Source organism: Vigna unguiculata, chromosome 1 (genome assembly GCF_037176805.1).
Source record: "Vigna unguiculata cultivar grain cowpea cultivar isolate G323 ecotype 2 chromosome 1, ASM3717680v1, whole genome shotgun sequence".
NCBI classification, from domain to species: Eukaryota; Viridiplantae; Streptophyta; class Magnoliopsida; order Fabales; family Fabaceae; genus Vigna; species Vigna unguiculata.
Genome location: NC_140792.1, coordinates 40,125,314 through 40,266,724, shown reverse-complemented (window position 1 = coordinate 40,266,724; position 141,411 = coordinate 40,125,314). Strand labels below are relative to the sequence as shown.

General features: G+C 32.0%; 15 protein-coding genes, 1 non-coding gene and 1 pseudogene across 27 annotated transcripts in view; 10 read left to right on the top strand and 7 right to left on the bottom strand.

Annotated features, from left to right (window-relative positions):
- LOC114195160 (uncharacterized) overlaps window positions 1-4,348 on the top strand; it is a 5,391-nt gene extending 1,043 nt beyond the window's left edge. Inside the window, exons 2-9 of one of the 4 annotated variants that reach the window (XM_028085560.2) lie at window positions 82-230; window positions 352-404; window positions 540-657; window positions 1,398-1,546; window positions 1,925-2,032; window positions 2,140-2,259; window positions 3,296-3,469; window positions 3,981-4,348. In XM_028085560.2, the coding sequence (XP_027941361.1) occupies window positions 113-230; window positions 352-404; window positions 540-657; window positions 1,398-1,546; window positions 1,925-2,032; window positions 2,140-2,259; window positions 3,296-3,469; window positions 3,981-4,082 (942 nt within the window). In that variant the 5' untranslated portion in view covers window positions 82-112 and the 3' untranslated portion in view covers window positions 4,083-4,348. Of the gene's footprint in view, window positions 1-37; window positions 231-351; window positions 405-539; window positions 658-1,397; window positions 1,547-1,924; window positions 2,033-2,139; window positions 2,260-3,295; window positions 3,470-3,841; window positions 3,872-3,980 lie in introns of those variants that run through there. The other 3 variants (XM_028085553.2, XM_085672915.1, XM_085672912.1) reach the window with 3 other exon arrangements.
- A 1,234-nt stretch (window positions 4,349-5,582) lies between these two features.
- On the top strand, window positions 5,583-7,790 carry LOC114176319 (small ribosomal subunit protein uS19m-like). Its single transcript, XM_028061328.2, has 2 exons — window positions 5,583-5,761; window positions 7,214-7,790. The coding sequence occupies exon 2, from the start codon at window positions 7,219-7,221 to the stop codon at window positions 7,597-7,599; it is 381 nt and encodes a 126-aa protein (XP_027917129.1). The 5' UTR covers window positions 5,583-5,761; window positions 7,214-7,218; the 3' UTR covers window positions 7,600-7,790.
- A 9,122-nt stretch (window positions 7,791-16,912) lies between these two features.
- Window positions 16,913-24,830, top strand: LOC114196205 (uncharacterized). 4 transcript variants are annotated; one of them, XM_028045946.2, is made up of 17 exons: window positions 16,913-17,206; window positions 18,055-18,216; window positions 18,337-18,453; window positions 18,543-18,627; window positions 19,611-19,719; window positions 19,855-19,922; window positions 20,030-20,155; window positions 20,247-21,331; window positions 21,609-21,809; window positions 21,895-21,955; window positions 22,655-22,768; window positions 23,037-23,150; window positions 23,232-23,338; window positions 23,986-24,027; window positions 24,141-24,204; window positions 24,335-24,491; window positions 24,565-24,830. In XM_028045946.2, the coding sequence occupies exons 1-13, from the start codon at window positions 17,145-17,147 to the stop codon at window positions 23,331-23,333; spliced, it is 2,406 nt and encodes an 801-aa protein (XP_027901747.2). In that variant the 5' UTR covers window positions 16,913-17,144; the 3' UTR covers window positions 23,334-23,338; window positions 23,986-24,027; window positions 24,141-24,204; window positions 24,335-24,491; window positions 24,565-24,830. The 4 variants fall into 4 exon arrangements, with proteins under 4 accessions (XP_027901747.2, XP_027942683.2, XP_027901671.2 ...); XM_028086882.2 differs by lacking the exon at window positions 24,335-24,491; XM_028045870.2 differs by lacking the exon at window positions 23,986-24,027 and having other exon boundaries at window positions 16,914-17,206.
- Window positions 24,831-26,552: 1,722 nt separating this feature from the next.
- LOC114162206 (uncharacterized) lies at window positions 26,553-27,504 on the bottom strand. Its single transcript, XM_028046059.2, has 2 exons — window positions 27,287-27,504; window positions 26,553-27,090 (listed from the first exon to the last, which is right to left on the bottom strand). Exons 1-2 carry the CDS (start codon window positions 27,379-27,381, stop codon window positions 26,853-26,855), a joined length of 333 nt encoding a protein of 110 aa, XP_027901860.1. The 5' UTR covers window positions 27,382-27,504; the 3' UTR covers window positions 26,553-26,852.
- A 7,165-nt stretch (window positions 27,505-34,669) lies between these two features.
- On the bottom strand, window positions 34,670-37,918 carry LOC114181926 (protein RTF1 homolog pseudogene; annotated as a pseudogene). Its single transcript, XR_014996847.1, has 3 exons — window positions 37,793-37,918; window positions 35,161-37,151; window positions 34,670-35,081 (listed from the first exon to the last, which is right to left on the bottom strand). The product of XR_014996847.1 is annotated as a protein RTF1 homolog pseudogene (transcript).
- Window positions 37,919-39,308: 1,390 nt separating this feature from the next.
- Window positions 39,309-42,228, top strand: LOC114162918 (alcohol dehydrogenase class-3). The gene is made up of 9 exons (XM_028046928.2): window positions 39,309-39,467; window positions 39,577-39,713; window positions 39,808-39,854; window positions 40,012-40,337; window positions 40,721-40,803; window positions 40,889-40,964; window positions 41,401-41,558; window positions 41,647-41,808; window positions 41,890-42,228. The coding sequence occupies exons 1-9, from the start codon at window positions 39,434-39,436 to the stop codon at window positions 42,004-42,006; spliced, it is 1,140 nt and encodes a 379-aa protein (XP_027902729.1). The 5' UTR covers window positions 39,309-39,433; the 3' UTR covers window positions 42,007-42,228.
- Window positions 42,229-45,725: 3,497 nt separating this feature from the next.
- On the bottom strand, window positions 45,726-56,251 carry LOC114176475 (DENN (AEX-3) domain-containing protein). Of its 2 annotated transcripts, XM_028061527.2 has the most exons (19): window positions 55,940-56,246; window positions 55,070-55,734; window positions 54,221-54,421; window positions 53,796-53,879; window positions 53,228-53,287; window positions 52,659-52,703; window positions 51,851-52,050; window positions 51,227-51,742; window positions 50,905-50,998; window positions 50,630-50,809; window positions 50,465-50,554; window positions 49,721-49,783; window positions 49,491-49,565; window positions 49,351-49,401; window positions 47,904-47,981; window positions 47,550-47,684; window positions 47,264-47,371; window positions 47,101-47,166; window positions 45,726-46,257 (listed from the first exon to the last, which is right to left on the bottom strand). In XM_028061527.2, exons 2-19 carry the CDS (start codon window positions 55,400-55,402, stop codon window positions 46,183-46,185), a joined length of 2,454 nt encoding a protein of 817 aa, XP_027917328.2. In that variant the 5' UTR covers window positions 55,403-55,734; window positions 55,940-56,246; the 3' UTR covers window positions 45,726-46,182. The 2 variants fall into 2 exon arrangements, 1 of the variants encoding a protein (XP_027917328.2); XR_003603005.2 differs by lacking the exon at window positions 45,726-46,257 and having other exon boundaries at window positions 47,566-47,684; window positions 55,940-56,251.
- Window positions 56,252-59,521: 3,270 nt separating this feature from the next.
- LOC114190842 (ammonium transporter 1 member 2-like) lies at window positions 59,522-61,090 on the top strand. The gene has a single exon (XM_085667067.1). It carries the CDS (start codon window positions 59,522-59,524, stop codon window positions 60,986-60,988), a length of 1,467 nt encoding a protein of 488 aa, XP_085523193.1. The 3' UTR covers window positions 60,989-61,090.
- Window positions 61,091-64,380: 3,290 nt separating this feature from the next.
- Window positions 64,381-65,061, top strand: LOC114173544 (two-component response regulator 24-like). Its single transcript, XM_028058016.2, has 2 exons — window positions 64,381-64,669; window positions 64,796-65,061. The coding sequence occupies exons 1-2, from the start codon at window positions 64,418-64,420 to the stop codon at window positions 64,967-64,969; spliced, it is 426 nt and encodes a 141-aa protein (XP_027913817.1). The 5' UTR covers window positions 64,381-64,417; the 3' UTR covers window positions 64,970-65,061.
- A 1,455-nt stretch (window positions 65,062-66,516) lies between these two features.
- Window positions 66,517-67,816, top strand: LOC114182603 (two-component response regulator 24-like). 2 transcript variants are annotated; one of them, XM_085666237.1, is made up of 3 exons: window positions 66,517-66,963; window positions 67,127-67,358; window positions 67,457-67,816. In XM_085666237.1, the coding sequence occupies exons 2-3, from the start codon at window positions 67,143-67,145 to the stop codon at window positions 67,628-67,630; spliced, it is 390 nt and encodes a 129-aa protein (XP_085522363.1). In that variant the 5' UTR covers window positions 66,517-66,963; window positions 67,127-67,142; the 3' UTR covers window positions 67,631-67,816. The 2 variants fall into 2 exon arrangements, with proteins under 2 accessions (XP_085522363.1, XP_027925331.1); XM_028069530.2 differs by having other exon boundaries at window positions 66,680-66,841.
- A 3,678-nt stretch (window positions 67,817-71,494) lies between these two features.
- Window positions 71,495-75,524, bottom strand: LOC114192061 (Transducin/WD40 repeat-like superfamily protein). The gene is made up of 8 exons (XM_028081634.2): window positions 75,035-75,524; window positions 73,979-74,191; window positions 73,695-73,895; window positions 73,001-73,108; window positions 72,745-72,882; window positions 72,379-72,630; window positions 71,956-72,276; window positions 71,495-71,864 (listed from the first exon to the last, which is right to left on the bottom strand). Exons 1-8 carry the CDS (start codon window positions 75,473-75,475, stop codon window positions 71,697-71,699), a joined length of 1,842 nt encoding a protein of 613 aa, XP_027937435.1. The 5' UTR covers window positions 75,476-75,524; the 3' UTR covers window positions 71,495-71,696.
- A 4,301-nt stretch (window positions 75,525-79,825) lies between these two features.
- On the top strand, window positions 79,826-87,678 carry LOC114185142 (pleiotropic drug resistance protein 1-like). The gene is made up of 23 exons (XM_028072692.2): window positions 79,826-80,413; window positions 80,552-80,672; window positions 80,766-80,854; window positions 81,127-81,211; window positions 81,307-81,466; window positions 81,554-81,630; window positions 81,875-81,928; window positions 82,014-82,104; window positions 82,207-82,508; window positions 82,602-82,883; window positions 82,968-83,284; window positions 83,392-83,552; window positions 83,636-83,739; window positions 83,828-83,984; window positions 84,071-84,252; window positions 84,349-84,681; window positions 84,837-85,127; window positions 85,211-85,294; window positions 85,383-85,516; window positions 85,661-85,888; window positions 85,995-86,166; window positions 86,275-86,529; window positions 87,270-87,678. The coding sequence occupies exons 1-23, from the start codon at window positions 80,061-80,063 to the stop codon at window positions 87,534-87,536; spliced, it is 4,299 nt and encodes a 1,432-aa protein (XP_027928493.2). The 5' UTR covers window positions 79,826-80,060; the 3' UTR covers window positions 87,537-87,678.
- Window positions 87,679-94,026: 6,348 nt separating this feature from the next.
- Window positions 94,027-95,140, bottom strand: LOC146888978 (uncharacterized). Its single transcript, XM_085666898.1, has 4 exons — window positions 95,084-95,140; window positions 94,615-94,938; window positions 94,290-94,513; window positions 94,027-94,216 (listed from the first exon to the last, which is right to left on the bottom strand). Exons 1-4 carry the CDS (start codon window positions 95,138-95,140, stop codon window positions 94,027-94,029), a joined length of 795 nt encoding a protein of 264 aa, XP_085523024.1.
- A 5,065-nt stretch (window positions 95,141-100,205) lies between these two features.
- LOC114194064 (pleiotropic drug resistance protein 1-like) lies at window positions 100,206-107,631 on the top strand. Its single transcript, XM_028084110.2, has 24 exons — window positions 100,206-100,900; window positions 101,016-101,136; window positions 101,231-101,319; window positions 101,429-101,513; window positions 101,626-101,785; window positions 101,896-101,972; window positions 102,217-102,270; window positions 102,356-102,446; window positions 102,527-102,828; window positions 102,927-103,208; window positions 103,296-103,612; window positions 103,735-103,895; window positions 103,981-104,084; window positions 104,167-104,323; window positions 104,403-104,531; window positions 104,636-104,769; window positions 104,848-105,180; window positions 105,504-105,794; window positions 105,879-105,962; window positions 106,069-106,202; window positions 106,357-106,584; window positions 106,679-106,850; window positions 106,924-107,178; window positions 107,252-107,631. The coding sequence occupies exons 1-24, from the start codon at window positions 100,593-100,595 to the stop codon at window positions 107,516-107,518; spliced, it is 4,335 nt and encodes a 1,444-aa protein (XP_027939911.1). The 5' UTR covers window positions 100,206-100,592; the 3' UTR covers window positions 107,519-107,631.
- A 4,631-nt stretch (window positions 107,632-112,262) lies between these two features.
- LOC114195526 (pleiotropic drug resistance protein 1-like) lies at window positions 112,263-121,333 on the top strand. 2 transcript variants are annotated; one of them, XM_028086034.2, is made up of 24 exons: window positions 112,263-112,758; window positions 112,855-112,975; window positions 113,075-113,163; window positions 113,243-113,327; window positions 113,441-113,600; window positions 113,711-113,787; window positions 113,976-114,029; window positions 114,124-114,214; window positions 114,318-114,619; window positions 114,720-115,001; window positions 115,094-115,410; window positions 115,535-115,695; window positions 115,784-115,887; window positions 115,986-116,142; window positions 116,217-116,342; window positions 116,446-116,615; window positions 116,710-117,042; window positions 117,247-117,537; window positions 117,636-117,719; window positions 117,808-117,941; window positions 118,091-118,318; window positions 118,425-118,596; window positions 118,789-119,043; window positions 119,161-119,659. In XM_028086034.2, the coding sequence occupies exons 1-24, from the start codon at window positions 112,451-112,453 to the stop codon at window positions 119,425-119,427; spliced, it is 4,368 nt and encodes a 1,455-aa protein (XP_027941835.2). In that variant the 5' UTR covers window positions 112,263-112,450; the 3' UTR covers window positions 119,428-119,659. The 2 variants fall into 2 exon arrangements, 1 of the variants encoding a protein (XP_027941835.2); XR_014994775.1 differs by lacking the exons at window positions 112,263-112,758; window positions 112,855-112,975; window positions 113,075-113,163; window positions 113,243-113,327 and adding exons at window positions 119,786-119,849; window positions 119,968-120,033; window positions 121,117-121,333 and having other exon boundaries at window positions 113,425-113,600; window positions 119,161-119,294.
- A 993-nt stretch (window positions 121,334-122,326) lies between these two features.
- Window positions 122,327-129,360, bottom strand: AAS (Pyridoxal phosphate (PLP)-dependent transferases superfamily protein). Of its 2 annotated transcripts, XM_028059869.2 has the most exons (13): window positions 129,286-129,360; window positions 129,065-129,209; window positions 128,899-128,971; window positions 128,204-128,434; window positions 127,123-127,286; window positions 126,156-126,296; window positions 125,675-125,734; window positions 125,123-125,287; window positions 124,958-125,014; window positions 124,299-124,363; window positions 123,564-123,687; window positions 122,715-122,852; window positions 122,327-122,618 (listed from the first exon to the last, which is right to left on the bottom strand). In XM_028059869.2, the coding sequence occupies exons 2-13, from the start codon at window positions 129,188-129,190 to the stop codon at window positions 122,490-122,492; spliced, it is 1,473 nt and encodes a 490-aa protein (XP_027915670.1). In that variant the 5' UTR covers window positions 129,191-129,209; window positions 129,286-129,360; the 3' UTR covers window positions 122,327-122,489. The 2 variants fall into 2 exon arrangements, with proteins under 2 accessions (XP_027915670.1, XP_027915667.1); XM_028059866.2 differs by lacking the exon at window positions 129,286-129,360 and having other exon boundaries at window positions 129,065-129,279.
- Window positions 129,361-134,520: 5,160 nt separating this feature from the next.
- On the bottom strand, window positions 134,521-134,592 carry TRNAQ-CUG (transfer RNA glutamine (anticodon CUG)). The gene has a single exon. It is a non-coding gene; the product is annotated as a tRNA-Gln (tRNA).
- Between the last annotated feature and the right edge of the window lie 6,819 nt (window positions 134,593-141,411).

Sequence of the window (141,411 nt, the reverse complement as noted above, 5' to 3'; positions counted from 1 at the left end):
TTATATAAATTTTGGTGTTCTAATATATGAATTTTAGTTGCATTCTTATAGTTGCTTCTGCTCTGAATTTCAAATGGGAAGGTGCAATGTAGAGTAGATTGTTTCGTCAGTTATGGCGGTGTTGATTTCCAAAAGGCTACTACGTTGTTCTTCTGGGTCCTTGCCTTCACTAGGACGATGCTACTTTAATTCACCTAATGCTGGGTCTGCCGCTTTTTATAAATCACGTGGTAAGACCTTTTACGTAGTTCCTTAGCTGTGGACAGTTGCCATTTGCCGTCAATTTGATTTTTGTTATTGTTACCAGCTTTTGTTAATCTTCATATATACGATTTTTTTTTGTGTGCACAGATGTATACAGCAGATTGTCTGGGGAAGGACTTCGTTCTGCAGAATGTTGTTTGGTATATTGGCATTTGAATATACTCTTCTATATTTATAACTACTTTCAGGATAAAAGCTTAATCAATGCAGTTCTCTCTTGTACTGGCTTATACGGACTCTTCTTCAATAATGCGGTGTAGTGTGTTTGAATGTAGGTCAGATCAGTGATCCGACGATTTTCTACTTCTATTTTAACTCCTGGGCCTGATGAGGGCGCATTTCCGTCCGATTTATTGTCCAGGAAGACTCTAGCAACATCTGAGCGTACTATAGGTATGAAGGGTAATTTGAAGCATCTTGTACCAGAATATAACTGTGCTTCTGTTTTTCTGACTTTGATATTTATTTCTGAAAGGAGAGAGTCAATCGAGTGCAATGCACGAATTCCAGTGTGGTTTAGATTATGAGATAATTTTTGTTGTCTATTTTGTATGATCTATTCCGTTTCTACGTTTCTTCTTTATTTGTACTTCTTTTGAAGATACAAAATTTACACCAAATACCATTTACGATTTGACTGAATGCATTTCTACATATTTACATGTCAGAACTTGCATATAGTTTGTTCTTAAATTGATCCTGTAAGTGAGAACTTAATATTTTATCCATACATAATGACCTTATTCTGCTTTGAAATTAAAGGAACTTGGGATCAGTGTTTAACTTTTGTCTCCACCAAAAATCATGTATTTAATATTCTAAAGTTACCAATAGCTTTCCCTAGTTTTTAACTGCATGTAGGGCCACAACTTTGTTATTATTGGAAATCACGGTGGGGTTGCATTGGAATCATGGTGAAGGTGCTTATGTAACACTCTTTCATTACGTAGCGACACCGGTTAGGATTCTCCTTACTATAAATAAAAATTTTGAATGCATCTTTTGATTGTATCACTGTTTTCTTCGCTACCTACCATCTTTGGTGACAGACTGTCTACTCTTGATCACAACATGTACTGATTTCTTTCTCAATAAGATTCTAGAGTGTCTTAATTAAGTTCAATATATTGTAGGGCTTTGCCAGGATCTTTTAATTCCAGTTACCAACTTTCATAATGAAGACAAGGGCTTTATGGTTTTACCTGGAGATGTTTTTGATTTGCCTATTCGGAAGGACATTATTCATCGTGTCGTTAGGTGGCAACTAGCAAAACGACAACAGGTGGTGACTGCATTATGTTTTGGATTCTAAGGGTTGTTTCTCATTGTTATTGCATATGTACAATCCAGAGGAAATGCTATATTTATTTCTTGGTCAAGATGATGATATTTTTTTCTATATTGGCTTTTAGTAATTCTGGGATGTGAGGCAAGCATTTGGGTTTGGGACAAAACTATAATTTAGAATATCTATTCGAATGTTTTAAGGATAAAATGTTTTCACCGTTGTCGTATGCTTTATAGTTGAATATATATATATATATATATATATATATATATATATATATATATATATATATATATATATATATATATATATATATATATATGGAGTCTCCATGAGAATGTTATGTACTTTGCTAATTGATTTGGTGAACAGGGGACTCATTCAACAAAAACTATCAGTGAGGTCAGTGGGACTGGGAGAAAGCCTTGGAAGCAAAAGGGAACTGGTAGAGCAAGGCATGGTTCATTACGTGGGCCTCAGGTAGTGGAGCATTCTGCTCGTTACTTACTAATCTTTATTCCTTCACAATTTTTCTGTTCTTTGTTTTTTCAGCAGTTGAAAATAATAAATTTTATGAATGGTAACAGTTCAGGGGTGGTGCCACCATGCATGGTCCCAAGCCTCGAAGCCATGCTTTCAAAGTCAATAAGAAGGTTCGGCGTCTAGGGCTAAAGATTGCCTTGTCAGCTCGTGCAGCAGAAGGAAAGGCAAGTTTCCTCCCCCACACATGACCTTATTCACCGTCACAAATTAAAATGTGGCATCTCTATGTTATTCTATCTCCTACATGAGTGTACATTCTTGCTTATACTCAATATAGTGTTATTTTTCTGGAAGATTTCGTTTCTATAATTTACATGTAAATTGTTTGATTGTTTATTAGCGTAACTGAAAAGAGATATAAGATGTTCTTATATCTTTTAAGTGTTTCTTTCTTTTGTTGTTGATATCGAAATTAAAGGTATAACATATAAGATATAAGATATTCTTAGTTCAGTAAAGTGGATTGTGTTGTCAACCTCACCTCAGCCTACCTGGTTGACAATCAATCATATTGTTTTTATTACCTCATTGACTTTTTAATTATATCATTTAACGTAAATATATTTGACGATTTCATATATTTATGGAAGTAATCAATGTGGGATCTTCTTTCAAATGAACACTTTCATGTATGGAGGCAAAAAATAGTGCTATATCTTTACAGAATTGTGGTTGGGGTGTAGGGAGAATTGAAGTAGGAGCAAAGGAATCATGCATCTATAGTTGTGACGAGGAATCTGAGTGCAAAGAACTCAATAAGATCATTTATACTATGTTAACTGTACTTTACTGAGCCCTGCTCAAAATGTATGTCGCCGTCTAAACTTGACACTCTATAGTCTTTTTGCTATCAGCTAGAAATGTGACTACATAAATACAATAAAGCCTAATAAAGGAGTGTAAAGGGAAACTAGAAAAAAAAACAAATCATGAAAAACGATGCTCATACGATGGTTGTCCTGTCCTTTATTGCTTTCTTCAAGGTAAAATAGTTACTTTTGGCATGTACCCCTATCCTGATATCCTGATAATCGTATGCTCTGATATGATAGATTGTATTTCTTTTAGCTGTTTAGTGATAGCGTTTTTGCTTTCATCCAATAATTATCTTGTTTGTTCTTATTTTGTTTTTTATTACTGCATTATATCTCACATAAGAGTTTCTTCGTACTAATGTTCTGGGGAACTGTGTTTATACAGCTTCTTGTGTTTGAGGATCTGGAGGTTCCAACACATAAAACCAGAAACATTGTGAATTATTACAATCAAATGGGGAACACCAAGAAACTTCTGCTTGTGGATGGCGGGCCTATAGATGAAAAGTTAAAATTGTCTACACAAAATCTACACTATGTTAACATACTTCCCTCCATTGTAAGTTTCAGTTTTTATCCATTTGAAATTTATGATGTTTCTTAGAGTCAAAGCATTTCCAACAGTGACATCAGGTACATGGATTAATAATCTATTGACAATTGAGATCCAACATTGACTATACATACGGCAATAGAGCTTATATATGGTTTGGGCAATTTTCATTTCATGTGCCAGTCCTTGGGGTTGAGTTATAGACTCAGCCGAAATTGAAGATACTGTCAAAGCCTCATTGAATCTTGTAGATGTTGCTAGTTCCAAAGCTTTTCCTAAAGCATATATATATATATATATATATATATATATATATATATATATATATATATATATATATATATATAAAATAGTTATGTTTGACATGTTTTTTTGTAGGGTTTGAATGTCTAGGGTTACCCTAAACCCTAAAGCTTTTCCTAAAGCATATATATATATATATATATATATATATATATATATATATATATATATATATATATATATAAAATAGTTATGTTTGACATGTTTTTTGTAGGGTTTGAATGTCTACAGCATCTTGTTGCATGACACATTGGCGATGTCCCGAGCTGCGGTGAACAGAATTGTTGAGCGTATGCGCACTCCAATAAATCGTTGAGGCTATAACTATTGTTTTGCGCTTTGCTTCATTTGCTCGAAGCAGGAACTGTATCCCATGTCCCTATTTCTGTAACATAAAGAGATCCAATTAGAATATCTTTGGTACGAGATTTCTGTTAAAAACCACATAAGTGAGGCTAGTTATGCCATTTTGCCCATGTTGAAGGGGAACTTAGGAAATTGTTGGTCTAATTTGGATGTTCAAGTGGTTAGGTTTATCATATTTTTCCATGACTAAATCTCATTTCTTTTTCAATCTTTTTACATGCAGGATCTGTCATTGAATGATAGTTTTGAAGTAAATGTAAACTTATTCTACAAATTTCTTTCAAAATCCAGAAATTTGAAATAAAACTTTAATGAATAAACATAGTAAAAAACTTCATCTAGTATCTACATATATTTTACTCCCAAGTATATTTCTGTAGCTGTGTAAGTACAAAAAAATTTGTCTTTATATGCACTATAAAGAATGAATACATTAATTTGAATTTATTATGTCATACTACAAACTTGCTATATATTAATTCAAGTTTTTAAAAGTCTCAATCAGATACTAACTAGCTAATTACTTTTTTATCATTTAAATTTTAGGTTTAATAATAAAAAAATAATATTATAGTCACTATAAGCTCGTAAAATAATTTGTTAAAGTCAGACATAAATATAAATTATAGAAGTATTGTTTAATAAAAATAATAATAAATAAATATTAACGTAAAATGAATTTCTAGTTAATAAGAAATTACAACAAATTATAAAGATATTAAAAATTATATATATCCCTATTTAAATATTAGCCATTTTAATATGAACAATATTTATCTTATGAGAAAAGTTTATTATTATTACCAATTAAAAATGCAAAATTATTAATTTGTACTTTTCCTTTGTCATCTTTTTATTCATAATAAACAAATTTCAATTTATTTATAACATATAATTTTATAAATAAAACAAATTTTATTATATAAAACATATTCAAGAAAAACCTTTGCTTCTTACATGAAAATATATTAGTACATAAGAATCAAAACATCCTGCAATCTAATTTGCAGCAATGTAACAATAATAGTTTTAAATTTTTGAAATGTATATTTAATTTTATCATAACTTCATAAGATAATTTTGTAGAAGTGTTCTCATTTCATCTATATGTATCTCTTTGTTTTATTGAAGTGTAAAACATTTTTTTTTAAATGAAAATTATACTTTGATATAATTTTACTTTTGCTGGTAACAGTAAAGAAGAAAGGGAAAAAGTATGTGATGCAAAGGAATAATAAATATAATAAATAATTTATAATAATATTATATTCACGTAGAAAACGTCTCTGATTTTTTTTGTCACCATTCTATTATTTTTTTTTTCAAACAAATCTAATAAACATACAAATAAATTAAACTATATTTTAAAATTTTATTTTTATTATTTTTCAATTACAGTGTTTTTGTGTGATATATAATCTTTTTTTTAACTAAATGCTGTAAGCAAGAGGTGATCAGTTCATTTTACTATGTTCCTATGTTCCTGTTTTGTTTTGTGTAACTTAGTGGGAACTGTGCGTCATTGCGAACCCTAAAGAAGCCAGTGGTTGTGATTCTTGCCGCCGGCAACTTTTACGGTGACTTCTCCGGCGTACGCTACTTATTAAGCGCAGCTTCTTCTCTAATCAGGTCCTAGTTCTTTTCATTTATGTTACTTCGTGTTGTTATTAGGACTAACAATTTAAAGTAGTTTCCAAAGCAATTTCTAATGAGGTGGATTGTAAATTCTGAAGGCAATTTGTACAAATTGATTTCACGGATTTCATTGTACAGTGACCCCTTTTTGATAAATATATGCTTTGGTGACCTAATGTGGGATCTCATTGTGTTTCTTTGCGTATCACTAATCTTATTACAACATAGATCACGTGTTTGAGAATTCAGATTTTGGAGTTTTTCATCTGATTTGTAGCTTTGTTAGCCCAATTTTTTGTCCTTGTAATGGATTGTTTTGCAGTCTTAACTTATTTGTTTATTGCTTCCATCTTGGGTCCTCTGTTCCCGTGGTTTGTCTATTGCTGTAAATTTTGGTTATGTATATAGATGGGGGATTTGTAATGGGTAGTTGCTGCAGGGCTATGCTTGAGGCTTGTTCCATGTCAATTTTTTTAAACAAGATGGGCAACTCACTCACTGCGATACCCTGTCATTATGGTCTGATATAAATTTTGGTATACCAATATATGAATTTTGGCATGTATATGAATGGGGGCTTGCAGTCCATGGGGCTGATATGAGCATAGGTCAGTTTTAGGAATCAAGATTGCCATTGATATGCTTATGGTATTAGCTTTGTCTTTAAAATTCTATTTGTTAAATTAAGTTTAAATTTTTCAAGCTGCGAAGATTGGAATGCCATGTTTTCCCTCCATGAAGTTATATTTTGATTATTAAATTTGTAGAATCCCTATTTAACAACTTATCTTTTAATTTTTGTTTGATTTAAATTGTACAATTTGTGTCCCTTAGTTAGCTACTTTCCATCTCTCCTTCCTACACCCTCCTTCACACAGTTTGCTTTGTTACTTTAAGTCGGTGTATCTAAATATTAGTATGTCAGGACTCGTGAGGGAGCCTCCTTTCTGTATCCCAAAAAAGTTAAAGTCAAGTTTTAATATTGAATGATGAAGTTTACATATATGTTCCCCAAATATGCATTTATAACTTATACCTTAACTTACTTGGTTTAGTGTTACAAACTTATAAGTACTCAAATGTACATTGGTTTCAAAGCAACTCTGTAATTGCTTTCATGTTTAATTGCTTTGGAGAGTGTGATATGTATGAAGTCTGACTTAGCCTGTGAAATACACATTCAAGAACCTTTAACTATAATTTCTAATATGACCTACCTCGCAAGGACTAGTTTGACTGTTTAACATTCTTTATGGTGGTAAAGAAAGAGATTTTGGGGCTAAACAAAACTACCTCAAGCCTCTCCTATTGATGATTATTTTTAATGAATAAAACCAAATTGAAACAAAAATTGCATTCCATTTCCTTTAATATATCTGTAAATGACCTCAAATTGGTTTGATTTCCTGAAGTTTAATGTTATCGTTTGTGTTTGTGTCTGATCAGGAAGAATGAGGCCCACAATGATGCTCAGGGTTCTGAACAAGCAGTTTCTTGGAATTGTTGGTGATGCAGCTACTGCTGTCGCTAATAAGCCACCCCCACCTCCTGTAGTATCGCGCAAACCGGCCTTCATTGATGCATTCTTGTACAAGATGAAGAAGAACCCAAGTCTTTTGTCGAACAAGACCATTTGGTCTCGAAGATCCACTATCTTGCCAGAGTTTGTTGATACTACTGTCAAAATTTACAATGGGAAAACCACAATCCGTTGTAAGATCACTGAGGGAAAAGTAGGTCACAAGTTTGGAGAGTTTGCTCTCACCCGGAAACGCAAGACCAGAGAACAAGCCAATGCCAAAAATGTTAAACAACAAAAGAAAAAGAAGTGATTTTTTTCTGTACTTCTGGACCAAAATAATTTCATGAATATTTTATTTTCTGCTATATTTACATCGACCTGGTTATTTCTCAGGTTCTCTAGGTTGCTTGTGAAGACCTAACAGAATTCCCTGATAGTTGACAGTAATTCCTGTTAAATTGGTTCCTTGACCATCTAATGTTTTCATTTGATGTTATTATATATTAGCTCGCGAAAGGTAGATCAGTGTTGGATCAGTTAATGCTTATTCACTTGTGAGGAACTGAATTTTATAGTCATATTATGCTTGAGATTGTCATCATCGTATGTTGTTTGCCTATGAACAGTATTGTAGAATATTTCTCAGACACAGGCATACACCTTTTTTTTTGTTATAATAAAGTAAATAAATTTTTAGCATTTTGATATTTAAGACAAATTCCATCATCTTAACGGGAAGAACCAAGACTGCAACCGATAGATATCAGAAGAAAGAACACATGTAAGAATTTTATTTTGTTTTCTTTGATTAAAATACTAATGTTTAGAATTTGACAGGTATTTTCTTCTTGGCAATGAGATAAATGGAAACAATGTTATTAAATCAGAATAATATATGTCGGTCCGACCGGTAAAATTGAAAATCGGATTTATTATGGGTTTAGTCACAATCAAATTTTATGTGAATTTTTTTTCTGACATAGCACGGGTGTAGACAAAAAAAAACAAATTGCACATTGTTAATCACTGACATTTACCCACGTATATGGTTTTAGGTTTAGGTCATAAGTTGGTGTGGGGCGTATCATGGTTTTGGATTTAGGTCATAAGCTGGTTTGGTGAAGTCCAATTTTGATTTTCGTTATGTCATCCCTTATCTGAAAACTAGTCAGGGGACTGAGTTATGAACTGATTTTTATATTATTAAGTTTTGTTTTTATTTTTTTAAAGAGAAAAAAATAAAAACAAAAGTTGTATGTAAAAATTATAATAAATTAATTTAGTAATTGTTGTAGTTTTTTTAGATAATAATTTTTAAAAAATGTAAAATTATATTGTTAAATAAATTAATTTTATTATTATTTTGTTGTTGAAAATTTATAAATTAGTAATTGATGATTTGTAGTTTTATTTAAAAGTAGAAAAATTAAATGCAATATATATTATTAAAAATTATATTTTAAAAATAAAAGAATAAATAATTGAGTGAAAATTTGTTGTTGAAAAAACAAATATTTTATTGGATGGATTTTGTTAAATTATACTTCTTAGACCACATGCATGTGAGAACATTTATTTAGAAACTGAGTCAACTCATATATTATAAGACACATCAAATTAAGTGTACTAAAAGTAAATATCATAAAAAATCTTAAAATGAGAAATTTTCACACTTCAAACTTTCTCTTCACACATGTAAAGATTTGCAAAGAAAGTTAGAGTAACTTATAAATTATATTTAATATATATATATATATATATATATAATATTTTTATATATTTTTATATTACAATAAATATAATTAAAATAATAAAATAAGTTAAATTTTGATATTTAATTATTATATTTTAATTTATGATTACAAATTTTTATTTTTTAAAATTATAATATTTTTTCTTTAAGTACATTTTAATTTTAATTTGTACTTTTGTAATATTTTTTTTAAATATAAAATTCATTAAAACATTTTTATATATTTTATTCATCACTTCACACAAATTTTTACAAACTTCTTTTTTCTCAAATACGCTTAAATCACACAATCTTTCTCTTATGGTGTGTTCACTTGTAATGATGAATTTGAAAGAGATTGAGCAGATGAATTTAAGTTTATTTGGAGATAACCTTTATGTTGTTTCTTTTAAAGGATTTGGAGGTGAAAGTGAATACACTTGAGAGTGAAGTTTGTGTAAGCTTGTGAGTGATTTTATTAGTACAATAGATAAAAAAAAACTAATAGATTAAAATATAGGATTACTATTTTTCCCTTGTGGTAAAAATTAATATATTATTATTATTATTAATTATTGTTAGTACCACTAATATTATTATTTATCATTACTAATTATTTTTATTACATATATAAATATATAACTCACCTCTAATGACTACATGAGAAAAAGAGCACACCAAAATGACACCCCGTCTCAAATGGCTTCATGTGAAGTTAACAAAGCATGCTAAAGAGAAGAAGGTAAAAGTGCACAAAATAGCCACAAATTTATTGTCATGAGCGACATGGAAGTTAGTTATATAATCTTGCAATTCTGTTGTCGACTTCTCCCTCAAATCATTGGATGTTAACATAAAAATCACCTTATTTCCATGGTTGCTAATATGATGCTAGAGTCAAAGTTCTCAAACGAACAAAACATTAATCCAAACAACTTCACCTCCAAATCTATTTGAATCTACTCTCCTAATTCAATGGCGGATCTTCAAGCAATAGTTTGAAGTGTCTAAATTTTGGTTGAATTACTTTTTTTGTTAATTTTTTCGTCCAAAAATGTCAAATTGGTCCTCTAGTATTTTTTATTTTCAATTCGATTTCGATTTTTTAAAAGTTGATACAATTTGATCTTTTTTGTTAGATCTCTTGAAGCGGAGCAATAAACTTTCATCAAAATTGACACTAGGATGATGTCAATTACACCAACAAAGCAAATCATCTTTATTAACAACTTCAATTTTGATGAAAAAATCTTTGTTCCATTCAAAAAATTTAACTAAAAAATGACAAAATTGCATCATTTTTTCAAAAATCGATATCAAATTGAGATTAAAAAAACTGAAGGACCAACTTGATGTTTTTGAATGAAAATAGAAACCAAAAGAATAATTCTAAAATTTTTATATAAATTAATAAAAACATTGTATTTATTTTTTTATGATAATAAAAATAATAAGTATTATTGTAATTATAATTATAAAATAAATATAAATAATTTTTATTTTACTATAATTAATTTTCATGATTAAGTTTAAAAAAATAATCAAATAAAAAAATATTAAATTAAACAAATAATTACTTCAAAGATAATATTAATAAAATAATTATTTTTATTTGAAAAATATTTAAAAGATAAAATTGAAAAATAAGTGTGAAAAAGAACTTTTCCTCGTCTATAGATATAATATATAAAAATTTATTAGAATATGAAATTTATAAAATATATTAAAAATATTAAATTTTGAGAAAATATAATTAAAATTATATAAATATTAAAAAAAATTGGGGGCATGTCCCCTTTATCAATACTCCTTTGTGAATCCTTAAGGTCCGCCATTGTCCTAATTCATCCAAACAAATTCTAAATGAGGGGTTGGAGAGAATTTACCAAATGTGAAGGAGAGATAATTTGTTTTTAGTATCAATCTATTCCAAATATGTATTTGGTTTTCGTCCAAGACTATCTGATATAGAACAGATATTAGTCTTTTAACTCTATGATTTGAAATGGTATCAGCATATTCCTTTTCTTCCCCAACAATATGTTTACTAATAATCATCACAATCTCTCGTCTTTTTTTCTAAATTCACGAAACCAACTTTATTTTTCTGCTAGGAGGATGAACCCATCAACCCACTAACCATGCACCATGATATTACTTATATTACTTCACTATCATCAAAATTACTCAAGGTCGTTGCTTCACTAAGTTCAAATAATAGTTTCTTAGCAACACCTTTTTCCTTAAGTTGTTTTTATCAAATCATTTGTTGTACAAGGTGAGTGAGTAGCTTCTACTTTATTTTTTCTCTTCTCCCTGCCTTTTATTTAACTTGACAAGTCAATTATCGTGTCATATGCTTCATAGTTAATTGGCTTCTCTTCATTAAAAGTTTTTGAATATATCATTAACTTTAAATAAAGTTGTTTTCTTGATAAAGTCTTATGTTGATTCAATGTTCTAAACAGGAGATTACTGGGATAAAAATATCTTCATATATCTCTAAAGTGATTAAGAAAAATATTCGTAGAATTTAAACATTCATTTCAATAGATTTAATTTCTTTTGTTAAAAAATAGAGTATGTTTATTCTAAATATATGTAAGAGTTGAGGATTGTTCCTATCACGTAGATAATACCTTAGATATATATTGATTCATGACAATTCTATCACGTAGACAATACTTTAAATATATTTTGATTTTCTAAACTCTTTATTGGGGATTATTCGCTCATTCTCCTTAGACCTCAACTGAGGCTTATGTTCCTACCGCACACAATAGTCTCACATAATTTAAAACTCGAGTCTTAATGCGGTTTAAATACTTCTTCCTCATTCTACTCTTTAAAGTATATACCTTAAAGCGGACAATACCCTAGAGTATGATATTACTAGCCACATTATATTTTGTTTAACAAAATAAATCAACAATGAAAACTCATTAGAAAATGGGAATGACAAATAAATCCGCCTCATGGGTATTGTTTGAATCTGTCTCAACTTTGAGGTATTGACTATGAATGGATATAAAGAAAGAATACTCTACATTTTTTTTATCTCTTAATCATTCGTCTAGGTTGATATTTCAAAAGTTTTCCTAAATCTCTAAGATTTTTTTTTTCAATTTATCACACCTTTAACTATATATATATATATATATATATATATATATATATGTGTGTGTGTGTGTGTGTGTGTGTGTAATATAATGATTTAATGTAATTATGATGATTTTTTTTATCACAGTCAACATATATTAAAGTTCAAGAGATAAAAGATATATGTTAAATTGCAATTATTATTGGTTTAATATTTGTTTTTTTTTTTATTTTGATCAAGTGATGTATTCTGATTTTTATTAGTATAAAAAAATCTTTTGCATTTAAAAAATTTGAAATAAACATACATTTAAAATGATTTTTAATTTAAGTATTTCTTTTTTCTTTGATAATTTTTGAAAACTATTTTTAAATTTTATCAACGTTTGCAAATTTAATAAATATTTTGATTTTGATGAAATTCTGGTTTTGAACCCGTATTTACAAATTATGGTTAGTTGACTTTGTTTTTATGAAATACGATGAAGTCGTTACGATTCATGATGACATTCAAAGTGAAGTCGTCATGGGTGTAGCCAATTTTCTTTTCTTTTTTTAAGAAAGGAAAGTCGCTATGATACATAAAGATTTCTGTGTGATCCTAATTGAACTGAAGTCGTCATGTTTGTTGACGACTTAAGTTATGTATATTTTTTTTCATTAATTGATTTTTGGTATAATTACTGATTTGGTATCCTAACTTTTTGGTTAAGTTCAATTTGGTACCCATACTTTTGATTTGTTCAATTTAGTACCCCAATTATCTAATGGGATTCAATTTGGCCCTCTCCGTTAAGTTGGGGTTAACACCATGTCCGTACAAGACACGTGTCAACTCCAACTTAACAGAGAGGACCAAATTGAATTTCTTTAGATAATCTAAGTACTAAATTGAACAAACCAAAAGTATGGGTACCAAATTGAACTTAACCAAAGAGTTGGGGTACCAAATCAGTAATTATACATTGATTTTTTTAAACATAGATATTAAGTAATTTGTTTTTTTAGTTAATTTTATTCTTAATAGTAAAAAATAATAATATTGGAATAAAAATATTTTGAATGTAATGATCTTAATTTAATGAAAGATATCTTTAATTATAATCAACTTTATCTACAATTAACTAATTTTTACCATTTATTTATGTTAATTTATTATACAAATCAACTAAAATAAAAACAAAAAAATATATTTAATGCCCATGCCTTAAAAAAATTATACATATCTGAAGTCGTCAACATACATGACGAATTTAGTTACAAAGAAACCATTACCTATTAACGACTTCCATTTCTTGAAAAACAATCATGAAAACCGGCCACACTCATGATGACTTGACTTTGAATGTCATCATTAGTCCCAACAACTTCACCCTAATCTGTACAAAAAAAATTCAACTAACCCTATTTTGTAAATGTGTGCTCAAAACACTCCATTTTATAAAAAAGCCTGAAATTTTATCCATTATTCTAATTTGGAATGTATGTAATTATAATTTTTTTTTCTAAATATTTAATATTGAAGAAAAAAAACCTTTTTTTAATATTGAATATTTGATAATATTATGTTTTCTTTACCATAATTTTTTATTACTTTATAAAATTTGATTAATTGATAGTGTAACATTAAGTACATGTGCGAGTATATACTTGTATCTGGTGAGGATGATAATGAGTAAAAAAATTGACCCTCATTGTATTTAGATATGAGGATGTAAATGAATTTTTGCCTCTGAAATATGAGATAATAAAACTCGTCTCCGTCTCCCTCCTGTCACGTCCCGTTATCATCTCTATTTAAAAAAACATAGATGTATTGAATATTTAATAAATCATATAAATTTAGAGACTTTATAAAAAAAATTCCAAATTTATGAAGACTTAAAATATAATTAGTCTGGTGTTTTATTAAAGTTAAGGATGTCATGTAAATACCTCTGTCTTAAATGCAACATAACCTCGACACCTTCAAACCAAATTTTATTTGGATAGACAATGTCATAGCCGAAAGTATAAGATATAATTATTCTATATCTTAAGATTCTAAAAATTATAAGTGAAATTTGTAAGAAATGAAAATAAATTATTATTGATAAGAACATGAAAGAAGGATTCATTATAGAATATTTTTAATATGGAATAACTAAATCTTTAGGTGAGAAGACTTTCAACTATTTATAAAATGTTCCGATTCTGACCCAAGTTCGTCCGACAGCCATCATTTAAGAATAACCACCACATTCCCGAGGTATTGTCTAGGGATGTCAACGGGGCGGGTAGGGTACGGGTAGTAGTTCTCCCGTACCCTATCCGCTGGAAAAATATTTGCTCCGTACCCATATTGTCTATTTTTTTCATATCCGCGGGTATCCGCGGGTATTTACAAAAATATTTTAAAAAATAAATATTTAACCATAATTAGTGCTTAGATCAACAAGTCTCCTTTCTCCGATTGATTCTTGAAAAACAAACAAATAAAAAATCACTACCAATTTATATTGTAGTTTATTTTTGAATAAAATATTAAAGAAATTACTAACTTCATCAATGTCCACCTCTTGCAACATTGTATAAAGTTTCATGTTGTCCAATTTTAATCTAGAAAAGCCTTAAAACATAAGAAGTTCAGTAAAAATTTCTAACAATCACTTAATTAAAATATCTAAGTAAAAGTGTTAATTTTATTACCTTTCTGACCACCATTATTGATGAAGACTCATAATGTTGTTTACTAATATATATATATATATATATATATATATATATATATATATATATATATATATATATATAAGGTAAAGTTTAGCGGGTACGGGTATCCACAGGGACGGATACTATGATACCCGTACCCGCCCCGTTAACATGCGGGTATCAAAAATACCCATACCCGCGGGTAGCGGGTATCCATTTTTAATATTCATTTCCTACCCATTGCGGGTTTTATCCGCGGATACCCGCGGGTACGAATTTTTTTGACATCCCTATTCAAAATGTTATTTAATTATTGATTTTTATGCAAAAACTTTTATCAATATTTTAATTTGATATGAAATTTTAAAAAATATATCATAAATTCAATACTATTGTCCGCTTTGAAGCATTTTAGCTCCATCACGGTTTTGTCCTTAAAATGCGTCTCGGAGGGTGGAAGGAGATAGAAGTATTTAAATTTCGCTTGACCTCAACTTCTAAGCGATGTGAAACTTATTGGGTGTACCGGAACAAGCTTCCAGTCGAAACATAAATATATGCAGAGAAGGTTATCCTTTTATTTACATATGTTGTTCATGATCTAATTTTGCAATTGAAGTTCACATATATGAATTTAGGAGTGTATTTGTGTGGGTTAAAGTATTAGTGACAAGTGTAATTTAAAAATAAAGAAAACAAGTTTTAGAAGTTAAAAAAAAAATAATTAATAATTTGTTTTTTTTTAAAATCTAATTCAATCTCAATTTTGTTAAATAAAGTAAATTTAATCTTTAGTTATATTAATGTTAATATCATTTGAATATGCCACTTGCCAAAATTTAAAATCTTAATTTTGTTTTATTAACTATACCGATAATAACTTAAAATTTTAATTTCATTTTCTTAATTTCACCCGGTATAAGAAGGTGAGGAATAAAATAGAGAAAAGTGATGGAAAATGATAAAAGGTAAAGAAAAATGAAAGAGACAAAAAAATCAGGAAAGAAGAAGAATAAAGATTTTAAGATAGATAATGAATGAAATTTTGATAAGTGACACTTTAAAATAATGTTGACATCAATTTAATTGAAAAATCGAATTAACTCTATTTAAGAAATATTAAAATTCAATTAAATAAAAAAAAATTATAAGAACTAAAATAAATCACAAATCTAAATATAAAGAATACAGTAAAATTTTATAAAATAAGAAACACCTCTTCCATTTAAAGTATATACAACATTTACTATGGCTGTCTAGTTAAAAGAAAACAAAGTTTTTCACGTTGTTTTGCGCGTTTATTAAGGTGTTCTGTATGAAATACTTACGTTAAGATTGAATAGATATTTCAAAGACTTTAAAAATTGACCTATTTTTTACACTTTCCTTATCATTATTATTATTTTTTTATATTTTTTATTTTCTCCACACATTAATCAATAACTATGACTATTGTACTCAAAGTCATCCTTCATTTCATAGTTCCCGTTATGAAATATTAGTTTTAAGATTATGAAACACACCTCAAGAAATATTCAATTTATGTAAATCTAGATTAAATATTCTCATTTTTTTAACTATTCATGTTATAAATTATTCTACACCTTTCTATATTTTTAACAGCTCATAATAATAATAAATAGGAGAAAGAATTAAATAAATTAAAAGAACGAAAACTTCAGAAGGGAAGGATAATATATTTTAACTTCAATATTTTTAATTTAATTAATTTTATGTTAAATTTTAAAGAAGAAAAATAGAAATAGAAATAAACAATCTAAAGAATATGACACTGGAAAAAGAGTTGATAGAGTAATAGATTATTAATGACTTAATTAGTAATGTTATATCCATCTTTCATGAATTTCATTTTCTCTCTATCACAGTCTTCGTTTTGGTCCTAAACCTAGGTTGGTATCACAAATCCCTACGGCTCTAAGATCCAACGGTGTAGGTGGAGAGATCTGATGGCATGAAAGGGCAGAAAAAAACAAAACCCACGTAGTTCCATTAATTAGAGTTTCCTCCCCGAAAAGTGTTGGAAATTGCAGGGGGAGGCCCAAAAGATGGGAATTCCTTTTAGCGTGGTCTGGTCGGGTTAGGTCTGTCTTCGAAATGAAACAAAGACGGAGGCTCTGAAATAAAGGCATCACATTCGAGAGAAAGAGAAAGAGAGAGAAGAAGAAGAAGAAGAAAGAAGAGAGTAGTGTGTGTGTGTGTTTGTCTCTGTCTCTGTCTTCGTTCGAAACCATGAATCTCTTCTTCTCTTCCCTATAACTCCTCTCAGATTCGATCCTCTCTTCTCTTCTCCCAATTTCGTCTCCTCCCCCAAAATGACGGGATTTTCTCGCTCGCGCGATCACGCTTCTTCCTCTTCGCACAATTCCAACAGCAGGTCCATTTTCTTTCCGTCGATTCCTTTTTTCTAACGGAAATTCATTTTAATCTTGCGCCTCTTCGCAATTTTTCTTTCAATTTCTCTTCGAATCCGCGGGACGGAAGTCAGTGTCGGATTGTTTCTTTTGCTGATTTTGCCGGAGTTTTCAATTACGCCTAATTCGGTTTTGTTTCTTTGGCCTGTTATTGTGGCGGCGTGTTTGGGTTGCTTTCTGATTAGGATAGTGAAATAATAGTGTTGTTATGTTGGAGGCAGCTGAATTGAGCTTGATTCATGTGATTGATGTTCCCGAGCCTCGATTTTTGGGGCTGCTGCATGGTTTTTAGGTTGGATCCTGTTCTTCTGTAGAGTGGTTTTAGGTGTTGGTTAACATCCATTCGTGGTCGCCGGCTTGGAAAGTGTCCAGAGTTTTGTTTTGTCTTCTCCAGAGGTCTGTTTGAGTCGTGTGGAGTTAGCTAGGTTTTTAGATGAGATCGTGGTATTCTGAGGTTATGATCAATATGGGCCATAGTGGTTGGGTTTTTGTTGATTATAGATGCCTGGTGGTGCGGTACTTGTTGGAGAATTTGTGCATGATTTTAATGGATGATCATGGAGAATTGGAGTTTCTTGTCGAAATTTTGTAGTTTCTGACATGTTTAGACTGTGCGTGAGCTTAGCATGGTGATCTATCATGCTACTATAAGCCGAGAATCCATACGTTTATCAATACTTGGATTTTGAAGTTTGTGTTCGTCAACTGAGGCCGAATTACAGAAATGCACTTTCCTTCTTTTAAGTTGAATTTGAAGTTACATGTTTTACTGTAAAATATTTCTCTTACCTGATGTATTGAATTTGGCCAGTGGTAGCAATGTATTCAATTTGCTCGCAAGGAGAGAGATCTCACCCCGAACAAAATACGTGGCCAAGTGGCACTGGGGTGAAGCTTCTAAGTCAAAGTCTAGTCCTTATTCTCGTCCTAAGAATGAGGTTGTGAGAGATGCAAGACGGGGTCTCCTCTCGTGGTATTTACACTACTTTAGTCCATAAGTTGTATTGGCAAAAATAAGCTTCTTGAGAATGTGAAATTTGTTTTCAAGAAGAGTCTATTTTGGGGGGCTAACATCTCTGACAATGATTATCAGGGTCGAGGCTGAGTCATTGCGGCATTTGTCAGCTAAGTATTGTCCCTTATTGCCTCCTCCTCGGTCTACTATTGCAGCTGCATTTAGTTCCGATGGCAAGGTTCTTGCCTCTACACAGTAAGTTTTAACGGGCTGATCACCTCTTTGCTAATTTTAATTTAAGAACTTTTAAGATTGAATCTGATCTTGTTATGAGCCATGTGCAGTGGTGACCATACAGTGAAGATAATTGATTGTGAAACTGGAAGATGCTTAAAGGTGTTAGTTGGCCATAGGAGAACGCCTTGGGCGGTAAGTTTCAAATATGTCTGCATGCCATTTGCCTTGATTTCCTGTGTATTTTGTTTAATCTTTCTTTTGTAGTATCTTTCGGTAATGATTGTGGTTTATGGAAGGAATCTTTCATGCATGAAGTTTGATGAGATGCACTTTTCTCTGAAGAAGTGACAATTTAATGAAATTGAGTTAATAAAGTTCTCGTTGATATTCAATTAGGTGATATCCCGCCATTCAATTTATGTAGCTATTTATTTGTTACGAAAATATTTGTGTACAACGAGTCTTTAGGCATGGGTGGGGGGAAGGATGAGCTGTTTTTTCTACTTGACTGGGCAAGTTCTAATTGAGAGACAAGGGAACTTGCATCCGGGGAAGAAAATTCTGTCCTACCAACATTGTGCAAAACAGGGCAACAATGTATTATAATTGTCTTTATTTCTCAAATACTTTATCCTTTTCATAAACACACGTCTCAAAAACTCCTAAAATGAATGGGTACAGCGGAAGTTGTACATGTACCGTTTATTCCCGTTTTACCATTTGCCACTCTGGTTTGCGCCACAAAATCCTTCCTTTCCTCGTGAATTCATTCGTCAAGACCCATGACCATTGCTTGAAGCTTAATAATATGTGAACTTTTGCCACACGCAGTGGGTTGAAAATATCATTAAGTGGTGTGAGGGTTTTAACAATTTCTATAATCAATAATGTGTATCTCATTTCCAATTCGCAAATTTTAATTAGCAAAAGGAATACGAGACTGGGGGTTCCACTCCACTTTATTTGCCAATAAATGGTGGAAGTGTCATTTCCAATACATTACGCCCTTTTGTCTAAAATTGTAGCTTGTGTAACCCAACCAAGTGTAACTATTGCAATCCTCCGTCTCTCCTGTTGGAAATATTCTTGTGTTTCATGATGCACTCCCCGCCCCCAATTGTTTTTAACTATGTGCTAATCATACCCGAAATTTGAACTTTGTGCTAATGGTACAGGTTAGGTTCCATCCATTGCATCCACATATACTTGCGAGTGGGAGCTTGGATCAAGAAGTTCGTTTATGGGATGCCAACACATCAGAGTGCATAATATCTCATCAGTTCTGTATGTTTACTCATTGGCAATCTCTCTTAGCTTTCTAAATTATTCTTTAACTGTTACTAAATATGTTCTTTGTTCCTTTATTTTGTATAATGGTTTCTCTCTCTGATGAATTCAGTGGGTGTTTTTTTCTCACAGACCGCCCCATTGCATCTATTGCTTTTCATGCCAAAGGTGAAATAATTGCTGTTGCATCTGGCCACAAGGTAGTATTTTTTCTCCCATGTTTTTATATCTTATAGATGAACTGTTGTGTTTTGATCTCACATTTTGGAGTCTGTTTTTCGCACCACTTTGTAAAATTCTGTCTCAGTTGTACATATGGCACCACAGCAAAAGAGGTGAAGCATCCTCTCCTATATTTGTGTTGAAGACAAAGCGCTCACTTCGGGCTGTGCATTTTCACCCACATGCCGCACCATATCTTTTAACTGCGGAGGTGAATGTTTTTGGTTGTATATGTCCATGCTATTCAGAATATTATTTTTTGGATTTTTCTTTTTGGTTAACATGCTTATATTGATGTGCAGGTCAATGATCTTGACTCTTCAGATTCCTCCATGACAGAGGCAACATCTCTTGGCTATTTACAATATTCTCCGCCTGCTGTTTTTGTCACAAATATTCAGCCTACAGAACATATTAGTTTGTCCAGCGAACTACCTTATGTGTCATTACCTTTCTTTTTCATGCCCTCATACACTCTTGATGAGTCAAGAACAGAACTACAACATTCTAGTCATGACGTGGGCTCAAGTAGCATGCAAATTGAGTCTTCTGCCGTGGTACAGTTACAAACAGATACAAGTGCAACAGAGCAATATGAGGCCACAGTGTCTCCCATGGATACATTCTCTGAGATGCCCACTAGTTCTCAAACTGGTACAGAATATCCCGCCCATACTGCTTTCTCTAATGGAATGGGAATCGGCCTCAGTAATCTCACTATGGATGGTATGGAGACTGATGAAACCAGACCTGCTGAAGGAAGCCAACATGGAAACTCTACTAATACCTATTCTTTTAATGGTGTGCTACATGGACTGTCTAGGCAAACTGCCAACCGTGGGGTTCCCTCTGAGTTGGGTCAATTTAACCAGTTTTTTCCTTCTAGTTCAAGAGATTCAAGTGCATGGGAGTTGCCTTTTCTCCAAGGATCTCTAATGAGTCAAAGTCAAGTTGGTGTTCCTTCAATGCTTCCTCACATGGGTGCTAGTCGTGACATTCTAGCTCAACAGATTGGTTCTTCCACAGTGCCATCTAATCTTTCCAGTTCTAATAATGATGCAGCAATGCCATCTTCAGCAATAACTGGCAGCATCAGCATACCAGGTTCTTCAACGAGATCAGGTTTACGGAATCATTTTTCACAATCCCGTCAACCTGTACCTGAATCCGGCAATCTTGCTGTTTCTATTAATAATCCACATGATGGATCCGATATCCAAACGATAATGAGTCGAATTCAATCAGAACTTGCCGCTACATCAGTGGCTGCTGCAGAGTTGCCTTGCACTGTGAAGTTAAGAGTGTGGTCACATGACATAAAAAATCCTTGTGTCCCACTTAATGCCGACAGATGTCGTCTAACCATACCACATGCTGTCCTCTGCAGGTACCTTCTGATCTTATTATATCTCGTGGTTGAAATAGTGTAATTCTTTCGTGTCAATTGTCATTTTAGAAAATTTAGTTTGTGTTTTTCATTTTTCCCGGTGAATGATTATGAACTCACTATTTGTCACTAATAGTAATGGTGTTATACTTAATTTAGTCATAAATATGTTCATTTGGCATTCTTACCTCAGAGATTGAATTCAAATTGTATCCTAATAGTTAACTGTGCTTATATTTTTATTTTCAACTCACAGTTGTATTTTTTCCCTTTGCAGCGAGATGGGAGCTCATTTTTCACCATGTGGTAGATTTTTGGCCGCCTGCGTTGCATGTATGCTTCCTCATATAGAGGCTGATCCAGGCTTACAAACTCCAGCACACCAAGAGCCCGGTGTTGCAACATCACCAACCCGACATCCAATCTCAGCACACCAAGTTATGTATGAGTTGCGGATATATTCCCTTGAGGAGGCAACGTAAGGCTTGTTTACTTCATCTATTGCTTCCAATTGAAACTCATTCACATACTTAGTTGTTTTTTTGTTTATTTATGTTGAACAGATTTGGGTTGGTGCTTGCATCACGGGCAATTAGAGCAGCTCATTGTCTGACATCAATTCAGGTTCATTACTTTATCTTATGTTACTTTGTGTGCCCTACGATTTATGCAACTAACACACATACGCACAATTTGGTCCCTGAACAACATGTATTGCTTTGGTCTCTCAGTTTTCATATATTGAAATTGGTCCGTTGAGGATTTTTTTTTTTCCCAAATTGACTATTGGTAGGGCAATCTTGTTGACAACTCGATACTTTTTTGGGCCAACCTTTATTAACTCTGAACAGAGTGCTTTCCCATTCATAATTTTATTTGTTCAAATTGTGAGGTTTAGGTGTAAAGGGAGGAAGATATATACAAGAGAATTAAGAGAATGAAACACAAATTTAAATTAATTGTGATATAATTAAAACGTGTTCATGAAACCTAGAGCTTTAACCCTTATTTTCTCTAATCATATTCCTAATAAATAACTAACTAGGAAACAAATAATGATATAAGAAAATATGGCAGTCAGTCCTGAGATGATGAAATTCGGAAACCAATCCTGAAGGATGTTCTTCGATGTGACCAATATATTTTTATTACACTATCTTTCGTTTTCTGCACACATCTGTACCACTATTTTGATATTCATGTTTTATAAATTGTTTCTTCTATCCCATGCTGCCTTATTAGAGATATGTGCGCCCTTTTGAATGATACATGTTTTTAAATTTATTCTTATAATAACTTGTGCTACTGCTGTTTGGTGTGTAGTTCTCTCCTACATCTAAGCACATACTACTTGCCTATGGTCGACCTCATGGTTCTCTTCTTAAAAGTATTGTGATTGATGGAGAAACAACATTACCTATATACACAGTACTCGAGGTAAAAAGCTCTATCTCAATTTAAAATTTTCCCTGATGTGAATTGCTCTCACATGTACACGCTCTTTGTAACCTGTATAATCTTTAGGATGAATTTGCATTTGCTGGTTTTGAATCATGACATATATGCTTAAACTGTTGTCTAGACAACTGTTCAACTACTTTTATGCTTAATCTATGGGCTGGCACCAATTGTTGTCATTCATATTATCTATTCTCTTATGGTTTTGATTTGAATTTCATGTCTGTGAATTTGCTTTATTTTTCAGGTATACAGGGTGTCAGATATGGAACTTGTTAGGGTGCTTCCTAGTGCAGAAGACGGGGTCAATGTGGCATGCTTTCACCCTTTTGCTGGGGGAGGACTAGTTTACGGAACAAAGGTATGGTTTTGCTGGGGGAGACCAATGATTTATTGTTTAGCTTATATTAGTTAAGTGGTAATCTTTTGCCTGTGGTTGTAGGAAGGAAAGCTTAGGGTCCTCCAGTATGACGGTGCTCATGCAGTGAATGGCAACGGACCAAGTTACTTTCCTGAGGAGACCATCATTGGAGTCAGTCAGTGAGCAAGGTTATATATTGATTCTTTTAGGATTTATAGTTTATTTGACGACTAGGATGTAATGGGTGTTTTTTTATTTTTGTCTATATTTTGATGAGTAAAATAGTCGATGTCAGAGGAGGATTAAGGGTAGACTATGCTCATGATACAATCGCCTAAACTCTGACGTGATGATCATGCCAAAGCGACATCCTTTTTTTTGGTGGGGTGATGCAGCATGACAGTTGCACTTTTATTTTAACGAATCTTAAGCCAAATTGATTTTAAAATATGTTTTGCTTAGGTAGTTGTCAAAGTTTGCGTCTCTCGCTTGTGCTTTTGGATCAGCATTTCCCAATAACTACAAGCCAATCCTTTTTCTGCAACCATACGATATTTGGTTTTCATTCGGTAGGGTTTTTAGAGGTTAAAAGTGTACATATTGGATTTTGCGTGATTCATTGGCTTCATATGAAAAGCGTGTTGCCTATGAATATTGGAGGATTGACCCACGTTAAATGTAAAAAGGAGACAGGGTCTGTGATGAGTGGTTTCTTTGAAGTAGAGTGAACTTGGTTGGAGTAAATGTCAGAATGGTTTCCGAAGAGTTGAATGAAAATTTGTTTGATTGTTTCAAAGAATAATCATTTTGACTTTTTTTTAGTATTCGCTTGTAGGAATTACATCTCCTTATCCAACTCTTCGGAAGAGTGAATTAAGTAACATACTAGCTTTTTATTTTACAATGTCATTCCTTTACGTTAATGTGCATGTGGATCATAATTATTGACATTTAGTTTATTTATCCTTACAAATTTACTGCCTGTTTTAGGTTTACATAAATGATTGGACATGGAATTCAAAGATTTGATTCACATTACAGTGCAACTTGCATGGTAAGCCTTGTACGCCAGCCCCAGTTCTTTGGTTGCGTTTGTGGTTATGTAAAATATATATATATATATAAACCCATGCAAGATAAACTTTTTTATGCAAGTAGTGGATACGGAATATTTTTTGTTTCAGGATAATTATAGGGAGAGGTGGACCTCTCAAGGAGTTGAGCTTTCTCACCCTAAGATGTACTATATATTCAGAGTAGAGATTCTCTCACCTTGATTTTTAATCAACAACTCAACCAGTGAAGTTATTGAAAAAATTATTAAAGCTCAACTCTTGGGAGGTACATACTCTGATAGATTATCCTTCTTTTCACGCGCATGAGGTTTTAAAATGTATTTCTTATCCCCATGCAGCTCTCTCTGCTGATGAACTGCCCAAACATAACCATATCCAGTGCTGAGCCCATGCAACCGATGGTGGAACCTCACTCACTGCAGTACCAAATGTATATTTTTGTATTATCCATGTATGAGTATGTACTAACATTTTCCTTTGTTAACATGTTTGTATTTCTTATTTTCCTCTCCAAGTCCCCCTCCCTCCTTCAACCCATAAGTGGGAATCTCCGTTTCTACCTGTGTAACGTTAGTAGTGAAAGAAAATGTTTTTTTTTTCTTTCCTTTTCCTTCGTCCCCGGGAAATTCTCAAGCAACACGACATGCCCCACTAAATTACACCATGCGGACGCCAAACATTTAATATATCCATGTTTTGTAGGTCCTGTCCTACGAGTGTGGATCCTAGATATTTTTACATTTAAGCTTTGGGTAGATACACAGTGTCAATGTTAACAAGCTCATTTGAGTTTTTCTTTTTGAATTTTTTGAAACCTCTGTATGTAAACAAAAATAACATACTATCGAGGTCATAGGTAATTTTTCTATTCTAGGTATACCAATTCCAAATGTCGCTGTATGCATAGACTAATCTAAGTATAGACCTGTTTACTTTAAATGTTCCTGTGTGTCATATAGATCTGTTTATTTTAAAGAACCAATTGTTTGTTTTATTGTTTTTTAGATGTTCGAGAGAAACCGATTGTTCTTGAAAGTTCCTGATTTCGAAGGGAAATTCTTTGTGTAATCGTACAAGATACATAAATTTTAAAATATTAAATTTGATAAACATTAAGTTGCATTATGAAAAGGGGGGCTTGTTAGAAGTAATGATATATTATTTTCGTATGAAATTTCTCGAAGCATTGTCAAAAGGAAATGTTATGTGTTTGGACAGATTTTAAGATTCTATGAAGAAAGTATTAAATAAAAATGACAAAGTTAGTATATTTTATTTAGTATTATTTATAAAACTATCCTTTAAAAATGTAAAACAAAATAGAATAGAAATGAGTGGATAGATAGATACATACATGTCATGGGACACGCAATGGTGTGGTAATTGTGGGGCACGGCAGAAGTTGTCGTTGGTCTTCCCTCCTAAATGAGAAAAGTTTGAATTGGCTTTTGCCTCTTTAATGTGGTCGGTTTTTTGTTATATTTCATTTTCTTATTCATGAGTTGTAACATCTTTTCAAATTTCAACTCGTATCCATTATAAATTTGGTCCCTGCTTTGGGGAGTACAACAAGATAGAACGTCTAAATGCAAGAATCCAAATACATGGTTGCTAAACTGCTGAAACAAAAGATACTCGCCCTTTAAAAAAACAAGAAAGAATTGAAGGAAAAGGATGTAGCCATTATAAAGGCCCATGTGCAAGTCTTTTTCCGTAAATACAATATCTAAAAACCCTGTACTTATCTACATGTCCTGGACTCCTCCTATATTCCACTTCAAACGAAGGAAACTACATTCAAAAAATTATTTTCAGACTAGAGAAGCTATAAACGAGGCATCAATAATCATAAATATAAACAATAAACATCATTAGGTTTTAAAACATTTTATGTAATTATTCTATATCATACGTTATTTAACAATTTAAAGGAAAAACATGTTACCAAAGATAAGTTTAACAAAACTTATACATTCTTCACGTGTAACTTAAAATGGACCCTTAATATATCTTACTAATACTTTTTAACAAAAAATCTAATTCAAAGGTACACACATATTAGAAAAAATGGCAAACACAAAGGCAATAACTTGATGCGATTAAAACGCATGAATAAGAAGAAGGAAGAAAGTATGAACATGAGATAAGAGAAGTGAAGAGAAAAGAAGAAAGTGGAATTAGTCGTAGTCATCAGATGAGAAAGTATGACAGAACATAACACATACGATTCACGTGTCCAAATCATTCCCATTGTTTCTTTTCTTTAGCAAAATCAACATCCATTATTCTTGTTATTATTATTCAATTAAAATTCCATCCAAAATCGTTGACCAGTCAAAGGAACAATAAAAGCTGTCTTTTATATTTTTACACGTAGATACAGGCTTCATGCATTGACTGATATGTTTTCTCATTCTTTGACTAAAATAATTATCATCATTCATTTCACTCTCTCTCTTTCTTTCTGTCAGCCATGGCATCTCCATTCAATTCAAACAACAGCAATCAGACAACCATTTTCTATCTTTTTTTTTTCTTCTTTTCAATGAATAATAGCAACTTGCTGAATCAATCATACAAGCTAAAATGAACCTAATTAATCATAATCATTGGTCCAAATCACTACTTAACAAGATGATGATGATGCAGCAGAAGAATTTGATTCAAATTTGTAGTACTTATCCACTGCAGCAGACACATCCCAAGTGCAACTGAGTCCTTTTGGAATGGTGACAAGGTCCCCTGCTCCAAACTCCACAAACTCTGATGACCCTTTTACGAAAGCTTTCACCTTTCCTTTCACCAAGTAGCATGTCTCTTCTGCATCAAATTTCAACTGGTACTTCCCTGGAGAACAACCCCACCTTTCATTTTTTTTTTCACCCCATACAAAAAAAGTTAATTCACAGTTTTCACAGTGTGAGTGCATTCCATCATTCTAATTTAAACATCATAGCACAACAATTTTTTTACACTGAAAGCTATACATATATACAAGTTCATTATTCCTTTTCACAATACATAGCAAAAGAGAAGCAGAGAAGAAGGAAGGGCATGTACTTGGGCCAGCACTTGATATTCAACTCAGCTAGGCGTGACTGTGGAGGGTTTCTTTCAATGGTGATTCTGAGGTTTGAGTTTGAATCTGCAGCCATGGATCAAAATTTTCAAAGTGAAGCAATTGTTGAAGTTGTTTCATGCACTCTTGTGTGCTTCTGCAGAGAATACGAGAATGAAAAAGAAGGGAACATGAAGCAGTGTTTTATAAGAGGATAATAATAAGAAGACTTTATATTTATATAAGACTTTCTCACACAAAATAATAATGAAGATTTATGGTTGGTACTTGCAATTTCGAAAAGTAATATTTACCTATCACATCACGCCACGTAAATTCATAACTATTGTTTTTCAAATGTAAACCTCGTGTGATATTTGTGTCTATCGATCACATTGTATTATGTTTTTTTTCTTTAATTTTTAATTGGGTTTTATTTAATAAGGATTTTAGAATTAACCATTATAAACTTCCATTTATTTATTTTTTAGAACTATTAAAAATTGTTTCAACCCAGCAGCACATAGAATTATTGTCCAATTTATTTAAACTAGGCTTATAACACGTTTGACACGTGGCACGTGAAGTGTTACTATTAAAATTACTAATGTGATGATACGTTACCATTATTATAACAATAAATAGAGTTAAATCTAAGAACGAATAATTACTTGGTCAAACATAATTAAATCACGTAATGTATATAGTAATTAAGAGGAGTTTCTAATTGCTTCAATGCCTTAAAGAAAAAACAGTAATACTATAATTTTCTCAGTATTGAATATGCTGACTTACTATGTTTTATTTTAATTTTTTAATTTTCTATCGAGATAATTCCACATGCATTAATATAAAATCAACTTTTCAAATCAGTACCTGATTTGAATTGGAAATACCTTTTCGAAAAAATATCCTCAAAATTTAAAGTGTAGTTTTTCAAATTTTTACGTTAAAAAACTATACACTATCCTTTTCAGGATAAAGTAATTTGAAAATGACAAAAGAAAAAGTGTTCTGAATTTGTGTGAGAAATTTGACTCGAATGAATGTGACAATTCAATATAATTTTGAAAATATGCTACTCTAATTCTCTCCCTAGTTGCTGAAAACATGTTTCTTTTTTTGTTCAAAATTAATTAATCATATTATTGAGATTGAATTTTTGAACCAGTCTACCGAAAGATAAATATCTAAAATAATTATTTCCGTGATAACTTTATTACAAATATTAAAATTTCAATTTTTATTAATTATGTTGTTTTAAGAAAATGTAATTACAAATTAATCAAAACATACTTAACTTATCTCTCATTATTGATTTCAACGAATATATTATCAAATCGAGTCAACAGTCAAATATATGGATACTTCTTTTAGTTTCTTTTAAAAAAAAATATTAATTCTATACGAATATATTATTATTAAACAACATTTTGACAGCTATTTAACTATATGGTTATGTATCTAACCGATGGTCAATATATACTTTTCAGAAAAATAAAATTAAGTATGCCTGATTAAGTTATTAAAGTTATTTAATTAAAATAAGTGGGGGAATTTTATCCGTAATTATTTTTTAAGTTTGATCATTCAAAATTGATATAAAACTAATACAGATTATATATGACTATCATATAATTGTTCAAAGCCAATTAATCTTACACGTAGAAAATTGTTTATATCTTCACTGGTGTAATAAAAAATATTTGTAATAATACAAATAAAAGGGCCACACACCTCCAGAATTTTTGAAGTAATTATATCAAATATTAGAGGTGTAATTATATAAAATATTCTATAAAATAATATTTTTGAAAGACGATTTTCTATATGAGAGGATGCAAAGTGTGGTATATGTTTTCTGAACCAAGTAGAGTAGCAATGTATACAGCCAAACACGCCTCAAAAAACATAAAGGCAGAGTCGTTATATGCCCACTCAACGTAAAATATTGTTACCTCTCTCTAGGGATGGCAAAAATATCCGTATCCGTGGATATCCGCGGATAAAACCCGTAATGGATAGAAAATGTATATTAAAAATGAATACCCACTACCTGCGGGTACGGGTATTTTTTATACCCGCATGTTAACGGGGCGGGTATGGGTATCATAGTATCCATACCCGTGGATACCCGTACCCGCTAAACTTTAATTCACACAAATATCCTTATATATATATATATATATATATATATATATATATATATATATATATATATATATATATATATATATATATATATTAGTAAGAACATTCTGATATATTATTTTCTAAGCTGCACATTTTATCTTTTTTTGTCTCCATTATTTCGGCTTCAAATATTGGTACGTTGTCTTCTTCCAAGTACATCCCTTGACATTCTTCTCTTTCCCTTCTTTGAAATTGGGCATATACATTAAACCCTATGTAGACAATGACGTTTATGGTATGCTTGTTGTCAAATGATGGAATCAAAATAAGAATACTTGACACGTGGCATTTGAAGTTTATTATTTGATTATTTTTCAGGAATCAATCGGAAAAAGTGGACTTGTTGATCAAAACACTAATTAAAGAATTTTCATTGTGTTGAACCTTCATTTTATATTTATTTTTATAATTATTTGGACTTGTATGGACTTGAGTTTGTTTCAACTTTATTTAAAATTTATGACAGTGGTGTATTTTATTTTATTTGAATTTATGATTAAATATTAATTTTTTAAATAATTTTGTAAATACCCGCGGGTACCCGTGAATACCCGCGGATATAAAAAAAATAGACGGATACGGGGCGAATATTTATCCAACGGGTAGGGTAGGGGGGAGCTACTATCCGTTCCCTACCCGTCCCGTTGATATCCCTACCTCTCTCAGTGTTGCTCTCCTTAGGAAACCAGTATATTTTTAATTTTTATATAAATTTAAGTTAAGATTAATAATATTTACTTTTTAAAATATATAATTAATTTTTAAAATAATTATTAAATTAGATAATTGTTAAAAATAAAAGAGATTTATAGGATAATAGTTAAAATTAAATTATTTATAAATTATTTATTTTTTAAAATAATAATTAAAGATAAAATTGAAAAAATAAAATATGGACATAAAAGAGAAAATCTCTTTATATATTTATTGTTATATATATATATATATATCAATTTTTTTTATAAATATAAAAGTACATTTTTTTTATTTTTAAAAGTTAGTTGTGAAGTAGTTAATAGATGATGAAAAGATAAGGGAATGAGGAAGATATGGAAGGTGTTTTTCATCTTATATCATTTAATTTTTTATAAAATATAAATAAGAAAAAGATAGAAGATAAACACTTTTTTAAAAATATAGAATGAAAATGATTTACAATAATGAATTATGCTTGAATACAAAGGAAAAATTCAAACAACAGCTGAACAAAAAGTGGTAACAGAAAATCGTAACAAAAAATCATAATAAAAACGTATCAGAAAATCATAATAAAAACCTATCAGAAAATCATAACAGAAAATTGAAAAAAATGTATGAAGAATGTCTCTAACACTTGTCATCCATATGCATATTCACATAACATTTGATGAGGTAAAATTGAAGAAAATGTTTGGGCAATGATGAAAATTATTGACACCAACCCATACTGTGTGAAAAATAGATAACTTATAAATTTGTGTTGTTAGGTCAGTGCCATGATTTCTTATTATCCCTCTCTTTATTCAATATTATCATTTTCGATATAACTCTTTAGGTTATGTGGTGAGCTGATAGAAGAGTCTCAACTTCATACAATTTATCAAACACCCTTTTTTCATCACATTGATGGCATTTTGTAATTTTTTATAGGCTCTCACTTATATTTTATTCTCTTTATTTAAACTTTTATTTTCAAGTTATTTCATCAATGTGGATAAATCGGGAACCTCCCATTCAAACCATCCTTTCCTCATTAAATTTTCACTTCTAAATGTAATTATTCCAACTCCTTAGCTCTCAAATAACGTTGAATATCTTTTAATTAGATATTCATACCATCTGCAAAGTATTAAAAATATAATATATGGAAATTTAATCCTTTTAGTATATTTTAAAACTTCAAAATCTAGTAATTATTTTGAAGGTACAATAAAAATATAACAAAGAAAAAATAACATATCCAAATTCTACCGAACCACCTATCACTCGAGATCCTAATTGTATTCCTTCTTTTGATTTTGAATCCATAATGTCCTCAAATCATGTCTTTCTTTCTTTTCTATTTATTGTTTTCCTAATTATGAATTCATATATTGATTTGTACGTATAGTTAAATTAATCAACTAAAATTTGAGGCCCTTTACCCTCAATCCTTTCTCCTGTATCCCAAAATCCTTCATAAATTACATTTATATCCTTACTAACCGATGTAGGTAAGATAATTAAAAAAAGTTATTACACGTTGGTCCGTTGTTTTTTTAAACCCGCACCTCCAAACTTCTCACGTTTCAAAACATAATCTCTGCCTCTTCTTTCATCTTGTCATGAACGGTGTTTTCTACTGTAACGTTTTACTGTGGTGGCTGGTTTTTTTGTGTGGTTCCTCTTTGAATCTTCTGTGGTCCTTTGCACTCGTGTCTCTTCTCTCTGCTTTCATCCTCATCAGGTACGAGTTTCCTGATTTTTTTTTTTTTTGCGTCAACATGTAAATTTTTTAATGCTATGTAATGCATATACATATTTTTGGTTGTTTGTTGATATAAGGTGTTCAATGTTTATTCCTTCTTTGACTTGTTTATATTCATGATGCATTGAAAGTTGTTGAAAAAATAAATAACTTGATTAAATACTAAATATGGACCTCCGGTTAAAAAAAAAAGGTTATAAAAAATGTACCAGATGTCGACATCTGATATTGCTCAAAATAGATGTCAAGATCCGGTTTGCATAATTTATGAATGTGGTCATCCGCAGTGTAAAACAGAAAAGAACAGATGTCAACCAGTGAATCGGATGTCGACTTCCAGTTCACTTATTGGGGGTACATAAGAAAAAACGGATGTCAGCCTGAGGAACCGGATGTCAAGATCCGATGTTGATGGAAACCACAAATGTCAATCTTTGAACTGGATGTCGATATCCAGTTCACTTTCTTTTGGGTTTTTTTTTTTTTATAGTTACTTACTGTGTATTTTGGCGTTGTAAATTTTTTTTGTCTTATATGATTTTCTTAGTTTTATAAATATTCATTTATTTATTATAATCTTGTATATATTTTTACGGAAAGAATTGGGATACATTGAGAATGAATACGCATTTCACTGGGTATTGAAATCCGATGTTGATGAAAATCACGAATGTCAACAAGTGAACCAAATGTTGACATCTGTAATGGTGCAGTATCCGTAATGGAACAATTTCAGTGCATGAAAACTCAAAAAATTGTGAATCGGATGTCGACATCCGTAATGATCCAATAAACTAGCCACATCCGTAATGAAAACTCAAAAAAATTTGAATCAGATGTCGACATCCGGAATGCAATTGTTTGAATCGGATGTTGACATCCGCAACAATCCAATAAGCCAGCCATATACGTAAAAACTAAAAAAAATGAAAACCAGATGTCAACATCCGAAATGCAATTGTCTAAATCGGATGTCAACATCCTTAATAATCCAATAAACCAGCTACATCAGTAATGAAAACTCAAAAAAATGTGAACCGGATGTCGACATTCGCAATGCAATTGTCTGAACTAGATGCCGACATCTGTAATGGTCTAAATTAAAATTTAAAACATATGAACTGGATGTTGACATCCGCAATTTAACTCCCTGAACTGGATGTCGACATCTGTAATGATCTTTTTCTGAAGAAAAAAAAATGTGGAAGAGAAAAGGGGATGCTATCGCACAAAAGGAGACTAGGTCAAATTGAAAATTGGGGTGCATGAGTGGACTATTGTATTAAATATAGGAGAGAGAAAAATTATTCTTTACTTTTTATGTGAAGGACAAAGTAGGAATTAATTAAGCTTTTGATGGTACAGGAGAAAAGATTGGGGTACAGGGAGCAGCCCCCAGTTTGAGTTACAAATTTGAGCCCAATCTCGGGCAATCCATGCATGACGACCCGGTCCTAACCCAGAAACTATAGTTGACATAATTTCTAAAGGTTCATGCTATTTATAACCCTATTGTTGCTCTTTGCACCACATTTCTATTTTTAAAATACTTTTATCAAAAACTATATTTAAGTGAAATTTTTTCCTAAATAGGTATACTCTAATACATTACTGAAACTAATTTACGTACTGTATACACAAATTATCCAATGGAAATTAGTTTATGAAAGATAAGTGTGAAAATGAGAAAGAAGATAAGTATTTTGAAAATGTAAAAAGAAGAAGTAAGGAGTGTTATTGAGTCCAGAAAATGGTGAAATGTGATGAGCCATTTAAAAAAAAAAGAAAAATCAATTTGGTCCAACTAGCTATTGATGTTACTCACATCCCTAATTTAAATTACACTTTTTCTTTCTATACCCACCCAATTTCTTCGATCATCCCCATTTTTCAAAATAACCATTTTATCGTTTATAAAAGTAATATTTGGATTTTCTGTTATAGAAGTTTTTTGAAATAAGCTTTCTAGAATTTTAAGAACAAAATTTTTGGAATTTTTTTTCAGAGATTTGCAAGACAAGCATTTTGGAACAAGCTTTATAGAAAAAAAAATTCTGAAATTTATATAATACTTTCCAGAATTGGTTATTGAGCTTTTCAGAATAAACTTTCCAAAACACATGAAATACATTATGAGAACTTTCTAGAATGAGCTTTTTTTACACAATGTGTTTTCTCTCTTATTTTTCCTTTGCAGTGACGACGATAATGTTTTTTTTATTATAATGGGGGCGCATTTAGTAATATTAGGAGTGCAAGAAGCAAAAGCCTCAAATTATGACATGATGTGCAGCAATGACTGACTGGAGGTGACAATAAGAGAAACTAGGTCATAAAGTTTCATATAATTCACTATCAATTATTCAACACAATTTAAATTTTAACGTGTATTAATGAGAAAAAAAAAACTTGAGCATTTGTAAAACAAGAAACAAGACGTAATTCGAGATGGATTTTTGACTTGCAATCTGATTCGATATTGGATTCTTCACATCACTTTGAAATACCAATTAAGATGATTCTACAAAAAACAAATTACATTTTCGGTTCAACATTGTAAAATTGATTTTATATTTAAAATTGATAAGAAGCATAAATAACTACAGGTAACCTAAAATTTTAGGTTTATAAGATATTGTATTTCGAATCATATTACATCAAAATCAATTTTATCAACAGTCATGCATAATGACAAACTCTTCTATTTGATTTTCTGTGCGATTATGCAGTGCGCTTAAGTGAATTGCATACGATTTGAACTAAAAATTACAATATCTCGAAATATTAATCCACATGTTCTAAACTCTAATGTTACCTACAATGATCACATTCACAACCTAGGAAAGGGCCACACATATTCAGATGATAATAATCTTTTTTGTGAAAAAACAAATAAACACTAAAGCCATTGAGTACCTTTGATATAATCCTCGAGACAACGCAAATGAAGTGTATTAAAACAAGTAAAGAAGACTGAAACAACAACATATTTTTAATAATTCTTTGTCCCGAAACCTGACTATCTGTGCATCTATTCAGCTCTGTTCCCAGCATCCAGTAACAACCAACGTTGAATGATACGAACAAGGTAAAACTTGGATCTAACAATTTTCTTTAATTTTGGGGAAGAAAAAAGAAAATGAGATCTCCATGATCACCTGAAAAGTTGAGATATACAGTTATTAATAGGCAAAACAGTACTATTAGAATCCAACTTCATCGTATAAAAGTGTGTACCTGATGAAAGTGGCTATTTAGACAGAAATCAAAAGAGCCCTATTCTTTTCTTGTAATCACTAACTGTTAATGTCTTCGCATGCTTCCTACCATCTTTTTCTGGAACTTGAAGTCCAACAGTTGCTTCTATTCTCTGTTTTTTTGCCATAAACCCTGCCTGAACTCCTTGGGCTCCACCAAAGTTGTGGAGTATGGATAATGATATTGGCAGCTCAAAATCGTGCAGCACATTTGTCACTGTTCCTTGATCCACCGGAGCACTTGTATCTACTAACTTCCCAGCACCGGCAGCAGCTTTTATTGCTGCAGCAGTAGCAGCCATGCCAGCCACCCCTGTCACAGCTGTTCTCGTCTGAGAGCTGCCTTCATCACCCACCATATCAATGGCACTATTATTTTCAGCTGCAGCGTCTTCAGCCGGCTTTGCGGCATAGTAATTTCTTGATCTAGTCCATCTCCTTGAAAATGGATCATAGCCTGCCTCCCCTGCTTTCAAATCTTTATTTATTGGCTTCAATTCAGAAGCATTTTTGAAGTTCTCAAACCTGTTCTTTTTATTCATCTCAGAAAGCCTCAGAGCTCTGGCATCCTTCTCCTTAGACTGCCGAGCTTCCTCCAATTCTTGCAACCTTGTCATGATCCTACTCACTTCAGTATTATTTTGCTTACTCTCTGCTATTTCTAATTGCATTCTTAACTTACCCTTCTCAGCTGCAATATTCAGTGGTCTTATTTTGGCAGATTTTTTCTCTTGTAACATCTGCTTCACCGTAGCAGCTGAGTAAACAAACGAGTTGATATTTTGTATAGCTTGTTTTTTAATTTCCACTTCTTGCTTTGTTGGCATCCGACCGCTTCTTCGTTCCACTTCCTTAACCCACTGGATGAACTCCTCCTCAAGTGGAAGAGAGTCGCTAACCATAGTCATTTGCCACCTTGCAGCAGAAGTTTCATTTCCCCATACAAGATTTAAGTACTTGTGTGTCATTTTATTTTCTAATTTATACTGCCGAGCACAATCTGTGGCATCAACATTTTTTACCACGCAGAGCCTGTAGATAGGTCCTGACTTTGATCTACCAATACCAACTCTTACAAAACAACCAGCAATTAACTCCTCAAAAAAGGGCTCCATAAACCATTTTGTCAGTTTCGATCTGCTAACAGTAATTTCTTTTATATCCTCAAATGTAAGCCCTTCAGGTCCTAAAATTATCCTGTCATCATCACTGTCAATGTTAATGTCATCATCACTCAACCCTCCATCATCACTCTGGGACCTATTTTCACTTTCACTGTCACTTGAGCTTGTGAGACTTGTTGAAGAGAAAGGTTTGTGCTTTGGAGAAACATGTCCAGGTCCTGGACTTTTAGATGCCTCACTTATTCTGCGGTTTGCTTCTGAATCTTGCTGCTTTAATCTTTTCGCACGCAATTCACTTAAAGCACCATTCTTGGCAATTGACCGGTCAACTGATCTGACTGATGACCGCACACGAGATGGTGGAGGAGGTGAAGTATTTGTCCCAGGTATAGTTGTCTTTCCCTTCTCCCTCTTTGATGATATCTTCCCCAATAAGTCTTTATCATACTTCTTGGTTGCCCTATCTGATAATATCATCTCTCTCTGAAGTTCAGTCATCTCAGAAAGCTTACGCCGGTCATCTTCATTCTTATAAAGATCATCACCAAAATCATCTTCATCGCTGCTATCACCCTTGTGATCAGATTGGTCATCCCCTTCTTCCTTACTTCCCTTGCCATCATCTCTTTCCTTTGGATCAAATCTCTTCTTTAGGGGAACTTGTGAGCCAGGGTGATTTGAGCCTGGATATTCATGTTCATCATCAGAACTTGAGACATTCTCACCATCACCATGTCCTCTCCTTGAAGTTGGACGAGAGTGTCGGGTTCTACCCGCTGCCTCCAAGAGCAAATTTTCTAAATCAGCCATAAGACCCTTTCACTTCAGCCTTGAATGCAAATATATCCTGCTCACAAAACACACCAAATACACTATCAACAATCTAATCAGTACAACAAAAAGTTGATGAAAGCATCTACAAAAACAAAAACATCGAATGGATACAGATTTAAAGTGTTCAGTGCGTCCTTTTCATGCACGTCATCCCCAGATCCAAATGCGAAACCATAAAATCGACAAACAAATACTCATTCACCAAAGTTCTAAAACGTAGTCCAAACATAATGACTTTAAGGTGTTTAGGACTACAGAGCAACACATTTATCCACAATTTTTCACCATCAAGCTTTTAGTATGTAGCCAGACCACAGTGGTGATCTTAGTTTCATCAAAATTCCTGATACAGCATGGTGACCTAATTGACGTTGCAACCAAAATTGACCACTTTACAAATACCTATTCACGATACGAAGTATCCAAGCAGAGTCGGGAACTACCATTCACTGAACATTCAACCGCATGCAACCTCAAATCCTCTCAGAAAACACAACATTCAAATTCAACAAAGAAAGTCAAAGCACTTGATAAAAATGTCATCATTAACAATGATTTGAAAAAGAGAATTAAAAAAGAAGAAGAAAATATACAATCATTGTTTAACGGTAGAAACCAGAGATTGAAGTGCTTGAAGAATGAGAGAGAACTTACAGTTGAAAAAATAATGGAAGAAGATTGCAGAGTATGTTTGAATGGATTCCGACGTCTTGAAATAGATGGGGTGGAGAATTGAGTGTACTGAAAGTGCTACAACCCTAAACCAACGGCACCACCACTCTATCGAAGAAGAAGGAAGCTAAGCTTGCTCCCGCCTTTTATATCTTCCGGGTTTCGACGCTTTGTTTTCACACCCACATTCTTTTTTTTTCACTAGTAAAAAGTGGGTAAATTTTTGTGAGTTAACATATTATTATTCTGTTTATATTTTTTACAGGTAAAATTTTTTTAACTTTATAATTAAATATATTATTTTATTCTCAGAACTCAGGAAATTATGCATATTAAGATTATCATTATGCTCATGTTTTAATATATTTCTTTACAAAATTTAAGTCTTAAATTTAAGAGTTAATACTCTTTCTTATATTACAGCTTATTATTAAATGTTGTAATTAATATTAAATTTAAATAATTATCTAGCATGGTTAATAATATTGATGGAAAGATAGAAATAAATGTGTAATTAAGTTTTTTCCCGAACTAAAATTACACTTTCAAAAAATTATATTATAGATAAATTTACAAATATTTTAGATATATTTACAAATTACTAATTTGCAATTAGTACCACCAGAGAGATACAATTCAAATTTAGTTATTTTATTTTTATGTTTGAGGAATTATTTTGTTAAAAGAGATATTTTAAAATTAAATATTTTATATTCTCTTTTATTAATATTTAGAGATATAATATTGTAAAAAATTAATTTTTAAAATTATTTTAATCTAAGCCTGTTGTTTTATTTGATGGTAAATTCTCTCTCACATGAAAGAAATTTCTCGTGCTTTTGATATGTTCAAAATTTGAAAAAGGGCTGATAATAGATATTTCACTAAAGTTAGAGAGTTTGTTATTTTACTGCTATTGATATATGTATAGAGTAATTGAAACAAACAATATAATTCTTCTAAAGTTTAAAATATATGTTCAAATTGTGCATTTCTGACCTAAAAGTTAGTCTTTTACCCAAGGAAGAAACTGTAAAATGCTGAAAAAAAAAAGGGTTTTTCTTAAGTCACGTTAAGATCTATTTTCTTTTCAGCCAGTTAGATATATTTATTTTAAAGAAGAAATAAAATAATGAAATAGAAATATTATAAGTATTTTATTAAGATGTTATAAGATTTGTTATTTTATTATTTTTTAAAATGAGAATAAATTATACAAGTGAAAATAACTAATGTTGTTTTAAATCTTAAAAAATAAAGTAAAGTATAAATACTTTTTAAAATATAAAATAAAAAATGTCCATCGTAGAAAGATAATGTTTACTTTAATATAGGAGTCCAATAATCCTTATAGTTCTATTGATTATATATTTTTATTTGTATATATTCCAAAAGCGACCTCTTGAAAGAGCCAATCCTTATTCTCAGAAGTCACGTTCAAGGAATGAAAAAAGAGATATTAATATTATTTTTTTAATGTAATAATAGCATATTAAGAGGTGAATTTTAGAACTTTAATTAACCTGAATTTCAGTAATGTCTTGCTCAAATATAAATAAGTAGAAGGCAGAGTGGGGAGATAAACAGGTATTGGTGTGTGTGAGTCTCATCTCATTTCTTTCAATGGCGACTCAAGGTCAAGTCATCACCTGCAAAGGTACCAATTCTCTTCTTCCTTCTTCTTTTTCTCCTTTCAGATCTAATTAACATTAAACAAACTCTGGTAATCCAAAATCCAAACATCATGTGACGTCGTTTTGATGTAGCTGCGGTGGCCTGGGAACCCAACAAGCCCTTGACTATTGAAGATGTTCAGGTGGCTCCGCCTCAGCCCGGCGAGGTTCGAGTTCAAATCCTCTACACCGCTCTCTGTCACACCGATGCCTACACTTGGAGTGGCAAGGTCGTTACTTTCTTCTTGTTAAGTGTTTTGGAATCCATTAATTTGTGTTTCCCTTGTTTGGATTTGCATAGTGAGCAAATTGTTAATGTTGCAGGATCCGGAAGGTCTTTTCCCCTGTATTCTCGGCCATGAAGCTGCTGGGTATGTATGCATGTAGAGTATATGAATGTTAATATGTATTTGAATGTTAGAAAGTACATTTTTTAAGATGCAATTGCTGCATGTGCTATATGATGTGAGCATATGCATTTATTGGCATGGATAGGGGGTTTTAGGGGTTTTTTACTTTTTGTTGCAGGATTGTGGAGAGTGTTGGAGAAGGTGTTACTCATGTTAAGCCTGGGGATCATGTCATTCCCTGTTACCAGGCTGAGTGTGGGGAGTGTAAGACTTGCAAATCAGGGAAGACCAACCTTTGCGGCAAGGTTCGCTCTGCCACTGGAGTTGGGGTCATGCTCAGTGATGGCAAGAGTCGGTTCTCGATTAATGGAAAGACCATTTATCATTTCATGGGAACCTCCACTTTTAGTCAGTACACTGTTGTCCATGATGTTAGTGTAGCTAAGATTAACCCCTTAGCTCCTCTGGACAAAGTTTGTCTTCTCGGATGTGGTGTTTCAACTGGTAAATATTCTTCTTTACAAAAACTATACTGAGATTTTTAAGTTGTATGGTATGGGTCTTATGATTCATGAAATGTTTTGGAGTTGGACAATGATGTTACATACTTACATTTGCCTATGGAGATGTATTTTTTTTTGTCTTTGCCATACCAATGTATGTCATATTAGACTCTGTTTCTGATCAGAGTTACAAGTTCCCGCTCTTATTTTGACAGTTTAACAATTAACATGATTTGTGAAAAATGAAAATGTTTCTTTACAGATCCCTTTTTTTCCCTTCGTTCTTTCTTTCTTTATGCTATGAAATGTGCGGGCTTCTGTGCTTCCACACCAAGTTCACTTATTATTATGGAATTGTGAAATTTATCTTTTCCCACTTTTTAGGCCTTGGAGCTGTCTGGAACACTGCAAAGGTTGAACCAGGGTCAATTGTTGCTATATTTGGCCTTGGGACTGTTGGGCTTGCTGTAAGTTTGTGAAGTTACAATTGCAGGCGATTATGTTTTTGACCTTTTGGGTTTGCCATCGTGATTTGTAGTTTGTACTTGACAGGTTGCAGAGGGTGCAAAAACTGCTGGTGCATCCCGGATTATTGGCATAGATATTGACAGCAAGAAGTTTGATACAGGTACAAAATGAACTGGATTATTCTAAACCAACCAGGATGTCTTTAATACTGTGAACTGATTCTTTGCCATGTTTCTCACTTTTTAATGTTGTATAACTAATGTTTCTCTAGGCATTGATTATCATCCTTTTAAAGAGTTATACTGGCGGAATAATGATACTGTTTCAATGGGATCTTAATATGTATTTTCTTTTGGTATATATTTGTATTTATTTCATTTCTGGCTCCATCTTTTTTCTTGTGCCCAAAGTGCTGTTACCTCTATATAATATAAGAACATGCATAGTGTCTTACGATGAGCTATCTTCTGTTTGTGGTTTTCTCAGTTTTGGTTTATAGTGCCAGTGTAGTGTTAATGGACTACAGAAGAAATTCGTCACAATAATAATTACTTTTCTTTTATTGATTTGTCTTCTTTTGCTTTTTTTCCTTGCAGCGAAGAACTTTGGAGTAACCGAGTTTATAAATCCAAATGAACATGATAAACCGATTCAGCAGGTCATAGTTGATCGTACAGATGGTGGAGTTGATTACAGCTTTGAGTGTATTGGAAATGTTTCTGTGATGAGATCTGCTTTGGAATGCTGCCACAAGGTGAATGCTGCTTCTGCCCCATTGACTCCATTTTCATACATTACACTATGATGGTTGTACTCATGAAATAATCTTCGAAAATTCCCAGGGCTGGGGGACATCAGTTATCGTGGGTGTTGCAGCATCAGGTCAAGAAATATCAACCCGACCTTTCCAGTTGGTGACTGGACGTGTCTGGAAAGGAACTGCTTTCGGTGGCTTCAAGAGCAGGTCGCAGGTGCCTTGGCTCGTAGAAAAGTACCTGAAGAAGGTAAAGGTTTTTCAGAGTGTTTTGTTCATTTAATTCAGTATTGTTGGAAAGCATGGATTGTTACAAGTACTTGTTTTGCAGGAAATCAAGGTTGATGAATACGTTACCCATACTTTGACTCTCTCTGAGATCAACAAGGCATTTGATCTTTTGCATGAAGGGGGGTGCCTTCGTTGCGTGCTTTCAACACAAGAATGAGGTGATATATGCCAGCAGGGCTAGTTTTTGTGAGAAATGGATGTGTTGGGTTGCATTTCCTTCTTGTTGTGGTTGTCGTTTAAATTTGAAATAAATCTGGAGTGGTTATAGCTTGTGAGAAAGATCATGTTGGTCAAATTTGTGGTGAGAAGGGCTTTACAGTGAACAATTGATCATCCTTTTTGAGTTATGGCTATGGTATTATCCTATTTTACCTAAGAATCATCTCTGATTTACTTTTTCTGTTGTTATTGTGCGGTGTTACGAAGTTCAAATCAAAAGCTATTTTCAATGAATCTGCCATATTACCTGGTTTCAAGTAATATACTTCATTTTGAAAAGTAGTCAATGTTTAATCTTTCACCAATAATCTATCTTTTATGCACTGACATTTAGGTTAGATCTGTTGAAGCTGGCATGTCATGTTAAACCTAAACGATAGCATCCAAAAATCCTTTTAAGAATTTCAGCAAAGTTTGAAACATCTTTATTGGAATAAAAGTTTATGTTTCTGCACAAAAGGCAACTTTGACTAATTACAGTTTAATGCTAACTATTGTAAATATTATTATTATTGTTATTATTATTTTGGTTGTTCCCAAGAGCTAACTTTCGCAAGACATTAACGTGTTAACCATAAAAAAGTATATCAAATAAATATGTACTTCCACATGCTGATATTTTTTTTGTCAGTTGTTTGCTTGGATAATTATGAAGTGGATCAGATGCTTTAACTTTCTATTCTGCTGAGTGATTTTATTTTAGGTATCTGTCTCAAATAAAGTTATTTAGAAAATGACAATGCTAATCAAATGACAATATTCCTCCAATCAAATAGAAAGAAGAAGCAGAGAGAAGTGAGATAGGGTTAAAATGTCCATTTTTGCTATTCATTTGAAAAAGAAAGACAAGAAAGTTATTTGGACGACATGTTTATTACATTTTATAAACATTACATAATTTTCCTTGCAACATCCCAAATAATCATGTTATACATAATATGGTAAATGATTTAACTTTTTAGCTAAATTTATTTTTATTATTGCAACTTTTTAAAAATATTTATATTTATTTTTACCCATTTTAGTCCTTCTAAATAAATAGAAACAATTTTTTCACATTTATTTTCTCAATTTCTCTATTTTCCCCTTCTAATAGTGATGGCAAAAGTCACAGCACACTTTTTTTTTTCAGTAATTATATAGTGTCTCTGATTCTGTAATATATTGACTTGGATAAATAAAGTGGAACTTTATTTTTTTTTCTCCACAAAATAATGTACGATTAAACTGTGGATTTAATTATTGATCTAATTATTGGTCCCTGAGCTGGCGTGGGTTGATCAAACCTGGTAGGACCTTTGTGCTTATCAAATAATTCATTTAAATATTTTCAATTAGTGTTTTGAAGGCCTAAATACCTGACATTTTTATTTGATACTCAATTTTGTATGAAAAAGAAAAAGGAAAAAACCATAAACATCTTTCAAGAAAAACATATCTTTGGTGTACTTCACATTGTAACGTGGTAGGAGTAGTTTGGGTTAATTATGTTTTATGTCTCTTAACTTTCAGTGAATTTTTAAATTAATTTATTTTAAAATTTTGGACCAATTTAATATTTCATCTTTTGAAATAAACGTGAATTTAGTTCTTTTAATCAAATTTTGTTAAGCTTATTTGATATTTCAAGCGCGTTTCATAATATTATTTAACTTAACATCAAAATAAAAATGTGTCAAACAGTATAAACAACTCAACTATAATCTTGAAATGTGTACAAAACATCAAATAAATTTAACAAAATTTAATTAAAAAGACTAAATTTATGTATTTTAAAAGATGAAAAACTAAATTAATTTAAAGTTTCAAAACAAAATAATTCTAAAATTTATTAAAAATTAAGGACCAAAATAACGTCGTTAACGAACTTCTGATGCCCTTTCAAACGTGTAAGAAAACTTTACATTTGTTTTTCATAATTTTTGTGAAGACCATACTTTTTTTCGTTTAAAACTTTTTACCAAAAAAAGAAAAAAACCTTTGCAGTAATCTCTACGCATACCAAAGCAGAGTACACAAACCAAGAAAAAGAAGAATGCGACAAAATAAAGAAAAAAACAAGAAATTCACCTCGTACATTGAAATGTCCTGAGCAATTTACAGTTTTTTGGCCGTTAGAATTTATGGCTTGGAATATATAGAAAAGTGTGACTTGAATTGGATGTGTATCAGAGGAATTGATCTTTCTGTACTTAATTATTCGTAAAGTTAAGGAAATATAATATGAAAAAAATAGTTAGTTGATTTCTCGTATTAACAAGATAATTAATATTTTATGTAAGTTTGATAGGCTATATATATATATTCTTTCATATATTATGAATTATGGTTATAATTACTGAGATTGTGGTTCTATATGATTATATGATATTAGTTTTATGTATATAAGATCTTAGACACCACTTTAATCTCAAAATTTTAAGATAATATTGTTATGGGTCTTTATTCTTATATAGTGTTTAACTTTGTCTTTTCTATCTAATGTGGGACTTTGACTCACACTTGGACTATTCCTAACGAAAAACTTCCACTACTTTCGATTAAAAGAACTTATGGAGAGTTTTTTTTTTTTTTTTTAATTTGTTGATTGTCAGTAATGGAATAATATGAAAAAAGAAACAGTAAAAAATTAATATAAAATAAAGTTTATCTGAGAATTATCCAATAAATCTTTTGACTATATAGAAAACTTAGATTAAGTTTAAAATGTGCCATACCTTTTTAATCTTCTTAATGATATTACTTCTTAATTCGACCACATCGAAAGAAACAAACGAAACCCAATCATCACATCTGCCACAAATTTCCCACATCCATTCACCTCCCAGCACCAAGAACCACCTCTTACCAAACTTCCAAACATTAAAATTGACAACTCTTCTCTATTTTTCTCCTCCAACAACTTAAATAATCACGATCAGCTCTGTTTAGGCTTTTCTTTCTCCCAGAAGCCCACAATTTCTTTATGCTCTCCCAGTTTTCAAAATCACCGTTTTATCAATATTGGTTTTGGAAATCTATTGGAACAAATTTTCTATAATTTTTGAAATATGATTTCTGGAATTTTCACAATGAAATTTTTGAAATAAGATCTTCAAAACAGTGTTTTTAGAACTTAATTTTTGGAATACATAATGCTCTTGGAATAGTATTTTTGGAACACATTTTTCATAAAGTATATAATATCTTTTGGAATGAGATTTCTATACTGGACTTTCCAGAAAGCTTCCTAGAGCATATGAAATATACTTTGAAAATAGTTTTTTATTTATTTTTTCTGCAATTCTCTTCTTTTACAACAGCGAAGGTATTTTAGTCTTTTTAGTAGTATGGAGGTGCATTTAGTAAATATGGGGTGCAGAAAGTTCTTTGTTTACATAAATAAGAAAGGATGATATTGATTATAATTTTGTCAAAGAAAGCATATGGTAGCACAAGAAAGCATAGAAAAAAATTATAATCAATTAAAAGTAAACCAACAACCATAAGTGTATAATGCTATCAAACTTGTGCTTGAAACTAAAAAACTACTAAATAGGTCTTTGAATATGTATTTCATCAATTATATCAGTTCAAAATTTGAATAAATGTAACTTCAATGATAATATCATCATATGTTTAAATAACAAAATGATACCAGCTAGTTATGTTCAAAGGTTTGGACCAAATAATAAAAAAATTCATTAACTTAGAATTTTCTTGATTTTAATATGACAATACATTACACTTTTAGGAACCAAAACTATGGTTTGCTCAGTAAAAAGATTATGACATGTATGCTACAGGGAGAGTGGACATAGTCTGTACTCACAATTACTGAATTACAAAACATGAACTGCTGAACCCAAGAACACACCCCTCAACAAAAAATAGGGACAGTGATTCTTTCATATGGGTTAGCACAATGATTTAGTACATGACATTTACTATGAACATTATACAACTTTTTGACCCAGATATCAACTTTCTGTCATTCTCGGATTAGCAAAGTTTCATTTGGTTTGAAACGGAGGTGTTCCTCCTATGAAATCAAGAGTTATATCTTCAACAGTGCCATCAAACATGTATAACAGATCTATAGCACAATTTGATCTAAAACCAATGTGGCACGGGACTATGACTCTCCACTTTCAAAGCTTGTCAAACGAGAGTCTGATAAAACAGTGAATAGCTGTGTATCTACAAAAAGCTGCATAGCCAAGGATTCAAAATCAATCAAGAGAAGAACATATGAGGGTAAAATGAATTGAGATTCTTTCATTATCTAAAATTAAATCATGTCCTTCAGTCATTGAACAAGTTAAAACAAGTTAAGACACAAGTTGATTTCAACTAATGAGAGAAGTTGAATTAATTTTACCTTCCTACTTTTTCTCTCCTGGAAAGTTTATTCAAACAACAGTCACACTAGGACCTGTGTTGCTTCAGCTGCTTCAGAAAATAAATAAAACCAAAACCCAGCATGCCTATTCATGAACTAATATTTAATGTTCCACCCTACCCTCAATGATGTTAATTCCAACTTTTTCAGTAGCTTAAGCCAAATGTAATGCATAAAACGATCAAATTTTGTTCTAAACTAGGATGACACCTATATCGTCCTGGTCGTTCGGATCCGACCCGATACTCGAATATGGATAAAACGTCAAAGACCGATCCAAAGTCTATAAGTCCAGGAATTTGGCCTAAGTCTTATAAGAAGTTTTGATTTAATTAACAAAGCTTATCTAGGAGATATATTAGCAAAAGACAAAAAGGTTTATATTTTATTATTATATTTGTATTTTGTAACTTAAATATTATCTTAGTTGGAAGATAATTGATTTGTAACCACTTCATTTATAAATAGAAAGTCATACCTAAGGCTGGGGCATTTAGATTTTCTGGCTTGAAGTACTATTGACTTTGAATCAGATTATTTACTCTCTATATTTGTTCTCCGGTTTAAGGCACTCAATTTTTTACCGAATCAGCACCAATCAAATTTTCAATGCCTATGTTTCTTTTTTTGAAGTGAATAGGAGGCTGTTACCTTAATGAATGGTTGATCCCTAGCAGGAAAGGAATCAATGAAGCTATCTTTAAGAAGTAAAGAAACCTGAAAAATTAATCCAGGGTGAGCTAGGGCAGATAACTTATTCTTAGTACTTTAAGAATTTCCAGAAATATTTATCACATTAACTTAGTTATCTTACCCTATCTTTATTAGATTGTACATTAGTTATCGTGTGGGATTTCAGATTTGCACAAAGAGACTCCAAATAGTGCCACAGTATATTCAAAAACTGAGTTGCCGCTTCGGCCTGTAAACAAGTCAAGATTAGCAGTTGCTACTAATGGTTAGAGTGTCAGAAGCTAGAACCTGAAAAGTTGCTGGTTTGTGAAGCATGAACTATTTATACATAAAAAAAAAATACTAATATCTATTTTTCCAAAATAGCGTGTGTGAAAGAGAACTTTTAGTATGGGAACTAAGAAAACCTGGACTTCGTTGCACCTATGTACAGGATGCTTTCTAGCAATTGATCTTTGATTTGAAAGTGTAGCATGAATTGAACTCAACTGAGAGTAAAGATCTCTATGCTGTGGAAGTCTTGGTAATGAACACATTGTCACCTACAAAAGAAATATTAAATGGAAGAGAAACATGAGAAAAATCCTGCATGGAACAGCATAAATAACCAAATGTCTGTCTCTAACACACATATATACAAGCCCAAAATCTGGAAATAGCCAAGAAACAAGACAACGTAAATTAAGTGTAACAAGTTTCCAACAGACTCCAACATTTCTTGTGGAATATCGTGTGAGTATCCTTAAAATGTCATTACAAACCTTGTCCTTCTGTAAATCAACAAGAACACGATTAGTAGTTCTCGCATTCAAGTCATCAGGTTTATGTTGTATGCCAACCTGCAGGAACAATGGATACTTTGATGAACAATTGAGATGAGACAATTCTTTAAAATTCAAATGCTTATAAAAATAATTAAATTCTCATAAAAACCGCTTCTGATATTATTCAGAGGAGAAATTGCTCTTAAATAGAATAGAATTCACATACAGAATAACTGAAAATCTTAATTTATGATGGATATAATTTATTCCTACAATTCATGATCAATGATCTTGTACAATAATTATAAAATACACTATTATAGCCAATCAATTATCCTCTTAATTATGAAATGTAATTAAATCTCCTAATTATATAGTTAAAAATGTATAAGGAAATATTCACACTTGTGACGCCTTTTGCGCAACTTGCAAGGACGATTGCACTCACCACATTGAGATACCAATGAAAGCAAGTATATCATCAATCGGTTTACTTGGCACACACAAAATGGTTGAACAAGTAGAAATGAAATTGAGAAGAATAGGGGATCCCAAAATTTGATCATGAAAATGGAAATAGTCATAAGAAAGTCCATGTAAATCTAATAACATGAAGAACTTTGGTGGTTGCTGTAATTCTTGAGAAGGAGTGGAGGCTCGTGGTAATAACTCATTAAAGTCATGAAGACGAGAATGGATTTTACCCAGATATTCAGTCATTGAGCCTTGATGTCGGAGAGCAACAACAAGAAGAAGATTGTGACAAATATCATAACGACGTCGAGTATCATCGGTATATAATAATGCTTGTTCCCATGCTTCTGAACATGTTTAGTAGGTACAAAACAATTATTTTGTTTTAAAGATGAATTAATAGTGGACTTCAGAACATGAGCATCAATTTTCAACCAACAGGAAGCTTCATTGGTATCAATATAGTAGTTACACCTTGGTAAAATGATCAACATACCTCTGACTCTTAACAACAGAGGTAGAAGAGGCCACAAATGAAGAGGGGGAGAAAAACCCTAAAAAAAAACAAAGTTCTCCAACAAGCACAGATCCCGAACAAGGAGGAGATTGTGATTCCAACACAGATGGTTGCTGCCGGAGAGGTACTGACAAACAGCCACCAGGCGCAGCTGAAAAGTTGTTGCAGACATGAGATTGGAGTGGTGCGTGAGAGCTCTGATTAAGGTGATCTCAGTGGCATGGTGGTCGCCTGGCTGAGACAATCTAATTGGTGGGTCACTGATTTGAAAGGTAACTCCGACAGCATCGATGAAAATCATTTAGTTTATCCTAAAATCTAATTTTAACTTATGCATAAACTAATTTCTTCTTCTATAATGCTAAGTAACAGTGAATGCTAAATTAGTAGCCAACAAAACATATATAATACGAAACAACATAATTTATAAACATCAAAGAAAATGACACTCACAATATATGGAACTGGGGCATCAAGAAAATCCATCATTGTCCCAGGTAAAACCTGAAAAGCAAGACTAGTATATTGTTAGATCTATGTGACAATCTCACATGGAAATCTGAAACCAGGGTTTGTTGAATCCTTTGACTTACTGGGAGCAATAAACTCTGCCACTGAAAAGGACGAATCATGGGTATAAGAGAAAGCACTGTGGCAGATAGAACACCCTGCATTGTGTCAAAAGTTGTCAAAATCAAAGACAGGTTACAATTCCACTCTAAATCAGTCCAAATGAATCAACAGCAGCAACTAGGTTCTAACCATACAACACATTAAAGAAAGTCAAAGACCATCAATTGGCATGTTGGTTTTATAGACTTACCAGATTTGGGCACACTATTACCACCTGTTTTTCCAACAACACTCCTGTAATCAATGTCAACACCTGCCAGTAACATTGTGAATAAAACTAATTTCATTTAGTCATTGAAGAAACTAGCAGATATTAGCATCTAATTTAGTAAATGGAATGGGTCAAATCTTCAATAGGTAGTGGAGAGGCAGTGGACATGAGAAAAAGTCTACATGATGCAAAGAAGGCGTAGTAAATCATCTTCTTTGAGAAGCTAAATTGTTTATGCTAGTGACATTATATACTCACAAGGAGTCTTCTTATTTATGTGAATAAAAACATAGGAAAATGAAGATGTTCGGGGAGCTACATTTGATATATTCTTCTTACCTTGTTTTTTTTAATCTTTTCTCAAGAAATATTTGGAATGATTTTGGTTAGAGGATATAAAATAGTTTCGGGGTTGGATTTGGTTGAACCAAAGTACATCCCTAAACTATAATAACTTGATAAATAATGTTATCTAGATTAAGAACTAGAATAATTAAACTGCAAAATGCAGCAACTGGAACAGGAAACATGAGCAAGGACAACAATCAAACTAAAAATATATGTCTGCATACAAATCAGTAAAAGAAACAAATTAGACAGATCAGTAAAAAAATACTTTATTCATACAATACAAGAAATGGATTCTTAGAATAGTTTCTATATAGGACCTCTGAGTTAGACAGACATTAACATTGTTGTATGTCAAGTGGAATATGTGCTTACACTATCAAGGGACAGAACTCGACATGTAGTCGCCATTGTCCATACTGATAATGATAGGGCTTCCTCAGCCGCTGCCAGCTTCGTATTGTCCTTTTACCAAGTATATGTGTAAGGAGAATACATAGTTTTGGATCAGTATTGTGTTAAAAATCATTCAAGAATTACCAGAGCTGCTTCAGAACAGTTTGAAGAATCATCTCCGAAGCCAAGAGCAGCAACTGAATGTCGTATGTACTGAATAGCTTGTAGATGTTCGAGAGGGTGGAAGACAAAATCACTTCCTCGAGGTGGAATAGGTTGAGCATGGTATCTACACACTATCTGTAGCAAATCATTCTTATTCTCCTGTCAAATGCATTCACAAAAAGTATGTAAAATGCCAATCAAACATCACTTCAGTTTAATCGATGAAAACAAATGGAAAACCCTTTTACACTGACCGTAGCCCATTCAATTAACAATTCATCCCCATAATCTCTTTCGGTGTTTGAGAAAAAATCGTCCTCATCTTCTGATTGCCTGCTTCTAACTGGACTGCCAATGAAAACAATATGGATTGAAATTGAATTGGAGGTAAACAATAAATGTCAAAAATAGACACACAAAAAACACAAGCAAATTATACAGATGGATGAACTATATCAAATCTGAAAAGTTATGCAACATAATTTCTAGAAATGTAGCACTGTAAATACAAGGGAAAAATGATAGTCTACCCAAAAAGTAAAACTGAAACAAATATTATAATTATAAAGTTATTACCTGAAAAGTGATTCAAAACTTCCAAGACGCTCCAAGACACGATTTCGAGCAGACAAAGGTGTTCCGGCTTTCGGAGAAGCTTGGTCATTTTTGCAATTTTCATGCATTCTTTTTATAGAACAAAGAGTTGCTGGTGCCTTAAACTCACAGTTATCTAGAACTTGGGGATTCTTCTTGTCCTCCTTATCTGTATCCTTGACCTGAGAAGAATCTGAAGCATCATCACTGGCACTCCCACTTACAGGAGATTGACAGCGATTATCCTGTATTTTAGGTGATAAATGTTGTTGGCTTTCATCATCTGATATAATCCCAGCAGCTGCAGCAGCAATAGCTGCTGCACCATCAAGAGGAATTGCAGAATCCATCCATTCACTAAATGTCTCGTTCTCTGGGGATTTTTCCTCCTTTGACCTCCTTTGATCATCTAGTTTGGGAGATGATGGAACGCTGGCACTGAGACTCATCTCATTTATAAACTCTGTTATCCGATTCAGGCGCTCCTGTGCAATGAGACTGCATCCAAGTAAGGCATAATAAATTCTACAGGGTCTAGGAAAAATCAAAGGACATTTGCCCAGAAAAGTAAGTTACTAAATACCAATAAGCCACAATAATGCTAACCTGTTTAACATCTCAAAGTGTAACTCAAAGAAGGGAACTCTAGTCAGAAGACAATAGCAGCGAGGTGCAGAAACCAGAAAACGGCTGCATCCCATGGAGGGATTAGAAAAAGAAGATGATATGCCCATGATACCAGGGGGCCTTTGTACAATTTCAGGGACATGTAAACAAACTCCATAAAGTGTTGTATTGTCTGCTGCCTGATCAAGACATCAAGGTACAGAGAATGTATTTTCAGCCATCATTACAGTCAGAAATAAATGAGAAGCAACTAAATAAATTGATCCAAACATACACAGACACAAATTGAATGTCCCTATGCTCATAATTATATTGTAGCACAAGGTATGCAGTAAGTTTATGCATAATCCATGCTTCAAGCTCTATTTGTTTGTTCATAAGGGACCATGCTACAAATTAAAATTTATTTTTGGTTCTACTGTCTCACTTGCAGCTTCAGCTATAACATTAGGAATCACTTTAACAACAAATGTTCTGAACTGTCGGAGTTGAGTTAATTGATAGACACATCTGAAGTTTTATCTCAAGAAGGAAATACTGAGTATCTAAGGGAAAATATATACTGTAAGACATTTTACACCCTCCCCCCCTGTGGCTCACTCAACAATTTTCAAAAATAAATTAGAAATAATAATATGCAGAAACTGTACACATATACAGAATCTTGCATAATCTAATCTAGCACAAGTCAGCCAGAGTACAAGTAAAATAAGAATTCAATAGAACAATCATTAACCATTCAAGATAACAAACTAAAGTTGATATATGATATCAATACAAAAATTACCTTGACTGCAAAGACGAATGAAAGATCATCTTTTCCTAAATGTTCCTGTGGACAATAAAAGCAAAAAGAAAATTATATTACCTTTGGTTGCAAAGCTGATAAGGGCTCAATGGAAGGTTAATAATACAACGAAAATTGGATTGAGTCAATGCTTCTTTGCAACAAAAATGAAAAATAATGAATGAGACCCAGGAGTTATAAGGTGGCTTAGTTGTAAAGTTGGAAGGGAGGGTGGGAGAGGTTGATGGTTCAACTCCCTCACTAACATTTGGGAGTTATAAGGTTGGTTTGAAGGGTTTGGAAGGGAGGGTGGGAGATGTTATGGGTTCAACTCTCCTTACTAACAAAATACTAACAACTAACAATTGTTAATAAAAAAAAATGAATGAAAGACCATATTTCGCTACACATGCATGTCAAAGAGTATCTATACCAAGTATTAAGTTATGCTTAGAATGAATTATGTTATCTAACACAGCAGATGACATATTGCTTTAACTAGCTTGTCAAAAAGCAAAAGCATGTTTTTTCATGAAAAAAGAACCACAAGATTGATTAGGCATTCGTACCTGTCCATAGACAAGTTCATTTAGTTCACTAAGAGATGGAGTCCTCTCCAACAACCATGCCTGTAAATCAACACTTCACAAATGAAACAGTTTGCCGGGAAAGCAGATTTTATTTCTTAACTAGACGTATTGTTTATAAAAAACTGTTACTTTTATCCTAGCAAAAGTGTGAAGTTCTACCAAAAATAAAAGATGGAAAACTTATTATTTGCAATTAAGAAATTGCAAAAATTAAAGGCAAGAATATCAGTTAATCTGAATAAACTATAATCATAACATTGGATAAGCAACTGCTGTCAAAGTTGCTCTTACTGTGTCATCTGCCATTGATAAAAATTATGTCCATATAAGACAACATAAATTTCTTACTCCAAGATAAATCAAAATATTTATTCATTAAGAAATCAAGGAAAGGGAAAGAGCAACATGCAATGATGGTAGAACCAATTCAGAAGCTCCAAATGCAAACATTTGAAAGAAATAGAGAACAATTTGTAAGGCGGCAGTTAAAATGAAAAAAAAAAAAAACTTTGACAACTCTGAGCATGTAAAATAGCATCAAACAGACCTTAACACCTTCAGGAAAGCAAAAGGGAGCTAAATCCTTCATACGCAGTGTCAGCTTCTTTGCAGGAGGATATTTGAACAGTAACTGCATGTTTGCAAAAAGGTATTAGAGCAACAAAGAACGTATAGATAAGGAGGAATGGGTTGAAGTTTGCTTGCTAGGAAGTTTCATGATGAATTATTTGTATGGTAGCAGCACATTGTAGACTCAAATAATTCCCATTCACTGTCAAAATACAGATATAATATTCCAAAACATCTTTCATAAATGTTGTGAAGTTCCTTTTATATTCCTAGGAGACCTAGACACCAGATATTCACAACCTGTATTAGCCTATTATAACACTCAAGAATTTAATTTTAAAAATTTTAATGTTAATGCTGTATCAAATGAATGTATTAAAAAGATATTGACATCTACCAAACCTGAGGTTCCAAAGTTGGTTCTGTTAGTCTTTGTTGCTGAGACTTTCTGCAATCTCGAAATTCAGGTTTCCCCTTATCCTTTTCCCACTTCTTCCTTCGTGCAAATGAATGCTCCACGGCTTCCAAATTAGCATCTGGAGGCAGCCCCACAATCACAAAATGTTCAAAGAGCGATGTCGGCTCCTTATTATTTACACAATCCTACAGTAATATTCACATTGACTTACTTCAACAAAATGATAAGCTTACATTTCTGATAAATATGTGCGTGGTACACAAAGGTCACCTCCTAAAATTTAGTGCAATAATGCATCATTGTTAATGTTCCCAGTCTACATGAAGAACCTTCAAAATAACTTTTACAATTAACAGTATACCAATTACTCAAATACCAGTACAGGCACGGCTAATTATACATAATAAGAAATATCAAAAACCTGAACACTCATGCTCTAAGTTCCTTCCGATAGGACTAGACTAAGATACAGAACCAACAGCTACCAATTCCATTCGGTGATGTTAAAATATTGCATGCAGAAAAATTATAATTTTGAAAACAGGTTGTTAAACTTCATAGATGACAAAGAAGTCATGTAAATGTAGTATATTTTGTTGATAAAACAATAAAGAACAAGTAATTGAAAGGAGGAAAATGATTTTCTACTGAGGCAAAACATGAAGCACAATGAGTTGTTGACATTTATCATCGTTGACAGCAATGTACTACTGTAGTGTACAATGTAGAGCATAAGTATATTAAGTTCCATTACCATTTGCGGATCAGTTAAGCAAGGAATACTTATTAAAAATAAATATAGCACGTGAAGGGATTCTAAAAAAAATGAATACCAGACTTTTAGGATGAAGCCGATACCACTGCCGTTTCTGGTTTGCCATGACCTCAGGGTTGAAATTCGCCAAGGCTTCTTCTTCGCGGGATTTGCCACCCCAGCGCCAAGCCTTGTTCACGTGAGATTTTAATTTCTGCAAGTTGTTATTACGGTCAGCTCCTCTGCTACCAAGCTCACTTTGACAACGTCTATGCCCGCCAGGCCCCATTGGTGACATATTGTGCAATGATTCTCCAGGAACTCTGAATGCGCCCCCAGAAAAATGCTGCAGGACCCTCATTGGTGATGAAGGCCTCTCCTCCTGAGGTTCAGCTTCTCCTTTTGATTCCATGTTGATCTGCACCTATTTCATGCTCTCAATTTTCAGTTCACCAATCAATTGAAGCCTCCACTCCATTGCTCTACCACCACCCTTTTCAATCATTCCACCGAATTTCACGATCCTACCACATACACATTCCGATGAGAAGACCCCAGATGGAAATTATCACCAAAACTATTTCAGGGATCCTCCTTTCTCCCCCCAAAAGCGTTTTTTACGCGATTTAATGATCAAAGGATCATATAATTCTTCTGGGCAGGTAGATTCCACCTTTTGTCCCTTTTCAAAATCTCAAAGTTTTAAATTTTTCCACCCGAATAATAATGGGCACCAACCTGGTTCTAAGCCAAAGAACAATATTCTCATTAATGACGGAGTTATCAATATTCTCATTAATGGCAAGAGAACGCGGAGAAGGAAAGAGGGAAATCAGAAAGAATAACCCTTCAATGCATACATTACTTGTATCGGAAACAACAGTGAGTAAATGCAGGGACATTCAAAACATTGCAGGTTGTTTTGGTGTGGCAAAGACAGATGATGTACCTGTTTTTCGTGGCTCCTGAGGCTCGGTCCTTGTCCTTGACGGAACAAAGCGAGAGAGAGGGGGGAGAGAGAAGAGTTGCCAAATATAGAAATGGAAGAGAAAGGAAGGAGAAGGTTAAGTGAGTGGAGGATGAACCTTTGTTTGAAGTTTGAACAAACAAAAAAGAGAGAATGGAAAACTAAAACTAAAACACAAACTATTTGTGTCATGTTATAAAAACATATAACACAACAACGTAGGAGAATATATTTACGAACATGGTCCTCAACTTGCATTAACGATGCATGATCCGACACTGCTCCATTTGATTCCAAGAACGCAAGCCAACTTTATTTAATTCATCGGACCAAGTTTTGTGGCCATTGCATGTGCTTCAAATAAAAGAATTTTTTTTACCTTCCAATGTAAGAAATGATAAAAATAATATTAGAAAAAAACTCCACCTTTAGAACCACTACAGTGTTGTCACCTTCGCAGCCTAGGAAGTGTTGACTGTGCAAATATATCCTCTCAGGTTCATAAAAATTACCATCATCATCATTATTAATTGTTTTAAGAAAAAAGTTACTTTATACTACTCTTCTCAAATAATTATCATTTGATACTAACTTTTTCTAATAAAATATTAATTTACATAAGTATCAAATGGAAATATTATTGTGAAACTACCACCTTTCTATATTTTATCTCACACCTAAAAAAAACTGACCTACTAACATAAAAATAATTATATGTAATAAAAGATAATTAAACCTTAGAAAAAATAATATTTTTTTTAGAAATAACATGAATCTTGACAATAATATGAAATTTAATTCGCACAAGTAACTTTGACAACAATATTAAATTTAATTAATGATAAAAATTATCTTTTGACAACAATAATAAATTTAAGGAGAAAATATGTTTTTGGTATTGAAGTATTATGTCAGATTGGAAATGATTTTTGGTAGAAATTTAAGCACTCTTTAGTTATTATCATTTTTAATACTGTTAAAATCTATTCTAAGTGGTTAATGATGTTCTAGTTCGGCTTCTATGTCATCTACGGATTTGAAGAGTTTAATTGAACAAAAATAAATAAAAGAACCAAATGAATTATATAAAAAAAATTAAAAAACCGTAATTATACAAAAATAAATAAATACTTAAAGTCTTTAAGAATGACTTCTATTTAGCGTCGTTACACCAAAGTCGTCATTATGTCGGACGACCTTACCTTTTTCAAAATTTAAAATTTATATAGAAACCATTCATATATACGACGACTTCTATTTAAAAGTTGTTCTTTGTCAGCACAATTTCACTCAAATTTGTAAAAAAAATTTCGATCAACCCGATTTTGTAATTTTGGGCCCAACTTCACCCGGATTTGAAAAAAAAAAAACATTAAAAATAAGAGAGTGGTACGGCAAAGAAACAAGTGATAAAAAACCAATAAAGCCATGGTTGGACAACTTTCTGATAAACTTTTAAAACATTTAAAATAAATTTAACTTTGTAATTAAAATTAATTTATATATTAAGTATATTGAACTCTATCAGTTATATAAATAGAATCCTAAGCTACTCTGTCATTATTTTTATTTTTTGGAAAATAATTTTTTGACTACTAAATTTTAACAACTTTCTCTTACAACCTTAGGTGGCATCTTGTAAGTGATTTTTTATTTTTTCATTCTTAATATTTCAAAATCACTTAGAAAATGACACCTCATATTATAAGAGAAAATTATTAAAATTTAATAGTCAAAATATCATTGTCCTTATTTTTTTCTTCTATCTTTCTTACGAGTACATTGATTTAAATTAAATATGTTTTTATTCCACAACGATAATTATAATATTGTTTAAAATTTTAATTCAATTTAATTCTTCATTTTAGTAAAATATAAAATTTATTTGACATTTTAAAGTTTTATATTTTTAAAATTTAAATTTAAATTTAAATTGGGCCAAAATTAAAAAAAAAGTATTGATTTTAATTATCAAAGTAAAGAGAAAAAAGTATGATAATTATTTCGGTCGTAAGAATTTTATGGTCTTGTCAAAGTCAAAATTCAACTTCTAAGAACTTCATCTAAATAGTACTAGACACGCTCTGTTTTCTTTTTTAATAATAATAGTTTTTTGAGAACTATTTTACGTTACTATATTTATATATAAGGTCTTGAAGAAAAATTTAAACCCCTCGTCTGTTTCGATTTATCCTTTTCATCTTTATTATGTATTGAGTTCCATATTTTAAAATAAACTGTTAATAGCTAAAAATATCATCATGGTGGGGAATATAAATTGATTATCAAAATCTATAATATTAATTTTAGTCATAACATAATGTATATATTAAATATATTTATTTATTGTGAATTTTAATTATATAAAGCAACATTTATCCTGAAAAATAATAGTATATAATAAAGCATAAAGTTTTTAAAACATTAACAGTTTATTTGGGTAAACCATTATTGAGTCATTGAAAGTGGAACATGCTGATATATCCGTTTCTAAAATGAAAAAGAAAATCTCAAAAATGTCAACCTCATCATTTTAGTTCTAACATGTTGATATTATCTCTCACAACACAATCCATTTTTTAAAAGTGAAATGTTTGATGGAGACATACCTTTTAAAATTATATTAACATAATAGATGGATTTTCCTTTCAGGGATTTATTTATAATTTTTTTATTCGTACAGTAGTGTGATCAGAGGCATGGCATTCAGCCATTAGAAGCAAATTAAATTAAATCAAGGAAGGCAGTCCAGATTCTCTGATGTTTTTTTTTCTGTTTTATACCGTGTTGGTATTTTAAATATTTTTTTAATAAATTTTAAAACGTTAAAATTAGTGATAATCAGTGTATTATAAAGATATATTAGAGAAACATAAAAAAAAATCTAACAGAAATTCCAAATTCCAAGAAAGGTGGTAGTTTAATATCGATATTTCCATTTGACACTCATATAAATTAATATTTTATTAAAAAAAATTGATATTAAATAATAATTATTTGTAAATAGTAGTGTAAAAATAACTTTTTTCTTAAATGGTAGTGTGACATCAATATTTTTATTTGACACTCGTATAAATTAATATTTTATTTAAATAATAATCTTTTATTAAGAAAAGTTGGTGCGAAACGCAGAATAATCATTTTATTCATTTTTATTCTCACAGCCATTCTTTAAAAACAAGACAAAAACTGAATTCAAATTGAAAACACAATTTAAGTTTGGAAATATGTTAAACTTCAAACACAAAAACAACAAGCTGAAGATTTATACAGGAATAAATGTCTAATTGTTGTTACCATTCTGTTGTACATCAGAAGGAGACCAAATTCTATCAGCAGGGAACTCAAAATAAGCTTCAGCAATTGAAATTTACACGTGTGAAATGGTAACCCAAATGCGCAAGAGAAATTAAGGCCACAATTTAGGTTTCTTGTCCAAACAACAAAACAAAACTACCAACGACCCGCTCCACATAAAACAACTACCTAGTCAACAAACCCTATTGTTGTTTTATTGTTATATATAGTAAAGAGTGTTTCCAACACCGCCGTTATAGCACCATCATGGCTGCTTACACGTGTTCTGCCTCCGACCTCCACCCTCTTCTTGGCGGCGGCGCCAACGCCACCGCCGCTGCAGAATACATCTGCGGCCGTTTCGAGGCCATTTCAAACAAGTTTGTGGACACCACTTATGCTGTTGACAACACTTTTCTTCTCTTCTCAGCTTACCTTGTATTCGCCATGCAACTTGGCTTTGCCATGCTTTGTGCTGGTTCTGTACGTGCCAAGAACACCATGAACATCATGCTGACGAATGTCCTGGACGCCGCCACCGGTGGCATCTTCTTCTACGTGTTCGGTTTTGCCTTTGCTTTTGGCACCCCTTCCAACGGTTTCATCGGGAAACACTTCTTTGGCCTCGATAAGATTCCGTCGTCAGGTTTTGACTACGGGTACTTTCTCTTTCAGTGGGCTTTTGCCATTGCTGCTGCAGGGATTACAAGTGGTTCCATCGCGGAGAGAACACAGTTCGTGGCTTATTTGATTTACTCGTCGGTTATGACTGGTTTGGTGTACCCTATTGTGGCGCATTGGTTTTGGTGTTCTGATGGATGGGGTAGTGCTGCGAGAGGGGAGGGTTTGTTGTTTGGATCTGGGGTTATTGATTTTGCTGGGTCTGGTGTGGTTCATTTAGTTGGTGCTGTTGCTGGGTTCTGGGGTGCTTTGATTGAAGGCCCGAGAATTGGGAGGTTTGATCACAGTGGAAAAGCTGTGCCAATGAAAGGACACAGTGGAACGTTGGTTGTTTTGGGGACATTTTTGTTGTGGTTTGGTTGGTACGGTTTCAACCCTGGTTCGTTTCTGAACATTTTGAAGGCTTACGGAGAGAGTGGTTCTTATTATGGGCAATGGAGTGCTGTTGGGAGGACTGCAGTGACGACAACTCTTGCTGGATGTTCAGCAGCACTGACAACACTGTTTGCGAAACGTATGCAAACGGGACACTGGAATGTGACTGATGTGTGCAATGGTTTGCTCGGAGGGTTTGCTGCTGTTACCGGAGGGTGCGCGGTGGTGGATCCTTGGGCGGCGATCATATGTGGGTTTGTGGCGGCTTGGGTGCTGATTGGTTTCAACGTGGTTGCTGAGAAGTTGAAGTATGATGACCCTCTTGAAGCTGCACAACTTCATGGAGGGTGTGGGACATGGGGGATTATCTTCACTGCGTTGTTTGCTAAGAAGGAGTATGTGAACGAGGTTTATCCAGGGCTACCTAGTAGACCTTATGGGTTGTTCATGGGAGGAGGTGGAAGGTTGTTGGGTGCACATGTTGTTCAGATTCTGTCGATCATTGGTTGGGTGAGTGTGACAATGGGAGCAGTGTTCTTTGTGCTGTTGAAACTGGACCTGCTGAGAATATCGCATGATGAGGAGATGGCGGGGTTGGATTTAACCAGCCATGGAGGAATGGCGTATGAGTATGATGAAAAGAATGGAAGGAATCAGGTATTTGAAGCAACTGTTTGATCTGTTTGCAAATAGATAAAACAATAATATTCTCCAAAGCCACTGCATAGAAACAACTTATGTGTTCTCCTCTATGCAGACACTAAAATATTATAATTTGGATTCGCGGTTGTTATTTCCTTTTTTTTACCGTTCGTGTTTTTAAAATACACTGATTAACACTTATTTTAATGTTTTAAAATATATTGAAAAGCTTTTTAAAGTATCAACATTGGTGTATTTTAAAGGCACAACAAAGAAGAACGCTAAAAAAATCAGTAGAAAATCTGAACTTAAAATACTATTATGGATAATGCTTCACCAATGTTACATGGTTGCTCTCTGAAGTTAGGATGACAAAACGGGTCAGTCTAGCTCGTTTTGCCCCGTCCTGCAATTTGGCCCACAAAGTGTAAACTGAGTTAGCCCACCCTACAAGTTGAAATCAGGTCCATATATGTAGCCCGCCTGGCCACATTGTGTGGTCCACTACCTGCGGGCTGACCCGCCTTTTTAAATAAACATAAATCAATTTCTACCAAATAATTAAGTAAGAAAATGATATTTTGACTACTAAAGTTTTACAATTTTTTCTTACAATCTAGGTGTAATTTTTTAAGTGATTTTTCATTTTTTCCATTTCTTACTTCTTAATATTCTAAAATCATCTAGAAGATGTCACCTCATATTATAAGAGAAAATTATCAAGATTTAGTAGTCAAAATATCATTGTCTAATTTAGTATACTACTGTACAAGAGTTAACAAGCAATGCTGATAACAAAACATAATTTCCTGCCAACATAAACAAAATACAACCAAATCATTCCAAATCAAGGCAACAAAAAATAGTAATGTGTATAATTCGTTTCGGGTATTTATATGTTTGTGTTTCTGTGTTCAAAATAGAGGTTTACATCATCAAACACATTAAATACAAAATTATTGTTGATAATATTTTATTTTGTTACAACTACCGTTACAAGAAAATCTTTCCATCAATGACAACAAATAATTGGTATTTATAGTAACCTGTTTAAAAGTTAATTTAAAATTTAAAAATTATTAATAACTAAAATAGTTTTACATAACTATAAATAGTATCTATATTGATAACATTATATTATGAATTGGTTCTCTAAATTTAATATTAGATACAAAATTTTAAATACCAAAATAATTAATCTTTAATTAAAAAATTGGTCTCTAAACATTTGTATTACTAAAATTACTCATTATTTAAGATTTTTTTTTCTATTCATTAAACATGGCTAGTTAAGAAGAAAACAAAATTCTTTTAATCGAATGCTAATGGCAATCCATGATTTTCCAGATATGCATTTTCTTTAGTACAAATTTAATTTGAATCCATTACTCTTAATTTTAGGAGAGATAGCAAAAAAATAGTTTTTTTTAGTGCCAGTTGGGAAGATAAGTTTAGTGGAATGAGTAGAAAACCTTATATGTAAGTTATAGAATGTAGTTGGAAGTGTGGTAATATAGAAGAGTTTATATTGATTTTTTATGCATACAACATAAGTGTCATGGTGTATTCTAGGTTTGATTCACCACTTCTAATAACGGTGGCTGTATTATAATATTTTAGATAAGTCTAGATTTTTTAAACTTTTATAATTATTTATATTAAGAAATTTTTTTTGGACAATTTTTTTTCATAAACTTTACAAAGTTTCCGTAAATAAAATTAAAATAAATAATTTTTTTTATTTTTTAACTAAAATAAAGTAATAAAGTAGTATTCTTTTACCCAAATTTGTCAAAGTTTGTAAAAAAAACTTTGTTAACCTTTTATTTTCCTTAAATTTATAATCACAATTTCTAAATTTATGTATTAAATATGTTTTTAATTTCTAAATTTTGACGTGAAATTAAAATTCGATTCTTTTTTAAATTTTGATATAGTTTGTTTTTCAAACTTTGAAAATAATAATCAATTTAACCCCAACTCTTTTAAACTTTGTTGATGTGTCAAAGGATGTTTCATAGTGTGGTTTGCACTCTTTATACCATTTGACACGTCTCACCCTAAATGTCAATTCTAAACCACAACAACATTGGGTTGGAGGACTACATATATCCCATTCATGTATAAAGTTTAAAAATCAAAATATATCAAAGTTTGAGATATAAACGAATTCCAATTTTGTGTCCAAATTTAAGAATTACAAAAATCTTTAACTCCATTATGTATTACTAACATGTCTTTCTATTTTAGTATCTTTGTATAAGATACTCCAATTTCTATTTTAAACAATTAATTTAAATTAGAACGAAAATTTCAAGGATAATGGCTAATATCATTGATATAAAATTTAAAAAAATAATTATAAATTTAAACAAAAAATATTTAATAAAAATATAAATTTTCATAAAAACATCATTTTAACTTTTATATAAAAATTAAATTTGGTTTCAATTTAAAGAAGGGTAAAATTGTTTCATTTAATAAAAAATGGGACTAAATTAAACAAAAATAACAAACCTAGAAAGACAAATTGAATATAAAATTTTAACTCTAATCCATGTCATGTACTGAGTTGACACCAGAATATTTAAAGACAAAAACAAAAAACAATCATGAAGTGATATGGGACAATCATTTTCTTCCGCATTAATTATTTAAACAGCCAACATTAAAAAAAAAAAGAATCAAATTAAAGAAAATTAACGAAAATTACAACTTAATTAAATTAAAAAAATATTAAAATTAAATGAACAAAACTAAAAATAAAAATCAAATATATATTTTAACCTTATTTTTATATTAATCAAAGAATATCAAAAGATAAATATGTAAGACAACGAAACAAATCATCCGACTAAAACAAAAATTAACGATGGAAACTCCATTAAAAAACATAAAAATGATGAATATTAATAAAAAATAATAATAATTCAATTGGAAATTATAAAAAGCAAGAGCAACAAAAATTAATTAAATTTATTATGAATTATTTTTTCTCCCTTTGAAAAAGGATGTCCTATTATCCGGAGGCGTCATCCACGTGGGTTTAGCAGTTTCAACAGTTTAATTAAAACCCATTCTTGCTCCACGCGCCTCCCATTTATCTTGAAAATGTATGATATCACTTCTTGTAGTTCATCATTTTTCTTCTCCTACCCAATAATGTTCTTCTAGCCTCAAAATCTCCAAAAAGATTTAAGGTGCAGGTCAGTGTTACTCAAACGTCATCACAATCTTTCATTCATATTTTAATAATATTCATTCACTGCAGATGTTTAGAATTAAAGAATTAATAGAGTTTCCATATCTGAATAGTGTTTGCTTAATCATGAACTCAAATGTGCACATTTTTAATTAACAGTTATAATTAATTCTTTCTTGTTCGAGTGAGAGATTAAAACCTTTTTACTTTTCTTTTAAAGAAATATTTTTGGGTACATCAAGCGGTGAAAGGACGTGCAAGTCATGGAAGATGAACGCAAAGACAAAAACGAACACGCAACAAAATCTGACAACTCACGGACCCAATTAAAAGTCCTTATTGTGGATGATGTTAAGGTTGTTCGAATGACTCACAAAATGCTGTTGGAGAGAGTTGGGATAAAAGATCACATTGCTGTTGAAAATGGCAAAGAAGCAGTTGAACTTCACAACAATGGTCAAAGTTTTGACCTGATTCTCATGGATAAGGACATGCCTGTCATGAATGGAATTGAGGTACGTAAATATTATTTTCATATGCTGGGTAGGGAATTCAAAACACTATCTTGATTAGGTTTTGTTTATATTCTTTAATGTTTAGTGTGTGTGTGGTAATGAACATTTGATGAAACTTTTACACAGGCAACAAGGACACTTCGTTCTATGGGCATTAGTTGCAAGATCATTGGTGTGTCGTCATCAACCTGCAATCAGAAATATGTACAAGAATTCGTCGAAGCAGGGCTAAATGGCTTCTACACGAAACCCTTGACTGTTAAAATGCTTGGTGAAATTCTTGAAAAGGTTAAGTCATGAAAAATCTAAAACTTTGTGTAGTGGATACAGTGCAAGTAAAAAAAGGTCAGTTTTTTAGTTAGTACTGTGAACGACAGAGTATGTATGTACAAAATAAGGAGAAAATTCCAAAATGACTTGTTATTCTTGATGAATCTTGCAAAGGGTCCTTATTCTTCAATTCTGCTTTCTGTTTCCAAGTTAACTTTTGATGTGTTTTCAACTGTATAGTTTTCTGGTGTTTGATCTAGCGTATTGGGTCAAGTTTCACAGTAATTGCATAATCACATAGCTATATATATGCGGTTCTTAATTAAACATAAATATAGTGTCAAAATTGATTAATATGATATGTTGTTCTTTTCTGCTTTTTACATGGATAAGATTTCAAGGGTATAATCTAATTATTCTGTAATAAAGGGTCTAAGTTCAATGCAGGTTCAATAATGATATAGATTCTAAAACTGGGTCAATATGCGCCTAACTAAACACCTTTGCACATGTTACTTATAAACTGTAGTTTACCCAGTCAAGATATCAACACATTAAATATTCTATATGACCAGTTAAAACATGCTTTTTCACTCAATGTGATACATGCTTTCTGATAGCTGTAAATGGAACTCTCAAAGCTGTACTCATATATATATATGCTAAATGTTATGGACCAGTAGGGTCCATGTTTCCAATTCATAATGTAATTTCTAAGCTAAGTTTGACCAATGACGAAGCCATGTTAGAAGCCAATCATATTATATATATCCAAGAATCCTATTCATGGTCGCAGTCCAAATCCAAACACAATTATTTCACGAGCTATTTGAAGATGCGAGTGTCCGAATTTGATAGCTTTAGGTGGATCCTATAAAATCAAAGTGGTAATGTGTGTTCCTCGAAAAAAGAGAAAACCTCTTTTTGTGACATGATCGAGATTACTCCCTTTCTAAGTGACAGGATATGCTGAAAAACACGTGAGGTGCATCCCATGAAAGTGGTACTCGGACATCCCCAAAAGAAAAAATGGGTCGTGCCACACTTTGGAGAATATCCTATTTGTCGAATACGTACCTAGAGATGTAAATTATTCCTCATTCAGTGTGTATTTCTGGTGTGAAAAATTCTATATTCGGTACAATGGACCTTGTATTTGGAAGCATGGGAATAAGATGAAACCGACTCATTCATATACGTGTAACAGTGATGCAGTCTAAACATGTCATTATTATTCTTGCCTCTTCATCATCAAAGTCCAATATTCCACAGCTCTTGATTTTGTAATTGAGTTTGGAAATCTTATTCTGTTGAAAAGGTGACCCAATTTTCATGATTGGTATCTTCACTAATTGCCGACTGTGAAACAAATTTTTCTTCTGAATTGATACTAAAACAGTGAATTATGTATCAGTTTACTTTAATCATGCATGTTTAATCAACTTAATCAAGCATGTTTCAAAGAACTTGGTCTTAGGCTGCTGACATTTCTTTTAATCGATACACCGGGAGACTAATGATGCTGAATCTGATATATTTGAGCAAGAGAACATGTTTTCAATTTAACTTAGTAATTTGACTTTGTATTTTTTTTCTGTTTAAGCCTTGTCGTGTGAGTTTCACTTATTGTCTCCTTTTATTTGTTAAAACAAACAAAAAACATCCTCAGATTTTCAGAATCTGAACAAAATCCGAATCTTGTGTACGTGTGAATATCAACTACATGGGAAAGACATAATTAGGCATAACACTCAAACAAACTTGCTTTATATATTCACACATCGATAGTTTCTTCGTCCTCATTCTTCCTCTGCCATAACTCATATTATTACTCCTAAGTTATTCCTCTCCTACTCATTGTTGCTCTAGTTTCAAGATCGTGAGAAGATATTTCTGGTGCAGGTCAATTTACTCCCACATCATCTTCAAATCTTCATAATATGAATTTCACAGTTTTCATCTATGATACTTGGAATATTTATATCTTCTGAAGTGATCTGAAAACAAATCACTGTATACAGCAGGTAGGATATTATTGGGATGATGAAAATATAGTTGTATATTTGGCCACAGGGTTCTTACATTCTTCTGGTTTTTAGTCTGAGCTGCATAGTGTATTTTGTAGTACGAGGTTATCCATTAATCCTGTTCTTTGCTGATATATATATGTTTGTTTATGTTGTTCAGGGAAGAGATATATATAATGAAACCTAAGAACTCAAGTTCCGAATTGAAAGCACTTGTTGTGGATGATGACAGAGTCAACCGAATGACTCATGAAGCGCTGTTGAAAAAAGTTGGGGTGGAAAATCTTGCTTCAGTGGAAAATGGGAAAAAAGCAGTGGACCTTTACTGCAATGGTGAAAGTTTTGACCTAATTCTGATGGATAAAGACATGCCTGTGATGAATGGAATTGAGGTACGAAATTAAGTAGTTTTATAAGATGATCTGGTCGTGCATGCATGCATGTGTAGATTTTGTTGTCTTAGGTTTTGTTGGTGCGTGTTGTTGTTCAGGCAACAAAGCAACTTCGTTCCATGGGAATTGGTGACATGATTGTGGGTGTGTCATCATCATCACGTGGTGCAGAGAATGTACAGCAATTCATGGAAGCAGGACTGGATGAGTACTACACAAAACCCTTGACTGTTGATACGCTCAAAGCAATTCTTCGTAAGATCAAGTCATGAAAATCCAACATTTTACCATGTTAGGAAACAACGTGGACAAGTCTCTATGGAGAAAAGTCCAACGTTATCTTTTATTCTTTAACAATGTTGTCAACTTTTATACCGGTTCATAGATCTTTAATTAGTATAGATGTTTTTTCTGTAACTTTTTGGTGGTACAATTCTAGGTTGATTTTCTTGAAATTTCCTTTGTAATTTTCTTCGTAATACAATGATTATCACTAATTTTAATATTTTAAAATATGTTAAAAAAATATTTAAAATATTAATATAATATATTTTTAATTTTTAATATTCATAAAAGGACAATACACCAAAAAATAGTAGAAAATCAGAACTCATACATACACTCCATATTTTAGTGAGCACTTATCCAAACACCAATTATATTATACTTTTCTTTTAAAATATAAAATAATGTAGAAAAAATCTACTACAAAATTAAAAATATTATTTCCCTAGTAGGTGTGTCATTCTAAAAAAAGGGGATGTGTCATGGGTGTAGAAACCTTAAGAGTGAATTCTGCAAAGTACACAAAAGAAAATTAATTAATACTAAACCTTCCAAAATAAAAATTTCTAAAAAAATATTTTAAATGCTTTTTTTTTTGAAATATGAGAGAGTTAATTAATGATAACTCTTTAATGTCCGGTTGTTTAGTATTGCATTGGTTTATTATTTATTTGGGAGGTGTATTTATCATAAATTTAGTATGATATCTCTCATGTTTTTCTTTTCTTTTAATGTGTGATTTCTCCTTTTTTTTTTCTTTTTCTTTTTACTTTTGTCGGTCATTGCTTAGCACGAGTCTATGTAAAATTTATGTGATATTTTTCTTTGTAAAATGAAAATCAAGAAACTTTTTTAGGTAAATTAATTTGTGAAATTCCTCTTATATTAACTTCTCAGAAACTTTTGTATAATCTAAATGTAACTTACTGAAAACATTTTTTTTTGTTAGCTCAAGTTTCCTAATAATTTCACAATAAATAATACAACTATTCAATATTTCTTTTATTTATTTTTCAGAACTATTCGGTCCTTAAAGATACATATATATCTTGTAAAAATGAATCTCATTTGATTTGATATTTAACCTATTTATGATAAAGTAATTATTGAGATAGACTAAGTTCAATGGAGGCTTGATAATGATAGATTCTGAAGCTCTAAGTGATATGTGCCTAACTAAATAATTAAAGGGGACAACATGTTATATAAATGAAGGGACAGAATCTAGGGGGAAAGAACATAGCATGTCATAACAACAGGAAATATATTTGTATTATATATATATATATATATATATATATATATATATATATATATATATTTGTATTTTTTTAATGGATGATGACTGAAAATTTATTTTACATTTTTTTTTTAAATTACGCTTATTCTTAGTTGCATATGTTCTCTCTTTCTCATTCCTTTTCTAAAACTGACATATTCCTGTAGCAAAGCAAAAAATTGTTTTTGAAAAATTGAAACAAAACCAAGTTGTTTTTTTTTTTTCACTGAAGAGCGATGGTTTTGCGGGAAAAAGAAAATATAAATATTTTTTTATTATTAATTTAAAATTAATGATCATATTTATAATTATATTGTAACTTATATAACGTATAAGTAACCGTAGTTCACATTAAAGTAAACATTACATCAATGAAAGAAAAATGACATCTTCTATTATTTACTATAATTAACTTGACAATTTTTTCAATAAATATTATTTAAAATTACTAAAAAAATCATGCATCACACAGTTCTCTAACTAATAAATGTAAGTATGGTCATCTAAGATTGACTGCAATAATTAAGTTTGTATTTAAATTTAGTATTAAAGAAAAAGTAAAGTATATGTTTTTAGGGTTTTTTTTTTTTTTATCATCACGCGTTTTTAGTTTATGATAAGTAATTTTGAATTTATAAGCTCAATTTCTTCATGTATAAAATTTGAATTCTGAAATGATTATTAATTTCAATCTTTTCCACCATGATTTCTAAAAGAGTCATCTTTATGTGGAAGGATGGAAACACATTTTTTCATTGAATAAATAATTTTTAACACATGATGACTATTTATTAATTAGGTTAAATGCTTGCTTGGAATCACTAGCAAATTTTATAATTTTGATAAAAAAAAGTTAGTCTACAAATATTGAGTAAGTAAAGAGAAAACAAAATTTTACTATTTCTAATACATGGTAATTTTGAATTTATCATAATTATTGATACAAATTACTTATCATTGGAAGTAATAATTTGAGAGTCCTTCAGCACTTCTTAGTTAACAAATACAAGTTATCAACTGTGTAAGTTCATGTATTATTGATGTAAGTTTTAAAATTTGTTTTACTCCTTTTTTATTAATTAATAAATAAAATACGAAAACATATTATATTTTTATTAAAATTTAAAATATTCATTATTGATTTTTCCTTTAAAGGAAAATGTTTATTTCTTTCTTCTATGAAAGTAACAACATAATTATAATAATTATGAGAACTTTATCATTCTTAAAAAAATATTAATTAGCTGCTGCAAACCTCATAGATCCCAATTTAATATGAGGATCAACAACCCGTATTCTCTGAACAATCTATTTTATTTTATTTTAAATACTTCAATAATAATAATAATAATAATAATAATAATATTATTATTATTATTATAATTATTTGTTATTGAAACATGGTAGAGAAATCACCGATCACAGTGCCAATATCTCAATTTAAAATAATATAAAAGGTTACCTTTAAATTATTAATATAATTGATATAAATTATTATTTATTAAATATGAGACTTGATTTTCCATTCATGTTATGTACATATGAAATATATATATATATATATATATTATTATTATTATTATTATAATAATAAGAGACTAGCTTCTTAAATTAATCTCAACATGTTGATGGATTGGGTTTTAAGTTGCCGATGAAACTGTGTACAAAAAAAAAAAATCCTACCTCCCAGATGAGGAGGTCAAACTCTTGAGTTAAATGTTAAATGTATAAAATCTTGAGATAATTGTTTATTATTAGCGTATACTTTTACCATTTAATAAGATCGTTATTTAATTAATATATTTTGTAAAAAAAAATCACTTTAAGCATGTTTAGTTTTTCTGATGTATTTTACTAATTTCATTAGACTGCACATTAAAAAAAAAAAAGGAAAGATTGCTATCCAGGCCATTTGAAAAGTAGATTTGAAGAGGTGAAAAATATAAAAATAAAGAAAACAAAGGTTAAAAGAAAAGTTATTTAATTAGAGAAAAATAGTAACTGAATAAAAAATTTATAGAAATTTATGAGTGATGTGATAGAATAGTAAATTAAAAGAAATTATAAAATAATATATTAACAAATGAACTAAATTATCTTATTATTATAAATTAATCTTAATTAACTATTAAAAGTTATTTTATTGTTATTATTATTTTATAGAGTTACCGTTATTATTATTATTATTATTATTAATTTTATAAATTTAATATTATTTTTTCTAATATATTGTTTTATTTTTTTATTAATATTATTTTATTATATTATATAAACATATTAACAGAACATAATCTATATGTTATATAACGTAGTATAATTTTTTTCAGCTACTTGTTGTATTATATATAAAGTTAATTTTTAATATTATATAATTTATGCATCCATTTTCAAATAAATTTGTCGGTATTTCCTTTTTGCATATCAATAAATGCAAACATACTTGCCTTCATTTTCCTATTCGCATACACAATACAAACCTGCAAAATAAATCAATTTAGAAACCATTTTCAACATTTCTGATGTTGACAAGATTGTTTCTGATGACACTGTCACGCAAAGGCTAAAGTCTGTGTTATCTGGGAGACTAAAAGTATATCGGAATATCTATAATTTGTAAGTGTAGCATGTTAATAGTTTGCAAAATTCAATTTCACAAATGACTAATGTACAAACATCAAAACCCCTTTCCCCATAGTTCTGCACCTTCACGAAATAAATTACACTTTTCCTACCGTCGTGTGTTAACCTTTGTGGTACATTAACTACATAACTAATCATTTCTCTTCATCCTCGGAATCTGACTTGGCAAAAACTGGCTCAGGTTGGGTTTCTGCATATGCTGGAGCAATGAATTTTGGATCCTTTGCTGCAGCATCAGCATATTTTAGGATAGCTTCCCTTGGATCTTCCTCCATCCATGTCTCCTTGATCATGCCCCCTTTCTGTAATAATTACATTAAATATAAGTACATTATACTTTCTCATCTAAAGTCAAGAAAAATTAGACAAAAATGTTCAAAAAAACAAACACACCTTTAGAAGATACTGGGTCAGTAAGCTTCCTTGACTAGTACCAACTCGTCCACCAAATCCAGGACCTGTAATTGGTAATTCAGGTTTATGGGACTTCAATGGATCCTTCAGTACTTTCTCTCGTTGACGTTTTCGGCTTGGCTGATCTCTAAATAGTGGTAAAGCGTGAGGATTGTGAATGACAGGTTTTGCCTCAAAGTCATCAATTGATTTTTTCCTTGGTGCACGTGCAACACATACAAGAGCTCCTCTCTCACTTAGGGTTGGATCATATAGTACGTGAGTCCCTCCTTGACTTTTATCACCAGTAGTTGCAAGTATCTATACAAATAAAAGGCAAGTTCAGAAAGAATAATAAGATATCGTTCAGATAATGCAAGATCATAACAGAAAATTGTTAACACAACTGTGATATTGAGTTACCTGATTCAGTTTAGGATGCCAATAACACTGAACAACACTGCAAGTGGATGATATGCCAACTCTTGAAACAAGCTCAAGGTTTAATCTATCGAAGAAGCACAATAAACCTCCTGTCGTGCTCTCCCTTTCCACAGATGTTCCAGTCAAAAAGAGTTGCTCATCGGGACTGAAGGCAATATTTGTTTGTCCATAGTGATTTGGCAGATCCTCAAATACCTTTAATGGTTCTTTTGTTTTGCGTAGATCCCAAACCTGAGACATAATCCATTGATGAATCAATAGTCAGGATTGTCAGACATACTGCATGGCTAAGTGAAAATAGCAACAAGCTTTAAGAAGATTTCAGATATGTGATCACTTATTTACCTTCAGTGAACCATCAAAACTCCTTGACAATAAGATTCTCCCATCACTAGAAAATTTCAGGCCACTAATATCATCTTCATGACCCTTTTCAATGTGTATATCTGGCCTACTCCCCCAACCAGGTTTAATATTCCAAATCTGTTAAAATTAATGACCGTTCAGGAGAAAACTAAATGTTAACACTGTTTCAGCCTAAGCTTAAAATCAGTATCTATTGACTTTATTGCCTGGTAATATCAGAGTAACGAAAAGATACCTGGATCGAACCATCTCCTATACCACCAGCAATGCATTTACCATCACGATCCCATGCACATGTGGTTACAGGAACTCTTCCAGGTCTTGCAAGCTTTGGTTTAATGACCTAACCATTGAATGATAACAACAAAATTTCAATAATATCAGAAAACTGTAAAAAAAGCATAAATTTATCAAAATTTCAATAATTTTTCCCCATCTGTACCAAAATCAGAGCAGAAGAAAGGATTTTAAGACAATGCCGATGATTTCCTTATAACCACATGAAAAATAGCAGTCAATAATAGTACAAGTAATGCAGAAGCAAGTAAGAGATGCTTTCAGCCACTTTTCTGTATGAAGGCTAAAGTAATATTTCAAGAAAATTCAAGTAGCCCCCCATATATATTTGAAAGGCTCTTTACCCCCTAACAGATGAAAGGATTTTAAGACAATGCTGGTGATTTCCTCATAACCACATGCAAAATAGCAGTCAATAATGGTACAAGTAATGCCAGAAGCAAGAGATGCTTTCAGCCACTTTTCTGTATGAAGGCTAAAGTTTTATTTCAAGAAAATCGAAGTAGCCCCCGTATATGTTTGAAAGGCTCTTTATCTCTTAAAGAGATTAAAAGTACAAACAAAATCACAGTACATGGAGCTATTCCAATGAAAACCTTTACAATGGAAGAAGACTGGTAAAATTCCCAAACCTGCTTCTGACTTTTGAAGTCATTAACATCCCATATGCGTAGTGAGCCATCTTCTGATGATGTTAAAATGGTCTCTTTAGTTTTTGGATGCCACTCTCCACATGTCAATCCAGATATGTGACCCTTGGTATTCTTTAGATCACGAATATACATGTCTCCCTTCACAAATTCTCCCAAAGTAAGCCCATCTCGATCATAAATCTGTGATAGAAGAACAAAAGGCAGAGTTAATGCAAAATCACACATAAGCACAAAAAACTAGCAGAAAGTGATGTCATCCCTACCTTTGCTTGAGCTGATCCAGTGACGCACAAAAAGCGATCAGCAGTTGGACTCCAGCTTAAATTGCGAACTTGATGACCTTCAAATGGCTCTAGCTGTCGAAAAGATTCCAATCGAGCATTCATTCCTTGAAAGTCATACATTCGTACCGTATAGTCATAGCTGCCAGAAAGCACTCTTGATCCCGTATGATCCACAGCAAGAGCTGACACAACCTGTTAATAGTTTCCCAGGAATTATCATTAACAAAAAAAAATTAACAAATTACTCCAATATTCAACTGGTTTCCTTTCCTATCACTTTCAGATTTGGAGAACCTACAGCAGGTGCTCATTTAGGTAGCTGGGGGATGTCTTCAAGGGTTCTAGTCAAATTGTGAAAAATGATACACTACTACCAACTTCAGTTGCATAGTCAAGGTTAAAGGTTTGTGAAGTCTCAATGGCTGCAATTAAGGCCACATTGGTCACATAAGTCAGACACAGCTGCAAACCGTGATTTAAAACCTTAGTTCTAGTTCAGTACATAGTTGTTGTAACCTGATAAGATTGACCTAGGAAGGCGAAAACCTGCCCATAAGCCTAAATGGTTAAAAAATGGGCCTACGATATTATGTATTTAAATTTTAATTATAAATCCCTAAAGAAGTTAATGACATTGACAAGGTTGTTATCCAATACCTAGCTATTTAATTTAGGGTTCTACAATGTGTAAGGAGCCAATGAAAAAAATATGAATTATTTCTAGTAGCAATTTGACCTTCTTCATAGACTCTTTATAGTTTACAGTAGCTGTAGCCCAGATACTTTCCATCATGCCCCACTCATTAAAAAAAGAACAATTAATTGCAGTCAGCCCACGACTTATAGCTAAGCTAAAGTAATTCACGATATTCGCGAACCCTTGGGGTGTCAATGGATTATCGTAAGACTTAAAAAGAAGGTAAGCGCCCAGGAACTGGAATTCTAGAGACTAACAAAGCTAGCATTAAAAAACCTAGATTTTGGGAATCAGAAATCAAAATATATATCACTTTCATTAATTTGAGGAAGGAATACCTTGGTGTGGCCCTTGAGAACAATTTCGTTGCTAAGGGGAATCCGGAAGCGGGTCCCTACTTCGTCTTCATCCGAATCGTCTTCGGACTCCGACGCGTTCCGTGGCGGCGGGGGCGGGCCTATCATGTCGCCGTCCCCGTCCTCGTCGTCGGAAGCTGCGGGCGGAGGCGGAGGAGGTCCGACGAGAGGGGCATCGTCGTGATCGGGAGGCGGCGGTGGGATAGGGTTTTTGGAAGGACGGAGGGAATTGAGCCATTCCCTGGAAGAGGAGGATAGAGAGGGAAGTTGGTCGGTGGTTTTGGAATTGGGATTGGAAGTGGAAGTTGAACGACGTGTCGCATTGTGGATGGCTTCGAGAGGCGTTTGAGGCTTCGATTGCTTCCCGAACGATAGAGGAAACTGAGCTCTAACACCGTCGTATATGTCACCCTCCTCCTCCATGCTCTCCACACTACAAAAACCAACACAAAATTCTACTACTGCCACATTTCATTCTCTCTAATTTTTTTATATACTTTATTATTTCCTTCGGACCGGACCTAAAAATCTTTATCCACTTTGGGCTTTTGCTTCCTACACCTCTTCATTACTAAACCCACCACTATAGTAACAAGAAATAATTAAAATACTTTTTCTTTACTACTACATAACTGTTGTTGCCACTGTCATCAGCACGGGATGAAGAAGAGAGAAATCAACTTGTTCTGAAAAGATTTTTTCCATAACTAGAAAGCTTATTTTAGAAAACTGAAAAACTTATTTTGAAATATAATATATACTTCGGAAATTTTGTTAGAAAAAAATTTCTTAAATTTGTCTCATATGTTATGAAAATCTTGTTCAGAAATTCTTATTCCAAAAACTTGATGTTCCGGGTATTCAGGCCTAATATCCACTTAAATAATTTTGTCTTGTTTTACAGATTTTCGGTCTAATCATTCTTTCGGTGTTTCTATCGCTGGCTTGGTTCTCTTATCGATCGAGGTACCTGTTATGCTTAAAAGACTCTGATGCTTAATAAACATGAGAGAAAATAGTTTCAATAACTATACTTTTGACTTCTATTTATAGGCCTGTGATTAGGCTTGGTCTAATCATGATTCAATTGCATTTTAAACCTGATTACAAAATTGTTTTACAATAATTATGACGAGTTGCTTTGATCACTGCTCGGCATGGGTCCTATGTGGTTGTTTGATATCACACATATTTTCATAATCTTCAAAGTGATTGTCACACGACCGACAAAATGCATCTATGTATTACATGTATTTTCATAATCTTCAGAGTGACCATCGCATAATCGATCAATAGTCGTTCGACGTTACATAATTTTTCATATTTTAAATAACTAATTTAATGAGCTTATATTTCTAATACTCTTCATTTGAACGATATTTTATTCTAAAAGATTAAATATATTTTAAGTTCCGGACTATAACACCAAATTAAAATTTGTCTTTGATATAATTTGATCCTCAAACTTTATAAATATAATCTTTCTAACTAAATTGTATTAAATTGTTTTGACGTATCAAGTAGTATCTTGTGTTGACGTTTGAGTTGTTTACATCGTTTAACACTTTCATACTCAAAATGTATCAAATCATTCTAATTTCACATTCAAATATAGAGATTAAAAGTGTATTTATCTTATTTTAAAAATTATCTTGAACTCTACGTTTACACAATTTTTTTTTCAAAGAATTATTATAAATAAATATTATTATAACTTCTTTATATAGTTTGAATTATTTTTTTCTATTTTCAAGAAGGAAGATAATGGATCTCATTATGATCAAATTAAATACCAGGAACACTCCTATGAAGCCACTGTCCTTAAATTAAATCTAAACACAATTATAAAAAATTAATAAACTTTACCTAAAACTCGGTCGTCGCCATATCACTATCATCATAGACATGATTTAATAAAGCTAAATTGCTACTAAAGTTGAATTTAAGAATTCTTAGTCTCGTATAATTCAAAAGATATAATAATAACAAAGGTTATTAAACCAACAACACCGAAGTCAAATGTGTAAGGGTTATTATTATTAACTTAATTTATATGAAAACTAGCAAAGTAAGATGAATCCAAAGAAAGTGATTTTTTTTTTTACAGATTATAATTATATTTAAAACAAACATCTTTTAGTTTGATAGTATCATGTTTTGTTTTTACTAAAAAAATTAAATTTTAAATCTCTCATAAAGTTGATAATTTCTAATTAAGTTTTTATGAACACAATTTGTTCCATTAAAATCCAAAATTTAACATACTATATATGGACTCAAATTAGATATTAGTCTTAATAACATCATCATGTTTTTTTGTCTTTTCCCCCTTCTTGTTCACAAAGTGGGAAAATGCATTAGCAAAGCAAAGGTCCACAACCCCAATAAGAAAGTTATAATATTTGTTTTTCCTTCAAATTTCAATATAGTAACAAACAAAAAAAATAGTAATTTAATGGCTGCATATCTGTTTTTAAATTTTGTTAGGGGATTAATGGTAAGCAATGAAGTCACCATGCTCATTTGTTTATGGAGAATTGATGGAGTATTGATGGAGTATGGTGACTGAGGTTGAGTAATACCTTAAAAGGTTATCATTGCTTATTGGAAACACTGAAAAAGAGTAAAACATCATCATAATGCACAAAAACCACCATCTAATACTATGAACACCACATTCATTCTCACTTCTATTTAATTTGCTTGGTTAGCTTCGGTTGAAAGTCCCACGTCGATTAGAGATAAAGTCAATTTACAATATATAAGTGGATGCGATCCTTACCTTACAAGTCGGTTTTGTAGGGTTGTATTAAACTTAAAATTCACTACTAACATGATATCAGAACCAAGTTAGAAACTTCTGACAGATTTAATAATGAGAAATAATATTTTTTGTGTAAAAATAAACTAGATAAATAATATTTAAATGATTAATTCACTTTCTTGTCTCAGTTTTTTCTGGTTCATTAAGTATTGATTTAAATAAGTTAAATTGGAACAATTCACCAACCATATATTTACTCTTGTCCTTAGTGTATGTTCTTTCATTATAATATTCCGATTATAATTTACCAAACACCACGCATGGATTGAATAATGTTGGATTGATTTATGGTCTTTACTATTCAAATTATTATCAATGTGTTTTTTTTCTAATAACGAACGTATTGAAAATTTTATCCAAAAATTAATATCTTAGTTTGAAACAAATATTTTTGCAAATAATTATATATAATTATTTGAGTGTCTATGGAAGAAGCTAGACAAGATTATAATCTTAAAATTTGGACAGATAAACTATTGATTTATATATTGTAACACTAAATTTGGTGATGGCCTCATGTAACAAAAAAAAGGAAGAAGAATTTTGAAAGAGAAGAATCAAAGTCTTGTGAGAGGAATAAGAATACGAAAATAATATTTTGACAACTAAATTTTAGAAATTTTCTCTTATTATATGAGGTGACATCTTTTAAATGGTTTTAAAAAATAAAAAAATAAAAAAAATGAAAAATTAGAAACTACAAAAATATCATCTCAGATTATAAAAGAAAATTGTTAAAATTTAGTTATTAAGAAATCATTTTCCATTAGAATTGAAAGAAAAACTATTTACATTAGAAAGAAAGACAACAAAGTGAGAGTTTGATGGAGCAATTATTGCTGATGTAGACTAGCTCAAACAAATTCATTGAAGGTCTACCACATATAAACAATAGATTGATAATAGAGAAATCTACTAAAGAACCAATTAGAAGGTATAATAAACGAAAGAAGAAAAAAAAATCACATAGAGAATAACATGATTTAATTGAGATGTTAACAAAATTCAATCTACTTCTACGATAAAAAATTACAATGAAAATAAAAATTACAATATAAAGTTTCTTTTTAATAAGCTCTCACTCAACTGATAGTTTACTATTATACTTTGCTCAGTTAAACAAAAATTGCTAATACAGAGTCTTATTGATACAAAGAACTATAATAACTATTGTAAATTATGTTAGAATTAGTGGAGAAGACATATGAACAATCCTTCCACTCTAAAGCTTGAAGCAGCAATTGGACAGACTCTTTATATGATGAAGAAAAAGTTAAGATCGAATGCAAAGCACACGATCTAATTGAGGGCAGATGCACTAATCAAAGTAGATGCACTGAACTATGTCAAAGACTTAAACAAATTAATATTATAAAGAAAATCCAAGTTTTAATAATTACCTTTTTATGGACATAATTTACGTGATGATGTTATGACAACTATTTTCTAATGTAGTAAGTATTTTTCTTAGTATATGGTTTGAATCCATAATCTTAATATAATGAATTTATAAGTATGTCTTATTTCTATTTATATTTAAATCTTTATTTTTACTAAATGTGTCACCCAAATCCAAAGTCTTACTTGGATTCATCCTGATTTTGTTTCCTTTTCTTAGTTCGAAGTTTTGTACTGACTAAAAATAAGACAATTTCATAATATATACGTGGGGGTGTAAACCTCACCTTATAAGTTGATTTTGTGGGGTTGAGTTAGATTTAGAACTCATTTCTAACGTTAATCGTAAAAGATAGTTGTTGGAGATTGAATATATAAAAGTGAACGTAAATCTCGTCTTACAAATCAGTTTTGGGAGATTGAATTACAATTAAAGTCTACTACGATATTTTGTTTGATCCGCCAATGAAGTAGTAAAGTGGAAATGTAGTGCTGAATTACAGGAAGCAAAATGATATAGTGGCGAACTTGAAATTCCTCTGTGCCCGTCATCAGTGACAACGTTGCTCGTAAGCCGCCCATGTGGTTGTTCACCATCCTTCAGATATATGTATAAACATCACATCATCATCAACATCATCATCTCTTGTCTTACATTCAACTAAACACAGCATAAGGACCTTGTCCAGTTACCATAAGTTAAACTTTGAGAGAAACCTGCATTAATTGCCTTTTTTCTGTGCTCTTTGAATCTTAAAGGCTGGAACTTTGGATTGTTTGCTGAAAATGGAGGAAGAGGGTAGTGTGAAAGCAGGAAGTAGTCTCCGAGCGGGAAGTACTAGGAGTAGTTTGAGGATTGGGAGTGTATCAGTTTGGAGGAACAGTGGTGTGGAAATGTTTGGCACCTCTTTCCACCAGGAAGATGATGAAGAAGCTCTTAAATGGGCTGCAATTCAGAAACTTCCTACCATGGCACGTTTGAGGACAGCCTTGCTCACTTCACCTCAAGGAGTTGCCAATGAGATTGATGTTCATCAACTGGGCTTGCAAGAAAGGAGAGGTTTGCTTGAAAGACTTGTCAGAGTTGCTGAGGGGGACAATGAGAAGTTCATGCTCAAGCTCAGGGAACGCATTGATAGGTGAGTGCAACTTCTGATGTTTGCATCAGGTGTTAGATTCAAATCTCATTGTCATCATTACACTGTAAAAAACAAGTTTAGCTGAATGGTTTTAGAATGCACTATTGATGACTTCGTTTTTGGAATGGATGGTGTCAGAGTTGGAGTTACCATTCCTACAATAGAGGTCCGATTTGAGGGCGTGAACGTTGGAGCAGAAGTTCATGTTGGTAGTAGAGCTGTGCCAACTCTCACTAACTACATGGTTAACAAAGTTGAGGTAAGTAAGTGTAGCAATACTGATCTTAATGAACAGTGTTAGCCTCTTTGAAGTAGATTCTGATATGCATTTTACTTCTGTTGCCTTTTAAAGGGGCTATTGAATTTCCTACATCTCCTCCCAAGTAGAAAACAGCATATGAATATTATCCACGATGTTAGTGGAATAATAAGACCTGCCAGGTAATTAACAATTAACCTTGAAAATACTTGTACTATGTTGTATTTCATTTGTGTTGAAACGATTACTGATAGAAACAGGTCACAGGGGATCGATCGTACACGCACAAATATTCTTATTTGTAATGAATAAGAAGTACTATGATAAGAAACAAAACTTGATATCTAGTGATGAAAAATATTTTTGTATCATGTCTTTCTATCTAAATCTCTCTAACTATTTGGAAGACAACACAACAATCTTAAACAACATGTCACTGTTTGCTTTTCTTCAGAATGACATTGCTGTTGGGCCCTCCAAGTTCTGGGAAGACCACTCTCCTGTTGGCCTTGGCTGGAAGACTTGATTCAAAACTTAAGGTTGAGCGTATATTTAATTGTTAATTGATGGTGTCATGCTTGTGCTCTATTTTCCATTTTTATTTGTAGCTAACAAATTATAACTTCTTGATCAGTTCAATGGAAAGGTGACTTATAATGGCCATGGGATGAATGAGTTTATACCCCAAAAAACTGCTGCTTATGTCAGTCAACATGATCTTCATATTGGAGAAATGACAGTCAGAGAAACCATGGCCTTTTCAGCACGAGTCCAAGGAGTTGGACCTCGTTATGGTTAGCCCACATTGCAATTTCCAAATCATGTGCAAAAATTTCATATGAAAATCAAGTTTTAACCAAAACTATTTCCCATTTATACAGATATGCTAACAGAGGTGTCCAGAAGAGAAAAAGAAGCAAATATTACACCTGATCATGATATAGATGTCTATATGAAGGTAACACTAACAGAGATTATTTTCTACCAAAGATATGTACTAAAATTTTGAGTTCTGTTTCTGCTCATTAAGAAGCAATGAATTTTCCCTTTGGGGATACAGATACTATGAACAAATATGTTACACCTGCTTTTCCTTTTTATTTGTGTTGAACTTGAGTGAACCATCTATTTATGTCTATTTCTTAGAATTAAATGGAATGATTGATGATTAAGTGGTTGAACTTCTGACTTGTAATGCTCAGGCTGTAGCAACCGAAGGTCAGAAAGCAAATTTTATCACAGATTATATTCTAAGGGTAAAATCTCTGTACTCAAGCGTTCTCTTATAACTCTAAAGCCATTTCGTGTTAAATTCCAGTTTGATTTGCTTTATATTTTCAGGTTCTTGGACTGGAGGTCTGTGCTGATACTGTTGTGGGAAATGAAATGTTAAGAGGTATATCAGGTGGACAAAGAAAACGTGTTACCACAGGTAAATCTATTTTCACTTCAAATTTTGAAGTGTATCATATTTAATTAACTCAAGCAATTTGTGGTGCAAAAATCTTCACGAAATATATATCTGTAAATACAGGGGAAATTCTTGTTGGACCAGCTAAAGCTCTATTCATGGATGAAATATCTACTGGTTTGGATAGTTCAACAACTTTTCAAGTTGTGAATTCACTCAAGCACTATATCCATTCTCTCAAAGGAACTGCTGTTGTTTCACTCTTACAACCAGCACCAGAGACTTACAATCTCTTTGATGACATTATTCTACTTTCAGATGGGCAAATTGTGTATCAGGGTCCCCGTGAACATGTTCTTGAATTTTTCGCTTCTGTGGGTTTCAAATGTCCTGAGAGGAAAGGCGTTGCAGACTTTTTGCAAGAAGTAAGTGTGGTTTAACTTCTTTCTGCATGTTCAATGTCATAGACTAGTAGCACTTTTATTTCATTCTCACATGTACGAATTCATTACTTTAAGGTAACATCAAGGAAAGATCAGGAGCAATATTGGGTACTCAGAGATCAGCCTTACAGATTCGTCACAACCAAAGAGTTTGTAGAGGCATTTCAATCATTTCATGTTGGGAGAAGCCTGGCTAATGAACTTGATACTCAATTTGACAAATCGAAAAGCCACCCTGCAGCTTTGGCCACCGAAAAGTATGGATTGGGAAAGTGGGAACTGTTTAAAGCCTGCTTGTCAAGAGAATGTTTACTCATGAAGCGTAACTCATTTCTTCACATCTTCCAACTTTTCCGGGTAGGTTTCATCTTTGTAACTTTTCATGTTCAACGACATTATGTAATAATTTCCATTACTGATACCTTTTGCTACATCTTTTAGAGTGCTACAGTGGCTTTTATTTCAATGACTGTTCTTTTTCGGACTGAGATTCACCATGATTCAGTGACTGATGGTGGTATATATGTGGGTGCATTGTTCTATGCCCTTCTCATAACTTTGTTGGATGGGTTTACTGATCTTACCGTGACAGTTTCTAAGCTTCCTGTTTTTTACAAGCAAAGGGACTTTCTCTTCTTCCCTTCATGGATATATGTTCTTCCTGGATGGATCCTGAAAATCCCCGTGACTTTAGGGCAAGTGGGAATCTGGGTGTTCCTCACATACTATGTTATTGGTTTTGATCCATATGTTGGAAGGTAAAAGAACTGTGTTTATGTGCTATTTATTTCCCTCTTCCCCTTCCCTCATGTTAAAATACTACTCAGTGAGAAATGACATGTATCTATATATCTACTTAACGCAGACTCTTCAGGCAATTCCTTCTTCTGTTAGTTGTTAATCAGATGGCTTCATCCTTATTCCGGTTTATAGGAGCAGTTAGTAGGGAACTGACAGTAGGTTTCACAATTGGGTCATATGTATTGTCCATTCTCATTGCTATGAGTGGCTTCGTCTTGTCAAAAGGTACCATAACATTAGTACAAAAGAAGTATTTTCTTTCATTACAATAACACTTTTACTTTTTTTGTCTCTGCTTCATTCTATAGACAATGTGAAAAAATGGTGGCTATGGGGCTTTTGGTCTTCACCTATGATGTATGGACAAAATGCCCTAGTAAATAATGAGTTCCTAGGGAAGAGATGGAGACATGTAAGCTTTTCTGTATTAGTCTTTGTATACATTTTGTGCTTGCCTTGTATAGATAATCTAATGTATATGAACACGTTTCATATGAAAGGTTCTACCCAACTCAACAACACCATTAGGAGTTGAAGTTCTGAAATCTCGCGGGTTCTTCACTGAGCCGAAGTGGTATTGGATTGGTGTTGGGGCACTGTTTGGATATGCGATAGTGTTCAATATCACTTACATCCTCGCTCTCAGTTACTTGAACCGTGAGCTTTTTCATCCTAAAAATGTTTTGTAACCCAAAAAGAGAGCTTAATTTTGTGTACTAATACTGTCACAAATTGGCTATCAGCAATAGTGCAGCATCAAGCTGTTAAATCAGAGGAATCTCAAAGCAATGCACAGGATGGTGGAAGCATTTCTGCTAGGTCTTCATCCAGAAGAAAAGAAACTGAGAGAAGAGGAATGGTTCTTCCGTTTGAATCATATTCCATCACCTTTGATGATGTAACATATTCTGTTGACATGCCACAGGTAATGCAGATAAATAAGTAATTGAAAAAATAAAGCACTTGTATTAAACTTTCTGAGAATTATTAAGATTTCTGAGTCCATGCACTAAATTTGCAGGAAATGAAGAATCAGGGTGTTCTTGAGGATAGGTTGGAACTTTTGAAGGGTGTGAGTGGCGCTTTCAGACCAGGAGTTCTCACAGCATTAATGGGTTCCACTGGTGCTGGCAAAACAACTCTGATGGATGTACTAGCTGGAAGAAAGACCGGGGGGTATATTGGTGGGAACATCACAATTTCTGGCTATCCAAAGAAGCAAGAAACCTTTGCAAGAATTTCTGGATACTGTGAACAAAATGATATCCACTCTCCCCATGTCACAGTATACGAATCTTTGCTCTATTCAGCATGGCTTCGATTATCAGCAGAAATCAATTCAGAAACCATGAAGGTTAGTACCTTAAGCCTAACTCAACTATACAAAACTGACTTGTAAGGTGAGACTTGCATTCACTTATACTGTAAATTGGCCTTGTCTTTAATCGATGTGAGACTTCCAACCTTATCAGTTTACTAAGTTTTGAAATGACCAATGGTTGGTGGCAGATGTTCATTGAGGAAGTCATTGGACTTGTGGAGCTGAACTCTCTAAAGCATGCAATGGTTGGATTGCCAGGTGTTAACGGTTTATCAACCGAGCAACGCAAAAGATTAACTATTGCTGTTGAGCTAGTGGCTAATCCTTCTATCATATTCATGGATGAACCAACTTCTGGGCTAGATGCAAGAGCTGCTGCTATTGTCATAAGAGCAGTTAGAAACATAGTGGACACCGGAAGAACAGTTGTCTGCACAATCCATCAACCTAGCATTGATATATTTGAATCTTTTGATGAGGTAAAATAACCAGAGTAAAAAACTGTGACTGACATCTTTATACTATTAAGAAGTTTCTAACTTTTTTTGTCAAATAAATGCAGCTTTTTCTTATGAAGCGAGGAGGCCAAGAGATATATGTGGGGCCACTTGGACATCATTCTTCTCACTTAATCAGTTACTTTGAGGTAAAACGTCAAGAAAATTAAACTGCATGTTTTGCTTCAGACCTATCTTAGTAAAAATTTCACTGTTGTGAACAAATTTCTCATGAAGGAAATTAAAGGGGTCCATACGATTGAGGATGGCTACAACCCAGCAACATGGATGTTGGAAGTCACAACTTCAGCAGCAGAAATGGAACTGGGGATTGATTTTGCTGAAGTGTACAAAAATTCAGAGTTATACAGGTATATTCAATTCGTTGAAGTCTAATCAAACTCTAGAACATGAAAATAATATGCTATAGCTATAATTTCATTGTAACTTTGTAAGTTGTTCAAAGTACAGAGAGGTTAATCAGGTAAACTGTCATGTGGCATATTATATTTCAGGAAAAACAAGGAAATGATCAAAGAATTGAGTACTCCAGTGACTGGTTCAAAGGACCTTCATTTTCCTACAAAGTACTCAAGGTCCTTCATTACTCAATGCATGGCTTGCTTATGGAAACAACATTTGTCTTACTGGCGCAATAATCAATACACTGCCCAAAGATTTCTCTACACAATCGCTCTGGCCTTGTTGTTTGGGAGCATCTATTGGGACCTTGGCTCCAAAATGTGAGATGAAGTCATCAAACTGAAAAATATGAAATTTTGTTGCCTCAAACTCATGTTAGATATTTCTGTAGCTCTTTCTAAAGGTGTATTTCCATGTCTGTTGCAGCAAAAAGCAACAAGATCTTTTCAATGCCATGGGATCCATGTATTCTGCAGTTCTCCTTCTTGGTGTTAAGAATGCTTATTCAGCACAGCCGTTGGTGGCTGTTGAAAGAACAGTATTTTATAGGGAAAAAGCTGCTGGAATGTATTCAGCTTTGGCATATGCTTTTGCGCAGGCAAAACACTTGCTATTCAGAGATTTGGCTTTTTTAACTTCCTAGCATGTAATGATGTAAAAATTTCTTTCAGGGTCTAACTTTTCTGATCTTAACATTTTCTTGCAGGTTGTAATCGAACTACCTCATGTTCTTGTACAAAGTGTGGTTTATAGCCTTATAGTGTACTCAATGATCGGTTTTGAGTGGACTGTAGCTAAATTCTTCTGGTACCTTTTCTTCATGTACCTCACCTTCCTCTACTTTACCTATTATGGCATGATGTCTGCTGCATTGACCGCAAACCCCACCATTGCGATTATATTTTCTTCTGGAATCTATGAAGTGTGGAATCTCTTCGCAGGATTCATAATCCCACGACCAGTAAGCTTTAACTTCCTTTGATGTTTGATGCAGTTTCTTAGATTTACTTTATAACCTTGAGACATGAAGAGAGTGCTATTATACACTTTCTAATACTCTTTCTAATGCACTCTATACACCGATTGAAAGCACCTAATATGAATTTCAACTAATGATACAACGTGTTCTCTGATATATATCACTCTGATATTTCTCATTGTGTGATGTATCAGATATGTATTCATATCAGGACACTGCCTAACACTTCAATTACTTCTAGATGAACTTTTTTAACTGATTAAATATGTTTTTAGTCTCTAAACTTTTATGTAAAATTCATTCTAGTTCCAAACTTTGATAACATAAACTTTAAAATAGGTAAATATAGTTTTTCTTATCCAACTTTGTTACATTTTTTGACATGTTAAACGGCTTTTTAGACTAACGTATGAGTTGGTTACATAATTTGTTGATATGTTACATCTTAAATGCCAAGTTTGACTATATCTATTCATTTTAAATTTTGGAAAATGACAAATTCTAGTTTTGCTTTCAAGTTTAGGAACAACAAACTTATTCAACCTTTTTTAAAGTCTTACAAGAGACAAACACGATTTGTCTCTAGTGATTTATCATGTCCTATGATTTAAGAAAATGTTATGCTTATTTGTCTTTGTCTTACTGTTTTTGTCTCTGAGTTGTTACTGAGTTTCCTAAGGAAGATTAAGTTTATTTTTGTCCTTTTGGGCATGGATGAACAGAGGATTCCTGTGTGGTGGAGATGGTACTACTGGGGAAATCCAGTAGCTTGGACTTTGTATGGGTTGGTGGCATCACAGTATGGAGATATTCAAGGAAGTGTTGATTTTAATGGTAAAAGTACATCAGTGGAAGAGTTTTTGAGAAAGTACTTTGGTTTTAGGCATGATTTTTTGGGAGTGGTTTCAGCTGTTCTTATAGTATTTGCAGTAACTTTTGCATGCATCTTTGCCATTGCCATAAAGTTGCTTAATTTCCAAAGACGTTAATTAAGAATGAGGCCTTCATCTTTTGGTTAGGATAATACTGATTTGTGCAGGAAAAAAAAAACATGGCTTTCAGTATTATCTTATCTTGGAATTAAAATTGTATCAATTTAGTTATTTAAATATTATTATCAATTGCTGTAAACAGATTAGTAATTTAAATATTATTATCAGTTAAGTTATTAAGGTGTTGCTGTCAAACTGCACGAACCTCTATAAATTATCAATAAAAAATATCAAATTATTTCTTGAAAAATAGGTTGCCAGTCATGGTAATATTAATATATGTTTAAAGACAAATGATTTTACATTTTCAGTCAAATATCATGTGTAATAAATTTATCAAATTTTACTTTAACTGCTATAAGAGATATAGTTGGTTATTCCTCTCGATATAAAAAATTATATTTGACATTTCCAAACACCATATATGTAAGTTGTGATGATCAAGTTTGGTGTTTTAAACAAATAAAAGGAGATAATTAATGACAAAAGGACACTAGAAAAAATCCTAGACTTCAAGAAATTCCAATTTTCCTTAATTCTTTTTTTTATTTGACTATTATTATATTTATATATATTTTATAATTTATATAACTTCATAATAAAATAAGAAAGTCCAAATACAAATTAAAAGAGTTATTTATATCTAACTTTTGTAAGTTTCTAATAATATTATAAATAAATAAAGATGAAATTTCACTTAAAACTAAATATAAATTATAATATTAATGACATTACATTAATAATTTAAATTTTATTTTATTAGGGATTAAATATATAAATTATGAAAATGTGTGAGAACCAAGCAAACATGTTAACTCATCTCTCCTTCCCTTTTCTCACAATCCTCCTCTGTTTACCTTTATTTTTTTAATAATATTTTTATATGATGATAAATAATAGATATACATTAAAGTGTCAATCTTAATAAATATAATGATACTTATCCTGAGTTTTATACATATAAAAAAAATCTACAATCAAATAATGTTGACCCAATTTAAGGAAATAACTTGTACGGATTACATTAAATAAATATCGGGAATAAGTGGATAAAAAAATATTTTGCTTTTATACAAAATGCATTCTTACATTGTAAACCCCTACCCTAGCAGATTGGACTTTAATATAAAAATAGGGTATTTTAATAACTAAGGAAGGGTTGGTTAGAAGGAGGAATCGATGAGCGCAATGCCCAACATGTTCATAGGTCATAACAAGTAAAGTATGTCTTTGTATGAGTGTGGTTGAACAATGATGCGATTGGTTAATTAACTCTTTTATACGAGAATAAAGTAAGGATTGACCATTTTTGGTTTTTTTTTTTAATGAGCTAAAATATTAAGCATTGAAAATTTAATTAATAAGAGGAAAAGGATATATTAACCACTAATTTCTTTTTTAAATAACTAAACCCCAATTAACTATCTTTTAATATTTCATATTTGAATTGAGATATTTAATTAAAATAGAAATTAAAATAGAAATTAAATTATTAAATAAAATTATGAATGAGTTAGATATAGAAAAATAATGGATTGTTTAAGTAACTGGTAATTGAGTTACAAAATTTATGATGAATCGATGAGGTGATATCTTTGGTTTCTAGTGAGTTATTTTAATTGAATTGGTGCTATTTTGATTTGGGTACAGAATAAAAAACATTTGTTAAAACAAAAAGTATCATCTGATTTATGGATATTTGTTGGGCGAGTCAAACTTATGATGAGTGAACATTAAAAATAAGATTACAGTGAACATAGAGACCTTTCACTTATTGGACGAGCTTGATTTAAATAGACTCTCAGGGCCTATGTCCTTGGGCGAGAGTTAATTTTGAAAATGACAAAGAGGAAAGGAATATTTGGTGGCTGAGCGAGTCTGTCCTCACTGGACGAATTTATATGTGTTTGATTCCGGTGCTTGGTTCGCTAGGTGAGTAGCTTAGTTATTGTGCGAGTACATTCTTATAGATAATTCAATAAAGGTTAAAATATTTTTTTGATCCCCATTTTCGTCAAGTTTTTTCAAATAAGTCCTAATTTTGGTTTTGTGTTCAAATAGGTCTTAATTTTCGTCAATTTTGTTCAATTGGATCCTTTTTTTGCTAACACCGATGGCCATAAACAGTGACTGTCACGTGTCATTTTGTGTTTTTTTTGAATTTTTTTTTATTATTTTTTTATTATTTTTTAAAATTTTTAAATTTTTTTTTCAAATGTACACGTGTCAATCCAGGAGCGTGCCACGTGTTACTTCGTGGTTTTTTTGAATTTTTTATTTTATTTTTTTTGAATTTTTTTTAAATGTCCACGTGTCGACCCAATAGTGTGCCATGTGTCAAAGTCAATGTTCTATATTCAATTTGGTCCCTATATTTATTATTTTTGTTCAATTAGGTCCCAATTTTTGTTAACATTAACCAATTTGATCCTTATCGAAGATGTGACCAAATTTATTTTTTATATCAAAGTTATAATGATGTGAATTTTAATATATTATATAAAAATATTTAATAAAAAATGTGAATTTTAATATAAAAATTAGATTTAGTTTTAATTTGGAGAGGGACCAAATTGGTTAATGTTAACAAAAATTGGACCTAATTGAACAAAAATAACAAATATAGGGACCAAATTGAATTTAGAACATTGACTTTGACACGTTGCACACTACTGGGTTGACACGTGGACATTTTAACAAAATTTAAAAGAATTTTAAAAAAATTTAAAAAAAATTCAAAAATAAATAAATAAAATTAAAAAATAAAAAACATTTAATAAACATTTTAAAAAAATTAAAAAATAAAAAAAAAATAAAAAAATTCAAAAAAATCATGAAGTGACACGTGGCAGTCACTATTCATGGCCGTTAATGATTTAGGTGTTAACAAAAAAGGACCCAATTGAACAAAATTGACGAAAATTAGGACCTATTTGAACACAAAACCAAAATTAGGACTTATTTAAAAGAACTTGACGAAAATTGAGATCAAAATGTTATTTTAACCTTCAATAATCAAGCAAGTGATCTTGTTGAGCGAGTTTGTGAATTGTTTTATATGATTTATTATGGAATTATGGGAATTATAATGAAAATTTATAATGTTATTGATATGGTATAAATAATAACTAATAATAAATATAATCATTCATGCTTATATATAAAGGAAATTATTTTTTGTGCCACAATTACTTTTTTAATTTACCTTTTAAAAAATTAAATGAAAATAATTATTTTACTAATTTTACAATAAATGTTTTTTTAATTTGACTATTTTTTTTTAACTTAACTATTTTGTTGATTATAAAAGTATCTACAAAATAAATAAAAAATTTACAACAAAATTATAAAAATTATTTATATTTAATTTTATAATAATAATTTTATTATTTTTTACTATTATAAAAAAATAACACACATGTGTATAATGCAGGTATTTTCATTAGTTATACATAATATAAATTACAAAGAATAGTAAATAATTTCTAATGAATAATAAATATATAGAAACAAATAATAATTACAATAAATATTATAAATAAATATAATAAATAGTAATAATATGATTTGAAATAAATAATAATAAATAGTAATATTATTATGTTAGGGTCTAGTTATATTAGGAATAAATTAAATTACTCTTTTATTTCATTTAGTAATCATGTAATTATTTAATTATGTTATTATTATTGACAGAATGACATTATTCTTTTTCAGTTATTACATTTTATTATTTATATTATTATTAGAGAGTGAAAAATTTGTTGAAATTTTAAATATTAAATATGTTTGTATTTCACTTTTTCAAGATTTTTAAAAATAATAATTGTTCTGAAGAGTCATGAAAATGGGGAATTTGTTGAGCTTCCATAATATATTTTCAATAGTTTAGATGAGTCTTTGCTTAAATTATTGTTGGTCACATAATCATTTTATATGTGTTTCTTTTAATAGTTTTAATTGAGTGTAAAAATGTTATTATTAATAAACAATAACTAAATGATTCATAACAAATAATAATAAATATATAATTATAAATAATAATAATAATAATAAATGATAATATATCATAATAAATAATAACTAATAATAATTAGTGTTCTAAGGATATTAAATAATAATAATAATAAATAACCATTAAATTTTACACAAAGTGAATTGTTAATTGTGACATTAAATTTATTATAACATCATTAATCATTGATGTAGTTATACTTTATTTTAAGAACAAAAATGTGAAGATGTGTTATACACTATTGATAATTTATCTGAAATAAAAAAAATTAAATAATAATTAAATAATTTTAACATTGTTGAGAAGTTTCATTGAGTTTTCTTAATTATACCAATCAAATTAATTATTTCAAATTTTAATATCAATTATTTTATATTTTAGGTTAAAATACTCCGATGGTCTTAATTGATCTCAATTTCGTCCTCATTTTTGTAAATGTGTTTTAAATTAACCTTTTCCGTTATCAGTTCATAGACGGCGTTTATTCCTGATGATGTGGCTGTTTTGTGTATTCTGACGTGTCATTCACTTGTTTTGGCACATATGTTCTTAGTTTCTCTTTTAAAAAGAAATTATTTTCATAACATTTGAATGTTAGGGTTTGAAAAGGGTGAGGTGAAGCTGTCTCTTGCGATCTCAATTGGTAATATTGGTAATGTCTCCCTCTCATTCTTACTCATCCTGCACTTGCAATGCTTGGGAGATGAAAAATTCCAGCTTTTCTTCTCATGGAGGTGCAGTGAGGAGGTCCGATTTAACACCTGTTTGTTATTGCGGTGAGAAGGCAATCACAAGAACTGCTAGAACGGCTAAGAACAGGGGGAGAAAATTTTGGGGTTACCCAAAGTTCAAGGTACGATATTGTTGTTTTGGTGGATGTTTTTTGCGTATTTAGGATTTGGAAAACCTAATTTTGGTAATTGGTATGTAATTGGTGGTGTTGATTTTTTGTTGGACAGGGTGGAAGTGAAGAAGTTGTTGGATGCAATTTTTTTTCATGGTGCAGTGAAAATGTAGTAGACGAAAGATGTGGTCCTACGAAGAATGACGATGATGACACTACAACGAAGATGGTAGAAAGGGATGACCAAAGCAAATTAATAAAGACAAAGATGGTAGAAAGGGAAGGGGAAAACAAATTAATAAGTATCAAGAAATGTATTATGAGATTGGAAAAATGGTGAAAGTGTTGTTTGGAATGGTTTGTTTGTTGTATGTATTAAACATATTTCTATTCACCATGTATTAAAGTTCTTGCTGTAATGATTCCAAATGAATATGAAAGTTTCAGCACCTTTGGAATGTAATGACAAATCCATTTGAATTATTGATTTTTGTAAAGCATTTTGATTTTGGAACTGAAATATGGCATGGATATATTTGAATATACTGTATTGGAGTACACCAAATGTGATATAAAATGTGTACATGTAACTGGATTTCTGTGGGACAAATATGTGTTTGAGTAAAGCACCACATTCCTGTCACAGTTATTTATTCCAACATTGTAAACATCCATCCCAACATCAATTAAATGGTACCTAATATCAAAGACATTGGTCATCCATCCAAATTATCATACAGATCCATCCATCCATTCAATACTTAAACACCATGAATATACAATAGATCCATATATCCACTGCCTACACAAAATATTGTTCAAAATACCATGACAGTGGACTGCCCAAAAAGACTACATGTGTATTAACCAACAATCAACAAAAGTTTAAACAACATCTACAAAGCAGATTTAAACAACATCAAGGCTTCCAAACACGCCCCCTTCTAGCTTGGAGTTTGTTCCTCATTGGTTGGACAATTTGATTGCTTGATGCACGTTGAGATTGACTTGGTGGTGGCACTGATTGGGACTGATTGGCTAGTGCTCTTGCTGCTGGTAGTGGGCCTCTTTGCTGTGATGGGGTTGCTGCTGGTAATGGGCCACTTTGCTGTGATGGGGCTAATGCTGTTGGTGGGGCACTTTGCTGTGATGGGCCTGATGGTGCTAGTGGGCCAGATTACTGTGATGGGCCTGATGGTGTTGGTGGGCCAGTTTGCTGTGATGGTCCTGCTGCTTCTGGTGGTGGCGGTGGCTTTTTAGGACAAGCAGTTCTATTATGACCAATTTCCCTGCACACAGCACACCTTTTGCGAACTCCTCCTTTTCGTAATGCGGTCTCATCCTTTTTCAGCTCCCAAGGTTCCAATCTTCTTTTCTTTTTAGGTCTTCCGGGCATAATTCTTTTGATTGGTGGCAGGACATCAGGATATGCTGTAACTTCCCACAACTGGTGACCATTAATTGGGTAAACTACTGAGTTATACGTCTCCTCATACGTTGATTTCCTGAACCAATTGGCTATAAAATCTTCTCCTTTCAGATTCAAAAATTTTATGGCAGAAATTGCGTGGCAACAAGGAAGTCCAGTGATGCTCCATTTCCTGCAGCTGCATTCCATCTTGTCAATATTAACCACAAATTGTTCCCCTAGATCTGTTTTTGGCCCATCTCTTCATGATATAAACACGAATGTCCTCCAGCATACTTATTATTGGCTTTGTTCGAGTCTTCACTAGCACACTGTTGAATGCCTCACACATATTATTAACTAAGGTGTCACACTGGGCTCTTACAGTGAATCTAGATCTGGACCAATACCTAGTATCATATAAACAGATCAGTATGTATTAATGATGCAGTAAATATGGTGTAACAATTCATGGTGGCATACCTTGGAGGAATACCAATCAAGTGTTTGAATGCCTCTTCATTGACCTCTTTAATGTCCCTCATTATCTTCTCCCAAGCCTGTGGATGTGTTGCTCCTGCAGCCTTCCACATGAGACGTTTAAGATTTTTTCCGGGGAATTGCTTTCTGAAATTAGCATACAAATGCCTAACACAAAATCTCTGGTCCACTCTAGGAAGAAGTTCTTGCATAGCTGGGAGAAGACCCTGTGTGTATATGTGAAAAATAGTGATGTCAAAATTTGCAAACTGCATGCTGTTAAAATATAAATCAATTCAAATAATAAAGGTAATGTTTAAGGAATAACCTTTTGTTGGTCTGATATAAAAGTGCATGTTGCACAAACTGAATCCCCACCAAGATCATTAATTAGAAGCTCCAAAAACCATCTCCACGAATCCTTATTTTCTACTTCTACAACAGCATATCCAAGAGGGAGAATCTGCTCATTACCATCTCTTCCAATTGCTATTAGTAACTCGCCACCATACCTTCCTTTAAGAAAGCAGCCATCCAATCCAATGAAAGGTCTGCAGCACGTGAAACTGTCTTTGCATGCCTTCAAGCATGCATAGAATCTCTTAAATATAACTTCACCTTCTGTGTTCTCAACATTAAGCTTTACAGGAACCTGGATTGGTTCTCAGCAGTTCGTGTGCATAATCATATATTCTCCTAAACTGTTCTGAAAAAAACCCATCCACGTGATCTCTAGCAATAACTCTAGCCCGAAAAGCCATATTTCTAGAGATACCTACATTCCATTTCCTACTGACCTTGTCACGAATGTCCATGACCTTCATACTAGGGTTTTCTCTAACTGTCTTTTCCATCTTCTTGCTTAGCCACTTTGCATTCATTAATTTTACGTTGAAATCTCTAGAACACGTATGTTGATCTATTATTTTTCTAAGTTGTCATGACTTCACTGCACCCATATAACCACAATAAGCATACCAATTGCATTCTCCATTTGCTCCCAAACATTTAACTGAAACCCTCTGATTGTCATTTTTTACAAATTTTAAACTTTTTCCATTTGCAAGTGCATAGGTTCTAATTGCTTCAATGAATTCATGTTTCTCTGTGAAATAAGTTCCTATTTCCCATTTATAGTCGTCCATGTTTTTTGGCATTGTAAATGTAGGAAATGACCCATAACCTTCAAAATCATCTTTCACCTCATCAATGTCTGAACCACTAACCAATTCATCTGATTGCCACTCGAAATCTGACCCTCCACCCTCAGTCCTTACTTCATCAGAATCTGAATCAGTCGACTCTTGTGCTGTGTACCAACCTTTTCCATCAGATGCACTTTCAACAGCACATGGCACATTACCATCCCAATCTGAATCACTATGTCCATCACTGTTAATATTTACATCAACCAAACCTTCCTCATTCAATGATTCAGGCTCACCTTCATTTTCTTGTACTCCATCACCTTCATCAGCCCCCTCTTTTTCAACTACTTCTGGTGCAACACCTTGCTCACCCTCACCCCTCTCCTCTTCCACTACTTCAGCTGCAACATCTTGTTCACCCTCACCCCCCTCCTTTTCAAGTACTGCAGATTCAACATCTTGTTCACCCTCACCCCCCTCCTTTTCAAGTACTTCAACTTCAACATCTTCCTCACCCTCACCCCCCTCCTTTTCTACTACTTCAGCTGCCCCATGCTCATCAGCCTCATTCACATAGTTAACTACATCATCAGCCTCAGAAGGACCAACCTCCCCCATACCAACACCCTCTATCATGTTGATTATCTCAGGTTCTGTCATTTCATGAACCACATACAAATGAAATGCACCATTTAACGTTGTTAAGTTTGCCATATGAGTGGCCCCTCTATCATCACAAAGAAGCTCCAACCTATCTTCTAAGACAGTCCCACCTCCTAAACTATACCACAACTCCTTCACAGATACGTGTCCTAACTCTTTTAATCCAGCAATAACCTCAAAATATCCCCACGTATCAGGGTCACAGAACCACGTGGTTGTTTCCCCATCATATTCCAATTTCCCATTACTAAAAAAGTGGCCACTATGGTGGACCACCACTTGAAAACGATCAACAGACATGGCTATATATGCACCCTGTATACATTGCCCCCAAAGGAATTCAAATATTACAATTCATACCAACAACGACAACACAAAACAATGCATTGAAATGGGGGACCACAACTTAAGCAATTAAAAATGGGGGAACACATTCGAATACGGGACCACATACTATAATCCATACGGTCACCGATTAAAAAACAAAGTCGCATAGGGGACCACCAATCAAACGATTTCATTGTCGAAAATGGGGGGACAAGCAACATTTAATCACAAAATAAAAGCCATACAACATCATTCCCAACCAACAAAACCCTAAACAGCCAAGGATGAACTGATACTCACCTTCACGGTGTGGCGCTCAAGAACGACTACGATCAACGACACTAAAGCTCGAAAATCGAACACTGAAATGTTCGAGCTCACCTTCGACGACGCTGAATCTCACCTTCGTCGACGTTCACGGCATTAACGCGAGTCGCCCTCCCAGTCGTCATTCTTCAACACTCAGTTTCAATCCTAATTCAGTAATTTAGGGTTTCCATACAAATGCTTATTTTAATGAATAACGCCACGTACAAATTTTTCAGTCCTCAGATTAATGAATCAAGCCACGTCAGATAATTAAAATGAAGTTAACGTTAAAAATTTTGACACTGTTAACGATTGGGTTAATTTAAAACACATTTACAAAAATGAGGACGAAATTGAGATCAATTAAAATTCGAGGACCAATTTGAGATTTTTGAACCAAAATGAGGACCATCGAAGTATTTTAACATAAATGTAATTAAATCAAAGATCATTGATTATAAATAAAAAATAATATAAATAGATAATATTAATAATAAACTTATTCATAATAAATTGTTTCCCATGAACAATACTCTTGCAGGTTTGTGGCTTAGCAATGTTCCTTTGGCTCAACAGTAGGACTTTTGACTGCATTTTATATTATCAATTGTTATGGCTAAGCTGGGTTGGCGTGACTCGGTTGCTAGATACCTGTTTTCTTTCTTTTTATGCAAAAAAGTGACATGTTATTAAAATTCCTCATTTATCATCCAAAAAGTTAGAGACATGATGTTTGGATAAAAGAAGGCATGTTTTCTTGAGAAAAGTATTTTTCCACCTAAGATAATTGTCTAATTTGTTATGCAAAATGGATATTTTTTAGACACTTATCATGTACCGTCCTAGTCATTCAAGGCCCAACTCGATACTCAAAGATGAATATTAAATGTCTGTAAGCCGACTTAAAGTTTATATGTCTAAGAATTGAACCTAAATTTGTCTTGTATTTAGTTTAAATTTTATTATAAAAAAAGAGATATCTTGTATGTAGTTATTATCTTTGTGATTTTTTGTTATTATCTTAGTATTTTTTTTTTGTTATCCTTATAACTAGAATATTCCTTGAATTTTGAAAATAAAAACAATTTGTAATGTTTACCTATAAATAGAGCATTAACTCCCCCGACCAAATTACAAAACTATTTTGGTTTAAGTGTTCTCTACTTCACTTTAGGTCAAGAGAGTTTTTAGTATTTGTCTTTTGCCAAAACAAAAAGCAACAAACAAAAAAAAAAAAAATAAGCATCCTAATATATGAACTATCAAGTAATAAAGGGTTAAACATTTAAAAATTTTACAAAAAAAATAATTTGAGACTTCATTGAATTTCCTTACTTATTTCTTAAATACCTTAAATAGATATAATTAATAATAAACTTATTTGTAATAAATTATAATAAATGAGAATTAATAATAAATATAAATGACAATAAATAAAACAAATATAAATAATAAATAATAGTAAAATAATTTATAATAATAATAATAATAATAATAAATAGTAATAGTAATAATATAAATAAATAAATAAATAATAAACAATACAAATAATAAATAAGGTCAACTATATTCAATGTCTATTGATCAGATGATTGACTATGTAAATTGAGATCATGAGATAATAATATATGGGAGACCTAATGAGAAGATACATTAATTAGATGATACATATCAAAATGATCTCAACGGTCACACAATACAAGCTTATCATATTGACAAAATACAATGTTGAAGTTCTCACTTATATCATTAGATGATACAGTAAAATTGCTTTATCATATGATAATACAGTACAATAAATATAAACAAAATATTCAGGTGTGTTTATAATTATTAGATGAAACTATTAATACACAAATTAAACAAGTCTCTCTAACAATATTCTCATGCTTCCGGTCCCACCAACAAATACTTAAACTACAAACAATCACTACTCTACATCTTTTTTTCATATAGTCTATCTTTTATAATTTTAGATTGTCTTCTCTTTACATTTTTCTTCATCATCTAACCTTTGTATGTTTACAAGTATACTCTTTACATTTTTTTTTTCATGATCTATCCTTTATAATTTTATATCATTTATTATTTACATTTTACTGCATCCTTTTAGTAAAACAATTATATACAATATATTTCATTAAAAATATGTATAAATAACTTAAAAATACATTTTTATTATACAAAAAATCAAAATATTATTATTTAATTTAATAAAATAAAATACTTATATTAAATTGTAATTATATTTTAAATATTCAAATTAATATAATAACTATATTATAATTTTTTGAAATCTTGTGTCGGGTACACATACTAGTGAAGGAATAATCTCTTTTTTTTAAAAAAAAAAAAACAAAATTTATAGTCATTTCTGTGATAAAAATATATTATATTTTCATGTGAAAGAATTTCTTATTTTCTCGTAATATTTTTTTTTCACACATTCAAATTAATTTTCTTTTATTACATTTAATTATATTTTAATTTTTAGTAATATTAATTATATTTTACTATTTAATTATTTTTTTAACTTTTAATAAATGTATATCAAATAAATTATTAATTAAAATTGTATATCACTTATAAATATTTTTATCCATTAAAATAAAATAAAATTACATTTTAAATTATTATATCAATATTCATTTAATATTTAAGTTAACTGTACACTCTTATAAAATTTAAAACATATCAATAATTATTCTAGTGTCCTATTAAAACCGTCAGCAGGATCCTAATAAAATACCAACATTAAAGCATGCATTAAAAATGCGTAACTTAGTTTTGGTAAAGGTAAACAACCAGTTTAGCTTTGAAAATGACAAAAGTAGTACGTTTCAAACTAAACTACCAAAATTTGACTCATTTTAGGAAAGAAAACAACCAAAATAAAATTGAAAATTTGTAAAATCACACAAGTAGAAAATTAAACAGAAAGTTCTCTTTCGGTCCTACTCAACGTTTTAAGAAATATTAGAAAGAAACGTGCTTTAGTAATTTGAAAAACAAAGTAACCCATTTTAGTCAAAACAAACAATAATTATTATGCCTTTAGAGGTGTGATCCTAAGATTTGATGAAAGAGGAATCTGAATAATAGCTTTTTTCTTTCTTTTTGCAAGAGTTTCTTCCTCTACCCAGTTTTACGAATCTCCTTCCAACTATGTTTGATCCATATCATATCACAAGACCTGAGAATCAAATCCTTAAGGCCAAATGTGCTTACTACTCACGCCAACCTGTTGCTGCCTCATCAGTTTTCACATAAAAAAAATATGGTTCTGCTGTCCATAAAAAAATGTAACCTTTCTTGCAGAGAGAAAGTACTATGTTTACGTTACAAATTGAAAAATAGAAATGTATTTATTTATGAGTAAAGTCAACTCAATTTTGATACATATCTTGCTAAAATATAGGGTCTCCACTTCCCATATGTCTAACAGGTAATACTTCTTTTATTCAATATTTGTCTCGTGTGAACTAATAAAATAGTATAAGCATCTTCACCGCGTGAAGGTGGCTACACATGGCTGTGATCTCGCCATCATTTTCGACGTATCTCTCAGTTCTAATGAACTTTGCAAAACTTTTGTGCGCAGATATGAATATGTTGCCACTTCGAAACCCACCCACCATGTTTGACCCTGCGAAAAATGCATGCTTTTAACTCCTTCCTCAATCTCCATACATATATATCGTGTGTCATGTTAAGGGAAAGGAATGGGATCCTTTCAACCACATACAAACATCGGCAAAACAAACTGAGAATGCTTTTGCTTCTGGGAAACGGATACTAGGTCGTAGGGGTGGCTGCAGTATTTAAGGTTGTATTTTGTTTTGTTCTTTTGTCTGGTTGAATGGAGAGTGGGGGTAGTTTCAGGAATGGTAGTGCATCCATTTGGAGGGAGAGTGGTGAGGATATGTTCTCAAACTCATTCCACAGAGAGGATGATGAAGAGGCTCTCAAATGGGCTGCCATTCAGAAACTCCCCACCTTTTCGCGTATGAGGAAAGCTTTGCTCACTTCATCCGAAGGGGGAGTGAATGAGATTGATGTGCACAAACTTGGGTTGCAAGAAAGGAGAGTCTTGCTTCAGAGACTGCTCAGAACTGCTGAAGAGGATAACGAGAAGTTTTTGCTCAAGCTAAGGGAACGTATTGATAGGTCTGATTCCCATTCTCTTTTCTTCTTCATTAATGAAGCTGTGTGTATTTCATCGAATTTAACTCATGAATGGCCCTTCTCCTCCCATTTTCTTCCTTGGATTTCATGACATCAGAGTTGGGATTGATCTTCCTGCTATAGAGGTTCGGTTTCAGAACTTGAATGTCGAAGCAGAAGCTCGTGTAGGAAACAGAGCTTTGCCTACCTTCACTAACTTCATGGTTAATATTGTGGAGGTGAGTATTGGTATCAGCTTTCTTACATATAACATGACCTTACAGAAGGAGTTCTATAACTTGTTAATTTGGTTTCACTTTTTCTCGTTAAAAGGGTCTGTTGAACTCTCTTTGTATTCTACGAAGTAGCAAGCAACATATACGTATTCTCCAGGATGTTAGTGGAATAATAAAGCCTGGCAGGTAACAGTGAAAATGGTGTTCTATATATCTGTTCGTAGACTAGACCCGTATACCGTAATATGATAGCACCTTCAGAACCAATATAATGTTTCCATTTCCTCCTGTTCAGAATGACATTACTTTTGGGCCCTCCAAGTTCCGGAAAAACCACACTGTTGTTGGCCCTGGCAGCAAGACTTGATCCAAAATTAAAGGTTGGGGCATCAAAGAAAATAATTTTGTTTGTTCGAAAGATACTTTCATGTGTTTTTTATCTTTATTTTTAATATTGTATCTCTAGATAATATAGTGTGGTTTCTTGGTCAGGTTTCTGGAAAGGTGACTTATAATGGTCATGGGGTGGATGAGTTTGTGCCCCAAAGAACTGCAGCATATGTCAATCAAAATGATCTGCACATTGCAGAATTGACGGTCAGAGAAACCTTGGCCTTCTCAGCAAGAGTCCAAGGAGTTGGAACTCGTTATGGTTAGTCTGCCCATAATGTCTTTTGTTTAAATTCAATGTTGAAAACACATGCTAACATTGTCCGTGAAATTTAAGGTTTGATTATGTGTAAAAATTATGGCTTTATGCAGATTTGCTTGCAGAATTGTCCAGAAGAGAAAAACAGGAAAATATCATGCCTGATTCAGATATTGATGTCTACATGAAGGTAACAGAGTCCATCACTTGTAAGGAATGTGTTTGTCCCATTTGAATATAAAAGTCCTAGCACAAGAGCACACTCAAAATTATTTCATCACCAAATTGATTCCACCTCCAAGCTTTTGGGCCAGGCCAAAAATTAGGGGCACCAACCCCAACAGTTGCCATCTCGATTAATTATAGTTGAATCAGCAGTTTCTTTTTTTCCATACAGATATTAAGTGGTTGTCCTTTTGACTCTTAATATTCAGGCTGTAGCAACTGAAGGCCAGAAGGCAAATTTGATAACAGATTACATCCTAAGGGTATAAAATCTACTCTTTCTGAAGCTTCTCCAATCATCATGACTCATTATAATATTTTCTTTTAATCACTCATTTCTATTTGCAGATTTTAGGGCTGGAGATCTGTGCTGATACCGTTGTAGGAAATGCAATGTTAAGGGGGATCTCTGGTGGACAAAAGAAACGCCTTACAACAGGTAAAAAACATTTTTTTTATCACGAATTGTACTAAGTTTGCACCACTCAATAAAATGAATGTATAAACTTGTAAATTCAGGAGAGATGCTGGTTGGACCAGCTAAAGCTTTATTCATGGATGAAATATCTACTGGTTTGGATAGCTCAACAACCTTCCAAATTGTGAACTCACTCAAGCAATCTGTTCACATTCTCAAAGGAACCACAGTCATCTCACTCCTGCAGCCAGCCCCAGAGACTTACAATCTTTTTGATGACATTATTCTACTCTCTGATAGTCATATAGTGTACCAGGGTCCACGTGAATATGTGCTTGAATTTTTCGAATCATTGGGTTTTCAATGTCCTGAGAGGAAAGGTGTGGCAGACTTTTTGCAAGAAGTAAGTGTCCTTGTCTATTGTCCAATGATGTAAACTGTCTGCAAAAGTACTAGAGAGTTTTATAAATTAAATCTTGGCCATTGATTACTATGCTATAGGTAACATCAAGGAAAGACCAAGAACAGTACTGGGCACACAAAGATCAACCTTATAGATTTGTCACAGCCAAAGAGTTCTCAGAGGCACATAAATCATTTCATGTTGGGAGAAGCCTTGCTCAAGAACTCTCTACTGAATTTGACAAGTCCAAGAGTCACCCAGCTGCTTTGACAACCAAAAAATATGGAGTGGGAAAATGGGAGTTGCTAAAAGCTTGCTTATCCAGAGAATATTTACTTATAAAACGAAATTCATTCGTTTACATCTTCAGGCTGAGCCAAGTAGGTTTGGAAATTAGAATGGTTCATTTTATTGTCATGTTATCTAAAGCTTTTATTATCATACTGATAGCTTCCCCCTCCTTTTAGCTTGCTGTAATGGCATTTATTACCATGACCATCTTCCTACGGACTGAGATGCACAGAGACTCGGTGACTGATGGGGGGATATATGTGGGTGCATTGTTCTATTGCCTGGTTGTGGTTATGTTCAATGGATTTGCTGAACTTTCAATGGTCGCTATGAAGCTTCCTATTTTCTACAAGCAAAGGGATAATCTGTTTTTTCCTTCATGGGCTTATGCTCTTCCTGCATGGATCCTAAAAATCCCTATGACTTTTGTGGAAGTTGCTGTTTGGATATTCCTAACATACTATGTCATTGGATTTGATCCAAATATTGGAAGGTAAAAAGAGCTTTGTTTATACACATACTCAGCAAGCATGCTCGTTGATCTTTTCTAGTCTCATTTTCTACTTGGACCCTGCAAATAAGAAATGACATGCATTTTATGTCTACAATATGCAGATTTTTTAGACATTACCTTGTTCTTTTACTAGTGAACCAGATGGCTTCCGCACTATTCCGATTTATTGCAGGAGTTGGAAGGGAATTGAAAGCAGCTTTAACTCTTGGGTCATTTATACTAACTATCCTTTTTGCTATGAGTGGTTTTATCTTATCAAAAGGTACCATGAATACAAAATAGACCAATGCCATACTTTTCATTATGTTCTACGCTAACAATGCACTTTTGTTCTCTTTATGCCCCAGACAACATAAAAAAATGGTGGCTATGGGGCTTCTGGATATCACCTATGATGTATGGACAGAATGCTTTGGTAAATAATGAGTTCCTTACAGAGAGATGGGGACATGTAAGCTTTTAAATAATATATACTTGTATGTGTTCTTCATTATATAAATAGCATTATATTTGAACATAATCTCTTATGATAGGTTCTACCAAACTCTACGGAGCCTCTTGGAATCGAAGTTTTGAAATCACGGGGATTCTTCGTTCAATCATATTGGTTTTGGATAGGCGTTGCGGTTTTGATTGGATATACATTACTTTTCAACTTTGGCTACATCCTTGCGCTTACGTATTTCAGCAGTGAGGATCTTCAACTTAAATATTCAATAAACCATATAAGGTATATCTATCTATTAATGTGATAAAATTGATTTTGCAGCACCTGGGAAGCAACATGCTTTTATATCAGAAGAACCTGAAAACAATGAACAAAATGGTGGTACTGGTAATAAAGGAACTAATGTGATGAGATACATAAAATATAACTTTACCGAGCACTCAATTAAAGGTATTCTTCTCTTAACAACAGATAACACAGTCAAGTCTAGATTTGTAATAGTTCATTTTCAATTCACATTACATCTAACGGATAACGCTGGAACTACTTCACAGTGAGAGAGGGCGAAAGTATATGTGGAAATTCACCTTCCCATACTTTACCCACTAGCAATAGAGGAATGGTTCTTCCTTTTGAACCACATTCTATTACCTTTGATGAAGTAACATATGCTGTGGACATGCCACAGGTAATGTAGAAACGAAACAAACCATTTGAAAACTCTTGCATATACATACTGTGATTAAAAATTATCAAATACTTGCAGGAAATGAGAAACCAAGGAATTGTTGAGAATAAATTGGTTCTTTTGAAGGGTGTCACGGGATCCTTCAGGCCAGGTGTTCTCACTGCTCTGATGGGTGTCACTGGAGCAGGAAAAACAACTCTGATGGATGTACTTGCTGGTAGAAAAACTGGAGGATATGTTGGAGGGAACATCACAATCTCTGGGTATCAGAAGAAGCAAGAAACATTTGCAAGAATTTCAGGATACTGCGAGCAAAATGACATCCACTCTCCTCATGTTACTGTGTATGAATCCTTGGTTTATTCAGCTTGGCTCCGATTGTCTCCGGACATCAATGCTCAAACAAGAAAGGTTGGTATCTAAATGTTATGCCTTTTACTGTCTTTCAGGCTTATTCATTTTAGTTTAACCATTTCATTCGTGCTGCATTCTTGTCTAATCTGACTTATTGAAACAATCTAGTACTATTGCCTTTTCTGGATTGAGTTGTGACAAGCCCATACATTAGAGTTTGCAAGTAAATTTTCTCAGTAATCTGTAAGCGCCAAAACTGGAATCAATTACCATTCATGATTGGAAGTATTAAGTCATAAATAACAAAGGAAACAAGATTATGAGTGTCAAAAAAAAAAAGAACACACTTCGATGTTTGACACTGATTAATGTGGTTGCAGATGTTCATTGAGGAAGTCATGGAACTTGTTGAATTGAAACCATTAAGGCACGCAATAGTCGGATTGCCAGGTGTTGATGGTCTCTCAATAGAGCAACGTAAAAGGTTGACAATTGCAGTTGAACTTGTGGCAAATCCTTCCATCATATTCATGGATGAGCCAACTTCTGGGCTAGATGCAAGAGCAGCTGCTATTGTAATGAGAACGGTTAGAAACACTGTAGACACTGGAAGAACAGTTGTTTGTACCATTCATCAGCCTAGCATAGACATATTTGAATCATTTGATGAGGTGAAAAGCAGAACCAGTGTAGCAAATTTACTCTGCTCTCTTCCATAACCATGTTTCTAACCTTTTTGTCACATCAAAATGCAGCTTTTGTTGATGAAGCAAGGGGGGCAAGAGATATATGCGGGGCCACTTGGACATCGTTCTTCCAATTTAATTAGTTACTTTGAGGTAAAAGTAGAAATGCTATGAAAATAAGGAATACTGAACTCGTGCTTTGCTTCAAATCATCATCTTCATGCAAAAGTTTCACTCTTGTCATTCTTTTATTCTGAAGGAAATCCAAGGTATCAGTAAGATTAAAGATGGCTATAATCCAGCAACATGGATGATGGAAGTCACAAGTTCAGCAAAAGAATTGGAATTGGGGATTGATTTTGCGGATGTATACAAAAATTCAGAGTTATACAGGTATTTACAGTCCAATAAAACTACAGACTCGAAAGTAACCTGACAGAAAGCACTTAAGATCAAAAAATTCAATAAGTTTTTGTTTATTACAAGAACTATTCTCAGTTCAGAAGTAGAATGGTTGCTGATATATGGTCTTTGGCATTTGACTCAGGAGAACCAAAGCACTTGTTAAAGAATTGAGTACTCCAGCTCCTGGTTCCAAAGACCTTTATTTTCCTTCACAGTACTCAACTTCCTTCTTCACCCAATGCATGGCTTGCTTGTGGAAACAACATTGGTCTTACTGGCGCAATTCTCAATACACTGCCCTAAGATTTCTATACACAGCTATTGTAGCTGTTTTGCTTGGGAGCATGTTTTGGAACCTTGGCTCCAAAATGTAAGATCAAACGAGAAACTTGGACATGTGAATCTCCTTTGTTTTGTTGAGAGTGTTTGATCAAAACATGAAATTTGGCCATGAATAATTGCAGTGAAAAGCAACAAGATCTTTTCAATTCAATGGGGTCCATGTATGCTGCTGTTCTCCTTCTTGGTGTTAAGAATTCAAATTCAGTGCAGCCAGTAGTTGGTGTTGAGAGGACAGTGTTTTATAGGGAAAGAGCAGCTGGAATGTATTCAGCTTTTCCATATGCTTTTGCTCAGGCAAGCAATTCCACCTTTCTAATTTACCTCTGCATTCCTTCTTTCTAATATACATTTGTGTTAACTGTTGCAGGTTGTGATTGAGGTCCCATATGTACTTGGACAGGCTGCAGTATATAGCCTTATAATTTATGCAATGATTGGTTATGAGTGGAGTGTGCCTAAATTTTTGTGGTGTCTATTCTTCATGTACTTTTCTTTCCTCTACTTCACCTACTATGGAATGATGGCAGTGGCAGTCACCCCAAACCAACACGTCTCCACTATAATTTCTGCTGGCTTTTATTCAGTGTGGAATATCTTCTCAGGATTCATAATTCCACGCCCAGTAAGTTTCATCTTCCATTCGTACTTTATATGAATGATTATATTGATTATTCCTTTTTGGCATGGTGTAACAGAGGATCCCAGTATGGTGGAGGTGGTACAGTTGGGCAAATCCAATTTCTTGGAGTTTGTATGGATTGGTGGCTTCACAATATGGAGATATAAAGCAAACCATTGAATCCAGTGACGGAACAACAACAGTGGAAGGGTTTGTGAGAACTTACTTTGGTTTCAAGCATGATTTTCTTGGAGTGGTTGCAGTTGTGATAGTTGCATTCACACTAGTTTTTGCATTGGTCTTTGCTGTATCAGTGAAGATCTTTAACTTCCAGCGACGTTAAGAAAACATTCAAGTATTTTGTATAGAAATGTCGAATGTAACATTTGTAAGAAAATATCTTCATAACTAACTGTATTTATTATTTATCAATTATATGTACGATGATATTGGAAATTGAAGTGTGAGCCTTGTTGGGCACATAAATTAAAACCAGAACGCACACACCTTATGCAGAGAGAAAATGAGAGTTATTTTCTCATACACACATAAACTGAAAACTGCATTACATCAAAATAAAAGTCTAAACAAAACGGTAAACACACAATTAAGTGTTAAGCGTTAGTTCTTTATTCAAAATGACCAAAATTTCACCCTTGTTTAAGCATTTCCAAACTTGCGTTAACTGATATATAACTATCTCACTTAACTAGTCCAAATACACATCAAACAATTAGTCATGCTTTAAGTGCTATGCTTTTGTTTAATAAGTATCTACTCAAAACCATCATTGCTTCACTTAAACAATGTTCCCTTTTGCGATGAATATTTTTCACCAAAATTTATAATTGATTGACATACATTGTTCTTGAATATTCTGTGATGAAAAAAATAACAATATAATGATATACCGGACGAAATGATTTTTTTTTTTACAAAAAATTTGTATTATCTATAATAATATATAAAGATGATTTTCTATTTTGTGCCCATATTTTCAAATACCAATTTTACTTTTTAAAATATAGTTATTTATTAAAGTTTTGAAAATTGACCGTTACTTTTATAAATTTTTTAAAAAAATCATATATATATATATATATATATATATGCTTTTTCTCATATTCTTTATTTATCAACGGTTATTCTCTCATCTTTTTTTGGTATATTTCACTTTATTTTTAATAAATATAATTTTATTTTATATATTAACTTAAAAATATTATATTATTATTCTTTATTAATATAATATCACACATATTTAAAAAATACGTACACACAGTGTCTGTGGCCGTGTGTACGTGCCAGTCTCTTGTTATGACAATCGTATATTTTATCACAAAATTTATCTTCAAAAATTTATATCTATGATAAATTTGTTTATAAGAAAAGTGTACATATACTTATTTTCTAATTTGTCTTAGACCTTTGAGCTCAATGAAAATTAGTTATACATTACTCTTTTTATACAATTTATTTGATTTGTACTACAATTTCTCAAATTGAAATAAATTCTTAAAACATAAATATTAAGTAAAATTTACCAATAATTTAACTCAGTCTCACAGATAAAATGAAGGAACTGAGAACCCAGAAAAATATTGAACAATAAACATAAATAAAAGTTAGACGTAAAATAAATAAATGAATAAATTATAAATTTATATTAAAGAATGATATTTAACAAAAAAAAATTAGGTGTACCGAATGGTATTGAATTCAACACTACTCTTTAACGAACCCATTCTATGGTAGCACACATTAATTTCCCTAGCTACTGAAAAAAACGCTTTGAAGCGTCACTCCAAATTCTGATTTCGCCACCTCTTCCCTCAATTTCAAATCTGCACGTAATTGGAATTAGGGTTCAAAACTCAACACTTCAATTTGCACGTGCCAAATATCATACAATTCAACTTACCCAATTTAAATCAATTATACGCATAAAACAAAAAATTGTTACTATCTCATATAACTTAAATTAACCAATGCACATGTGATTAAGTAAAAAAGTGATTTATTCAACCAAACTTCAATTAAGAAGTATAACATATTTCTCCTCTTCATTTATTTCTAATATTTAAAAAATAAATCAAGCCATTATTTCTTATGTCGGTCCACGGTTCCATACCTATTTATTATTTATTCACCCTCGAAAGTCAAAATACTATTAAATAAATTTTATTACCACAGTAAGCTATATTCTTTATTCATCCACGTAACTCAAAATACTATTAAATAAATATTATTATCGTAATAAGAGAAATTTATTTACAGCGTAAAGACATATTTAGAGTCAACCAAAGTTAGGTTATCCCATTTCATTATCGTAAGCCAAAATGTTATACAGGATGATAATTTTAAAGTGAAAATTTATCCTCGTTTTTATCTCTGTACAATTCACATAAAATTTATATTCCATCCTTATCTTTTGGATAATGTATACTTATATTCATATTTATACCAACTTTATTACGATTTTTACTAACTTTACTACCATTTTTACAAAAACAAATTAGTCTCTAATTTTAAATTGAAAACTAATTTAAACACTAATTTGATAACTAAAACTTTAATAACTAGTATTAAAGATTGATTTAGAATTTAATTTAAAAGTAAATTATATTTTTTATTCATTATAAAAACTATTTTAGATACCAACAATAGTTTATAAAATGATATTTAACTTAGTTAATATAATAACTATTTTTTTTTTAAATTGATTGTTATTTAATTATTTTCGCAAGAAAGATATAAATTATGAAGTAAAAACTTAATAAATTATTATTCATAAATTACTTAAAATCGAACCGACGAGTAAGAGAAGTTTTTTTGGAAAGCCGGACAAAGTGAATCTTATTTAGAAGTCACACCAATGAAAACAAAAATCACATATTCACTTTAATGTCTTATTAATTCCTAATAATTTTTTTTTTTTGTTTTGATTTTCCAAAGATTAAACACGTTTATATATATATATATATATATATATATATATATATATATATATATATATATATATATATATATATATATTAAAGTGAAAAAACTATATTAAAATAATCAATATTTATGTAATGCCTTATCTTTTTCGCCGTGTTTTGTTCCTACCATATATCTTATTATGTTTTTATTTCTAAAATAATAATATGGCTGATGTTTATAAATTTTTAGATGATGTTAATTTTCAATATTATTTATAGAATAAATAAAATGGAAATAAGACAAAACTCGAAATTGTATTAGGTATGCGATGTTGTTGAATTAAATTCAAAGTTTCTGTCTTAAGAGATTAATTTTATAGTTCAAAGTCAAAGGCCAAAATTAATTAAAAATCAATCATAAACTATGCATATGTTTTGTACTTATTTTTATTAATTATAATAATTGAATCTGATAAACACCCCTTAGTCAAGAATGATGTCGCCATTATTTGCATTAGATGTTGTAATTCATCATAATGAAGTCAATATTTGCTACCATAATTAGGAACATACATACACATAAGTGATGATGAAATTTATAAAGGGTTGGACATACATAACCCCACACATGTCACATCACATCACATCACATACATCACATAACGTGTCGTTTTCGTTTTTAACTGTTATTTTTCCTTATCCAACTTCGAACCAACATCACTGTATATATCAGCCTCTTACTTCACATCATTGCTTATGTAATGTAAGAGCAACCATGTAGCTTTCAATAAAAATTAATCAAAGCTTCATATTAAAAAAATGAAAATATTAAATAAGAAAAAATGAATAAAAAGTTTGATGTAAATTATATTAATTTGATTAATTAAAATAAGTAATGATCAAAATAATTTTAGTTAGTATTTAATAAAAATAAATATATTTAAAATTGATATGTGACTTAGCATGGAATATTTATTGAATAAAATAAAAAAATATTCATTAGAAATGTCTAAAAATTAAATTTTATATTGAATAAATAATTACTTTTTTATAAAAACATGATTTTAAAGTTTATTAAGAGAAAAATTGATGAAATAGTTTGTAACATATTATTTTTTTAACTTAATAATATTTGTAAGAAATCATTTATTTATTTATTACTAAATAAAATTTTAACACGAATAATTAAACTAGTATAATAATTTAGAAGAAAAGTAAATACAACATTTTTTATTGTATTAATTTAATTTTTTTTTACTGAAAATTGTAAGAAGTAAACTTTTTATTATTATTCCATGTCAACTCAAATATATAGTTATTAATTTTTATATTATTTTCTAATTTCAGAAATTTAAAACCATATATTAAAAATTTAATAATGCAATGTCAATAACATAGTATTGTCATTTTATTCTCAGTAAGGGACAGTTAAAAGAAAACTTAATCAACTCCTAAATTTCAAGAACATTAAGATTAATCGTGTTTAAGGAAAATAAATAAATTTAAAATATCAAGAAAAAGTATGAGTATTAATATAAAAAATTATCTTTAACTTTGACAAAAAGACAAAATTTTAATACAATATTTATTATCTTAACTCTGATTTTATTTTGTTTTTGTAAATATTACTATTACAATATATGCATAAACACTTAATTCAATTTAAATAATAATAACAAAAAAGGACAATATATTACGTAAAATTTTTCTTCTATACAATTCCTCTTGTTTTTCCATCACATTTTGAGTTGACTTTCCAAACCAGATAAATCTTGTAGTGAATATGTACACATTTATAAAAAAGAAAAACCCCAATAAATCCACACCCAAAATCTGAGTAACAGTTCCAAGGTACAAGAGAGATAACATAACATAATGAGTGATGTCAGCTTCCACATTTCCAATTTGGTTCCTTTCCTAAAAAGAAAGCAAAAGACAAAACAAACTAAACCAAGTTGTTGCATGCCATGGTCGTGGCCACCTTCAACGTCTCCCTCATTTGCAAGCAACATCAACAACCCAGCTATGTTATGTCTGTGTTCATGCTATTTTATGTCACACTCTCCCACCAAGTTTGACACGTTGACATAAATGACATACCTTTATCATCTCACTCCTGTTCCTTCTCCATCTCTCTCTCTCTCTCTCTCTCCCTATATATACATCCCAACACCTTTGTTAGATCTCAATCACCCAAAAGGGAAAGAAAAAAGCTACTGGGTCATGCAAAACAAGAGCAAAAGAAACAAACTTTAAAGTAGATATTTCTCCAGATTTGTAGTTTCTTCTGGGTACTGTTTGTCTGCAGTTCAAGTGGGGTGCCATAAAGGTTCAGACTTTGCTTGAGATACATGGAGGGTGGGGGTAGTTTAAGGATTGGAAGTTCATCCATTTGGAGGAACAGTGACGCAGAGATATTCTCAAACTCATTCGAACAGGAGAATGATGAAGAGGCTCTCAAATGGGCTGCTATTCAGAAGCTTCCCACGGTTGCACGTTTGAGGAAAGCTTTGCTCACCTCACCTGATGGGGAAGCCAATGAGATCGATGTACAGAAACTTGGGTTGCAAGAAAAGAGAGCTTTGCTTGAAAGACTCGTCAGAACTGCAGAAGAGGACAATGAGAGGTTTTTGCTCAAGCTCAAGAGCAGAATCGATAGGTGAGAATCTCACTCTCGTTTCATTCTTCTTGATTTTAATACAAACGCACTAATGGCTTCTCCTATTTTTCTTCCTCTTGGATTGGATAATATTAGAGTTGGAATTGATCTTCCTACCATAGAGGTTCGTTTTGAGAACTTGAACATCGAAGCAGAAGCTCGTGTAGGAACTAGAGCTTTGCCTACGTTCACTAACTTCATGGTTAATATAGTGGAGGTGAGTATATCAGTACCTATTTAATTATATGCTCGAACTTGCTAAATGATCTTAGCGAAGTAACTAACTTGACGTTTTGTTTCATTTGTGTTCTTCAAGGGCCTGATGAACTCTCTTCATATACTTCCAACCATGAAACAACATTTAAACATTCTCCAGAATGTTAGTGGAAAAATAAAGCCTGGCAGGTACTGATGTTGTGTTATTGTCATTGATATCTCTTTGGAGGACTAATATAACACGATTTTTCCGTTTTTTATTCTTCAGAATGACATTGCTTTTAGGCCCTCCAAGTTCTGGGAAAACCACACTCCTGTTAGCCTTGGCTGGAAAACTTGATCCAAAACTGAAGGTAATGATTTTTGTTACGAAAATCATTTATTTTTGTGTAACAGTGTTAGCATGCTTTTAGTTCTGTTTTCTTATCTTAAAGCTCTAGCTAATATTCTGCTACTTCTTGATCAGATCTCTGGAAAGGTAACTTATAATGGTCACGGGATGAATGAGTTTGTACCCCAAAGAACCGCTGCTTATGTGAATCAAAATGATCTTCACATCGGAGAGATGACAGTTAGAGAAACCTTGGCCTTCTCGGCAAGAGTCCAAGGAGTTGGACCTCGTTATGGTTAGTTCATCGGAATTCTTTATGCTTACACTCATTATTAAATTCAATATTCCAAACACAGGTTGACTTTTTTGAGGAAATTAACTCTTGACTATGTCTAACATCTGTAGACTTGCTAGCGGAATTGTCCAGAAGAGAAAAGGAGGCAAGCATCAAGCCTGATCCAGATATTGATGCCTACATGAAGGTAATGATTTTTTTTTTTCTGCCAAGAATGTGTTTTTCATATTTGACTTGCATTCAGTAGCGTTTCAGACCAAAGTGTGAAAGAAAAATATGACAGCTTAACAAGTTTTTAATATCAAAAGCTGTTTGGTTTTAGAAATTGGAATGACTGATGACTAATTGGTTGTTCTTTTGACTCATAATGCTCAGGCTGTAGCATCTGAAGGCCAGAAGGCAAATATGATAACAGACTACGTACTGAGGGTAAAATTTATACATTAAAACCAATCTCTGATCATTTTCCATCCATGTCATATTTCGGTTAAAAGACTCTTGTTTCTTGGATATGCATTTGCAGATTTTGGGACTAGAGGTTTGTGCTGATACCGTTGTAGGAAATGCTATGTTAAGAGGTATCTCTGGTGGACAAAGGAAACGTGTTACAACAGGTAAAGTTAACCTGATTTCAATCTTGAAGTGTATCTTGTTTAATCTCCTGAAAGTTTGATTCCAAGATTCTATTAGTTAATAATTATATATCTATGAATACAGGGGAGATGCTGGTTGGACCAGCTAAAGCACTTTTCATGGATGAAATATCCACTGGGTTGGATAGCTCAACAACTTTTCAAATTGTGAATTCACTGAAGCAATATGTTCACATTCTCAAAGGAACCACAGTCATCTCGCTGCTGCAGCCAGCACCAGAGACTTACAATCTATTTGATGACATTATTCTACTCTCTGATAGTCACATTGTGTATCAGGGTCCCCGTGAGCATGTCCTTGAATTTTTCGAATTAATGGGTTTTAAATGTCCTGAGAGGAAAGGGGTGGCAGACTTTTTGCAAGAGGTAAGTGTTCTTGTGTATTGTCTCAACAACTCAATCTGTCTGCTCTGGTAAAAGGGGGTTTCATACATTTAATTTTCATCATTAATATGTTATGTTATAGGTAACATCAAGGAAGGATCAGGAGCAGTACTGGGCACACAAAAATCAACCTTATAGATTTGTCACAGCCAAAGAGTTTTCAGAGACACATAAATCATTTCATGTTGGGAGAAGCCTTGCTCAAGAACTTGCTACTGAATTTGACAAGTCCAAGAGTCACCCAGCTGCCTTGACAACCAAAAAGTATGGAGTGGGAAAATGGGAGTTGCTAAAAGCTTGCTTGTCCAGAGAATATTTACTTATGAAACGCAATTCATTCGTTTACACCTTCAAGCTTTTCCAAGTAGGTTTTGAAATTGAATGCTTCATTTTTTTGTCTTATCATTATCATCTAATGCTGTTATTTTCTTACTGATAACTTTCCCCTCCTTTCAGCTCGCAGCATTGGCAATTATTGCCATGACCATTTTCTTCCGGACAGAGATGCACAGAGATTCAGTGACTCATGGAGGCATATATGTGGGTGCCTTGTTTTATGGCGTTGTTGTGACTATGTTCAATGGATTGGCTGAACTTTCCATGGTTGTTTCAAGGCTTCCTGTTTTCTACAAACAAAGGGATTATCTTTTTTTCCCTTCATGGGTGTATGCTCTTCCTGCATGGATCCTAAAATTCCCTTTGACTTTTATGGAAGTGGGTGTTTGGGTATTCCTTACCTACTATGTCATTGGTTTTGATCCACATGTTGGAAGGTAAAAAACCTATGCTTTCACATGTACTCATCAAACTAGTAAATTAGTACTTTCTCTATTGTATAATTTTCTATTTGAATCCTATTAATAACTAATAGAGCATTTATATGTCAACTTAATGCAGATTGTTTAGGCAATACCTTGTTCTTGCACTTGTAAATCAAATGGCTTCGGCACTGTTCAGATTAATTGCAGCAGTTGGGAGGGAAATGACAGTGGCTCTAACACTTGGGTCGTTTACACTGGCCATCCTTTTTTCTATGAGTGGTTTTGTCCTATCAAAAGGTATCAAGGATACAGAACTAAACATTCTAGGCTTTGTCACTTTATGTTCTACACTAACAATGCATCTTTGTGCCCTTTAATCCCCCAGACAACATAAAAAAATGGTGGCTATGGGGCTTCTGGATATCACCTATGATGTATGGGCAAAATGCTATGGTAAATAATGAGTTTCTTGGGGAAAGATGGAGACATGTAAGTTTTAACTAATCTGTATTTTTATTTTCATGCCTTCCAATGGTTTATAATATAAATAATATGACATTTGATTTGAACATATTTTCCCATGACAGGTTCTACCAAACTCTACTGAGCCTCTAGGAGTTGAAATTTTGAAATCTCGGGGATTCTTCACTCAGTCATATTGGTACTGGATAGGTGTTGGAGCTTTGATTGGATATACATTACTCTTCAACCTTGGCTACATCCTTGCCCTTAAATACTTAAATCGTGAGTACCTTAAATGTATGACAAACTACCAAAAGGTATGCCTGTGTACTAACTTCACAAAATTAATCATGCAGCATTTGGGAAACATCAGGCTGTTATATCAGATGAATCTCAAAGCAATGACCAGAATGGTGGTAGTAAAAAGGGAACTAATGTGATGAAGAACACAAAACATAGCTTTTCTCAGTACTCAAATAAAGGTAATTCAATACCAACTGCAAATGAATAATATCTATATATACATAAGTAATATTTGATTTCAATTCACCTTACACCTTAAGGCTAACATTGGGGTTACTTCAGTGAGAAATGGTGAAAGTACAAGTGGAAGCACTTCTCCCCATACTTCATCTACTAGGCACGAAGCAGTTGATGCAGAGACAAATCATAACAGGAAAAGAGGAATGGTTCTTCCATTTGAACCTCATTCCATCACCTTTGATGATGTAACATATTCTGTCGACATGCCAGTGGTAATGTGGAAACAAAAAAAAAAAAACAAATTGAAAATGCTTGTGTTTATCTTTTCTAGCATTCTTGTGACATGAAATTATTAAATACTTGCAGGAAATGAGGAACAGAGGTGTTGTTGAGGATAAATTGGTTCTTTTGAAGGGTGTCAGTGGAGCTTTCAGGCCAGGTGTTCTCACTGCTCTAATGGGTGTGACTGGTGCTGGAAAAACAACTCTGATGGATGTACTTGCTGGTAGAAAAACTGGGGGTTATATTGGCGGAAATATCACAATCTCTGGTTATCCAAAAAAGCAAGAAACATTTGCAAGGATTTCTGGATACTGTGAGCAAAATGATATCCACTCTCCTCATGTTACAGTCTATGAATCCCTGCTTTATTCAGCATGGCTTCGGTTGTCCCCAGAAATCAATGATGAAACAAGGAAGGTTAGTTTAGCTTTTTAGTTTTGCATACGAGGATAACTGGTTTGAACACTTGAATATTCACGAGTATCTTTTATGAATGTATTAGCTCCAAAACTAGTACCTTTCACCAATCCTGGTTGGAACCATCATGTCATCAAACAACTAAAGTTACAAAAGGTTCCTTTAATCATCGTTACCAAGTTTGACAGTGTTAAATGGTTGCAGATGTTCATTGAGGAAGTTATGGAACTTGTGGAACTGAAGCCACTGAGGCACGCATTAGTTGGATTACCTGGTGTTAATGGTCTCTCAACTGAGCAACGGAAGAGGTTGACTATTGCAGTTGAACTTGTCGCAAATCCTTCCATAATATTCATGGATGAGCCAACTTCTGGGCTAGATGCAAGAGCTGCTGCAATTGTCATGAGAGCAGTTAGGAACACAGTAGACACAGGAAGAACAGTTGTCTGCACCATCCATCAGCCAAGCATAGATATATTTGAATCTTTTGATGAGGTAACTAACATAGGAAGAATTTAAAAAAGTAGCAATTTCAATTTGTTCTCTTCCATTTCTGAGTTTCTAATCCTTTTTTTGTGTCACTATGAATGCAGCTTTTGCTAATGAAGCAAGGAGGGCAAGAAATATATGTGGGGCCACTTGGACATCATTCTTCCCATTTAATTAGTTACTTTGAGGTAGAAAATTTGCATTGATAAATAAGGATCACTGAATTCGTGTTTTGCTTCATATCATTAACTTCATGTGCATACTTTCATCTTGAAGGAAATCCAAGGTGTCAGTAAGATTAAAGATGGCTATAATCCAGCAACATGGATGTTGGAAGTCTCAACTTCAGCAAAAGAAATGGAATTGGGGATCGATTTTGCACAGGTGTACAAAAGTTCAGAGCTATACAGGTACTTTCAGTTGTGTGAAGTGTAATCAAACTGTAGAGTAGAACTCAGATATAATTCACTGAAAGAACTTATAATGCAAAAAGTACAAGCCTTTTTTTATGACAGTGTAGAATGTTTACTGATATTTAAACTTTGGCATTTTTTTTCAGGAGAAACAAAGGACTTATTAAAGAATTGAGTACTCCAGCTCCTGGTTCCAAAGACCTTTATTTTCCTTCACAGTACTCAACTTCATTCTTCACTCAATGCATGGCTTGCTTATGGAAACAACATTGGTCTTACTGGCGCAATCCTCTATACACTGCCATTAGATTTCTTTACTCCACCACTGTAGCTGTTGTGATCGGTAGCATGTTTTGGAACCTTGGCTCCAAAATGTAAGAACAAAACAATCCACAAACTTAGAAATGTTATAGCTTCAAACTATTACAACCTGTAACTAGCATTTGATCTAACAGTAAATTTTGACATCAATCTTTGCAGTGACCTACAACAAGATCTTTTTAATGCCATGGGCTCCATGTATGCTGCTGTTCTTCTTATTGGCATTAAGAATGCTAATGCAGTGCAGCCAGTGGTTGCTGTTGAAAGAACTGTCTTCTACAGGGAAAAAGCAGCTGGAATGTATTCAGCTTTGCCATATGCTTTTGCTCAGGCAAGCAATTCCTTTTATCAAAAACTTTTCCTCTGAGTGTTTCTATATCCTCACAAGTCCTACATTGTCCTAGGCTGCAACATGTCTCTTAGGAAATTGTACACATCAGTAATTGGTTTCAATATGGAGTATAACACTGCTAATATGCATAACCTCTGCATTTTTTCTGATATTGATCTTCTTGTTTTGCAGGTTGTAATTGAGCTTCCATATGTTCTAGCACAAGCTGTGGTATATGGCATCATAATCTATGCCATGATTGGTTTTGAATGGACTGTGACTAAAGTTTTCTGGTACCTATTCTTCATGTACTTCACCTTCCTAACCTTCACCTACTATGGCATGATGTCAGTGGCAGTGACCCCAAACCAACACATTTCTTCTATAGTTTCCTCTGCATTCTATGCAGTGTGGAATCTCTTCTCAGGATTCATAGTCCCAAGACCAGTAAGTTTTGTCTCCCTTTCAAACTCATGCACTATTGTAGATTAGTACTTTCCAAGCACAGAAGAATATCTTAATGTATTTTATCTTATTTTGATCTTCTTTTATGTATAATGACAGAGAATCCCAGTGTGGTGGAGATGGTACAGTTGGATTAACCCTGTAGCATGGAGTTTGTATGGATTGGTGGCTTCACAATATGGAGATATACACAAAAACATGGAATCTAGTGACGGAAGAACAACAGTAGAAGGGTTTGTAAGAAGCTACTTCGGTTTTGAGCATGATTTTCTTGGAGTGGTTGCAGCTGTGATGGTTGCATTCCCAGTGGTTTTTGCATTGGTCTTTGCTATATCAGTGAAGATGTTCAATTTCCAACGGCGTTAAGAACACGTTCAAGTAGTATTTATTTAGTATAGGATGTTCCATGTAACATGTGGTAACAAAATGTTCACATAACTTTCTGAATTCTTTTATTTACCTGGTGGAAATCCACCGATAGGGTAGGTCAAAAGTATTGGAAAATTTAGGTAGATTCCATGAGATCATGGATTTAAATCTTGTAAAAAAAAAGTGTATCATATTGATAATATTAACATATGTAACACCTTATGCAACACTCCTTTTTTTCAGAAACACAATCAAACCCACTCTCATTTTCTTCTTCTCTGCAAACTCAACTCTCCCCTCTGTCTCCCTCTCTCTGACCCTTGCCTCCATCTCACCAACCTTGCTTCTTGATTAGGTCCTGAAGAAGAAGCTACGCCTGAGCCTTCTGCTGCCTCCACTCATAGCCTCTCATCTCCTAGGTAAGTTTTCCTTGCAGCTTCAATTCTGAATTCGAAATTCAACTCGAAATTCTGCTTCCATTCAGAGTCTAATCCAGTGCTCATGCTTCCTGTGTGATTTGATGATAAATTCTTCTAGGTTCAGCTGAGGAATTCTGCTCCCCTCTTCTAGGTTGTCTTCACCCAAACTTTAACTCAAGAATAGGTAAGGGAAGCTAACTCTGTAACTCATTTTGATGTGAATTGTGTTCGTGAGTGCTTTAATTGCATGATTGCTTGTTTAATTGATGTTTGAGACTGCTGGTGTGTGAAATTGAGTGGGAGATGTTCTTGAGCGAGCTTGCATGTGCAGAACAGGGAGGATTTCCTGGTAGTTTCGCCTAGGCGAGTTGGTTTCGCCTAGGCGAGTTGGTCTCGCCTGAGCGAAAATACCAGAAGCTCACCCTTGTCATTGTGCGAAATCTCGTCTAGGCGAGCTGAGGTCGCCTGAGCGAGATGACATCTCGTCTAGGCGAGCCAGTTTAGCCTGAGCGAGAGTTCGCCCAGGATTTGTAATTCGCCACTGTATGATGTCTCGCCCAGGCGAGATCAACTCGCCTAAGCGAGATAGACTCTCTAGCTTAGGCGAGACCCTCTAGCCTAAGCGAGACTCCCTGCAGAAGATTGGTTTTCCCACTGTTTTGATTTCTTGATGCTAGATTGGTTGCTTTAAGATGATGATGGTTGATATTGTATGTGATCCTTATGCATGTTGGACTGTGTGATGGAATTGAGTGTGAATTTGATGTGAATGGAAGTATGTTAGAGTTAGGATGTCAAGGGAAATCCTAAGGAATGTGGTTTAGTAAATGTAAGGGCATGAGGACTCAGATTGGTGATATCCTGACGCTTCCAGTAACCATTAAGACTCAAGTAGAGTATGATGGATTACGTCGGGGGAAGTAGCAGGAGGTCCTGGTCTATGAATCCGATCCATCGTAGAGGTGATGGGATTTACCTTGAGAGTGGTTGGGTGAATACCCCTTGTGCCTAAAACTCTACAGAGTTTAGGAACCATCTCAAGTGCAAGTCACCAAGAGCTCCAATGCCACTTACATAATCCGGATATCGAGTCTAGAATGGCGTGTGGTGTTATAGTTGGAATTAATAGATGATTTTTGATAGACTGTTTAATGAATCCTGTTTTCTGCCTTAGCATAAAATAAATTGCATGGTTACTCTTCATTCAAGTTAGCTTACCCTTCTAGTTTCTATGGTGTGTTTGTGTGTGTCTTCTATCTTTGCAAAGATCGTCTCGATTGGATGGCGTGAGCAGATAAACGTGCAGGTGAGGATACACCCTCTGGGACGTGAGATGATTTCATTAGGCGTACCAGTAGCATATGTGACCTTTTCTTTCTTTTGCTTAGCTGATCGGGTATTTTGTAATCCCTTTTGTCGTGTACGGACAGTATAGGTTGATCAGTGTATGTATGGTTATTTTTGAGGATGACTGTATTGCATTATTCTGGCCTATGTCATCATTTGCTTCTGAATTGCTAAAATTTAAATGTTTTGTTTAATAATTTAAAAAAAAACTATGAAAACGGGATGTTACACCTTATATATTTAATAAATGCCAGTTGCTTCTTCTTTTCTTCTAATAGTAAGCATTGTAATTTATTCATTATTCAACTAGTTAAAATAAAATTTTATTGAGATAATTATATTTAATAAATGCCAGTTGCTTCTTCTTTTCTTCTAATAGTAAGCATTGTAATTTATTCATTATTCAACTAGTTAAAATAAAATTTTATTGAGATAATTAGGAGATATTAGGAAACAAACAACTAAAATATATTATTGATTTCAGTAAAGTCAAATTTTTAAATAAAATTGGACAAAATATGCCTTTAATAACTTGTGGAGATTTATTTTTTTTCTAACAGTTCAAAATGCTTGAAAGAAATGTGTTTATAGTTTCTTCTATATATTACATAGTCCATAAACTTGTCACCACTTCATTTCCATAACTTTAAGATAACAATTTTGTAAATTTTTTTATATATTACCTTTTTTTTATTTTTATATAATGTGAAATTCAAATTCATATTTAAATTCTTAAAAAGAATACTTAGATAATATAGGAGGACATTACTAAAAGCTATTTCGTCACTTTTAGACTAATAATCCATAAACATTTATTTCGCTTAAGTAAAGGGACACCTTATGCTTCACAGTTTAATAGAGCACCTGTATAGCAAATTCTACAGTTACCTTTAAATTTTAAGAATTATAAAACTGTTTATATTTTTACACCAATAATAGTTATTAAGTTTCTGTAATATCACCAATTTTGGTTATTTGATATAAATATATTTCGTAGTTTAATTTAGTTTCTAATTAACTAAATAATTTTCATTTAAATTTAAAAATTACAATTATTCCAAAATTCAGAAAAATCTGATTCTTGTGTTAAAAATATTTTGAGCTGTCTATAATTGGAGAGTATTATCGACTATTAACAAAAAAATAACATTGCTGCTTAAAAAAAAATGAAATATCTACCAAGTTTACAGCTCAGCACATGACAATTTAAAAAAAAAAAAAAGGAATCAAAAATAAAGGAAAAAAATCACAAATTAATGTTGTATCGGGAAACTCGAGGCTGAGAGCATATTATTAATCCTGTAAACTCTCGAGTAGAGCAGTGGCTTTATCTTGGAAAATCTGCCACGCAGTAGTGACATGCCTCCTTTCTGTCAATGGTGCTCCTACTGCAAAACGTAGAATGTACTCACCTGATAGAACCTGCACATATTAGGTAACAAGAAGGGAAAGAAAATTAGTGAAAAAGAAAGAATAAAGAACAAAAGTTACAAAATTATGAAGATAATTTATGCTTACCGTGTGTGATATGAAAATATTTCCTGTTGAATTTACTGAGTCCAGTAGATCACTATTTAGTTTATTACCATGATCTTCAGAATTGAGAGGGGGCAATAGCCGAAAGCAAACTAAGGAGAATGTGCGAGGTGCAACCACCTGGGAAGGGAATTTGTTGCAATTTTAAAGCATATGCAGATAAGTAAATAAACTACTTAAGGAAAAATATTCAATATTGGCATATATTGACTTAAAACATTATTTAGATGGCCATATTTTGGCTGATAAAAAAAGAAGGGACCATGTTTTGACTGAAGGCATTCTCTAATACCTAGTTTTTGCTGTCCACATAAAGGATAATTTGTTTTTAAATTAAGAAATGATTTAATATCACTTTTGATCTCAATATTTATCGGAATGTGGTCCCTCAATTTTTTTTTACTCAGTGTAATATCTATGTTTGTTAAAAAGAGCCATGTAGTTGATTATGTTAAATTGTTCTTCATGCGGGTGACCGACAATATAAATAACAAGTGTCATCGTCTTGGGTTGTCCAACATGATATCAATCCTTCACTATAAGGTGTCATTGTTTAACGTGGCTGCATTGTCCAACATGACATCAACCTTTATTGTCACGTGTCATATTGTCACATGGTGTAATGAGGTGTCATTGTCCAAACATAACTGGGTTATCCAACTTGGTACCAATCCTTTTATTATCATATATTTTCATGTTATCACCCTCTAAAAACTATATTGGGTTAAAAAGTTGAAAAACCACGTCAAATAATTCCAACAAATATTGGGACCACACTAAGAATAAGCCTTAAGAAATTAAGAACAATGCTTTTCATAGAAGGACGAGTACCTTGAATCTTGTGTCCTGATTAACAAGCTCTTCAAAATAAGCAGCTAACTCAATGTGGTTTCTTACGTGGCTTCGCAGACCTTCCAAACCATAAAGTCGCAACACCATCCACAATTTTAATGATCTGGAGTCCAGTAGAGTGAATAGACAATGTCACACATTTGCTGGCAAATATAAACTTCTAAGGTGTACAGAAATATTTATTAAAAAGATATAAGACCAATGATTTGATAGAAGTTTTGACATCAGAGTTCCCGTAATCTCTTAAAACGGGGAACATCGAAAAGAAACTCAGACGTACATAAAATCCAAAAAAAAAAACATTAAAATCAAGATCACAAAAAATTAATACGAGAAATGTTAACAATACACTCTTTTGAACGCACCCTTTACTATTCACCGAAATTCATGAAAAATACAATTTTGGTAGTCATCACATATCACGTGAGGACTTTCTATCCAGATTTCATAGTTTCCAATAAATTTAAAGCAATAGTAAAGGGTATTATTAGCATTCCTCTTATTAATACTTTTAGGCATAAATGAGTTAGAGCCCAAATGCACGAATAAAGAGGATTTATGTGTCCAGACGAAGATATGCATGAACATTCTCGGGTACAAAATAATTCAACGAGGAGAAGAGAGATTTCAATACCAAATACAAATATATCTATGTATAGATAGAGAGAAAGAAACAATGAAAACGTTTCCAAAGGAAAATAACCAAGAAACCACCTAAAGCGACGCCCAAGAGGAATTTGCCAATCTTTGTAATCTATGACCGTGTTTCCTTCAGAGGCCTGCAAGGTCAAAAACATAAGCACACTATAAAACCACGAATAGATAATAATAGCAGCGACCTTTCAGATGACAAGTTTCATGCTTAAGTGACACTGACTCTGTTCACTCGGGATAAGAACTAGTTCGTAGTGAAAGAGGAAATTAACTCTACGTCGATACATAAGAAAAAGAATTGAAAAACAAATGCCCCCGGTTAATTTCTGAGTGTTCCCATAAGTATTCAATACTTATCACTCATAACATTTGAAGCACCTTTCTGAGGGAAGTTGAAAAAGAGGACATTTTTAGATGCTTCAATTTTGTTTCACTCTCTCTTTCCTTAACATGTATTTGTTTACCGTTTGGGTTCATTTAATGTAGAATGCTCTTTTCTTTTGGAATACCAAGTCATATTCTTTAATTTTCATCTAGAGAACCAACTTGTAAATTTAATGTGATGCTGTCTATACACCTTGACTGAATGGAATATAATAGCTTAATGTAAGATCCACACACAGAAAAGAGAAGAAAAACTAAAAAGGATTATTCAAAAGTTTGAAAACTTCCTGCAGTTAAACTTCAGCATAAACCTCGAGCATGCAATAGAAACTTACCTTGTTTTTCAGAAATTCAGGATTTGTAGACAGTGATTGAATCAGAAAACTTCTGTCCTGTGTCATCAACTCGTAATAAGTTTGACCTCTTATCTTGAAGTACATTGAAATGTTACAAATAAAGATTCAAAAGTGAGATTGAGATAAAAAATGCGTTATGGATACCTTAACCCAAAGTACTGAACAGTCAAAGTTAGTGAGGAACCATTTATGTGCATTCATGTTAAACGAGTCTGTTTCTTCAATACCGTCAAAGCAGTGGCGGTACTCTGGACATATACAAGCACTGCCAGCATAAGCAGCATCCACGTGAAACCAAAGATTGTTGGTCTGCCAAAAAAGACAGGCAACAGAGCATTATCAGATTTCATAGCTCTACAAAATACATTCAAAAGACTGGACAAACAAAATTTGATGCAGGTCAGCGGAGGTTTATGAACCACTCATCCTAAAAGCCTAAGCAGGGACAATGAGCCAAAACAGTTGAAATACTCATGTATCGAACTTTTCTTTCTTGCAACTCCACAAGTATCATTATATCCTTGAGTTCATAACATACTGCATAGTCATTTATGGGTTTTCATCTATCTAACTGCATTCCTGTTCCTTGAGAGTCACATTTTTTTTTTAAATAAACGTTTGGTTTAATAACCTCAATACAATGAATCAGTGACTATACTAGCTTTTTTCACATCACAACTCCATAAAATGTATTACCTTGGCAATTTTTCCCAATGCAGGCAGTGGATCAATAGCTGTTGACGAAGTGGTGCCAACCTGCATATATAAATGGGTAATGTATGCAATTAATGCAAGAAACTTAATATCCAAAAATAATGGACTCTTAAGTTACCTCAAGTTACATCAAAATTCAGATACTTTTCACTCATCAACAAAACATTAGTTCCAAGTTCCAGGGTGATAAACATTCGCCTTTAGTCCTAACATAGACCCTATTAGTAGGTATATAACCATTTGTTTCCCAGCAACAAATAATTAAGAGACGGTACATAGGTATCAACATGAAGAAGGACATTTATCCCTTGATCCTATGCTCAAATGAGCTGAAATTTCTTATTTGAAATTCTCTGAACATGTATGATAAAATATTGGAGATAAGACACGTAAATAATGGTCAGTTAAGGCCATGCATTATACAGCAATTTCTTACAAATTCATGTAAGTGTTCAATTCTTACAGTAGCACATAAGAAAAAGGGTACAAGACCGCCAGCAATGTCATTTGAAATTGCTTCAGAAAGAACTTCAGGAGAGAGTGCATAATTTGTTGAAGAATCAGCTTTAAGCAACTTGCAAAGCTCAGGATTAAGTCCTGCTATCTGCCAATGAAAAGTTCAAAACTATTACAATAAAAATTATGTCATTGGTTATATTCAAGAATGCATATAAGAAAAACAGGAAGACTCTCATACCAGAAATGGAATCAGACTATCATTTGATCAACTGGGTGATAAATACTAAACAAATTTTTAAAATACTTACAGAAGAATAGGTTTTCTCTAACAACACATTAACTACTTATAGACTATAGGCTGAATAAGTTTGAACTTGGTGTTGTGATCAAAGTTAAGGTCATATGTTTCCAGGTGACACCGTAACACTGGCATATACATATGTTTGGTGCTAAAGAGCATGATAATCATGTAATTAAGGAAACAAACAGCCATTACAATTTATTTAACTGAGTAAAAATCTCTGTTATTTCCCCATTTTGCAAACTATTAACAAGAAGCTTATGATTATAGATTTAACAGATAACCAACTCTTTTCCTTGGATAAAACAAAAAACGAATCATAATCAAAATAAATAGAATATTAAAAATCTATAAGGCCTCTCTTCGAATTTTGGCTTAAAGTGTAATTCAAGCTCGTAAATTTTACTTATATAAAGAGAGATACTCAAGCTTTATAATGATTACATTGATCATATCTATAGTTGATATGAATCTCGATACACCTACTCATGCCAAGGAATAACAACAGAAAAGTTTTAAAGAAATGTTCAGTGTTTAAAATAGGTCAGAAAGCTAGGAGCACTGATCAACAAAAGTTAACTTGACAGTGAAAATGAACAAGAAGGAAATCCATATGTCCTTGAGTACATAAGATAAGGTCATTTTCTTTGTTATCTGTCATTGGAGGTACCTGGCAAGCTTTTCGTAAAGCAGAGTGTGTTTGATCAGATGCATACATCACAAGCTTAGGAAGGGCACTCCTTCCAAGCCTTCTTAAGATCTTGTCACGTGCTGCTAATAGGACAACTAGTACAGCTTCACTTGCTGTTCCCTGTATAACTCCACCACCTTTCCCTGCAGTCAAAGTTTACATAGTGTATTTGAGCTTTTCTATCAAATAAATTATTCATATGCAATTTAGGCTCACATTTTTATTATCTATAAAATTCAACCGAGTTGAAGGTTAATGAAAATCTCAGGCCTGAGTTTACAAATTACAAGCTCATCCAAAGCCAGGAGATATTTCATATGCAAACCTACCTGAATGAGTCCTGTTTATGGAACTGACCCATTTTCTTTTTTTCTCTTTTCCTTCTCCTTTTACTCTTCGAGCAATATAAAGGAAAGATATCAATTCAGAAAAGTATAAAGGCCATGTAAGTCCACATTCTATTAAAGAAGAAGAAAAAGACAAGACAAAGAATGACTCGTGTTCTAAAAAAACTCACAAAAGAACTTCAGGAGCCAAAAGGAAGGGCCGACGAAGCATCAAGATGAACTTCGTTTATTGCAAGATTATTTGCTTAATTATAGACTTAGAGTTTGAATTTCTAGAGGATTCCCATAATATCATAGTTATATTTTACAATAGTTTAGAGTATATTAAATTATAATTATTATACGTTTTAGATTGGTTACCCTATTTTCTTATATTTCATCATCTGATTTCATATTTAATTTGGAATGATTCTGGTATTAATATCGGTGAGGGTTAGCGCTTTATGTTTTGTAACACATCCAATATGTTCTCTCATATCAGGTAAATATGAACTTCAAAGTATCAGTCTCTGTTCTCAAGCTTACATGCCTCTGTACCTAGAATCCCATAATTTCTACAATTATCAGTTAAGACACGAACACCCCATGAGAATACAATCTCTTCCTTTTCATATACAAAATAAAATAACAAAATACCCAACTTGAGCTTAAAAAACAAAAACTAGTAGTGCATATTGTATCTTCATACGCTATACAGCATCCCAAGACCTTACCGGTAGAATAGAATTCTTCAGGCAACTGAAACGCCTTAGCCAGCCAGTCAAGAACAATGCTTTCAAGTTCAGTGGCAGCAGGAGAAGTTATCCAGCTGAAACCCACAATGTTAAGACCCGCACTGAGCATCTCTCCAAGAAACCCAGCAATGCTACTGTTGGAAGGAAAATACGCAAAATAATTCGGGCTTTGCCAATGCGTCACCCCTGGTAGTATTTTCTCCTTTACATCTACAATTTGACAAACAGTATCACGCTAGCATTGCTCAAACAATTTCACAATCTACTAAACTAATGAAAATACGATTGCTGCTGCTGCTACTACTAAGGTTTTGTCCGGAAAATTTTCTTAACACTTATATAAAAGAAATTAAGATTAAGTGAATTAAACCTCTTCTGTAACCATAGTTTTAAAATTGTCTGCAACCGTAACGAGTATTGATTGCTGCAATTGCGGCCGCATTGGCCAGCAATCTTCTACAACGCCAAGGTTCACAACAAATCTGCAACTGTGTTGCATTGCAACCACAAATTTAAAACCACATTGGAAGACGCTGTACAACTTAAATTCTTAATTGTCTTGTCTAGAAGTGTTTGTTTAAAGTTGATCCAAAAGGACCCTAATAATAATAATAATAATAATACGTTGCACTAAACAAAAAAGGGTAATTGAGAATCGAAGTAAGAAGTTTCACCGTCCAAAACATTTTGCAAGGAGTCAGGATACTCGGGAGCAGAATCTGGTAAAAGGTTCCCCAGATAACCTGGCTGAAATTGGAGAAACAGAGTGATGAAGCAGCATGTACGTAAAATCAGTTCTAGAAATGCATTGATTCGAAGAGAAGGAGGAGAATGAAGAACCTGGACTTGGCTGAGAACGGGGAAGTTTTGAATGGTTTTGTAGTAATCGGAAATGAAATCGACCATCTTGTGAGCGTGCTCTCTCAGTTGCTCAGCGTCCATGGCCCTCAATGCACTTTCTTCCATCTTCAAACAATTTCAAACACTGCACGCAATAATGCAACCAACACCTTTCAATAAATCAGAATCAGAGAACTAACAAACTAACTAGCTATTCATACATTTCTCTGTCAGAAAAATTCAGAGGGTGAAGCGGAGCCACTCGAAAGAAAGTTATCGTGGGTCCTAACAAATATCATAAAAATCATAATATTTAAAATTAATTACAAAAGTACCACTCGGTTATTGGTTCAGCCAAATTTTGTTGCATAATGACGGTGATTTTTGTTCCAAGGAGAAATAGTCTCGAAAAGTATATATATATATATATATATATATATATATATATATATATATATATATATATATATATATATATATATATATATATGTTAGTTATGTTTTAAATGAGTCATGAATTTAGTTATTTTTAATCTATTAAGTATATTTAAAGCTTTTATATCTTTTTAATTGAGTATTTATGATGTAATATTTTCGTTAATTGAGTATGGGTATATTATTTAGTTATATTAATTTTATTTATTTATTTCTAGTATTAAAAGATAAGATGAGATGTGAGATTCTTTGTTTAATATAAAATTGATTTGGTAATGTGTCAACGGTGAGAGTTAATTTTTTGCATATCTCTCACTTTTTTGTCACTATTTACTAGTTTGGGGTTCGAAATGGCTGGTTTAACTCCTCATCTACTATTCTCTAATGCACACAAAACTATGGCCGAAAGGACTAATTAATTAATTTTGTATGTATTTTTATTTTATTCAAACTTTGGTAAATCCATATATCACATATAATGAGTTTGAGATTGTCTTTTTGTTAAATGTTTCTCCTAGTTTGTTGTCAAGTCAATTATTTTTTTCATGATTTAGAATGATGCGTTACATTTATGAAAATATATATTAGTTTTGTTTTATTTAAAATTTAGGTCTTAAAAACACAGTTAAATATTGATATTTTCATTTTTTTTTTCTATATCTTATTATGGGTTCTATGAGAATGTTGAGTTGAGTTTCAGCAAATTTATTATCTTATTGAGTTAAGATAGTTTTGGATTGGATTAGATGAGGTTTGAGATTCGTATTTTTTTTTCCAGAAGTTCTAAACCAAACCAACACTACCGGTTAAATACGTTAAGTCAGTAGGTACTTAAAATATAAAAACCATATTATAATTAAACTATCATTTTTCCTTTGCAATTTGTTTTTATATAACTTTTAAATATTTCTATTGCTTTTTTCTAATAAATAATGCAATTGAACAAATAAAATTAACTTATGCATACAATACATAAGGACATTTTTATTGACCGTTCCAAATTCAATTTCTAAGTTTTGTTTTTCATTTTTTTTTTTTTAAGGATGGAGTTGACCATTGAGAAAAGTTATATATATATATATATATATATATATACATATATATATATATATGAGTTTATTCTTATAAATAAATAAAATTAACTTTTCAAAAAAATTATACAGTAGAGATAAATTTTAGTTTATCATTATATTATGCGTTTGGATGGAATTTTGTAAGATAACTTGGCGAGCATTTACTTGTTGGACGAATTATTAAGGAATGTATTCTCTAGAGTCCCAATAATACATTTGATGGGCAAATAATATGATATTGGTCGAAAATGTGTTTTTCATCCAACGAGAATTATGTGTTCGTTGAACGAGTGGATTAAAACCGAATAGGTGTTGACTGAGTTCTTTTAGAAGCTTTATAAATTTTATGATTAAATGATTTGGTATATGAGATGGATTTGAGATTGGTTTTATGAGGTTTAGTTGAGATTTGTTGATCCTAATTCAAGGAGAATTGTGAGTGATTTGTAATAGTGTATGCAATAGTATATGATCCAGTTGGAAGTGATCCTAACGCTCTAATGACCATCCAATTCTTAAGTAGAGAAGGGTGGGGCATGTGGTAAGAGGAGCATGAATTCCTAATCTAGGGATTTTACCTTAACCAGAGGCGTTAACGGACATTGTGTGTGGTAGGGTGAAATTCATTGACAATGACTCTGTAGAGCAGTAGAGGCCAAAACAAGTGCACAACTTTCCAGGATCCGATATTAATGCATGTATCCGGATAATTGAGTCGTTGTTTGGGTCTTTGTATGAAATAGATTGATAATGATTCATGATTAACTGTGTATGATTAATTGATCCTATTCTTTTAATGATTAAAACTCTTTTGCCATATTAGCTTACCATTCGTTGTGTTTTTGTCGTGTGTTGTTTGTCTTTGTTATACGATGATCACCTATTTGGTGATAGTAGATGTGATTGCAGTTTCTAAGACACCTCTAAAGAATGAGAAGTCATCTATTAAATTGGTGGAAGGTTTCAGTAGAAGTTATTATATGTGATTAGTTTGTGTATAGAACTATTATTGATTTTTAGTTTTTAGTTTATTTGTATAAATGTTATAATTTTTATAGTTCTAACTTTAATATTATTGTATTAATATATTTTATATATTGATTTATCTGTTTTGAACATTAGATAAAATATCATATTTATTAGTTTTTAAACGGGTAAAATTAAGATGTCAGAAGAGTTAATTACTTAATTATATCATTATAAAGCTTACTAAAAGTAATAATCTAAATTTTTAAATAATCTTCCCTCTCTTAAATGTGTGTATTTTATTTTCATATTTTTCCAGTATAAGTCCAATCTGAACACTGTGAGTTCAATATTAAGAGAATTCTTTTTTCAAGTTAAACCAATTGCGATTATTTGTAATTATTATTGTCAATGTTTTTCTTTTTTTCAATACAACTCAATATTTCTCGATTGATGTTCGTAGGAGCTTTATTTGTGAATACCATTGATTTTTTTTTCCTATGACTATTAGGATGGTCTAATAGTCATTAATAAAGAAAAGGCTTAAATACATTTTTAGTCCTCATTTTTGTAGTATTTGTTGCGGATGGTCCTTATTTTGACAGAATGTTTAAAATGGTCATCATTTTTACCGAATGTTTAAAATGATCATCATTTTTGCAATTCGTGTTTTATTTGATCCTTTTCTGTAATGCCGTTTAAATAATTAACGGAGCATTGTATAGGTGGCACGGTTTGTTTGTATTAGGGTGTGTTACGTGTACGTACTGTACAGGTGTGGTAATTAGATATTTGAGGATAAATAAGTGAGTTAGGGGTTTGGTAAGGAATGTCTGGGCAGTTGGTGAGTTTTGGCAATCTTGTTCCTCAATTCTCAATTGGTGTTGATGAAAAGGATGTCATCATCATGACACAAATAAGCCAGATTAATGATTTGGAGAAGTCATTGAAGGTTGCTGAGAAGAGACTGCAATTAGTAATAGGGTTCACTTGTGTTGTTATTGTATTATTCGTACTGTTATTGTGTGTAATTTTTTAAAGTCCAATCTGTTTTGTATTATTGTTAAATGAAGAAAGGAATTAGTTTGATTATGTTGATATTAGTCCCAACATGTTCAAAATGACATCTTAATTTGAGCATTGAAGTAAGTGATATTGATCTAAGCTTGGGAAAAATTAAATTGATCTAAGTCAAAATGCAGTACATCAATAATGAATTCTACATCAGAAATTCCAAAAAATAACTAAGACGTTTGTAGCTGATATCATGGCCTCCTCCTAATATGTAATTTCATCATAAACTACTGAGATGGTTCTGCTGTTTGAGTTGTTTGAGTTTCAGCAGTTGGTGCATTCTCAGCAGTTTGGGTATCTGGTACAGTCTCAGCATGTGTTGCAGTCTGCTCATCCACAGGCTTATCTGGGCAATTGTTACTGTTATGTCCAATCTGACGGCATATGCTACATTTTTTTCTATGACCTCCTTTGTTGATTTGTGTGTTATCCTTTCTCAACTCCCACTCTTCCAACCTTCTTTTTTTTTCTTTTTTTCTTGGCTTTCCTGGTAAGATCTCTTATGTGATGGATGGACGTCAGGGTAGGGAGTTCTTTCCCATAAGACTTCACCATTGACTGGAAAGATGATGGATTGATATATTCTTCGTAGGTGGATCTCCTGAAGCAGATTGGTACAATCAATTACAAATAAATAATGGGGATCATTACACCAACACCGACAACCGACAAACAAACCAACTGAAATAATACCCCACTAAACCCTACCTACAGACACAAACTACACAAAATCATGGAAGTAATTTAGAAACCATGCAGAATATCACAACAATCGAAAGACAAACAAATCCCAAAATAGAATTACGAAAATCCTAACTTACGAGCAAACACAACCCATAAAACTCTAAACCCACTTACCTCGTTGATGATGATTAACTGGAAAATTGAAATGAAGAGCGCAACTGCAATCCAATGATGAAATGACAAGTATTAGCTGATTCCTCTGCAAATCCAAGCAAAATTTCCCATAAATTGAAAAATTAACATTAATTAGTCATATGTACAGTACATGTAACATACCCTAATACAAACCGTGTCATATGTACAATGGTCTGTTAATGATTTAAACGGCGTTACAGAAAATGACCAAATAAAATACGAATTGCGAAAATGAGGACCATTTTAAATATTCGATAAAAATGAAGACCATTTTAAACATTCTGTCAAAATGAGGACTATCCGCAACAAACACTACTAAAATGAGAACAAAAAAGTATTTAAGCCTAAAGAAAATATATGACTATTAGTGGATAACCAAAAAATGGTGGAAATTGTGCTTTTAAAATGACAACTAATAAAACAATCCACTTAGAATAAATGCATACAAGAATATATCATGTTTGATCATGCTACTGCGTTATCTATGGATTCATTTATGTTACTTATTAGGGTTTCATAATTTAACATATAACATAACATTTTATGACATACACACACCAGAGTGAAGTTACTCTCTTCTGATACCAAAATAGTAGATAGTATGATATTATTGCTTCTGGAAGACATGGACCTCAAAAAACAGCATCCCATATGCTAGAAACAAGTCGTATGTTCAAATGAGTCTTCTAGGATGTTCAACCTTGTTTTGTGATAAAAGAAGAAAAATAATCAAACATTTAATTTTGTGGGACCTAGTAAGTTAAATAAGTGAGTACTGAACTGTTACAGTCCAAACCAACCAAAGTTATTTTCTGCGACCTGTTGTTATCTCAGAAGTTTCAGATACAGCATTAATGTGCAGTGAATGGAAAGCTTCTCAATGATATGGGTACATATTCTTATCAACTCTGACCTTAATCAATTTAGATTCATATGTGGATCATGTTCATGAAAGATCAAGAAAAAAAAAAAAAAAAAAACTTCATATTTCATAAAAAGTAAGTTTTCTTTTTTATAAATTTTAAAAAAAGGTCCCACCGAGATTTGAACTCGGGTTGCTGGATTCAGAGTCCAATGTCCTAACCACTAGACCATGGGACCTGTTGCTTCTTAATTAAAATATATTGATATAGACTAAATTAATAATTGCATGATTATACATCTGATAAAATAATTTTCACAAATTTCAATTATAATCTCATTGCAAGGACTCATTCAAACAATTTTATACATATATATATATATATATATATATATATATATATATATATATTGAGAATCTTATAAAACTGCTAATTATAAAATTGAGGGACTGTTTTCTCAATTCGGAAACTTTTAAGGAGACACGTAAGTGAATAAATGTCTAATTTTTTTTCCTTATCGATTGTGCCAAAAATAATAGTCATGTTTGGCAGTGGAACGTCATTATCGATAAAAAGAAAATAAATCTCAATCAAATCGAGTTGCTCGCTTGATGTATTAACTGTCGTTAATTTCAAATGTGAAATTATTTGATATATAATGTATGTTTTAAATTATATCAGGATGATTAATACAAATTATCAAAAATACTTATCATTCTATAAATATAATTTATCCTTATAAAATACCTTATGCTACTTATCACTCTTTAACATTGGCACTATTATATGAGGATCGATAACTCCTTTTGTCCTTGACTGGTGATTTATTCTGTTATATGTAATAAATTTTATTTCGGTTCAGAGTTGAGGTCAAGACGTAATTTAAATATTCATTTCTTTATCTATCTTTTGAGACATCTTTTAAGAACAAAATCATAACGGAATTTCACGCTCTAAAGCGGACAATAGCTCAGGAACATGGTAGTTATTCTTAACAATGTTGCTGAATAGATTTGGGTCGGGTCAGAATATTGGTGTAGGGACTGACAACTCCCTTTGCCCTCGACTGGAACACCCAATAAGTTTCATATCTCTTAGGAGTTTATATACTTTATCCCCCTCTTAGGCGCTTTTTAAAAACAAAATTGTAACAGAGTTTTACGCTCCATAACAGACAATACCTTAGAAACGTGGTGGTTGTTCCTAACAATGTTATCAAAACTTGGGTCGGGTCACAACATTGACGCCGCCTGTAGAGATCAACAATGTCTCTTGTCCTCAACTGGGACACCAAATAAATTCTATATCACTAAAGAATTTATATATTGTCTACCTTCCGAAACATCTTTTAAGGGCAAAGCTTAAGAGTTTACATACTCTCCCCATCGTCCAAGGAGTTTGTATACTCTCTCCATCTTTCAAGACGCCTTTTAAAAATAAAATTACTCCAAAACAAATAATACTTCAATATCACTATGATTGATTTAGCTATGATGTTTTCGCCTGACTTAAACAATAACTAATTTAGTTTTAAAAATATTATTATTTTACTTATTATTTAATACTTTATATGGAGCATTCCATCTGATTATTTAATTATTGTATACCACCACAAGGTTGAAGGACCATAGATCCCCAAGTTATGTCGCCAAAATTATGAACAACCTCATCTCTTAAAGTATCTCTATCTTTGTTCAAAATCCACGATCTTATCATGACCTATGCGTCAAACCTTACACGTCAAATTTTCGTGGCACTTTCTATATCTCACATCTCTCACTTATTTCTTAACTCGCCAAAGTCAATTCAATAGTTGAAGTTCGATTCGAGTGGTATGCATCAGATTTTTTATTTTATTTCTTATTTACCTTAAAAATGCATTTTATTTTATTTTCCATGTTTTTAATTTTAAATTAACTTCACCTGTTCAGAATTAAAATCTATGCAGAAAATAAATTTTTCGTGTTACTATAACCCTCGTTTTACTTTCTTTTATTTGTTTTCCAGCACTTTTTATTCAATATATAATTTATTACACCTGTTGAACTTAAATAAATAATTAGGTTGTTAATGTGAAACGGACTTTAGTTTAGTGAAAAATCAGATTAAAAAATATATTTTATTGAGTAATTAGATTAAAATTTTAATTATTTACTTCTTTATTTTCAATATTTTCTGAAATTAGTTTTCTCTTAGCTCGCTAATAGTTTAAAGCTGATTTTTTGTTCTTTTTATAATTAGAGAATGTTAGTTAAACAATGATGAAAATACGAAGGTGAACTATAGGATCAGTTCTGATCAATTAAAATAGATTTTTTTTTTAATATCTCACATTTTTTTATTATATTCGTTGTTTTTTGTAAATAATTTTGTTAACATATCACACGGAACTATAATTTTATGGTAGGCGTATAATTATTCATATAAAAAGTTTTGAATACGAAATTTAATATGCTTTTAATTATATTAAAAATTACTTAACATTATTATAACATTATATTTAAAATGATAAACTAATATCTTTCTAAAATCCAAAATGATCCTATAATCAAATTTGAAACAAAAAATAATCAATTTATTATAATCATGGCTATTTATGTATGGCAATCATAAAATTTAAGGAAAATCGTATCAGTTATAATTTAAAAATTAGTTAATATAACATTAAATTTTGTAACATATGTTCTCAATTGTTTTGTGACAATAATTACGCTTGAAAAAAAAATTAACACGTATTTGGAGCAACTTTATATTTTTTTGTTAAGTTCACACGATAAGGCAAAACAAACACCATTTTTTTATTTTTTAAATTACATAAATGAATAGATTCTAACAAAATTATAGATAAAAATAAGTCATATCATCTTAACATAATTTCATGGAAAAAATAATATCAAATAACACGATTTTAATGTATAATTTTTTTAAATCGTGCTAAAGTAACATGATTTTAATTTAATAATGTAAAGATTAATTATAATATGACACAAAATAAGTTTTAGTTTATTCTAAAAATTTTTGTTATCTTTTTTTTTTTTTCATGAATTTGTCATCTATCTTGGTGAATCAGTCGAGAAAATTAATATTTCTCTACTAGTTTAGGATATATTTAACTTGATTATGTTTAAATATTTTAATCGAAATTTTAAAATTCTAAGTAAGTTCATGTTTGAAATATAATTCTCATTGGAATAAGAAATTATAAATAAATAGAAAATACTGTTTGTGTTTTTTTTAGAATCTTGAGATAAACATAGATAATAGATGATCAAACAATATAAATAGACCATAATCTACCTTGTGAGGGTTGTGGGACACTAGATTTAGTGTTTTGTGTGGAAGTTCGAAAAGGAGACAAGGAAGTAATTTTTTTTATATTTTCCCTAATTAGTGAATTTTTAGGTACAACCAATTTGTTTCTTAGGAAAAATGTGATTACCTAAAAATAATTAGGAATAGTGGTAGTTTTCATAAATATGACACTTAATTATTTTATTATTTAAAAGTCATATCGTAAATAAATTTTTTTATTAATCAAGTTTCATTTTAGAAGAAATACTTTATCTTTACAACCTTTTCAAAATATTTTCTATACCTTCTAAAAGGAGATAAAAAGAATAATATATAAGGTTATCTCATCATTTAATTCATAACTTATAAAACATTAATAAAACAAATAATTTAGGCTAATAAATAAATGTAGAATGCAAGACTACAAAAATAATGAAAACTAGATAAACAAAATATTGTAAGTAATACTTTTAGCTTCTCAAGATAATTTTTAGTCTTGATTTTAATATGTCACTGTCATAAGTAAGATAAACGGAAGAAAACATTATGTATTCTTAGTCTTACTTATTTATTTTAGGGTTAAATATGTTTTTGGTACCTCAAGTTTTAGTGAATTTTGGAATTAGACTCTCTTTGAAACTTCATATCAATTTAGTCTTTCATCTTTATAAATATGTAGATTTAGTCTTTTTTACCAAATTTTGTTAAGTTTATTTGATATTTTAAACGCATTTTATGATAATATTTGAGTTAACATTGAAGCGAAAATGTATTAAACGATATAAATAATTCAAATAATATCATGAAATGCGCTTGAAACGTCAGATAAACTTAACAAAATTTGATTAAAAAGACTAACTTCACACATTTTTAAAGATGAATGACTAAATTGATATAAAGTTTCGAAGAGAGACTAATTCCAAATTTCACTGAAACTTGAGGGACCAAAAACATATTTAACCCTTTATTTTATAATTATGATTACTTGATAAAACAACGTTATTTTATGTTATTTTATAATTATAATTGTTTACTAGGAGTAGGTAATACGTTATACTATTAAACAATATTAAATTATTTATAATTATAATATTCTGATAGGCGTCTTTGTTCTTCTTCTATTTAAGGGTTAAATATGTTTTTGGTTCCTTAATTTTTGGTGAACATTGGAATTAGTCATTCCTCAAAATTAATTTTGGCCTAATTTAGTCCTCCAACCTCAGAATCGTGTAAATTTAGTCCTTTTAACAAGATTTTATTAAGCTTATTTAACGTTTCAAATGCATTTCATAATAGCATTTGAGATGTTTATACTATTGAACACATCTTTTGTACAATATTAGCTAAGAAACTATCATGAAACGCATTTGAAAATTAGGCCAATGTTTCAAGGATGGACTAATTCCGATTTTTACTGAAAATTGAGGGACCAAAAACATATTTAACCCTTTATTTAATTATTTTATGTTATTAATATTTATCATTATTTAGTTAGACATCCTAATGTCATATTATTTAGTTATCTAAATGATAATAATATACTATATGATTATTTTTAGTATATTTATACGTATTTCCTAATTTAATTTATAATATATTATTATGTTGGTAAATAAATATAACATATGATATAAGCAATATCTTTTGTTTCATTAATAATTTAGTCGTACATACTAATGCATAAACGCCAATTTATAATACTTTTATACCGATACGATATTATTTTGTATAGAACAGGATGTATTAGTGAGTAAACCACAATAAACAAGATTATAATCCATTATATATTTATTTTATTTAATCAACTAATGTTTTTTGTGTTCATCTGCTGATTATTTTTTATACTTCTACACGAGTAGAGAGTGATACAAAATGTAAAATGCATTAAATAAAGATAGTCTCAAATGTTTAGTTTGTAATAAGAATATATCATTTTACCAAAATCAATAAAACATTTCAACACTAATTATACCAAACTAAATATTGTTTTAGAAATGTTTTTTTTATAAAACTAAAAACAAAACCGAAATATTTATTTTTTAAAACTAAATAAAATTTAAATATCTAGTTTATAAAATGAAAAAGGTTAGGTTCTACAATTGTTTGGTTAGATTGGTGAAAACAGATGTTAGGTTAGAATGTTGGTTGGGGTCCTCTTCTTTTTAAGATGTAGTTGGAGCTTCATGTGAAGATTTATTTATTTATTTATTTATTTGGAATAAACTAAAAGAATTTTTTTCTTAGAGAAAATCATGATGGAGTTGCCTATAACTCTATTAGTGACAAAGTTCTCTTTTCGAATATTTAAGGTAGATGCATAGTCAAACTTCAAATTATTTCTCATGCTAAATGGTGCAAAAATTAATATATTTGTTTGGTGAATAAATAGTGATTTAACATTACACCATTACTTGAAATTTATCACATTTTTCACTCTCCAATCTTATTCAATATACTATAAAATAAATAATTTTGACCTATTTATTTATAAAATTTAGCTTTGATGATTGTTAGGTTGTAATGTTGGTTGAGAAAGGTGAGGGTGAGAGATAGAGGTAGATGAGTTTGATTAAAGAAAAAAAAACATGGTTTGATTTGTTTAAGTTTGTTTCTATTATCAATTAAAAAGACTTGTTTTTTTTGTTTTTTTTATTTACTTTAGATTTAGTCGTTTTGAAAGGGTGGTTTAACTTAATATAAAAATATTTATTACTCTCAATTTTAAAATAATTGTTACTCAGATGAGACAAAGAAAAGTTAAATAGGTAGGTTGAATTTTACAAAAAAGTAATGTATAATTTGTGTATATGATCATCATGCTAATTTTATAGTAAAACCCTTTTACAAAGCATCAATACCTCCTTTATTACTATTACTAATATTAATATATTAATATATATATATATATATATATATATATATATATATTAATGAAAAAGGTATACTAGAAGAAATTAAAACCGATAATAAGAGGATATAGTGAATGAAAAAGTCAAATTTACACTCAATTCCAAATATGTTATTCCTTTATTCATATATATACTTATTAATTCAAGTGATCGCACTTTTGAGCCAAACTTTTAATTTTATTAATTATTACGGTCCTTTTACCTTTTCTGGATAAACTTCACAATCACGTGCGATAAGATGGGTCCATAACCTGGAAAAGTTTTCATAAAAGTCAATGAAATGCTTACAGCCACAAGTTTTGTAGGAAGAAAAAAAATCACCTAACCAGTTTATTTATTCATTCATGCATCTTACAAACCCTAAACTTTTCTAAAGAAGTGCTTGAATTAATGTGTGGCCACTCAAGTTCTGGTTACATCTACTTAGTTGTAAAATCATCATCATTTTTACTATTTAACTTTTTTACATATATTTTACCGACAAAACTACATGTAAAGAAAATTGACAATAAAATATAGGTTTAAATAGTTTTTTCGTCCTCATTTTCATAGTATTTGTTTGGGATGATCCTCATTTTGACAAAATATTTAAAATAATTTTTATTTTTACCGAATATTTAAAATAGTCTTCATTTTCGCAATTTGTATTTTATTTGATCATTTTCTGTGACGTCGTTTAAATAAGTAACAAAACACTATAGGTGGCAATGTTTGTAATACGTTACATTTGGGTGTGTTACGGTAAAAATAAGAATCATTCTCAACATTCTGTTACAATGAGAATCATCCGTAACAAACACTACGAAAATAAAAACGAAAAATGTATTTAAACCTATATTTTATTGTCAATTTTCTTT

Coding starts and splice junctions, on each gene's coding strand:
- LOC114182603 (XM_085666237.1), top strand. CDS start 67,143: ATGAAACCTAAGAACTCAAGTTCCGAATTGAAAGCACTTGTTGTGGAT. Junction 67,359..67,456: donor CTGTGATGAATGGAATTGAG/GTACGAAATTAA, acceptor GTTGTTGTTCAG/GCAACAAAGCAACTTCGTTC.
- AAS (XM_028059869.2), bottom strand. CDS start 129,190: ATGGAAGAAAGTGCATTGAGGGCCATGGACGCTGAGCAACTGAGAGAG. Junction 126,297..127,122: donor CTTTACGAAAAGCTTGCCAG/GTACCTCCAATG, acceptor TTTCATTGGCAG/ATAGCAGGACTTAATCCTGA. Junction 124,364..124,957: donor CTGAATTTCTGAAAAACAAG/GTAAGTTTCTAT, acceptor TTGACCTTGCAG/GCCTCTGAAGGAAACACGGT.
- LOC114194064 (XM_028084110.2), top strand. CDS start 100,593: ATGGAGAGTGGGGGTAGTTTCAGGAATGGTAGTGCATCCATTTGGAGG. Junction 101,137..101,230: donor TCATGGTTAATATTGTGGAG/GTGAGTATTGGT, acceptor TCTCGTTAAAAG/GGTCTGTTGAACTCTCTTTG. Junction 105,963..106,068: donor ATTTAATTAGTTACTTTGAG/GTAAAAGTAGAA, acceptor TTTATTCTGAAG/GAAATCCAAGGTATCAGTAA.
- LOC114173544 (XM_028058016.2), top strand. CDS start 64,418: ATGGAAGATGAACGCAAAGACAAAAACGAACACGCAACAAAATCTGAC. Junction 64,670..64,795: donor CTGTCATGAATGGAATTGAG/GTACGTAAATAT, acceptor ACTTTTACACAG/GCAACAAGGACACTTCGTTC.
- LOC114176475 (XM_028061527.2), bottom strand. CDS start 55,402: ATGGAATCAAAAGGAGAAGCTGAACCTCAGGAGGAGAGGCCTTCATCA. Junction 53,880..54,220: donor AACCAACTTTGGAACCTCAG/GTTTGGTAGATG, acceptor GCAAACATGCAG/TTACTGTTCAAATATCCTCC. Junction 52,704..53,227: donor ATGAACTTGTCTATGGACAG/GTACGAATGCCT, acceptor TATTGTCCACAG/GAACATTTAGGAAAAGATGA.
- LOC114192061 (XM_028081634.2), bottom strand. CDS start 75,475: ATGGAGGAGGAGGGTGACATATACGACGGTGTTAGAGCTCAGTTTCCT. Junction 73,109..73,694: donor ACTTCAAAAGTCAGAAGCAG/GTTTGGGAATTT, acceptor TTCAATGGTTAG/GTCATTAAACCAAAGCTTGC. Junction 72,631..72,744: donor GTTTTGATGGTTCACTGAAG/GTAAATAAGTGA, acceptor ATTATGTCTCAG/GTTTGGGATCTACGCAAAAC.
- LOC114195526 (XM_028086034.2), top strand. CDS start 112,451: ATGGAGGGTGGGGGTAGTTTAAGGATTGGAAGTTCATCCATTTGGAGG. Junction 112,759..112,854: donor CTCAAGAGCAGAATCGATAG/GTGAGAATCTCA, acceptor GGATAATATTAG/AGTTGGAATTGATCTTCCTA. Junction 114,215..114,317: donor AAGGAAACGTGTTACAACAG/GTAAAGTTAACC, acceptor CTATGAATACAG/GGGAGATGCTGGTTGGACCA.
- LOC114190842 (XM_085667067.1), top strand. CDS start 59,522: ATGGCTGCTTACACGTGTTCTGCCTCCGACCTCCACCCTCTTCTTGGC.
- LOC114176319 (XM_028061328.2), top strand. CDS start 7,219: ATGAGGCCCACAATGATGCTCAGGGTTCTGAACAAGCAGTTTCTTGGA.
- LOC114162206 (XM_028046059.2), bottom strand. CDS start 27,381: ATGGCTGCAGATTCAAACTCAAACCTCAGAATCACCATTGAAAGAAAC. Junction 27,091..27,286: donor AATATCAAGTGCTGGCCCAA/GTACATGCCCTT, acceptor AAAAAATGAAAG/GTGGGGTTGTTCTCCAGGGA.
- LOC114196205 (XM_028086882.2), top strand. CDS start 17,145: ATGACGGGATTTTCTCGCTCGCGCGATCACGCTTCTTCCTCTTCGCAC. Junction 19,720..19,854: donor CATAATATCTCATCAGTTCT/GTATGTTTACTC, acceptor TTTTTCTCACAG/ACCGCCCCATTGCATCTATT. Junction 21,332..21,608: donor CCACATGCTGTCCTCTGCAG/GTACCTTCTGAT, acceptor TTCCCTTTGCAG/CGAGATGGGAGCTCATTTTT.
- LOC114185142 (XM_028072692.2), top strand. CDS start 80,061: ATGGAGGAAGAGGGTAGTGTGAAAGCAGGAAGTAGTCTCCGAGCGGGA. Junction 81,212..81,306: donor GACTTGATTCAAAACTTAAG/GTTGAGCGTATA, acceptor CTTCTTGATCAG/TTCAATGGAAAGGTGACTTA. Junction 85,128..85,210: donor TATTTGAATCTTTTGATGAG/GTAAAATAACCA, acceptor AAATAAATGCAG/CTTTTTCTTATGAAGCGAGG.
- LOC146888978 (XM_085666898.1), bottom strand. CDS start 95,140: ATGGAAAAGACAGTTAGAGAAAACCCTAGTATGAAGGTCATGGACATT. Junction 94,514..94,614: donor TTATATCAGACCAACAAAAG/GTTATTCCTTAA, acceptor ATATACACACAG/GGTCTTCTCCCAGCTATGCA. Junction 94,217..94,289: donor TTGATTGGTATTCCTCCAAG/GTATGCCACCAT, acceptor ATATGATACTAG/GTATTGGTCCAGATCTAGAT.
- LOC114162918 (XM_028046928.2), top strand. CDS start 39,434: ATGGCGACTCAAGGTCAAGTCATCACCTGCAAAG. Junction 39,468..39,576: donor TCAAGTCATCACCTGCAAAG/GTACCAATTCTC, acceptor GTTTTGATGTAG/CTGCGGTGGCCTGGGAACCC. Junction 40,338..40,720: donor CGGATGTGGTGTTTCAACTG/GTAAATATTCTT, acceptor CCCACTTTTTAG/GCCTTGGAGCTGTCTGGAAC.